Here is a 120741-nt window from a genome sequence, read left to right on the forward strand (position 1 = left end):
AAAGTACTCTACATAGTCAATAATAATTTAGAAATTAAAAAAATATTTTATTCCATACAAAACAATTAAAAATATATTTTATTTATTTTTCCACACATATTTCCTAGTCATTATATTGCCATTGGAATCCTCATATATTTCTAATTTCTCAACCTAACCTTCACAAATTCTAACACAATCTTCATATAATTTTACTTGAGATATGTGTCTCATTTTTTGTGATTTGTATAAGTGAGTCAATATATATAAATGGGTAATAGACGTATCAGTACAAGTTTTATTATTGACTAATGATAACTCTATTTATATTAATATAGAGAGTAAATCAAATAAATATTTAAATTATTGGTCTCTAAAATTTGAAAAAAAAATATTATTCTTCGTTATAAATATGTTTATTATATTTTTTTTTATTTTTAAAAGTTATTTTACCAAACACAATTATAGTACTTGTGCTTATTAAAAACTATTTTTAATGTGGTTTTACCAAACGCAAGTGCTGTAGCTTTTAAAAAGTCGTCTTTTAAAATACAGCTTTCATAAGCTACTCTTAAAGAGTAAAAGCTTTACCAAACAAAGCCTTGTTCAAATTATACGGTGAGCAATTCGAATTTTATACAATACTCTTCTGCTAATTCTTCATAGCTCATGAATATTTTTTAATAAATTTATTTAAATTATACCACAAAAAAATATTTTATTCTATGCAAAATAATTTTAAAAAAATAGTTTAAAAATATTTTTAAAATTATTTTGCATAGAATAAAATATTTTTTGTGGTATAATTTAAATAAATTTATTAAAAAATATTCATGAGCTATCAAGAATAGGCAGAAGAGTATTGTATGGAATTCGAATTGATAGCTCATAAATATTTTAATTTTTAATTTTAATCCCTAATTTTAAATTTTTAATTTTATTGTCAAATAATAAAAAATATAATTTTAATTTTAATAATACTTTTTAAATATTTCTAAAATTGTGTAATCATCAAAATATATATATATATATATATAATATTTTTAGAAAAATAAAATTATACAGTAAATATCTTTTGTATCAACTATAAGATATATATCCAACTATCCAAGTAAGAATGTGAAAAAAAAAATTTGATATATATCCAACTAACGTAGCATTATATAGGCAACTCACTAGTAATTCGAATCAACTTAATTCGAACTACCTAGTGTCACCAACATTGAATAATTCGAATCAATATGATTCGAACTCCATAGAGTCACATGAGCCTACTAATTCGAATCGAGTCAATTCGATTTACCCTTCTCTAATTCGAATCTACTTGATTCGGATTACATACATATTCATTCAACCGTAATTCGAAGCAAGTTGTTTCGAATTACATGTATTTATAGTTCGAATCATATTGATTCGAATTATATATAAATGGTCATTCGTAGATTGCTGAAATAATTTTGTTTTGGCTGATTTGAGTAATAAACTTTTCAGCTTGGTTTATTTGAGTTTTTTACCCAAATATATTCATATTGACGACGTATACTGCAGACCATCGGGTAGGTAACAAATGCTTTCCATGAGTTCCAAACCAACATGAACTTGTACTCAAATACTAATACGGCATGGCTTTTTTTTGTTTTAAATAAAAAAGAAGCAGCATATCCATAAAACTAGTTGGCACTGGGAATACCAGGTACGGGATTAAAAATGTGTACCCGTATAGTGTTTGTTAGTTTGTTACTTTTCATTTTATTTTGAGCTGCATGAACTGGAAATTGCCACAGGACGAGGTTGGGACCACCCATTAAGTTGGTGAAATCGCAAAAGCTGGTAACTGTTCACACCGTGACGTGGCAAGACCATCTCATGCAATGAATGAAGTTGGCTTCATCATCCACAAGTTCACCATCACACACCAACCCCAACCCCCAATCAATATGGCGGATTGTTTCTAATATGGACACATTAATATTACTCAGGTTACTAATATCACCAAAAAGTAGGAATATTAAGCCTTTTAATTTGGCCCAAACACAACCCTAGCATCGGTCTTTAAAGCACAGTCACACTTTTATTGTAGGCTGTATTTTTAAATTTTCATATTCCATTGAAACATATATACACCTTTTTAGTTTTTAATGTTTCACAAGTAAAGGCGAGATACAAGTGAACCGATTTTCAAAAACATCAATAGTAGCTGGCATCCAGTTGTTGACAGGAATAACAATAATAATAGGAAGAAAATATTAAAGTTATCTTATATAATATTATATATATAATTTTTATAATTATATATTTAATATATTTAAAATGATATGATTATTTTAATAATGATTAATAAATATAAAGTAAGATAATTTTGAGTTGTTTGAACTAAATTAAAACATTACTTTGTGTGACATTTATTTATTGCGCTATATGCGTGCTTAGTAAACAACGAAGGAGGAAGAATTCATGGAAAGCAGAATCACATGAAGTGTTCAATCCATCACACAACTCATCCCCGTTCCCCACTTGGCCTTCAAACCCTATCATCAGGTCGTCACCAAAAGTACGTGTTAGCGTTAGTTACCCGCTCCTCTTTGCCTCCCTTCCCCTGCCCTCTATATAGGAAAATGCTCTGACACTAAATTCTAGTTATAAATATCCGATCTGCTTACTATAATTTCTCCTCTTCTTACTCCTTAATCAATTAATTAATTAATTAACAGTAGGGTAAAAGGAAATTCCAGAAACATTGAGGGAAAAAATGTGATGTAACTATAACAGGCAAACAAATGAATATGAATATGAATAATTAGATAGACTCAGCAACATGAAGAGGAAAAAGTAGAATTAGAATGAGGGGTGGGCAGGCGGCGGCATTATATTTGGATGTTATGTAGCCGCCAGATTGCTACGTAAGACATACATACATACAGAAGCTAAAGAACGTAACTGAAACACAATCTATACATGACAATGATATCCCTTCTTTCTTTCTCATCACCTTAAAACTTCTTTAACATGACCAAGGCACGCCACCGGGTTTCTTGTTTATATTAGCATGGATTCTTTTCACTTTCAGAGGAATTCAAATTCTCAAGGTCAAGTTTGGCTCTACAAACCGGACACAGAGGGTGTTCTGAGAGCCAGGTATCCGCGCATTCAAGGTGAAAGCCATGGTTGCAACCGGGAACCATCCGAACAGCTTGTTCGTGGGCGATGTCATCGAGGCACACTGCACATTCGCTAGGGGACAGCAGGTCCTTGCCGGTAACCTTGGGGAGCTTGTCAAGGTCGGAGGGGGAGAGGCCCTTCACGGAGAGGGTTTTGGCTGGGGGCGGAGGGAGGTTGGGATGGTGTGCGGTGGCGTACCAGAGAAGGCAGATGTACACTATGAAGACGGCGCTCATGCCCAGGCACGGCAGGAACAGCGCCAGCAGAACTGAGTCCAGCATGTCCAGTTTTTTTAATTAATTTGAAACGAAAGAAGAAATCAATCGAGAGAAATCAGTGTGGGGGTGGGAGTGGTTGGTACAGAACTATTGAAGAGGATGAGTGGCAGATGCAAGGCAACATCTTTTCTGAGCTGCTATTACTCTAGCATCAGAATAACAGAGAAAGAGAAGATAGAACAGGGGAAGCTGTGTGTATGTGAATACAAATGCCTTTGCCCCTTTCATTTTAGGTGGCTACTCCAATGAAGATTTAATGATTATCATCATGTGAAGATACATCATTTTGACCATTGGATGATAGATTGTAGGGCTTGATTTGATTTGAAGTAAAAGTGTTACTTTTATTTAAAATGTTGCTAAATAAATAAGTTACACTTTTTGAACAAGGATCATCATGAGAAGATGTTTTTGCCATCTTCATGGGAGTAGTTGCCTTCATTTTATATGCCTACGAATTTGTTGAACGGTTATTTTCTCTCTTTTTTTTTTTCGGGCTAAAAAAAACGTGTTGTCAATATATTTCTCACTATATGCTATCTCCTTCGAACTAATTAATAATTACTAACATTAAAAGATGAGAAATGTTTGAGATTTTTTACTTAAATAAATAAAAAAATCTAATAATTACCAAAATAAATAACTTAAAAAATAATTACCGATTTAAATTCTTTAGTCTTATCTCGTTTACACTGTAAACGAGATGGCATTGCGTGTATCACTGTAAACGAGATAAGACACGTCAGCTGCAACGTGTCTTATCTCGTACACGTCAGGCGCCTATAAGACTATCTCCTATAGGGAACTCATTCCAGTCCCTATTTATGGTCCACCTGTCATAAAAAGTGGCTCCACATCAGATTTTGCATCATAACCAATAAATAGGAACTCAAAGAATCTCTCTTCTCCATTAGAAGGAACTAACTTTAATCCCTATTGTGGTCCCACTTAATTAATTAATTAAAGTAATTAAAATTAATATAATTATTATTTTTTATAATAATATTATATAAATTTATAAATTCAAAATAATTCAATATTATAAAATACTAAAAAAAAACTTAAATTTGATTAGTATTTTAAATTTTATAAATAAAAATAAATAATCCAACTAAAAATTATTTTATAATATATATAAATTAAATTTATTTTTTATGTAAAATAAATTTAATTAATTATGATTTAATATAACAATATAAATAATATTTGATATTGATTTAACATAATTATTTATATTAATTATAATTTAATATAACTAATTATTAAATAATTAATATAAATAATTAATTAAATAGATATATAAGTATTTAATATATATTTAATATATTTTTTATTTTTTTATTAACTTACCACATGGCATGATTTTATTGGTTGTTGCAAGTCCCTGTTTAGAGGGACTCTCAACCTTGATCCCCGTGAAGAGCCCTCTTTCTCTTTTCACTCCAATGGTAATTGAGTCCCCATATGTCAGAAGAGGAACTCTATTTTTTAGCATTGGAGTTGCTCTAAGTATAAGTCGTTTACAAAGAGTTTTTGGACCCTATTTTGACTTAGTCAAACTCTTTCTCCCCTATTTTTTACCATTTTCTACCATATTTGAGTCCAATACGGTAATGGCACGCCAAGCAAGAAACGATGGGGATATCAACAGACTAAACGAGACGTCGCATTACGTTGGGGTGGCCGACTTCGAAGTTAGTTGCGTTATGTTCGGTTAATCTAAGTATGTAGATATTGTTAAGGTAGTCTGGTAGTGACATGCACTGAGTAAGATGCTTTAGGGATTGGACTGTATGATGAATTTGGAACAATATTTGCTTCTGTAAGATTGATATGACTTAATTAAAGATTTGCTTACCGACATAAGTAATTTATAGACATCGGTAGAGTAGACACATGGTAGTATGTTCCTAAGTAGTAGTAGTACTTTGTTTTTTAAGTAGTGTACAAAAATTTATTATTACCTCTTTATAGGTTTAATTTTTTTTTTTCATTCTGCAGAGGCCTCACTTTCTATTGCCCCGACGAGTTAGCCATACCCTTCCTCCATCGGACGCCATCGTCCCGTATCTGGCTGAGGCCGAATTCGGCAACACGGTGCCTCTAGAGACTTCACATTTGATAATTCCCTGATTTCGGCACTCATGGAGCGATGGCGTCCGAAGACGCACACGTTTCATCTCCCGTGGGGTGAGGGCACTATCACCCTGCAGCTGACGTGTCTTATCTCGTTTACACTATTACCTCTTATCTCGTTTACACTTTAAACGAGATACATGCAATGCCACCTCGTTTACAGTGTAAACGAGATAAGACTAAAGAATTTAAATCAGTAATTATTTTTTAAATTATTTATTTTGATAATTATTAAATTTTTTTATTTATTTAAATAAAAAATCTGAAATGTTTGAGGAATACCCTAATTTATTATTTTTCATCTATTAATATTTTAAAAATATTGATTAAAATATATTATTAAATTATAAAACTAAGTTGATGAGTAAAAATAATGATAAAAAATAATAAATTTTAATAATTATTTAATATTTTTTTTACTAAAAACAATTATTTTATTCCAATAATGAGAGGAATATAAACAATTAACAAATATCAATTTTATTAGTTGATAATTATTAAATAATTTAATATGTTTAATTAATTTGTTATTTAAAATTTTTTAAATATTTAATTTTACATAAAAATAATTATATGTGAATTTTTACTAAAAAATAATAAAATAATATTTAATTCAAATTTCAAATAATTTCACAAAGTATACTACTTTATTTCTTTTTACATATATTAGTATTTTTTTATAGATTTATAAATCAACAAATTCATAACCACCTTAACAAGTAATCTGAAAGCACTTGTTAGCAAAAAATAATAATAATAATAATAATAATAATAATAATAATAATAATATTTATTATTGTTATTATTATTGGTCTTGTTAATAAGTGTTTTTAACTTTAGTAAGTAGAAAGTTTGAATGAAAACGTATACATGAAATATTAAAGATAAAGTGTGTTATTTGTCTCTAATATTTTTAAAATTTTTAAAAATGATCTCAAACCTTTAATTTAATACAATTTTATACTTAACGTTTTAAATAAGTTTTAATTGTATCTCTATATTACTTTTTTTATAGTCAACAATTACTTTTTTTTTTTTCAATCTTACTCTTAATTAAAATTTTAAATTAAACCACAATTTACCAAAAAAAAAAAATATCTAATCTAACCCCAATTCTATCAATTCACCTTCCATTATCTCATCTTTCTCTTTAGTTACCATCATCATCACTCTCATTAACAATCACAATTATTCATGCATTCTCACCACTAGTGTCACGGCGTCATTATTTACACAACTCAATCAACTCATCTTCAAAATTCAAAATTATCATCATCAACTTCATACGTTAATACACAAACGAAAAAAATGAGCGTGAAAAGAAGAAAAAAGAAACTCAGAGGAAGAATAAGAAAGGGAGAAAAGGAAGAAGAAGAAGGAAGAAGAAGAAGGAGACATTATCGAAGAAAAGTCGTTACTGCCACTGAACTGCCAACAAGTCTAGGAGGAGAGAGAAGAAGAGAGACAAATAAATTAAAATTTTTTATTAAAGATAAAATTGAAAGAAAACAATTGATCAATTATTGTTTGTCAAAAAATTAACGGTATGGATAAAATTAAAACTCATTTGAAATATTGAGGATAAAATTGAATAAAATCAAATATTAGAAATAATTTAAAAATATTTTAAAAATGTTCAAGACAAAAATTATACTGTACCTAAATATCAATTATCAAATTATTTATTTATATAAAATATATATTAAAAATAAATTAAATAATATATATTTATATACAAATTTATTATGACTAACTTATAACTGATTTTTTATATGCGCATAACAATTTTAAATGAAAGACAATAATTTTTTTTTGGTGACAAATGAAAGACAGTATAGTTAAATCATATTCAATGCTTTTGAAAACACTCTTTAGTTAATAAATTCTATTATTATTACTATAAACTAAATGGCACTTCGAGCCTAGTAAATTAAAACAATAAATTTCAAAAATTGAAAAAATGTTCATTATTTTTCAATTGGCGTCACTTTTTATTTAAATTTTAATTAAAAATAAGCGTGTTTATAAATTATTTATTGTGCTAACGGTAATTATTATTTTTTTACCACTTAGTGGTAAAGATTATTTCAATGTCTTCAAATGCAAGGTTTTTTATGTGATTAGTCAATAGTGAGTAATAATGTCCTCTTGATGACAAATTAAAAATGAATTAGAAAACATGTAAGATATAACTAATGAGGTTGATTGTGAATATCAGTCATTAGAATGCGTTACTTATAATAAACTTGAGCCTAGTTAAAACTTAAAAATATCAGTCATTAGAATGCGTTACATATAATAAATTCCTTGCGGCATAATCTATTACCCACGTTAAGTTGTTTGGTGACCCCACCAAAATTTTAGATCAAGATCAACACAAATGGCTGGGTTAGGGAATTTGATTCGACAACTTGTGGTGATATCCTTTGAGACTGCTATGGAAATTTTATTGAAACATTTAGTGTAAGTTTGGGAACTTGTTCCATCACTCTGTCTGAATTTTGGGCATCTTTCTTGGTCTTTCAATTGCATCCGATAAAAGAATATGACAATGTGCAGGTTGAATTATACTCTAGGACAGCTTTGAACTTCGGCCAAAAAGATTTGAATAGCTCTCATGCAGCCTTTGCTCTTGTTGCATCCAGTTGTTGTTTTAGAAAGATTGAAAGGCGTCATTTAGTCATGTGTTCCAAAAAAAAAAGTTACATATACATTAACAAAATTTGATCACACTCACTTTCTTTTAGTTGTTTATGATTCTCTTTCTACTATAATTTTTTTCCTGTTCTCTACGAATTTTAAGAGGTTATATTTTCTCGTAGTGTTTCTTTGTAATTGCTTTTTTTTTTGTTTCTTGTCCCATTGATAATAATAATAATAATAATAATAATAATAATAATAATAATAATAATAATAATAATAATAATAATATTATTATTATTATTATTATTATTAAACTGTTTTTGTAATCTTCACTAGCAAAAAAAAATATATATTCATATATTCTCAATTAATATTGCTACATTTTTTCAGGCTATTATTCCAAAATTTTGCAATTTTTTTTTTGTTAAATATTGCTTTATGCATGTTAGAGATATAAATACTTCTTAAGCAATAATATCTTTGGGTTTGCTTGATTTTTACATAGACATTTTCTTTTGTTATTGCCTTATACTATTTTTTGTAAAGATTTTTCGGTTATAGAACTCTGATATCATGTTATGAAATCAATCAAATTACTCATTTAAAAAACTTAAGCTAATAAGAAAAATAATATAAATAATTATATCTTTAACATTGCGCAATGAATAGATATTCCATAAAAACACAAAACTTTTGTTTTTTACCTAAATTGGAAATTAAATAATCTTTTATTCAAAAAGATAAGAAATATATATTCTATGAATTAATTTCATTAAAATTAAAAAAATTATTATAATAAATAATTTGTATCAACCCACCCTTTATTTTTAATTAATGAAAAGTTGTTCTATTATTTTTTAAAAGTATAAGAGTTTAGTATATAAATTAAGTGAGAAATTAATTTATACAAACTACTTCATTTCAAAATACTATCCATAACTTTTTATATGGAGAAATAGTAGGGATTATTTATTCATGCATTTTTCTGAAAAGTTAGAATGAAGCTGACAACTGGACGAAAATGCAAATTTTAAAAATTGGTCAAAATCAGTGAAACTACCAAAACTCAGCTTGTTACTGTATAGTGCCAGTTCAATAATCAATAATCGGTCAATTTGTCTTCCCCCCACCCCTCCCTCTTTTTCTCATGTTTGTTTGCTTAAACTTTGAATTATTACTAAAGGTAACAATCCAATTGTAGTTGAAACAATTAGAGAAATAAAGGTTAATAATAATTAACTGAATTGATTTATTTAATTGAATATCTAGTCCATTTTCAGAAGCTTCAACCTCTATGCAATAATGAAGGAACATAATATTACGTAGATGATTTAAATAATTTATAGCAAATATTTAACATTGAATTTGGTATGATCTTCGAATTTTGTTGAGTAGTGGTGTAAAGTGGAAAGTAAAAGTGTAAAACTGTAAAGAACCCCACAGGAAGAAAGAGTGATTGGGGGTAAGGGCGTTTATTCAGACAGCAATGGGAAACAAGATTATGGTGGTCCCCATATAAACCTGAAGAAGGCCGAAGGCCCCTTTTGTTTGTATTTCCTTTTCTCGCCTTCCGCGGCCGTGCTACGGATCATTATCATCTACCCTTCAATTTTCTCTTTCGTCGCGGCGGACCTCTTTCAACTTTACCAACTTAATAATATTATTGTACGGAGAACCACCAATCTTGGCTCATACACATGTTACTTGTTAGTTCACTTAGCTTGTCACTTTAATTTTTAAATGAAGTTCAGGTAATAGTCAAATTGAAAATACATTTAACAAAAAACAAATTACTGTACATAGCTAATAATGCACAACTAATATTAAAGCTAACATTTAACATTAGAAAAAACAACCTCTTATAAAACTCAACTAGAAAAAATATTTAAAATCTAAAATTAATAAAAGCTTAATCTTAATAGTTTCATATTGAGTTTGTTTGATAATCTATTATAATATTGACCGACACTAGCTATAATGCACGGACACTGACACAAACACAGAACACAACACGACACGGGACACGCCGACACGCAAATTTTAAAATTTTACATGACACGGGAACACGCATATATATAAAATATAAAGTATTTTTTAGATAAATTATAATGATATTTTGATATTTTATTGATATTAAAATATAAATTAAAATTTTTAATTATTTTTAATGTCTTATTTTAATTATATCAAGTATTTAAAATATTTTTTATTTTAATAAATAATAATCTATACTATATCTAAATTTATTTTAAGAATATATGTTAAGAATAAAACTGGACACACAGACATGTGATGGTATTTAGGTGTGTTCAGGCGTGTCCGGAGAATAATTTTTTATTTTTTATTAAAATACAGTTGAACACAACAGACACGCGTGTCGGACGAGTGTCGGTGAGTGTCGTGTCCAAAATGTGTCCGACACGCAGATACGATAACTCAACAAAGTGTCCGTGCTTCGTAGGACACTAGTTATTATAGCGTTGATTTTTTAGAATTAGTCTATTGTATTTTCTTTCTCATTCAAGATACTTTTATTTTTATATTTAACAATGATTAGAGTTCAAGTAGGTAAAAAGCTAACTGTGCCTTTATAAAACTGGCAAAATTGTTGTCATCATAAACACCTTTCAACATATGTTATAAAAATATCATCTCGTAATTGAATGGGAGACCGAGAGGTTATAGATGCGTAATGTGATGTATGGACTAAACATATGTTTCCACATCCAAAGGGAAAAAGAGCTGGCCATATATTGTAGGCATAGATATCAACCTGTTTTCCACTGTAGTATTAAGATACACTTTTAAAACCCTATATATCATGTTACATTTTTTATTTTCTGAACCTTGAGTTATGCGGGATGAGTCAGAGCCGTGTCAGTTTTTGACATTCAAGCCCCACCTTTCTTTTCCTTTTTTTTTTCTTCCCCATCCTGGTAATATTATATAGTATCGTGCTTTCATTCTCCAATCTCCATTCTTATAAACGAGGATTATGCCAAATTGTGTGAATGGAGGATGGCCAGGTTCCAGTGACGTTTCTCTTTCACCAATGCTTTCTGTATTGGTAATTATTAGGCTTTGGCGTTTTGATTTTTATTTTTGTTGCGTCGGGATAATAAAAGCTTTAGCATTATTCCTCCATTCTATAATAATTTATGATATCCATTCGGTTTAATTATTCTATTAGTTTTTATAATTTCGTAAAATTTTTAATTAAGTCTTTATACTTTTTTTTTATTTGGGTTTCTGCACCAAAATTTTTTTTTTCAATTAAGTCCCTCTTAGTAGTAATTGACTTAATTTTATAGGAACCCAATTAAAAATAAAAGAATTGATACAGGGACCTAAATAAAAAGAAAAAAAAATGTAGAGATCCAATTAAAAAAAATTTTGATACAAAGACTCAATTAAAAAAATATATATAGAAACTTAATTAAAAATTTACAAAACTATAAAATAAGACGTGGTTAGGAATAAGTATGGTAAAATAGGATTTAGATTTAATTTTAATTTTATTTATGAGTTCAATTTTTTATTAAAATTCAATTCTATCTGACCCACATATTTATAATATGCCAACCTTAATTATATTTTCGGGTTATAAAAAAATATAATATTTAACAATTTAATGAGATTTTGAAATTATAATTTAATATTTATATATTACTAAATAGATTTAATTTTTATATAAATAAAAATATTAAATTTTTAATTAAAGATCATAATTTAAGTAATTAAAGATTTTTTATATAAATAAAAAGTTTTTGAATCGCCACTCACTTTTAACATATTTTTTTATAGGTTAAATTAAGTATCACTTTTAACATATTTTTTTAAGATAGAAACTCAGGTGCAGTCGACTTTACGTGAAGTTGATAGCTGAGAACCGTTAGATGAAAATTTAGTCAAATTAGTCAAACCATCTAACGATTCTCAACTATATATCAACTTCACGTAAAGTCGACTGCACCTGAATTTCCACCTTTTTTTTAAACATAGTATATTTTTAGGTGACATCCCATTAACATGTGCTGAATAAGAAAAATTAGCAAATTTTATTAACAATGATTTGTTAAGGTTTTAAATTAGTACGTATGTGATGTGATGTATGTATGTGATTGGATGTATATGATACAAATTATTAGGAGTTTTAGTTTGATGTTGTGATTAGGAAGGAAGATGTGTATGTACTTTGTATTTTATTATTTTTTAATTTAATTAATTCTAAAAGTTTATTTTAAGCGAACCTTTTTAATCAATATTAAATTATTAATTAATTATTTGAAATTACTTTCTATTATAAATGTTAAACTCTAAATTTGAAATTTGAAATTTTAACCTTTCAAAACATTATGATTAAAAATATTTAAAATAAAAAATTAATTAATATTAGTTAATTAAAATTTAATTTTATATTTATTTATTTCGTTAAAAAATACACGAGGATGTCAAATTCATAAATAAAAATGCTAATTTAACAACTAGAAAAAGAGTACAACAACTTACAATTATAATTAAAAAAATTATCACTTTTTCTTATCAAATATTAGCATTTCTCTAACCGCCGATATATACATTGGACCAATTTTTCATGGAAGACACTTTATGTTTTATCAATAAATGATATTTTTTGCTTGGGCTGATTTTTTTTCCCAATTTAACTAACTCAAAAAAGAATAAATTTATTTTTTTATTTTTTATATAAAAATATATGACGTTCGCGTATCATTATATATTGGTGGACTCTAATATACTTATATTTATAGTAACTATGCAAGTGTTATTAAAATTAAAGTAATATTTTTTAAAATTTTAATAACATATTTTTATTAAAAAATATTATTAAATAATAAAAAATATTATTTTAATTTTAATAATATTTTTTAAAATATCACAATCCCTGTAATCACCTTAATATCAACATATAGATTGACGCTTATTATATATTATGGTATACTATATACATCCTCAGAATATATTGGGTGCGTGCGTGACTAATAACAAACAAGCAAAGACTTTGTTTTTGAACGTAACTTCAAATCCACTCTAATAAGCACATCGATCGATCGTGGATACAGAAATGCATAGCAATTCGTAGCTTAATTAGCCCAAAGCATTGAGATGCCATTATTCCAAATATGTTTATGCCTTTATGACATATTATTCTTCTATCTCCATGCCTGCCGCAAAATGTCTTTCATTAACTTTTATCGATCTATCAACTTTATTTCGTTGCCTTCTTGCTTGTTAGATATTGGTGCTTTGATTCTTCTCTGTAGCTACAGGCTGATGACACATGATTGAATACACATCTATATGCATGCTTAAATTTATGCTTCTAATAATATAATTCTTTTCTATGACTCTGTCTTCATATATGCTTATATACGTTAAAATAAACTATAAGCTTTATTCAGTCAGTTGTTGTTGCAAAAAAAAAAAAAAAAAAAGGTTTATTCCGTTACTTGGGAACTCCCTTTACTTTTTATTATATATATATAGAGATTCCGTTTGTTTTTCTTTAATTTTCGTACCAATTGCATGCAGTAGTAGTCAAATATATTAAAAGACAAGTGCCGAAATTTATGGTGTTTAGCATAAAGCTCACATCATCAGCATCAACAGACAACAATAATCTTCAAATATATATATATATATATATAGGGAAGTTCACAGATGATCATCCCACTAGGCTGAAATGCTTCTTAATATTATATATACAAATTATAATATATAACAATGTTTTATTTTATTTATATTTAATTTATTTTAATTTTAAACTCACTTATTTTAAAATTAATTATATTTTATTTAACCATAAATTTTATTGAATATATACAAATTTAAAAGATAAACAAAAAAATTTATTAATCACAATTTATTTTTTCTTTTTATGATTATATGATATCTATTAATATTATTTTTTCAATAAATACTTGTAATATATAATAATAGATAAAGACTCACATATATCTGTTTTCATATGAAGTTAATAGTTAAAAAATTTTAGATGATATTTAGTCAAACTTGTCAAATCATCTAACAGTTCTTAAATATCAACTTCACATGAAAACAACTGAATGTAAGTTTTCACCTATAATAATATAATAATACAATAAATATAAACTAATTAATAAAGTATTAAAATTTAAAAATGATAATTATTTTTATAAAAATAAAATAAAAGTACTTATAATAAAAAAATAAATTTTATATAATTATTTTGTTTTTAAATAAATATTAAAATATAAAATAAATATTATAAAATATATATTAAAATATTAAAATTAGCTATCAAAATTAACTATTAGTATAAAATATATATTAAAATATAAATATACATTTAAAATAAACTAAACCACCTATGTATTTATACACAAATATATTGGTGACTAATTTTAGTGACTAATTTTAATATACGAATAGCATTTTTGTATATATATATATAGGCAGATATTTTCTTTGTTCCACATGTACTAAGTTTCTTTTTGTTGAAGAAACATGAGTGTACGATCACTTGCAAGCAAGCAAGTTGCAGCCATATATGCATGCATCCAACTCGTTTACTTGCTTTAATTTGTGCTCGTGCGGATAAACCTTTGCAGCCATTTGAACCAATCAAACTTCACATGACTTGAAGTGTAGTACGACGTTGCTTTTACAAAGGGAATTCACATTTTCTTTCCTTTCAATGCTAGTGGATTCCTTTCAGCCAAAAAGAAGAAGAAGCTATAATCCACTTTGTGCCACTCAATGGATCAAGGAACATTGTAATCCATCGATTGCTGCAAGCAGAGTGCCGCGGATTTTGAATAAGTATAAAGAACTCTGTGTTCTTGTCGTTGCTTATACATGTTTGACTCTTAATCGATTTGACAATGCAAACAACAAACAAACAATAATTTGGATAGCAACTTGCAAATTTTAAACTAGCTAGAATCCTTTTACCTTACGGCATTGCTTAAACGGGGAATAAACATTGGAAAATACCAAGATACTAATATTTTTAGCGAAAACAAAAATATTAACCTAAATATGCATGATAAATATAAGGAAAAAATATTACTCCTCAACGTATAGGATTTTATGGCTACTAATTTATTATGGCAACCTAAATCTTGTTTAAGGATTATTTTTATTATTTAAAGAATAATTATATAGTATTATTATGTATTTATTTTTATTTTATAATATTTTACTAATTTAATTAAAAATATAGGATTATATATAATTATATTATTAAATATTAGGTTTTAGAAAAAAATTATTAATATATATATATATATATATATATATATATATAGAAAAAAAAAACAAAGGACCTAAGGCTACACTTATAAAAAGTAACAATGGTTACAATGTGGCTATGCTTTACAGGTGATGCAGTAGCGTTGAAAAGCGTAGCCTATTCTGGTAAAAATGGAAGCTGAAAAGCGTAGCCTTTAATTTGGTCCTGGACAGCATCACTTGAAAAGCGCACCCTATTCCCAAATGCCAAAAGCGTAGCCCTTGGTGCAAAAAAGCGTAGCCTTTGAGAATAGGCAACAGCCGAATAGGAATCACCCCCAAAAGCGTAGCCGTAGCCTAAGGCATCATTTTTTTTCACTTTTGGCTACACTTTTCAAGTGTACCTGAATGGGTGTTTTTCTTGTAGTGATTGTTAGACACCTTATTTTTATTTTTAGGTCTGCAGCGCCTTGCTTTCGCCTTTTGTTTTGCTAGTCTTCTTTTTTGAGCAATCTCTTCATTTTGAGCTTAGAGGATACCCATGATATCATCTTCTTCAACACTGCACAGGACTCCACTGCTATTTCCCATGCCCTCTTATTTTCTAGCATTTGCTCTTCCAATGTTGCACTCTGATTGTCACAGAAAGCCCCATCATTTTCATCTCCGGCTTTTCCTTTTTGAGTATCTCCAACTCCATCCCTCCTTGCACCATCATTGTCCAACATACCTTCGATTCAGCACGTCCATACAGCATCAAAGACCTTTAATTCATTAATTGCCCAGTTTCGATCTTCAGCTTCGCTTATGGTATTGTTCTTTCCATTTGAATCGTTATCCCCGTCGACATCCCCAAAGTTTCCTTCATCACTAAGATCCCCACTTCCACCATTTTCACCACCAACATCACCATCACCTTTATCCATCCCAAGTCCGATGTTTTTAGTCCCTACAAACCCTTTGAAACTTTCATCCTCCAACTCCACCAGAATCGCCGCTCCGTTGACATTCCCAACCACCATCCCGTCCCCCTACCCAGCATTCATCATCGGCTCCAACGCAGCACCACCATTAGCCACTACCACACAGTTATTGAAACCATGACTCCCACGGTTCAGCCCCAGATGGCCATGCTCGTGTGTCCTGGGACCAATTAGCGCCCCCTTCCCCAACAAACCTTCGTCCCATTGATGTACTATGGCTCAGCGTTAGGGTATTGAGCACCACGAGGTCTGGTTTCACAAGACCCGTACCGGCACCTAATTCGCCCGCTCCAACGCCCCTCAAGGTTGATCCTGATGGTAGAAATAGGCCCATTTGCAATGTGTGGCCCATATTAGGATGACTAGCATTCATGAGCCCTCTTTTCTTAATGCTAATGTTCATTTTTCACCCCCTTGTGGCATCCCCTAATCCCACATTTCAATTTGCCAAAAGCCCATGACACAGTTTCATCAGAATCTTCTCTATTTCTTATAATGGCTTCTCCCACAAAATTAGCACTTTCTTCATTAACATCATTATTTGATTTGTAGGTTACCAAATTAAGAGGATTCTGTTTTAAATTTTCATTAACTCACTCGTTCAAAATATCTTCTGAAATTACCATTTTGTCCTTATCTTCTTCACCACCTCGAGTCACTATCATCATCAGTTTTGCCGCCTAGTCTACACAATCCGGTAGATTTGTTCGCCCCACCGATATGACAGCCACCTTTAAACACTTCCCTGCGGTACTTGTCCATTGCTGTTCACAGCTTGTGTCCTCATTAGCCTTTTTATCCAACTTACAATCTATTCCATATGTTTCGCACCCCACCTCTTTCACCAAAACATCAAACTCGCTAATGCTTATTGTAATATGAATCCATTCGTTGATCACGTCCATAACACAGGTATCAGTTTGCACTCGTCCAACACTGAAGTAATTGCACGATTCCGTCATCGTATCACATCCAACTACTTCACCCCATTGACCTCCTATGGTTTTAAACGTTTCAACGGACCAATAGTAGTGTTTTGATCGTCTGACTTTCTCTGAGTTATCTTCAATTCATTCGTACTCGACATTCTCCTGTATTTCGCTTCCTCCACGAAAATCACTTTACCTCTTAGCCTCATCTTATTCATATCCCTTATAGCCTTCAAAACCCCTCCTTTTGTGGTGTAACATATGAACGCAAAAATGTATATTATCACTTTTTTGTTTTTGTGATAAAGATATATCATTTATACGTCCCGTCCAGTTGAACAATTGAAACAACTCTCTCTTCAATATATCTTTAGAAAAGTTATCCATAAAGATTGAGAAAGACTCATTCTCAAGTATTTGATACTCTTCTCAATTCCAAACTCTTGGATTTTTGTCTTGTTTCCTATGTCTACCCCTCCCAGTGTTTCCGCTCACGCTCTCTCACCTACTCTCTCTCTCTGTCTTATTATTATTATTATTAGTTGCCAAAAGACATAATTATTGGATTTAATAATACCCACTTGTGTTTATCACATAGATGACATTATTTGACTCTCATGAGGTTGTTTCCAAAATAGAGAGAAAACTTTTCTTGTGTTTTATCTTTTAGGTTCTTGGAATATATATAGAAAATTTTGTGTGGCAACTGCCAAAATGTGGGAGTCAGAAGGCTTTGATTCCTGCCATCCCAATTCCTACAATCCCACCCCACCCTCTCCTTTTTTTTTTTGTATGTTTGTGGGTATGTGTGAGTTCGATAATGGAGCCCAAAAGAAAAGAAATCCAACTAGTAGTATACACATAACACAAAAAGAGACCAAATATAGTTGGGTCATGTCTAAAAGAATAACCTTAACCAAGTTGGGTTGGTCTAGTGGTTAGCTCACTAGTCCGCTTAAGCAAGTGTCGGGGGTTCGAATCCCGCCTTGTGCATGCAGCAACCCATTGGCCAGCGGCAAACCCTTAAATGGAGCTCAGTACCGCGACGGATTAGTCCTTGACCTGCCGGGTTAGGGGATACCGTGGGAAACCAAAAAAAAAAGAATAACCTTAACACAAGTTAATATCAATGACAAAAAACTCACACACAAAAATACCTTTTACCCCAAAAAAAAAAAACCGTTATCAATACCCATACTCGATATTCTAATTTAAAAAGGACTCTAATTAAAATACTAATCATCTATTGCACCAAGTAGGATCGAGTCTTCAAGTCCCGTACCATATTTGCCAAAGATCTTCTAGCAGATCCACTGCTACCAGATTCGATTATGTACAACTACCTCCTCAAGTCTGAGAAATTCTTCTGTGGCCAGTAAAATAAAAATTTCTACTCTAATTGCGCATTGACCCCAAATAAAAAAAGTGGAGATGGGTAAGGCCCATAAAGGGAATTGGGCCGTGGGAAGGGGAGGTTGAGGTAGTGAGTGTTGGTTAGGGCAGTTTGGAGAAGGTGGGAGATATATAAGGGGGAGAAGACACAGTAAAGAGGTTAGGGCGTAATAGAAAATACAAGCCGTAGAAGAGGGCTCTCGCTGGCGCTTCGTGTTGGTGCGGTGTGGGGGAGAAGCAAACACTCTATCCATCCTTTACGACCAAGGATTCCCGGTAACCCTAACTCTTTCTATCTCTCAGATCGATTCCTTTTTCCACTCATGTTCTAGAACCTTCTTTTAACTCAGCATGTGATTTTCATTATATTTTTATTTTTGGTGTTGGTGTGTGGCATTGTAACGAATAGATGGATCGGTATCAGAAGGTGGAGAAGCCAAGGGCAGAAACGCCAATCGATGAAAACGAGATCCGTATCACAAGTCAGGGCAGGATGCGCAACTACATTACTTATGCCATGACCTTGCTTCAGGCACCTTTCTATTTATTCTTTCATTACCACAACTTACCCTGCCTTCTCAATTTTACGTGCTTGCTTTGTTCTATTCCTTGTATAAAATTAGAATTTTCTTCATATGAACTGCTGAATTGACACAACAAAAGAATCCTGCTTCGCTGCTACAACGCTTAACTAAGTCCTCTTTGGCAATAGCTTTGTTTTGTGACATACTTCTTTTTTAATTTTCAGAACCTGTTTTGGGAACACATTATATTGTAAGCATTTTTTAACCTAAATTAAATTTATGCACACCTATTAATTACGTGTGCAATTCAGGATATTTATACCATACTGCACGGGATATAGATGAAATACATGAAAGGGGTACAATATATTTTACAAACTATACATGTGAATAGTATAACATATTAAAAAAACATAATTGTTGAACAAAAAAATCAGAGACAATGATTCAAATGTTACCATGAGTTATTATTAACATTAAAAAAACACTTATGTGTTTGAATATTATGGAACTCCCCATTTATATTGGTATAGAAAAAACAAAAATAGAAGTGTCAAAACAAAATGAAAGTAAAAACTTGGGAAATTTATCTGGATGAATTTGACATGTTATGTATCCAGTGCTGTTGTGAGGACCATTTTGATCAGTTTTTTTTCTCAGATTATATTGTTTGCTTCTTCACAGGAAAAGGGTTCCAATGAAATTGTCTTCAAAGCAATGGGTAGAGCTATCAACAAAACTGTGACAATTGTGGAGTTGATCAAGGTTTGTTCCTTTTGTAATTGGCTGAGCTGGGCTATGTAATCTTCATACATGATATTTTGTTTTGTTCTGATGAGTCGTCCTCTATGTTTTCTTTTATTTATTTATTTTGGGTTTGCTTCTGTGGTTGGGGGTGATCAAATAATGCAGAGGAGAATTGTGGGTCTCCACCAGAATACACAAATTGGATCCACTGACATTACTGATACTTGGGAGCCCCTAGAGGAAGGCCTCCTTCCGTAAGTGCAGTTTCTGGATAGTATTTTAAACCTGAATGATTAAAGTGTTCAGCATTTCATTCAGGTTGTACTTTTTTTTCCACATATTTTATTTGATTATTTGATGTTGTCCATCATGCAGTTTGGAGACAACAAGACATGTATCAATGATAACAATAACCCTTTCTAAGAAGGAAATCAATACATCATCTGTGGGGTAAGTTGCCTTTTCCCACTTGCATTGTCATTAAGCAAAAAATTTTTACGTGCAAGAGGTGGTTGTGGTGGATGTGTACAAGACAACATCTTGGAAGTTCCTTGCTTTGACTATGGCTGGTCATGTACTTGGGTTTCATCAGCATGCAGAGGGCTTTTGGCACTTAACACAACTTATTATATTACTATTTTAATTGCCCTAAAAATAAGTTGCTTTATGCTTTTTCTCTTGGTTGTTAATAAGTTAGAGAATGTGTACTGATTATCTGCACTTCCTTAGCTGTTTCCAAGATTTCATGTATTGAAAGAGTTTTATTGTTATAAACTGTGAGTATTTGATATGATCTTTAATTTGTTTTGCCATTTTAGGTATCAGCCTCCATTACCAGCTGACCAGGTGAAGGCATCTGCTGATTTTGATTATGAAGGAGGTAGGTTCATATAACAATTGGTGTTTTGGAAAATGAATGTCTCTTTCTCCATCCATATAACCTTTGTGTTATGCAGAGAGTTCACCAAATGGCCGAATTCGAGGTCGTGGGGGCCGAGGAAGAGGAAGGGCCAGAGGTATGTATCCTGTTCTTGCATTCATTTTTATATTCAATGTCATGTTTATAATTAGAGGTTTATAGGTTTTGATATCTCTTGGATAAATCAATTGTAAATTGTAATGACCGAGCCCTTTAACTTAGTCCATTATATTTTCCTCATCTCAGTTTTGCATTTTCAATCTAAAGTTAATGCCTTGGATGTTATGTAAACATTTGAGAAAGTGGTGACAATATGGCATAGGGTATAGAGTTTTCAAGTACACATGAGTGCAACTTGATAATCGAGTTTTATGTGTTTCAATAACCTTTCATGTAACTTGTCCACAACCAGTTAATCACATTAAACGTTAGGGAAACTTGTCTGAATTTTTCTTTTAAAAAATATTTTGTTTGCAAGTTATGTGAACCGACCAGGTTAACAGAATGTTGATTCTATGGACATATTTGATATGGCTGTTGTGTTCTTTTCAGGTAATGGTTTTATTTCAGCTGATTATGAGGATGGAGGCTGGGATCGCAACATGGGAAATCCCAGGGGGGGAAGGGGCAGAGGAAGAGGAAGAGGACGTGGTTTCCGTGGTCGTGGAAGGGGAGGATACAATGGACCTCAGCTTGATATGCAGCAAGATGGTGGATACAACCAAGATGTACCTCCCCAAGGACGTGGTACTTAATCCCTATTGTTTCTTTTATTTTTATTTTTATTTTTTTCCCTTTATATTCTAAAATTATCAAGTTCATTGTTCTATGTATAAGATATCATCTATAATCTTCTTTCACATTCATCATTTAACTTTTTTATCCAAGGGTACACTGCAAGATACCCTCTTATACAGTGCCTTTTTTGTATAGACATGAGGAGATATAGCATTATATTATCCTGCAATGGTGGTTATTTTGATTTATAAGAGTTTCATGAAATACTTGATATGATATATTAGTATATTACATTTAAATCTTGCTACATGCTGCATTTGTCAAACTTGTGGTTATCATTCATCAGGATGTGGTGGTATGTGGACTATGTTCATCGCTGTATGAACTGAAGTTGTGTACTTATTATTGATTCCAGGATGAAAATCTAAATACTATTAAGAAAAGAGTACTTACCTAACCATGCGAAGTTTAGTTATGGAAATTTCTTTGTTGTAACTTGTTTGACGAATTCATGTTTTATGATTTAACAAGCTATGATGGATAAAATGAAATATGAATATGAGATAACAGACAATAAGCTGCTTGAAACTTCTTTATGATTATCTGATTAAATTTTATTGTAGGTCGTGGCCGTGGCAGGGGTGGTTATCGTGGAAGGGGTCGTGGCTTTAGATCCAATGGGCCAATCCAGGCAGCTGCTTGAGGCAGCCGATTGGCCACCTTCAGTGCACCGTTCATGATTTGATTGGAAGAATACCTTGTCCAATGTTATGTTTTGATTTTAACTTATTTCTTCAATTTTCCCCATTTCCCCTTTCTTTTTCTTTGGGGCCCAACGTACTTTAGGGCATTTTCTTACAGTTTCAGTAGACTTAGTTGGAGGCTGTTGCTTTATGAAGCAGCCTTCATGTTTTAGACCTAGGTTTAGATGCTTGAAAAGTTGTACCTCTGTTAAGGCCCTGAATCTCATTCTTTAATTTATATTTGCTAGAGATGTGTTTAAACTAAACTCTATTTTTGTTTATCTTACGCTGCAGTAGAGTGCATGATTTAGTCTTATCTGTAATGATAAAGTTTTCCCTTTGCAGAGGTGGTTAACGTGGCAGCTAGATATGTATGTCATAGACTCATAGTGATATGCAATTGTATATTGTGTCTACTGTTTATTAATATGCTATAGGTGATATTACATGACTAGATATTTCCTTAGAAACTTGCTCTACAGATGAGGCCTTGGGTGGCTTTGAATTATAGGATTGGAGCACTCTGTTTTCCAGCTGACACCAGGGAAATGAAAGTGCGGTGAAAGAGTGGAGAGGCAACAGCCAGTGCAATTTGAGCAAAATCAGTAACGCACATGTTGGAGGAACGTCAACATTTGTTTTCTTTTCTCTTCATAATTTCGTTCTTTATCACTCGAATTTGTACTTCTGCGTGTATTTATATTTTTATTGAACTCCCATCATTTTACCACATTTTAATGTGATGCCTTATATTTTTTATATCATGTAATGTCAGCTACTTATATAGAACATGGTTGTTGAGCCTCCGTATAATGTTTTTCTTTCAGAATCACATTATTTTTCTCACCGTTTTAGGCACCCTTTTATTGATATAATTATGAATATTTGCTCCCGACAATATCGACCCTTTTCTCTTGAAGTGATATCTACACCTACAAAATGGATAAAAAAATTTAATGTTTGTGAATATTCAAGTTGTGTAAAATGATACAATATAGATTATAGAAGGGTATTTATAAGTGTTAAGAGAATTGAAATAATAAAGACGTAATATCGTATAATAACTATTCAGATATGTTAAATAATGCTAAATTAATCTAATTGATGCTAATTATACTCTAACATTTCTTTTCAAACTCAAGTGACAATTTGGGTTTGAAACTTACTTGAAACAACTAAATAAAAAAATGCATAAACTGATAGAACGGATGCGGATGGAACTGTCTGAAGAATGCGCAAATAGAATTATTGGAAAGAAGCGCAGACAAAATTGGCAAACTGCTGAAAAGTGACAATAAGTAAGTAGTGGATGAGCTAATCGGTGAGGTCAGAAAAGCATCAAAGCATTAACAAAAGAAAAGGAAAAAAATGGCTAATCGGTGAGATCAGAAAAACATCAAAGCATTAACAAAAGAAAAGGAAAAAAAATGACACGGCAGAAAAGTATGGTAATTTTACTAGAAGAAAATCAACTTACTCTCATCAAAGAGGATTACATGACTTTGATACCATGTTAGAAAGGAGAGAGGGAACAATAGAAAAAATGTTTGTGAGTATTCAAGTTGTATAGAATAATACAATATAGAAGAATATTTATAGGTGCTAAGAGAATAATGCTATAATAAAGACGTAATATCCTATAATAAATATCTAGATATGTTAAATAATGCTAAATTAATCTAATTGATGCTAATTAGACTCTAACAATAATCATGTAATAAAATTAAATTAAAATTACCCCTAAGTAAAGATCAGAAGTTTACTAATTGAGAAACAATACGACGCGTCTCTATTACTTCTGTACCGTGAATATTTCTGTTTTACTTGACTAGTCATTTTTCAGCTGTCGGTTATTTGAATAACAAATACTTTGAATATAAGGTGAAAGGTCCCCCCCCCCCCCCCCCCTTTCCTTTTTTCTCTTCCCTCAAACGAAATGAATATGATGACGTTTATTATATAACCATTGCTTTTTTTTTTTTTTTTAAAAATTAGGCTTACTTTGGAAATGAAGTATTTGAGATATTGTTGAAACAAAAGCTTTATGCAGTGATGAATCATATAAGTCCTTAGAACGATAGTAATGTATAATTTTATTTTATTTTTTTGGACATACACACTCACCCACACTATACCGATCCTGGGTACAACTTGATGAGAGGCATACAAATTCTCCATCTGTGCCAAGCCTCAGCTGCATAATTAAAACTGTTAAGAATCCTGAGAAGGAGCATACGAACTACGGAGAAAGAAAGTAAATTATGCGGAATGACACATAGAAGATTTTTCTAGTTTCAAGTTTCAACAAGCGTAAGTTTTAATTTAATAAATATATAAAATTGAGTTCTGACTTCACGAGAAGTATAGACGCGTTTTAGTTATTAGTATTACAACTTGCATGTACATAACTAAGGTCCGTTTTTATTTAATCTGTAAATAGTATTTCTAACACATACCTACCATAAGTGTAAAAATTAAAAAAAAAAAATCTGTGATATAGAATCTTGTTAGCAGTCATTTCATGTTTGTTGTAGGTCCCATGATGAGCTTGCTATGAGCTTTGAGGACGCTTGACGGTGCTGCCAATAGGGCTCGTAGCATGCATAGGCTTGAGTATATTATTATTTAATAAACGGTGATAAACTAAATGAATGTCAAATATATATCCTCCATGTGTTTTCAGAATGAATCAACGGTGATTATTATATATTTTGCTTTTGCTAAAAGACAATTGACAATCTATATAGCCAAAAAATGTGACATGTGCATGTAACTGAATTAAAACGACACTAGCAAGCATTTGCATGTGACACATTATGTTTATGATCTAAGACCATTTGTTCTGTCATTTTATCCACAAATAGCACACAATATGTGAACGATTGAAAAATATATTTACACTGTTAAACAAATAAATATATTAGAAGAAGCAAATGGGGGTGTGGGGTTTTGATCCATTCACGGCTCTAATGTTGGGATGTGCATGTGAGGTGCCAAGGGAAGAGAACGTGAGAATTATTGAATGATGTTCAGAACCTCTGAGGCTTTTACAGATTATTAAATTAGATTAAAAAATGTTCCATGAGTTCTCTACTACTGCAGGGCTCACATGTGCAAGGGTAATCCTTGGTGAGTTTGGTCCCTTATTTAAGGACAATTCTTTTCTGCTTGGAAATGGCACTAAGGGGTGGTGGGAGAAGGATAACAATGGCAAAATTTATTCTTGTTTTGGCCACCTTCATTGGATTATGCAGTTTCACATATGCTTTCTCAGCTTCAAGTTGGACCAATGCCCATGCCACCTTCTATGGGGGTAGTGATGCCTCAGGAACTATGGGTAAGCAACGTATATACATAGCTTTTTCTAATAAGAGGGTGATATTAATGATGCATGAATGCAGGAGGAGCATGTGGGTATGGGAATCTGTATGCAACTGGGTATGGGACGAGAACTGCGGCTTTGAGCACAGCCTTGTTCAATGATGGAGCCTCATGCGGAGAATGCTACAAGATCATCTGTGATTACAAAGCAGACTCAAGATGGTGCATCAAAGGAAGATCAGTCACCATAACCGCCACAAACTTTTGCCCTCCTAACTTTGATCTTCCCAATAACAATGGAGGGTGGTGCAACCCACCTCTGAAGCACTTTGATATGGCTCAACCAGCATGGGAAAAGATTGGCATCTACAGAGGAGGCATCGTCCCCGTCCTGTTCCAAAGGTATCCACACTTTGTAATTTGATTAATGAGGATATATATGGATGCATGATGTATGATCCTAATTAAGATATGATGGTGCAGGGTGCCATGCAAGAAGCATGGAGGGGTTAGATTCAGCATAAATGGGAGAGACTACTTTGAGTTAGTGTTGATAAGCAATGTGGGAGGTGCTGGATCCATCCAATCAGTGTCCATAAAGGGATCAAAAAGTGGGTGGATGGCTATGTCAAGAAACTGGGGTGCTAACTGGCAATCCAATGCATATTTGAATGGCCAATCTTTGTCATTCAGGGTCACTACTACTGATGGAGAAACTAAGCTTTTCAATGACATTGTTCCATCTAACTGGGGATTTGGCCAAACTTTCTCTAGCCCTGTTCAGTTCTCATAAGAATCTTCACATTTATTTTTACCATAACCAGAGCGGCTGAGGCGTGCTTAATTATTTTATTGGAGCAGCCCGCCATCTTCTTCTTCTTAATTTGGTGGATTATTGTTTCCAATAAGCATGCATATTGATGTAATTTCAACTTGTTTAAATTTATACCATAAATTGTTCTAATATGAATCAATACTCTTTCTTTGTACCTCTGTTGGGGCATGTTCATTTTTCACTCTTGTCTATCATTATTTAAATGGTTTTTTTTCCTTTGAACATCTTTCTAGTATTTCAATAAATGAAGTTAAGAATAATGATGATTAGAAGAGTTTCCACCAATGGTGCATCGATGAAAATTCCAATGATGCAGATCGATGCTGTAAAGAATCTATGTCATTTACATATGAAAATGATTATGATTGAGAGTCACGACATGATGTGCTGGCCTGTCACAATCACTCTCACACTCACACATTCATATAAATATGAGATTTTCATTTCATGGTATAACCTATTTGAAACTCTTGATAAGTTGTCCCAATTGCCTATACATAAATCTCAAAACTCATAATAATGTAATTTACACATCAAATTTAACTCTTGATAACGCTGAGATATTTCATATGCATATGCTTCATCATTAGATTTAGATGTGAAAAATGAATAACATTCCTTAACTAATTAATTTTAGAATGCTATTGATTGAAGTCAATATTAAACCATCCCACATCCAATTCCAACCAATGACCTCTTTTAGTAATATCTTTACTTGTAGGGGAATCGATGACAAACAAGTAATGTCAAGAATATGTAATTAATTTTTCACCACAAATAAATGATTAATAAAGAAAACAAATGAAAGCAATTAGACAACTACTGTATAAGAAGAAGTCAAGAAGCATATATATATCTTTTGTACAAACTAACTAACCTGCGTGGGTTCAAAAACTAAATTAAAGTACGCACTACGCACGTACCAAATGCATCTATTGTTTTATTCAACAACAGAAGATGCTTTGATAACACTGCTCCACTAACTGCTTCATATTCCCTTAACAACTCCATCTTCATTGCCTTCCCTATAAATGAATAAGCATTCCCCCCATTGTTCCTCAAAACTAAGGTTGAATTCTCTGATTAGGAATATCAAATATGGCAACAGTAATTGCCTTAGTGGTGATGACCATAATGGTGTCCTTCACTTTTGTAGCAAGTGCACTAAGTGTGGATTACTATGAACACACATGTCCTCAGGTAGAGTCCATTGTTTCGGGTGCTGTGTATAAAGCAGCCATGAATGATATAACTGTCCCGGCTGCTCTACTTCGGATGCATTTTCATGATTGCTTCATAAGGGTATGCAACTTTTATTCCTTGTGCATATAATAGGCCTTGTTCTTCTAAGTTCCAACATTGTTACAATGTTGCTTTTCCTTGTTAAAGGGGTGTGATGGGTCTGTTCTACTGGAATCAAAAGGAAATAATAAAGCAGAAAAGGATGGACCACCCAACATCTCATTGCATGCATTCTATGTCATTGATAACGCCAAGAAAGCAATTGAAGCCGTATGTCCCGGAGTCGTATCTTGTGCTGATATTTTGGCTCTGGCCGCAAGGGATGCTGTTCATCTGGTCTGATTTCCACTCTCTAACAAGTAACAATATAATTATATTCACAATTGTTGACTTGAATTGACTTTGTATTTTTTAGTCTGGAGGACCCTATTGGGAAGTGCCTAAAGGAAGAAAAGATGGAAGGATATCAAAGGCCATTGAAACAAGACAGTTGCCAGCTCCAACCTTCAATATATCCCAATTACAACAAAGCTTCTCTCAGAGAGGCCTTTCCTTGGAAGATCTTGTAGCCCTCTCAGGTGGCCACACTCTGGGTTTTGCTCACTGCTCCTCTTTCCAAAACAGGATTCACAACTTCAGCCCCAACAAAGACATTGACCCTTCCTTGAACCCATCATTTGCCACCAACCTCAGAACCATATGTCCCTTTCACAACAAGGCAAACAATGCAGGTTCCCCATTGGACTCAACCAACACCGTCTTTGACAATGCTTATTACAAGCTCATCCTCCAAGGCAAGACTGTTTTCTCTTCCGATCAAGCACTTCTCACTCACCCCAAAACCAAATCCTTGGTTTCAAAGTTTGCTAATGCCAAAAAGGACTTTGAACACGCATTCGTCAAGTCCATGATCAAAATGAGCAGCATCACCGGTGCTGGACAAGAAATCAGGCTCCATTGTAAACACGTTAGATGATCCTGTATTTGTATGTCTTATGGTTTCTTAAGAAATTGAAGACACGAGGGAGACACAATAATTGCTATAGCTTTTCATAATGAAGGTTTGGTTCTTGATTCTGACTTGTGAATATTGTTAAAACAATAATCATAGTGCTTAAGCTGTTCGAGATTATATTTGTTTAGTTTTGTTGTTCTTAAATCGATAAACCGGGCTGTTGTGGAATGTGGAGTGTTATTTCTCCATGATCCAAATACGCCTGTATATATTGGCTTGTAACATTTCTCCATTATCATCTTCACATATTGAGAAGTTGAGCGGCCAATCAAGGTTAATTAAATGTTGAAGTTTAAAAGTTAATGTACATTAGTAAAATGTTCAAAATTATGAATCACACAATATATTTGATAAAGAACCTTGCTTATTATATGATTCTGTTCTATCAGGCGAGTTCATTTGAAGACACCTATTCTTTAAACTATCTAACAGTTCACAATGTCTTCATTGGAGTAACCACCTTAGAATTAAGGGGTACACAAATTTCTCCATACATATCCTAACATTTGGAGTTACTCTCGATGTGAAACTAGCCAGGATATTTCTTAACAACTATTTCTATCACATGAAGATGGATAACAAGAATATGCCACAACCATTAAACAACTATTTTGAAACTCTGAAATATTTAAGAAGCTCATGCAGCAGTGGCACTCGAGTTTCGATCGCTAGATTTGTTTTTGCGGCCCCAAACAGGATTGGACACAATAAGCTGATGCGGCACAAGCCGTTTCTCACGCTTCGTGAGCTTGCGGAAATTGTGAACCTTCAACCTCGCAATCTTCGCCTCTTCTTCAGCGGTTATTTCTCTTACTACAACTGTTAGCCTGCATTCCGGTTTGACTTTGATGCCGGCTCTTCCTTTGGAATGGTAAGAAACTTTCTTCCGGAATAATCCTTTTCCAACAAACGCTTCGGCTGCAAGAAATATGAAACAGCATCAGCACGGATTTAAACAAAGTGGCTAAACAAATTAAGTTACACAATTGCAAAATTTGAAGCGTTACCAACAATGAGGCGCTCTGCATCCAATCCATGATTATTTACGGCATTTCCTTGGGCTTGAGTAATACCCTGCAGTGCTTATAACTTTAAAACATAAGTTTCCAATTCTGCAATTCCCAGCACAGATCATGGAAAAGGAGGAACAATCCCATAGAATTAGATAATGGTAATATTAAGGGGAAGAAGTGATGAAATTTTGGGAGCTGAAATATATGTAGGAAACAAACTACAAGTGCAGTGCATAATAATAATAATAATAATAAAGGCAGCTCTGTAGACAAGCATCTCGTGTTAATGCAGGATCCTAGAAAGGCCGCACCAAAAGGGCGTAATGTAGGCAGCCTAACCTGATAATTACATAAGTAGCCAATTCCACGGCTTGAACCTGTGACCTTGAGGCCACACGGAAACAACTCAACAACAACAACAATAAGGCCCTTGAAATTGTGGACCGAAGTGGAGGAGAAAAAATTGAACAATCCAGAAAGCCAAAAGAATGTAGAAAATGATAGAGAAGGACATAAGGTAGCTAGAGAGAAAGCACAACAACATTGAAAGTATCTGAAGGTAAGAAAGAAGTTGATCTTTATGGTCTATTTTGTGAATGAATGAATCTGTGACTTTAGAGAGTTGCAGATATATTGCTAAGATACAAGGCTTAATGACCAACTACACCAACAGCTGAACTTGTTCTAAGTAAATACGAACTCTTGGTTAGAAACCAATGAGGACAGATAAATCAACAGCCTAGCCTTGATGCTGTATGGTGCTCTAGAAAAAGCAATTGAATACTCTTAGTTTTGTCTACACACAGAAATGAAAATACAATGTAATACCACTTATTACCTGATATACAGTTCTTGAAGCTCGCTTTACTGTCACTTGCAATTGCAGCAATGCATCTTTAACCAGCATACCACGAACCAAAGCAGCAACCAAGTTGACCTTCTTAGGACTCTGAGAAAGCACGTTGAAAAATAAGGTAATCAGTCATATATGCTAACTGGACCACAGAAAAACAGAAACCCAGAAATTATGATCATGTTTCCATAGCATTCAATCCAAGGGTGGCTTTTCATTGACCAGAAAATTATGCTGACTGAAGAAACACAGAAAGTTTCTCAAAAAGTAGGCAGAGGCACCATTTGACTTGGTGACCTGGTATTCTCTATGGGCACGTTCAGAGATGCTCAACCAATAGCTCAGGATGAAACAGATCATGTTATACTTTTCAGTTTTCAAACTATTGCTATGCTGCAGTCTGAACTAGCTAACATTGTATTTTAAGCAGTTACTTCAGAATGACCCATATTAACAGGGGAAAAAAATTATATCCATAAGCAATTCACGATATATTGGCAATTTGGCATTGACAAAATCACTGCAGCACCAAATGTTATGCTGTTAAAACTGAATTATCCATAATAATATAACAATAATTGTGAATGGCATGAAAGGCATTTCATAGTTAGTGCAAGCATTTGAGTTGAGTTGAATTTGTGTATCATATCGTCAAGCATGAAGTGCCCAATGGTTATAAGGCATTTCAAAAGTTCAGGAATCTTCGAAAATCTTACTTCAAGATAAAATGGAAATAATGATTATAAAGAATATTACATACAAAAACTGATAAATCGAGGTAGAAATGAATACAGTCAGCACAATGGCAGTGACTGAACCTTGTTAAGCAGGAACAATTTCCTTGTCTAAATCATAATAATTTTGTTAAAAGCACCTTTCAGGATGAAAGATTGATGTTTTAATAGGAGTTTCTCTCTGACGTTTTTAGACACAAGAAACCTGCGCTTCAATCATATTTATTGTTTTTTTTTCTCTCTTGTAAGAAGCATCTCTTAGTCCTCTCATTTTCTGTTAGACTACTTCATAATAGGGTTGTCTTAATAAAGGGGTTCCTTTGTTGTTGCTTTTGGAAGAAGTACCATTTTCAAAACAGAGTCAGAGGCAGAAGTAGAAATCATAGACATGCTTTTTATTAAAATGAAATGGAATTAAACTATTTGAATGATAAGTACTCTTTAGCATAAATTAAAGAAAACCAATGAAATCAAAAGATTTGTGTCATGTCCATAATGTAAATTGAGCAATTACTTAAGAAATACAAGATAACAGAATTACACAAGAGGAAAAAACAAACCTGCTTTATTTTTGACATTACTGCTTGAACTCTTTCTTTCTTAACAGGTGTCTGCTTCTGGTCTTGAGCTTCTTTGCTACCCAAAAAGGAAGTTAAGGCTAACGGGGAGGAAGTTGGTGTTTGTTCCAGATCTGATGACTTAGAAAGCAAACAGGTAGAACCCGAAATTCCCTAAAACAAAAGAACCGTGTAAACTCCAACTATCTGTCAATAGAGTTTAAGTAGAGAGCTTATAACGTGATATGATCAGTCACAATGTAAATCAAAACCTGGTATTGGAAAGAGTGATAAACAGGGCTACGACTTGAAATTGAGGGCAATAGTATTGTTCTTGCTGTCAACGTCGTCAGACCCTTACCTACAATGTACAGAAATAGGTTTTCTAAAGTATTTAATAAAACCTAAAAAAATAAGAGTAAAGCATGAGCAACTTCACATAGTTTGCAAGAAGGAAATAGTTAAAAACATAAATCACCAACCTTGGGGAGATGAGGTGGTAGCAGAGTGTGCAATTTGACGAAAAACTGGCAAGAAATGCCTTTGCCACTGGACCATGATTACAATGCACTCTTTCTGTAAAGTACAACCACAATATGAATAGGTTGTTTAAGGAAATTAAAAAACGAAGCAAATTTATCAAATGTCATACAAAGTTTAGGATCACAAGAACAATATTCAAATCAACTATTTTTTCCAAGGTTGCAAGAACCGGACCGGTCAATGAACCGGTAAGGCAACTGGTTCAATGGTCCGACCGGGGTTCAACCGGTTTAATAAATATTAAATAAAATTATTAAAAATTAATATATGTAATGCTTGATCACTATCTAGTTGTTCTATCTTCAAAAATAAAAATTTCTAATTAGCAACAACTACAATTGACAAACACAAATTTACACAGATTAAATACAGTTACAGCCAATGACTAAATATTGATTGTTAACAGATTTAGAGAAAATTTCTAATCACATCAAGAAGCCAACAATACATGCAGCACCAAAAGTTCAAAACAGAAAATTATCAATTACATAAGGCATCAAAAGTTCAGAAAACAAATTCAGAAGTCAGAATCTATACAATTAGACAATTAAATCAACAATTAACAATCAACAAAATTAATAAGTACCACAAAAAATTAACAGAATTATTTTAAAAGAGAAGGCGAGCTCGGCGATGACAACGTCGCGGTGGGGGCTGCGGTGGTCAAACCCGTCGCTGCGGTGGCAATCCGAAAGGGGATGGATCCAAGATGGGAAAAAATTCGAATTTTTGAATTGAGAAAAAAGGAAAAAGGTATTTTAAAAAGAATAGAAAAAGAGGATACCTGATAGGTAGAGCGAGAGGTGGAAGCACCGCAAAGAAGAGAGGAGAGGCTGAAGAGAGGAAAGGAGAGGCGACGGAAGAGGGGAAGTGAGCTCAGGCACAGAGGGGATCGAAGACAGAGGCTTGATGCACAAGAGAGAAAGGGATCGACGATGAAGACAGAGACACGATTTCAGGGTGGCCGACGACGACGAAGACAGAGGCGGCGACGCCAACAGCAGCTCCGAGCAGACCTGGCGACGCGAGGTGAAGGGATCCAGGAGGAGAGGATCGCGACGGCGGAGCTCGACGCTGGATGAGGAGAAGAGTTCGTCGGCGACGGCGGCGCTGGCCGTTGGCTGCTGCTGCTGGCTGGCTGGGAAAGAGAGAGGCTGCTAGGGTTCCGTCTTAGAGCAAATAAGACGTAGTGAAGTAGTTCTTTAAATTGTTGAAACCATTGAAGCCTTAGAGCAAATACAGAAGTAGTGAAGCAAATTCAGTCTGAATAAAAAGATTTTTTACATAAACTATTAAATATATAATTATTTATGTACTTTTGCCTAATAACTTAAATTTTAGAGATACGTAATTTAATAACAAATATTTTGAATATTTTTAGTTACTAACTCAAGGTTAATTCACTTAATTATAAATACATCATCAGAAAACTTAAAACTATTATATATATATATATATATATATATATATATATATATTCACTTGATATTTTATAACAATAATAACAGATAAATCAAATGAGAATCATGTCTACAGAAAAAATACTTGATATTTTACTTTGAACAAAAAAAATCAGTTACAAAAAATATCAAATAATTAGTTATTGACCGAATCAATTTGGTTTTTATTGAAAAATTGATTAAAAATTAATGGCTAATTCGATTTTCAAAACTTTGAGAATAATTCATATATGACAAAAACATTCCTAGAAATTGTATTCTTAGTAACGATATTGCTGGAAATAAAAATCAAGAAGGCATATTTACCTTTTTATCCCTCTTTATTTAAGCCATATTTATCATCTCAAACCATATTCAAGCCTCCATATTTGAGCATAGCCCCTGACTAATTCATCGGCAATGATAGTTATAACTTTATAAGGTACATTAATTGAAATAAGGAAGACATTGCTGAACCTGCTTTCTATAGTTGAAATAGGACTAACTACAATGTAAAGTATGTGAGATTAGCTAAAGCCTAATCAAATAAAGGCTCCTTGACAAGATCAACTTTCTCATGAAGAAATTTTAGCACATCCTCTCGTCCTTCCTTTATAAGCAATTGTCTTAACTTGACAAATGTTGAACCTGATGGTCGAGTTCCATTCTCTATCATCTCTTCCATCAAAACACAAGCTTTCATAGCATTTCCCTTTTGGCACAACCCATTGATGAGGACTGAATAAGTGTGCAAACTTGGGACAAACCGTTTTGACTTCATATACTTCCAAATTTCATAGCTATCTCTAGTTCATTTCTCTCAGAGAACATTTTTATCAACATTGTATAGGTATCTGCATCCGGTTCGCAAGACTTAACCATCCGGCGGAAGACCCTAAAAGCTCTGTCAGTCTCTCCCTGGCTTATCAAACCGCTTATGATAACATTGCAGGTCCTTGAATTAGGATCAACACCATTGGATTCCATCTCTTGCAAAACTCGATGAACATTTTTGAATTTGTTTGCTTTACAGAAAGCACCAATTAATGCATTATAAACCACAACATCTGGCTTGAGTCCCCTGCTTTCCATCTCTATGAATGTGTTGATAGCATCTTCAATCCGATTTTCCACCCCATATGTGTGGACCAGGACACTATGAATAAAAGATGTTGCGTTGCAATTGTTAGCATCCATTTCCTTTACTACCTCTTCAGCTTCATCAACTCTTCCGGCTTTGCAAAGAATGTCAACCATTATTCCATATGTGACAATATCCGGATCACATCCCATACAAACCATCTCTCTAAAACACTCTCTTGCTTTCGGAAGATTCGGAGCCCTTCCCCATCCATCAAGCAATATGTATGTCTTATGCTTTCTTAAGAAATTGAAGACACGAGGGAGACACAATAATTGCTATAGCTTTTCATAATGAAGGTTTGGTTCTTGATTCTGACTTGTGAATATTGTTAAAACAATAATCATAGTGCTTAATACAAGTTTGAGATTATATTTGTTTAGTTTGTTGTTCTTAAATCGATAAACCAGGCTGTTGTGGAATGTGGAGTGTTATTTCTCCATGATCCAAATACGCCTGTATATATTGGCTTGTAACATTTCTCGATTATCATCTTCACATATTGACAAGTTGAGCGGCCAATCAAGGTTAATTAATTAAATGTTGATTAAACTGTACAAGTTTAAAAGTTGATGTACATTAGTAAAATGTTTAAAATTATGAATCACACAATATATTTGATAAAGAACCTTGCTTATTATATATGATTCTGTTCTATCAGGTGAGTTCATTTATTCTTCAAACTTATTCATACATGATAAACGATAATAGCAATTGTAATAATGAGATCAGTGCAATACTGTGGTCTTCTAAGCCAGCTAGTAATCAGAGCCCACGAATTCATGTATACAACAAAAATTCACGCATCAGCAGATGGAAACTTGAACTTTTTACAGGAATTCGCTCATATCACTTCCAGCTGGATCAATGAGAAGGAAGAGGAACTATACATTGTGAAAAGACAGAACAGGACCTTACATAACCAAAGACTCCCCTTTAGTCACACATATATAGGGCCTACAAAAAATTATAATAGAGAATAACGAGATATCAGATAATATAATAGAGGAACCAATACTAAACATCTGAATGAATGTTTATAAATCCTGGGTAATTTCTTGGAGAAGGAGGCTCCTTGATCTGTTAATGGTGAGAAAGCAAAAGTAAATATGGTTCTCAAGCTCCTCCAACTGATCCAAAAAGCTTGATTGATTGTCATTCAAGTCCCTAAGAACCTGCCTAAGTATCTCAGACTTTCCATAGTTCCTGACACACACTTGTGCAATGACCCTCCTATGCTCCACCTCATCATGCAGCCTCATCACCATCCTACTCACTGTGTTCAACTCATTTATCACTATATATATCCCTTTTGCTGCCACATCTAGTTGCTCACACAGCCTCTCACAGTAACTTCTCCTAATTCTTCCATTCTTACTATTCTTCCTTTTGAATATTCTCTTTATCAACCAACCAAAAAATCCCCCTAGAATTCCTGGTGCAGCCACCAACCCCACAATGCTGTGAAAACAAAGCACCAATAATGCAACAACTATAGCACTGTGTGCTGTCACAAGACCAATCCCTGCCACCTTCTTGCATATGCTCTTCCATGTTAGTTTCCTCTGAATCTTCACTCTCTTTGATCTCAGCCTATGCAACAGCTCCATGAACCTGCAGTGCAGTTGGTTATGCTAAAGCAATCAGCAAAAGTGCAAAATCCATCCGAGAGATTTAATATGCATTAATGGATTAGTTAAGTGAAAAACACATATACATACTATACATATTGATTTTGTCAAATATCACATCTTGGCTCTAAATCATAATACATGAATTAAGTACTTTACAAGTGTTTTCAAGTACATAGACTGTATCTTCACTTAATCAAAACTTAATTAATTTGTGTTAGACTTTATAGGTATATGTACTGTACCTTTGATGAATGTCGTGGAATTGAATGGACAAAGGGTTGTTCTGCAATGCAAAAGAAGCAAGCTCTCTATAGATAACATCCTTTTGGATTTGTTGTTGTTGGTCTCCATTGTTGTTGCAGTCTTCATCAAGAACCATTTTGCTTATCTTAACAACCCTCTTTATTCTTCCATAAGAGAGTCTCATGGAGTGGAGCCCTTGGAGGATTTGGTCGCAACAATGGCAGGCTTCTAAGCTGGATTCAAAGTAGTTCACAAGGAGATGGTGAACTTTGGTGGTCTCAGCCATGCTTGTTATGTTCTCTTGCCTTGGATCAAGCAAGAACTCTGTGAGGTGCTTGCAGAATGGAAGGGTAGAAGAAGATGAATTATTTGTTGATGGAGAATTGTTATTTGAAGACAATAGTGGTGATCTTCTTATTGTTCTCCCAAGTTGGCCTTGTGCTTTGTTGCATATTTCTATGTATGACTTAGTTCTAAATGCTTCTAAGTATTCTTCATTCACGTTTGCCTTCACACACAAGCTCTCTTGCCCATCACATTCTTTCTCTGATCTACCTGCTTTATACAATTATTATCAGATGAAAGAAGATTAAATTTAAGAATACAATAGAAGAGTTGTTGCATGCAGATGTTATATGTTATGATGATTGATGATTGATTCTGATTACCGGGCGTTGTTCTTGTTAACGTTGGAGTAGGACAACAAAGGGACCAAGTGTGTGTCATCATGGCAAGCGCATCTGAAGCGGAAGAATGAAATCTTGGAAGTGAATATACAAATCTTGTCTATCTAATTAAGTGAATGAATGAAGGAACCATGAGACTAAAATAAAGAATATATATAGAGGGAGATATCTTGTGAGGTGGGGAGAGAGTTTAAGAGGGAAAAGAGAATCCAGTTGGCAGTAAGGAGTACCACAAAATAAATGTTTATGGTTAATGTAATGGCAATTGATGCCATGACTTGGTTCTCAAGTTAGCTAGCGTACCTCACACGTAGACTACACTTGCTCCTCTTACAAGCTCTTTTCAATTATATATCTTTTCCATCCTTTCTATTGGCTATTGCTTTGCAATTACAATTACACACTATTATCCCTAAGTTTCAATGTTTGCGGCCATTGCATGCATATCTATGCATGTGTCTTTGTTTAGAATATATATTTTTATTTAGTAATTGTATAATAATGTGTGGTCTAATGATTTTATTTGTATCTAGTAAAATTTAATAACAGAAATAAAAATGCTCAGCTCCCCAATTAACATCCCATGAATGAAGGGATAGGATAAGAGAAAAATTGTCTGTTAGCGCGATCGTTACATTGAGGCGTAAGAGGCTAACAGCAGATATTTAGTTAGTAACGAACGCGTTTGTGTGTAAGATAGATATATATATAGATAGATGATGATTGATGAAGATCACACATGTCGCTAAGGGAAGATATTAACGTGGGGTCCTATAATTGGACGTCCCTTCAATCGATATCTGTTAGCCACGTTGGGCTACTAATGATTACAAATGTTATTTGCCAATTTGAGCTGATGTTAAAGATTCTCCTTAATTAAGCCCGGACCATGAATTCGTGAAGTACGTTTGTGGTTACAAATCCATACTGATGTATCCATCTATATACTTGACGCAAATTAAAGCAATTAATTAGGGATTGTTGTTTATTCCCAACCATTCAATTCTACTTGATTATGTGATTGGAAAGTTCAAAAACATAATTAGGCACGGATCGGAAGTTGTTACTCGGTTGACCCCCCAACCCTAATAACGAGCTGAGTAGCTGACGAGTTGAGAAAATAGCTTATTATATATTGATAGGCTGATAGCAATGCATATTGTGTGCAAACAAGTGGTTCTTTGTATATTAATTAAGTATTATGAAATTATTAGAAGATCATAATATTTTGAGGAAAGACTATACTATTATGTTTTAATTGAACTTTGATTGGTTGCTTGCTTGCTATCTTCTATGTAAAAGGAGATGGGACCTTGGTAGTTGGTAGTAATGGGATCTTGGCTTCATTTCATCGGTAAAAGATCCTTTTAATACTGAATTGCAAATTATATATTTTAAATCACTAAAAAAAAATGTATTTTAGCCACAAAATTTTAGTGGCAATAATACAATGGCTACTAATTCTTTAATTTTACTCTAACATTAATACCTACTAATTGTCACTAAGGGTCCTTTGAGAAACTCTAGAAGTAATTTTTTTTTAATTTTTAACTTATAAAAAGTAGTAGTATTAATGTCTGGTACAATTTTTAAAGTTAAATTACAATTTTTTAAGAAGCTATTTAGGAATTTATAAAGAAGTTAAAAAAAATGACTTCTCTCATAATACTTCTACTTTTCATCACATTTCTATAAAATAAGCACTTTTATAGTTAAAAATTCAAACACAAAATAACTTATTTATAAGTTACTTTTAACAGAGTCATTTATTGTTTAAGTTATTTTATCAAAAAGAACTTAATTAAGTTGGTTACCCAAACTGGGCCTAAAACCTTTTAATGGCGAAGCATAAGACGGTTAATGTCTAATTGCCGATAAATGTATTACCGGCTATTTTTATTGCCGTTAAAAGTAAAATAAATGAACACTAAAAGTGATTTTTCTTGTAGTGAATAAAAAGATCTAAATACATGCTAGCTTAGCACTAGCTACCTCTTTTATTTATTTATTTATTTATTTTTGACGGGATTCTATTATTCTTAGCTACTTCAATCAATGACGTTGCTTATTTAACGATTAAAGCTATATCAAATAAATAAATAAATAAACAGGGTTAGTCATAATTTTAATTTTGCCATCAACCTTAAGTTTGGTCACTCTTCACGCCAAGCAAACCTTCGGGTTAGGACGCGCTCAATGATATTTAATTTTTCCAAACGAAAATATCTAATGATACAGGGAACCTATATATATAACTGAGTATAGTATACAGTGTGCTGATCAAATTTTCCCCATCTTATAAAAGCATACATATATAATAAAAATAGTGCAAAGCAAAATGAATATATTCATGGTACGAAACCAATATTGTTATGACTTGTTGAATAATTATGGAATTAATACTGAAACAAGCTAATTAAGGAAGAGTAAAAATAGCAGAAGCTAAGGTATCATATTAGTTATTAGAGGTGGCAGCACCGATGTCAATGACGAAACGGTAGCGGACATCATTGTTAGCAAGACGTTGAAGAGCTTCGTTGATTCTGTCTGGAGTGATTAATTCAATGTCACATGTGATGTTGTGCTTCCCACAAACGTCCAACATTTCCTGGGTTTCTTTTATTCCTCCTATGATCCCACCTTTGATTGATCTCTTCCCTGTATACATATTAATTGAATTTAATTTTAATGTGATTATTATTAGCAAGGAAAGGGCAATTAGAGAGATTGATTGATGTTACCAAAGATCAATGGAAATGCGGGCAATTGGAATGGCTTATCGGGTGCACCCACAATAAACAAAGTGCCATTAACTTTGAGCAATTCCAAAAGGGGCAAAAGAGAGTGCTCAGCTGAAACAGTGTCCAAAATGAAATCAAGGCTTCTCTTGGCACCCTGCATTTGCTTGGGGTTGGAACTCACTATGAAATGGTCGGCTCCCAAACGCTCCTTAGCCTCCACCTCTTTGGAAGGAGAAGTGCTTATGACAGTGACATGGTGTCCAAAGGCCTTGGCAAACTTGACAGCCACGTGTCCAAGACCACCCAAGCCCACAATGCCAATGCTTTTCCCTCGCGATTCAACCAAACCGTGGTCTTTCAAGGGACTGAACACCGTCACTCCAGCACACAGCAGTGGTGCCGTTGCGTCCATTGGCAGATTCTCCGGCACATGTACCACGTATCTTAACACAAATAATTAATGAAAAAGTATAGGTAAACAATGAAAATATTAAACAATGTAAACAATAAATATATCGGATGTTCATTTTACTAATGTACGGATGATTATTTTAATATTAAAATTTAAAAGGTTAATTTGGAGGTGTAATATATTTTTATTTGATTCGTAGTTGTTCATATTATTCAACAAAGTCATTGTCCCCTAACATTTTCCATAATTAAGTCATCTTCTCTTTCTTAATAATAACCAGCAATAGGATAATATATTTTTGAAAGAAAGCGTGGAACATGTGGAGTAATACCTGTAATCAGCGACCAGCATTTTTGAGTAGCCACCATAAGTGATGCTACCATCCCAGAAAACTCCATTGTAAGTGAACTCAAGTTTGTCGCAGTAGTTCTCCTGATCGGACTTGCAATACTCACATTCCAAGCATGTTGCTGCCAAACACCCCACTCCTACTCTGTCTCCTTCTTTGAATCCCTTCACTTCCCTCCCCACCTTGCTTACCACCCCAACGATCTCGTGCCCCGGAACAACCGGGTACCTTGTGATTCCCCATTCATTTTTCACGTAGTGAATGTCCGTGTGGCAAATCCCGCAGTACAAGATCTCTATGCTCACGTCATTAACACCGTTCTCTCTGCACAACAAACTAACTAATTAGCTACAAATCCAAATACATTCAAAGTATGTATTATATATGTATATACCTTCTTTTGAAAGTGTAGGGGGTTATGTTGCCAGAAGAATCATGAGCAGCCCATCCAGAAACTGTTTGTGTGTGATTGGGTGTGGTCTCAGCCATGATCCAAGAATGAATTCCTGATCTACTTGTTTCTACTGATGATGTGGTAGTTGGCCACACTGCTCCCACATTTATTTATAGACCAAAACTGTAGTACTAGATCTCATATCTTCCCAGAAATGCCCTTGATATTTTTGTTTCTCAATTAAGTACCACTCATTTTCAATTTAATACTAATAAAATAATAAGTGAATGAATCTTAAAAATAAAAAAATACTATTCCTCTTTTATTCCTAGTATTCTCTAACTAAATCTTTAATTTTTTCCTAACAAATATAATAATAAATAAAAAATAATTTAATTAATATATACTTTAAAAACACTTACTAAAATTACTAATTAAAAAAAGAAAAAGTATATAAAAATAAAAGCTAATCAGCCAAAAAAGTAAACAACTTAACTAATTTATAATTATATTTAATTAATTTTATTTATTTTTAATTTATAATATTTGATATTAACTACTTCTCACTCCCAAATTAAAATTTTGAATGATACGTTGGAGAAATAAGAATAGGAATCATGGAACTTTCAACAATCCCGATTCTTAGTATATAAAAAAATTCATAAAATATCTTAGCATGAAAAAAAAAACATTCTGATACTTAATAGAAGAAACATCTTAATGCCTAGTATAAATACTATCCACGTAGAGATTTTAAATTCATCCAGAGGCATTTGGCTAATTTTTAGCTGATATCCTCTTGATTTCCTAGCATTGTTATTAAAAAAATTTATAAAAAAAAAAATACATACAAAAGGGTAATCGCCATCACCAACCACCTTTGATGAGGATGTCTCCATTAAACTTCGTAGTTAGCATAATACTAATTGTTTTAGTCATATTGGCTATGTAAAGTTGAATGGTCTATTGAACTAAATAGTTGACCGGAAACTGCCCAGAAATTTTTGAACGGTGACTACTGACTAGTGTGACGAGGAAAGTGCAGTCCATACATGATAATGAGTTGACTTCTATAATTAAATCTTCTACACTTCTGCCGCTATTAATTGCACACATACATATGCTATTTGCTCTAAATCCTAAATTAACTAAAAAATAACAGTAATATATATATCAAATAAAAGTTAAAAGTTAAAACACACGATACGATTTTCTCAAAAAGAATACCCATCTAGTAGAGGTTTCAGTTCTTGACGATGTGAATATATAATTTTGTTTTCTTTTGTGCTTTTTTGGAATGAGCCTCTTTTAGAAAAGAAACATGTTAGACAAATTTTCGGTAGTTACTAGTTAGTGCGTGTTGCTGATTTTCATGGATGCATGTGGAGCTGTATTACTCGATAAACTTACGGTTGGTGGCGAGATACTGATTCCTATTACCTCAATGTTAATTATATAAACAATTCTAAACAAATAATTTTATTACACAACTATATATTACTTTATACATATATTTCATTTGAAAAAATAAATATTAATTTCAGATTATTATCAAATGTTAATTACAAATAAAACTCTTAAAATAAACATATACAATAATGTCATTAGATTTGTAATTTGTTTGATGAAATTGTATATATAGCACTTTGTTCAGATTATTAAGTCATAAACATTAAACATATATCATATACTACCTTCTCTTTACGTTTCTTATTCACTTTAACTAAATATACAATTATTAAAAAAACTTGAAATATAATTAAGAATCATTTTAAAATACTATATATATTTAAAGTGAAAAAAGAAAGTATTAATTTTCTGTAGTTCATATCTTCCATACCTATGATAAGGACATTTTGAAGGATCAAGCATATCATAATGCCAAATGAAATGCTCAATTGAAGACAATTATAAATACAAGAAATTTCCTTGAAGTGGCCAATAACTTTTCGGTTGTTAAACTTGGTCCCAGCTGCTGGGTCAAAGTTACGACAGAAATTAAGGGGTTAGATTAGTTTTGGTTTACATTATTTTTAGCCTTTTAATTATATTTATTTTAAGTGTAAAATTTGATGATGTATTTTTTGGCTATTTTTTTTTAGTAACAGAGAATGAGTATTTGTTATGTTCAATTATAGATTAGTAGTGTGTTTTTTATTAAGATTTTTTAAAAATTAAAATTGCAAATTAGAATCGAGTGTTCGATTTATGACAAAGTGAATTTAAATTCAGGGAGAAATAAAACTAAGCCTTGGCTTTGTGCATGGTAAATTTGTTTATTTTAAAAAGGAAACAAATTGGTGGTTAAATTTTGCAAAAAAATAAAATAAAATTTAAAAACCCAAATCTAATAATAGGTCCTGTGAAAAAATTTAAAAAAAATTTCAGAAAATCCAAATTTAAAGGTAGGCTTTATGAAAAAAAAATATTTAAAAAATTTAAAAAACTCAAATTTAAGGATCCAATTTGTGATTCTCTAAATCTGACTCTTCATTTGTTTGTCGTTATCTTTTACATCTAGAAATATCACACCCAATTCTAATATAAGTGGAAAATAACATTCCGTCTCTAATATGAAAATTAAACAGCAGTATTTTTTATTATTATATATTATTTACATTTTTTTTCAATTTTTATTTTATTTTTTTAAATTTCATTTTCAATTGGATACGGATGATCCAAATCGATCTAACTCGGATTTAACTTATTTGGATTCACTTACAAAAAATCTTAAATTTAAATCAATCCAAATCCAATAAAATTTAATCAATTTAATTTTCATTATTATCCAAATTCAAACCAAGTAACCAACCCACCCCGTGAATGTCCTACCTGCGTCAACCACTAAATGAGGCCCTTTAATTCCTGACTTCATGTTGTGTTGTTCTTTATTTTCATGACTGGACTCCAGCTCTCTAAATTTAATTTGGTACATCCATTATTGCACCATCTATTGGGGCCAGGAGTTGTTGTAAATCTAACTTTTATTTATTTATTTATTCTCCTCTTCTAATTTCAAGACGTGTGAAAATAGTTCTTCAGTTCCCACCATATTTATTCTAGTGTTGTAGAAGAAAAAAAGTGGATGTAAATTGAAAATTAAAAAAACAAGAATTTAACTAATTTGAATTAATGGAGCGAAATTTATTTATTTGCTTAAGTAAGTATTAGAGATTAACTTTTTAAATAAAAAGTAAAATACTATTATAATTTTTAATATATTTAAATTAAATCTTAATTTTGTCTCTAATTTTTAATATATTTGGGTTGCGTTTCCTTTTTAATTTTTATTTTTTAGTATTTTAGTTAAGATTAGAGGTGAGCACGGATAGCGGATATCCGATTACCCATTTGAATCCGAATCGAACCAATTAAATTGGTTCTGGAACCAATGGATAATCGGTTCTAATCCAAACCAAACCGATGATCTTTGTTAGTAATTGGTTCACATATCGATTCTAGAGATACGGAACCCGAACCAACTCGCAAACCCGATCATATATTAATTAAATAAAAAATAAAAAAATATATATGACTTTTTTATTAGACAAAAATTATCACTATTAATATACTTGGATTTTAATGAGTTTAGTTTTTAATGTATTTGGTATTTAACATGTTTGGATTATTTCTATTGATGTTACATGTTTATTGTACTTGTTGAATTTTTAAGATAAAAATTTAGTTTTTTTTTAATGAATTTCAAAGTCATTGAGTACCCAATTACTCGAACCGAACTAATCCGTTCTTAATCGGTTTGGTTTGGTTCGAATACATGTACAAAAAAATACAAATTCAAATTAAACTAAACCAATAACATTTTGATCGGTTCGATTCTAATTTTATCATAAATCCGAACCAACCGATCCGTGCTCACCCTAGACGGGCTTTCATTTGAGGCAATCTTGTTTTAGGCATTTCAACATGCCGTTGACGTCAAGACCAAAAGAAAAAAATGCTGTTGACGACTTGACGTTTTGAGGATTAGATGAGGCAGATAAAAAATATGGGCTTCAACACTGCATCAAGGAGCCCAACCATTCTTTAGTTCTTTCAATGAAATTCTATTCTATTTCATAAATAACAATCCAATTAATTAAAACTAAACCAAAAAAAAAGAAAACTAAACCAAAAAAAAAAAAACAATCCAATTAATTTTTTGGCACTCAAACTCAGTGAAACAAGTAACAACTACAAACAATCCCTAGACTGTATAGTGTTGTGGCAGATCCATAAACAATCTACAGAGGAGCCCAAATTCAATTAACTGTATTGCAAATTTGCAATCTAATCAATTGTCAAATAATATAAAATAAAATTTAACTATTTTATATTTTTATGTTACAATCTAAAATATCATTTTTATATGAATTTGTAATATTATAAAAATTTTATTATATAATAATTGATCTTAATAAATAAAAAATAATTTATATTTTTGTATATTTGTTAATTTTAAAATAAAAAATTATATTTATTCTTTAAAATATTATATATTAAAAATATTAATTTATTTATATACTAATGTATTTTATATTTATTAAAGTCTTTTTCTTTTATAGCGTCTTCAATTTTTATTTAATGAAATTTAAAGATTTATAAGAAGTGACATATTCAATGTGTATACAGTTATTGAGTTTATGTTATACATATCTCAAATATGCATACCTTTTTTGAGAAGAGGAATTATAATTTATGTCTTGCTTTTTATTTAAAGGAGAAAAGATAAACTTAAAACTAAAAGAGAATATGAACAAATCAAAATTAAAATTTTCAAGATATTCAATCCATCTAAATTTCGGATTATATTTCAACTTTCTGTACCTCATTTTTATCTGAGAGTTTATCTTTTTCTTTTTGGTTCTCCTTTCCAGGAGATAATTATGTGTTTATCTTTTATCTCATTGTTATTTGTAAGTTTATATTTGTTTTATGGTTTATCTTCTTATTTTTCTTATCTAATAATTTGTTTAATCTTGCCCATATTCCCAAAATCACCTGTGATCTTTCACAATTAAGAGCATTGATATGCACTTTTTCCAGCTATATAAATTGTCTGATAATAATAATAATAATAATTAATTTCTCGAACCTCATTATATTAAGCAATTAAATCTATAAATGTTAAAATATTAATTTTAATGTATTGATCATAAAAATATTTTATATAATTAATATAAACAATATTTATTTTTATGATATAAAATATTTTATATAATTGTATGTATGTATAAAATTATTATACACAAAAAGATATTAAAATTAAATTAAATTTTTAAATCTCAAATTACGTGAAAAAGGAGAAAAACGAAAACAATAAGTAGGTTTGATTGGGAATAGATCTTTTCAATTGTTAAAAAAAATTAAGAGTGTAAAGTGTGATTTTTAGTTATTTATTATTTTTTTTTTTCATATTTATTATTGATCACACTTATAAAATTAATGATAAAAGATTATATTTTACTCTTTTAATTGTAAAAAAAAATTGAGAGGATCGATTCCGGATTTGATTAGCTTATTAAGCATGACTAAAACTGGGGGGTGATAAATTAAACAGAGGGTACGGTGAGACATAAATAGGTTTTTGATAACACTAACACTTTGTTTGTTGTGTGTTGCTTGTGGTGGTGTTGTTGAGCCGCAAAGCAGAGCAAAACAAAACAAAGAAGGGGCAGAGAGAGAAAGAGAGAGATCGCAGGTTTTTTGTGCTGTGACTTGAGAAGACTGAAGAGAGATTGCAGTGTTTTTATTTTCATATTCTACCTTCTATCATAACCCCCAAAGTTCTTCGCCTAGACACAAACCTTGATTATTTTATTTTTATAATTTTTTTTCTTTTTTCCTTAGGTTTACTTTTTTTTCTGATTTATTATTTATTTGATCCTCTCGTTGGGTTCTTCTATTATACTGATCACAATCACAATCTCCGCACTTTCTTAGTTTCACTTTGTAAAAGAATAAAATAAAAAGAATACAGAAATTTGAGGAGAACTAGAAACCCTAATTGGCAATGGTTAACACAACGGAATCTTCCTCTAACCACCACTCCCCGCCGATGACGGCGGTGCCACCTGAATCCGACAGCCCCAAGTTCCCGCGAAAAAATCTCCCTTCTCCATGGGCTCAGGTTGTCCGCGGCGCCGAGCCTGAATCCACTGCCGGGACTCCCCAATCGCCGCCGCCACCGCCACCATCGTCTGCCTCCTCCTCCTCCTCCCTTGCTGCCAGCTTCGCGTCAGTCCCGGAGCAGCTGCCTTCTTCAGATTCCTCCTCCCCAAAGGCAGTAGCTGTCTCGCCGCCGGTGGACAACAGGAGTGTTGTGGCGGCTCCTCCCGATAGCTCCGATGGCGGTGAGGGCAATGCGGGTAGGTCTAAGAAACCCGCTTGGAACAAGCCTTCAAACGGCGTCGTATCTGAGGCCGGTCTTGTGATGGGAGGGTCATGGCCTGCTCTGTCTGAATCTACCAAAGGGACTCCCAAATTGGCGGCTGAACCATCTTCCAAGACTGCCTTAGATGCATCGCTCTCCACATCTCAGGTTTGATTCCAATCCATGCCCTGATTCTATTGAATGTTGATCATTGAAACCAAGAAGATTCCCTTTGATCTTTTCATGCTTCCCGTCTTAGATGCCAACTTAGATTTAGTTACTATGTGTGCGAAACAGCTGATAATAAAATCATACTGATATAAGAGAAGCAAACACAAAGCAGATATGGTGAATCCTACATGTGACTACATAGTTTAGAATATGGGTACAATTGAAAAGGGGAAAAATTTTAGTGTATGGATGATGTGGTCATAGGGTTTGTCATGTAAAGACAATTAAGATTGTTTCTTGTTTTATTAAGTGTTATGCCATTCTCTGGTAAGTATAAGTATATTTCTCATAAACAAGGGGTTTATATGTATTTACACGCTAAGAATGGTAGCTACTAAGTATTATATGCTTGTGTGACCTTGCTATTGTTCTGTAGGGTCCTGTAACTTCGAACTCTCCCCAAAGACAAGCTACTAGCCATGCAAAACCCAACTCTGCAACAACTTATAACATACCTAATAGGCAAAGACCAATGAAGCGTGGAGGTGGCAGCAGCGTTGGGTCTGGTCCTTCTTCAAGCGGCTTTCCCAATGTTGCGCCACCTCCACCGCCCTTTCCTGTATACCCAGTTCCTGCACCTGCAATTGGTTACGGTAATGTCATGCCGGGAGCTCCAGACCATTCTCCAAGAGATCATTATCGTCGTAATACCTGGGATGCAAGACCACCTGTTGGGAATTTTGTGCCTCCAATGACTGAACATCGGGGTTCATCTCGCCGGGGTAATTTTGGGTCCCATCCTAGGGGAGATGGCTCCTATCATAATAATTATGGTAGTAGGCGTGATCATGATCGTGCCAATTATGGGAATGCTAGAGATGCTCATGTACACCAACCAGGGGGAATATTGAGGCACCCACCACCGAATGCTCCTTCATTTGTTAACCCTGCACATGTTGGATCCTCACCCTATGCTAACCACATGGGCTTCCATGGTCCAGGTGAGTGTTATCTCCCTTTCTAGATGTGTTACTGATAACTGATTTGTTACTAACGCTCCTTTATTTCCACTTCAGACTTATTATATGTTTCACCAGTACAAGTAGATCCCATGAGGAGCATGCCATTCTTTCCTTCCACTCCTACTCCTCCTTCTCCTCCTCCTCCTCCTACGATGTTCTTCCATGCAGAAACTTCTTCTCCTCTTAACAATATGATTATCAAGCAAATTGAATACTACTTTAGGTGAATTTATTTGGATGTCTATCTGTTATTTTGTTAAGAAGCTTTTGACAGTTTAATACTTTATTTATGCTTCTTTTTTTTAATTTTTTTTGCAGTGATGCTAATTTAGTAAAAGATGAATATTTAAGGTCCAACATGGATGAACAGGGTTGGGTTCCCATTACGTTGATAGCAAACTTTCCTCGCGTAAGTTGATTGTGGCTTAATAATAAGCAATACTTCATGCATCTTTCTTGTAGGGAATTTGAATATATGCTTACATCTTATAAGTTGGTTTTTGAATGGTAAGTAAGATTTATAGATATTGGTGAGTAAATCTTAGTAACTGAAACGGTTTGCATGTATGTGAATGGAATAATATTCTGTTTTACTATGTTAATTGTTAGTCGGCCTAACATTTTCTGTTGTAAGTTTGTTATATACCTAGGATCTATGCCTTGGTGTCTTTTCACCTAGTAAGTATGTATTTCCTTTTATTTGTATGATTTTGTTGTTCTTGGCTTCTTGCCAAATATATATCGAGTCATAATTGAAGTAGTACCACTAGTACCACTCCATCTGGCTGGAGTGGTATTAGCAAATAGGAGTTGTTTATTTGAAATTTAGATGTACTATATTCTCTTGTACTGCATGATTGATGGTCTGAAATCCCATTCGTAAATTTTTAATAGAGTAATGCTACACATCCAAGTCTTTTTATGAACCAAGTTAAACAAAAAGAGTTGGATGTGTAGCATTATTCTTTTTAATACTCTTCAAATGTTGCTTGTGCAAAACCTCAAATTTTAGATTTCTCATTATCCTTTTGGTTGATCTTTTTGTTGGAATCTCTGTAATGAACATACATGATGTTACAGTGTTATGATGGATGGAACCCTTAAGTTTTCTTTACATATATTTGAAATCGTTTAATTTTTTTTTTGGGAGGGGGAGGGGGTTGGAGGAAACTAATTCCATTCTCCATTGGGTGAAAGATTCATCCTATGAGTATAGAGTAATTTTGGTTAGGCCCTAATTGCAACATTGCCATTTTGATTCATAAACAATGAGGTTAAAAATAGATTTTATTGTAGTGAATGAATATTTTGTTCATTTATACTCTGCTTTAATACTATTCACTAATATTTTGTTATTACAAAGCAAATTTCTTACCTTTTTCCTGATTCTCATGGTGCAATAATTGTAAGTTTCAGCTTCAGCGCCTAATTTTGCGATGACATATTTTTCTTAAATATCAAACACCTTAGCTGTGGTTTTGTATTGTATGAAATGTTTTTAACAGGTTAAAAATTTAACAAGTAACATCCCATTGATACTGGATTCATTAAGAGGTTCAGCTATTGTTGAAGTGCAAGTAAGTTCCTAATATCTTATGTCAAATTTATTAGTGGATCTATTCACCAATATTGGTAAGAGTATATTTTTGTCCCTTTGATAACTTGCATAACTTGCAGGGTGACAAGCTAAGGGTGACAAGCTAAGGAGGCATAATGAGTGGATGAGATGGCTGCCAGCTGCTCATCTTCGGTCAGATTCCAGTTCAATATCTACTGGTGGACCAAATTTCAATAACCTTGCAGCTAATTTTCAAACAATCACCTTGGAAGAAGCAGCTAAAATTGAAGGTACAGTCGAGTCGTCTGGTGTTACTCAAATCTCAAATGGTGATGATTCTGCTGCTCTTGTCAACAAGAATTAGAACTGTACCTACATAATCTACCCCACTCTAAATTTCTTAGCCTTGTCTGGCTTCTAGTATCCAGCATTGCAATATCTGATTTTTGGCATTTTCTTCTTCAATGCCCCTCTCTCCCTTTTTTTTTTCTTTGAGGTGATGGGAACAGAGGTTGCATGGAAGTTAATCCTTCCTACGGTTGCTGAGTTCGATTTTGATCGTAATTGAGTTTGAGTTGTGGAAACAAATAAAAATTGTTCACAATTGTTACGATCTAAAGTTAAAAGATTATGAAATTGGACAGACAAATTGAGAATTTTGATTGAGGCATATTTAATGTTATTGATTTATGGTGGCATGTGTGGATATCTCATTGGATGGTTACTATGTAAATTTGTTTTAAGTTATTTAATGAGGCAACTACTCCCGTGAAGATACCAAAAATATCTTCTTATGATGATTCTTGTCTAAAAAGTGTGACTTATTTGTTTAGCAACACTTTAAATAAAGGTAATATTTTTATTTCAAATAAAATCAAGTCCTATAACCTATCATCTAATGGTTAAAATGAAGTATCTTTATATGATGACAATAATAAAATCTTGATGGAGTAGCCATTATTTACTGAAGAGTGTCTTATGTTTGATTTGATCTTTGAATTGAAGAGGGTTTTATGTTTTATTTGATCTTTGATATGTTTACATAAAAACATGTATTCTCTAATTAAATTAACACAATCAAACTCGAAAGCCTCTGGGATTTTCATAAAGCAGTGGGATCGATCAAGATATGCTCGTAATGCTTCTTAAATCCCCAAACCCCACGCTAATTGCGTGAAACATTTATTATATTATTTTATTTGTTGTATAAAAAACAATGAAGATTATGTGATGAAGTTGTTGCAATGTTCACACACTACTGACTACACATCTTGTCTTAATAGTTACTAAAATGATAAAGTATATTTTTTGTTCCTGAAATTTGATAAAAGTTTTAAAAATACTCCTAAATTTTATTTTGTTTTAATTTTATTCCAGAAGTTTTCGATTTGCATTAAATATACCCTTGATGGTTAATTTTTCAAAAAATTTAAGTCCAATTCAACAACAATTTCATAAGAACAACCCTTAACACAAACAAATTAAACATAATTTTCTTGTATTATTGTTAGATTGGTCTTAAATTTTTTGAAAATTTAGCCATCGAGAATATATTTGATACAAATTGAAAACTTTTGGAACAAAATTAAAATAAAATAAAACTTAGAGGTATTTTTGAAACTTTTACCAAACTTCAGAGACGAAAAGTATACTTTACCCTTACTAATAATATACCTATATTATATATGTGGGAATTTTTCCATAAGAAAATCTTCCGAGAAATCCCTTCCATAAGGTGGAAAATTGCTCTTGGTTAATGTTGCAACTTGCAAGTTAGTAGCAAGGATCGAGTCTGCAAATGCAAAGTAGTAACTAGTAAACGAAAAGTCAAAAACTACTAATCTCGCTAATGTATATCTCTAAGGAGAAGTGATACATCTCCTTTTTCCTTGTCTTATGGTATTGTGCCTTGGTTCTCTCATCTTAAATAGTAGTAATTATGAACTTGATTGTCAACTACGAATTTAATGTAGGTTCATATATTATTAATGACTCTCACTTTTATACAGTGCTAATTCCATGGAGAAATGGTATGGTAATTCATATTTTTTATACTCAACTAACTCATTGGTAAAAGTAGAAAACACTACATGCACCGGGGGTAGAAATGGAAAAGTTCCACCAAAAAGAAATTAATCAAACTTTATTACAATGAAGTAGATTAATGAATTGGTAAAGTTATCTTCATGTTTTTCCTCTGTAACTTCTTTTAGCATTGCCAAGGATTGTCAGCTGATTTTGGAATTACTATTTTTTCTATTAATGAAATTACTATCTTGGATAAAAAAATAAATAGAAAATACTAACAAAAAAATAGCATAAATTTTATTTATACTTATTTGATGACATGAGTTGGTGTATAAGTATAAAAATATAAATGAGCCTATTATTTTCTTAGGTTGATAACTGGGTTTACAATTCACTAAAAAAAATAAAAACTTCTCATTTAAAGATTCAATTAAATATACAAAAAATTATTTGGTTTCATTACATACTACTATTTATTTTGCTAACAAGAAATTCTATGATTCTTTATGGAGTATAAAATTTTACTCTATAATTATGATAAGGTCGTCGTTCATTTTTTATTATATACTTTTTCATTCTTCTTTAATTATTTTGTGGTAGTTAATTAAAGTAGAGAAAGAATCACTATTTCTCCTATAAGAATATAATTGAAAACATTGCAAGTTGACAATTATGATCTCTGCATAATTATCAACTCGAGGAAAAATGTTAGTTGGGTTGATATTTATAGAATCTCTTCATTTCACGCTTAATGTCAATCTTATGAGAGGCAGATTATTATATTATTACTAGAAGGATCAATTAAAATAGATTGGATTGAGGCAAACTTGAGTGATGATAATTATTCTTCGTCTCACAATAATATCTTTTTGCAATATTATATAGGAACAATTTTTGATATGCCATATTAATATTTTGTTTTAGCGTCCAACAAAATTACTCAATTCCACATCGTCCAATGGGACTAAAAAAAAAAGTCGAAAATAGACCACCATTTTAATAATAATTCACATAATTATTAAAATAGTTCATACATGAGATTAGATATATGTAAGATTAGTATATATAATAAAAAAATTTGTGATATTTTTGTGTAATGATCATATAGTTAATTTATATGTAAATAATTTATTTTTATAATATGATTTATTGCATAATTTTTTTCTCTTCGAATGATTACGTTAAAGAATTTAAGATATATCTAGGACAATAAACACACTATTGAAAAGAATATATGAAAAACCGATTTTTTAATTTTAGTAGGCAAACAATAATGAAGTTTAATAAGTAAATTAATCACATAAGGAAAAAAATATGAGAGATTATTCTTTAAATCGCAAAAAGTAAAGTTATTATTTTTACACTCATTACAACTTTTATAAAAAGGATTTTAAATAAATAGATAGTATTATTTATGTACAATATACATATTATCAATAATTTCAAACGAAATTAATTTATATTCATATAGCCACCAAAAAACATTATATTAATAAGGCACTGGAATGAAACGAATTATATCCTATTTTAAACTCAGCGTAATAGAAAATTTAACATTAAAAACATTAATATTCGTATAATATTACATTTAAAAGGTATATATTATGGAAAAGTCTAGGGGCAGCAATTTTATCAAATTCTGACCAGCATGTAACCATAAAAAAAGAGTGAGTCATTGGATGAAATCTCACATTAATCTCACACCATTAAAAGCCTCATTGATGACTATTTGATGGCTATAAATCCCAAAAGTTACTGGCCCCTAGCATTCTTCATTTTTTAAAAGAAGAAATCTGTCTTTCTGAAAAAAATATAGAGATAAATTTGTAAGTTTATATTTTTAAAATTAGTGACAGATTTTTCTTCTTTTCAACTCCTTCTACTTTCGCTTATGATAAAAATAGATTTTTACTTGCTTCTCAAAAATTGTAAAAAATTATTTATTTTATGCTTTAATTTTTGAAAAAAATAACAATTAACTAGCTCAAAATATAAAATAAATATTTATTTTTATTAGTTCTTGTGTCAAAAAACACAAAGAAACCAGTATATGATCTGCATTTATTTTCTTTAATTGGTTTACACGTACAAATGTGAAAAGCACAATTTTCTCCATTACTTTTAAGAGTAACAGCTAAAATTTCTAGAACACCAATATTAAAATACCTGAAATTCTTCCTATATAAATGAGAATAATCGAGCCTTTAAATTAAATATTGTATGCCGGCGTGAGGCGTTCACACAGACTTTATTATTAAATGAGAGCATAGAAAAGAAAGTTAATTATTTAGAGATGTTAATTAAGAGCATAGTTATGATTAATATAGATGACTATTTTGGCAGTATAGAAGAGACTATGACCTCATAGGCTCTTTGAGTTGGATGACCAGCGTCCCAGAAAACATATGCTGCAGGATTTGGGCACGAACCAAGTGCTAACTTACATGTCTCTCCAATCTCAACCAGTCCAGTCCCACAACATCCATTTGCAACATTTAGAAACCCTAAAATTATTAATTAAGTTAATCATACATGATATATATGATGATTAAATAGCACATGATGAGAGCCACACTAACCTGAACTAAAAGGATTTTGTATGATATTAAGCAGAGCAGCATAGATATCAATGAATTGAAAAGCAGAACCAGAAAGTGTGCCTTGCAAAGAATTAACAGCCGATGCTAATTGATCATTGAATAATTGAGCTTCTCTGTTAACAGTATCAGAACACAATCTTAAAGGTCCTCCTGCTACAGTTCTACCTCCCGGCAAGCACCCCAATGGCAATGTACTCAGAACCCACACTTTTCTTGCTCCGGCATCGTATAGTTGCTTCGTCATATATAACGGTAAGCATGCATGTTGGAATTGGTGACGAATTAATTACAGTATGAAAAAGTTTAGGGGTCAGCAACTTTGTTAAATTCTGGTCAGCATGTAACCAACAAAAAAAAGTAAGTCATTGGATGAAATCTCACACCATTAAAACCATCATTGATGGCTATTTGATGGCTACAAATCACAAAAGTTGCTGGCCCTAGCATTTCTCTTAAATTATAGTAACGAATTATTACCTTGAGAAAATCCGAGGCCCAGCCAACTAATTGAGAAGCGTATAAAGGGAAAGGTATGGTGCTTCTGAGTGGTGAAGAATAAGTGAGTGCAATATCATTGTTTCCTGATGAAAGCAGATACAAGCTGTTTGATATGATGTACTTCGCTCTTTCTTCTCCCATAAATGCTCTCAGCCTTCCTATGCACTCTTGGAAATTTTTCATTTGTGTCGATAGTGATAAAGCACCCTGCTAATCATTTTTGTATTTTATTATTGAACAAGCTAAAATTAAAATTAAACAAACATTGAATGTATGTATGTTCTTTTACCTGTGTTTGAGCGGTGAGATCATCATTTCCTGTTCCACCTGAGGCAAAGCTTACACCCGTGGAAAGATCTTCATTCCGCAAATTTGGATCAAGATATGCAGGTAACGTGCCTTTGATTCCAAGATCTCCCGCTAAATATGTAACGCGCATCACGTTCCAATTATTTTATTTTTTCAGAAAATTAAAGAATAAAGATTAGTATATATCTACAATAATATTAACCTATAATAAAGGTAGTTGAATGTATTACCTATAAGATCTGATGGGACTTTCCCATCACAGAATCTTCCTGTTGGTTTTCCTCCAATAAAATCTCTTCCGTACGGAGGAAAATTAGACTTGGTTAAAGTTGCAAGGTGGTTGTTATTTCCGGTATCAAGAATCGAATCTCCAAATGCAAATAATGCTGGATACTGTCCACCATTTGTTGCTGCTACTAATGCAAACATGGTGCCCAAGAAAACCAAAGCAACAACACTCACCATTTTCTCACAGTCACAGAATAACTTATTATACATGCACTTTTTCTTTTTCTTCAAGATTCTCTCGCAACTTATTGGTCAGTCAGAGAATCAGAGACTGGTGTCCATAAATATCATGCGGCCACGTATATCCAACTGTGTTGACCATTAATGCATAACACCTTTTTCCATTAATACTACAAACATATATATATATATATATACGATTGTACCTGTATGCGTATGTATGGTCTATGCTATGTGTTGTGAGTATATATAATGCTAGTTTGTGTATGTTTAATTAGCTGTTTTTGCGAATCTTTTTATATAAAGTAAAAGTCTTTTCAAAACTCAATAGTACGCTAACCCGATTACAGGCTTAATAATAAATAGTAAAAGTTTCAAGTGAACAAGTTGGTGACACTTGATTTTTAGTATGATCATGAATTACTGGAGATTGGGATATATATTATAAAGAATTCGATAATATTATTAATATTAATTAGTTTTTTTTACAGCATTATTTATATTTTGAGTTGACTAATGCATATATTTTGCAAAGAGAATTTGAAAATAAACGGTTTGGACCAAAATTTTCAACTAATTTAAATATATATTTATTTGAAAATATTATATTAAATTTTTTTATTCTAGTTGTTTATCAAAAAAGTTTGTTCTTTAATTAAATGCTTTTGCCAATACTAAATGTATTGTTGCGTGATTCGGTAAAATTTTTATTTTTATATATCTTACTAAAATTGGTTTTTTGAATATAACTTTTTAAAAAATGATAACATTTTAAATTTTTGGTAAATCAACACAAAAATAACTATAAACATAAATTGAAACTTAAAATATAAAGTATATTTATAAAGTACATTTGAAACTTAAAATGAATTTAATAAACATAAATAACTAAAAGCACAAGACCACAAGCAGATAATTTTTTTATTTATCAAATATAAAGTATATTTATACTTTTGATTTACCAAGCACCCCCTAATTATATTGCTTAAGCACCACTCCAATAAATTATACTAAACACGCACTATATTATTTTATTTTTTTCTTTAGGAAAAAAAATAAATCTTAGATCTTTATGAAGGAAGAAGAATTAATTTATTTTCCTTTTATTTCTCAACTCAGATATTCCTGTCTATAAATTAAATGTTTTACTATTAAATTGTTTTGAGAATGAATACAAAAAAAAAATTGTTTTGAGTATCAGGTGTTCTGTGTTTTTCCTTTCTTTCGTTATGTTACTTTACCAATATTATTGTAAGCGTATTTATTATTTGATTATTCTATTATAACATTATTTTGTTGTTTGTGACTCTATTACAACATCTTTGATTATTTAACTGATTGATTATTTAATTAGAAAAAATATAAGTAATATATATAACTAATAATTTGTAGCTATTTTTTAATGTATATAAAATATTTTTATTAAAAAATTATATCAAAAAAGTTTAGGTGGTTATCAAAAGACGGTTCAACCAGAGAATTATTATTATTATTATTATTATTATTATTTAACACGAATCAACAAATAAAAAATTAAAATCTTTTTCCTTGTACGACCTGTCTCAATACTTACGTAAAACCTTGGTATACGCTAAGTATAAATTATATGTATATTGTTCATCTCTCATCATTAATTAAATTAACTATTCTTTTATTGCTTTTAGTCAAGTCAAGATAATTGATTTAAGTATTATTTTTTTAAAAATGATATTTATTTATTTATTTTATTTTGTATTTGATCAACACTAAGTAATTCTCTAACAATTTTTTCCTAGAATTGTTAGCTCTATAGCATTTTCCAAAGTCGTAATATACAAAAAAAAAAAAAAAAACAAAGTATTATGATATATAACATACCAAATAAATTCTGAAATTTATAAAATTTTATTAGATGGATATATATAGTAGTACAGTGCTTGTTGTATGAAAAAATATCATATCGTAATGAAACAAATTTATTATTTGTAAAGGAAGGGTAATTTTTTTTTTTTTTTTTTTTTTGGTGACTTAAAGGAAGGGTAATTAATAATAGGTGGAAGCATTATAATTATTAAGTTTGGGTTTGGATGATAATATAGAAGCCACGACGCGTTCGTAAGCTGCTTGAGATGGATGGGCAGCATCCCAGAAAACATAAGATGCAGGATTTGGACACGAAGGAACTAGCATATTACATGTCTCTGCCACCTCATATGTTCCAGTCCCACAACATCCATTTGCAGCGTTTACAAACCCTGAAGCAACAGGATTCTGTATGATATTAAGAAATGGAGTGAAGACATCAATGAATCGAAGGGAAGAGCCAGGGAGGGTGGACTGCAAAGACTGAAGAGATGATGCTAATTGGGCATTGAAGATGCGTGCTTCTCCATTGGCGGCCTCAGCACAAACCCTTAAGGGTCCTCCCGCTGTGGTTCTCCCAGCAGGTAAACACCCCAATGGCAATGTGCTTAGAGCCCACACTTTTCTTGCTCCAAGTTGATATAGGCCCTGCAGAAAAGCGTTGTTCCACCCAATTAATTGATTCGTGTAAAGAGGGAATGGCATGGCAATCTTCAAGGTATTAAAAGTGAAGGCAACGTCGTTGTTTCCGGCAGAGATAAGAAAGAGGGCATTTGAAATTATGGAATTGGCTCCTGCTTCTCCAACAACTGATTTCAGCCTTCCAATGTAGGCTCTGAAATTTTCTAGCTGGGCCGACATGGTCAAGACTCCTCCCTGTGCTCGGGCCGTCGCATCATCAAGCCCACTTCCCGCAGAAGCAAAGCACACGCCGGTTACAAGGTCTTCGTTGCTCAAGGATGGGTCAAGATATGCTGGTAATATGTCCTTGATTCCCAAAGCCCCAGCTTCGTACAACACAAGTTCTATTTTGTTAATTTTATTTTATGGTTGGAAAAGCTAGGAATGTTCATGGATCGCTCGTATCCGCAGATCCGCGGTAAATATCCGCATCCGATTCGAAAATTGCGGATATGACCTGATCCGCAAATTGATCGGATCGGATCGCGGATATCTGCTCTACATTCGCGTATCGGATCTGCAGATCCGCACAATAATAATTAAAAATAAATAAATATATATGTTTTGTATTATATTTACTTGTTTGTATATTTTAGTTAATAATTATTATTCATATATTGTATTATTTTATTTTTGTTATTTAGAAAGAGTTTGATTAAAAATATTTTAGGAATAAATAAGTTTAAAAGTATAAAAGAAATATTTTTATTGAATTTTTTTACATAGAAATATGATTAAAAAGAGAAGGTTTAATTATGCGGATCTATCCGATATCGGATCGGATCGGATCTGGCACTAAGCAACGCGAATATCATATTCGGATCAAATTTTCGGCCATATCTGATCCGATCACGGACACCCCTAACAAAAGTAAGGGAATTATGATCATCTCAATTTTTTTTAATTGTTTAGTCAAATATAATCTCTTGTTGTCCATGCTTTAAGTGAAATTTACAAAAATATGTAAAATAAATATTAAATGAAAGGAGATCACACTTATCAAAACAATTAAAAGATAAAATATTGCATGTTAGATAAATAAAATAGGCAAATATTAAAATTGAATAAAAAAATAAATTAAAATTAAAAATTAAAAGAAATAAATTGAAATTAAATAAAAAATCACTTAATTTATTATCTAATTTTTTGAAGTGAGTTGTTCAATCTTATCCATATTATAGTTTGGATAATTAACTTGTAATCAAACAAAATCACCTACCTTTCTCCTATTCAATTTCTCCTATAACAGGAAAGAAATTCACTCAATCTCATTTATTCGCATTATATAATTTTATCATAAAATAAAAAAAAATATTTTCACTTCTTTTATTTTTGTTTGATATTTACAATAATTTAAAAGATATTTATACATGTTATATTAAATTAAAAATAAAAAAATTAAATTTATTAACATAAAACTCAATCTACCAATAATTAAATAAACAAAATTAAATATATAAAATTAAATTAATATTTTAATACTTAAAGATATAAATTAATAATTATTTATTTTTTAAATTGGTCATTAAAAAATTTTTTTAATCAAATTCATCCTTTAAAAATTTTAAATTAGTCATATTAGTCATTCCATCACTTTGTTTGTTGATAGAGCCAAAATTTACTAATGTAATACGTTAACTAACGTTCTAACACACACATAAAAATTTTAATAGACCATCAACATAATAATTTTATGAAATTAGATTAAATCAAAACTTAATTTTGAGGAGAACTTAAGACATTGAAATTCCTCAATTTTATGAAATTAATCATGTTAATACTTAATAGTCAATTAAAATTTTTAAGTATGTGTTGGAGTGTCATTCAATATATCACATTAGTAAATTTTAATACCATAAATAAATAAAATAATAAAAAACTAATATAACTAATTTAAAATTTTTAAAAGACAGATTTAATTAAAAAATATTTCAAAAATTAATTTAAAAAATGAATAATATTTCAAAGATTAATTTAATCCTTTAGAGTAAAGTATAATATTCCGGAAAACAATTGATATACGTATATATGGAGGAAAGAATCATTAGATAGTTAACATTATATTTATATATACCTATGATATCTGATAAGACTCTGCCGTTACCGAATCTTCCGGTTGGTCTTCCTCCATTAAAATCCCTACCGTACGGAGGGAAATTACTCTTAGTTACTGTTGCAAGGAGGTTGTTATTTCCGGTATCAAGGATTGAGTCTCCAAATGCAAATAATGCCGGATATTGTCCGACACCTTCTGCTCTCATTGCAACTTTGCTTCCCAATAATACCAAAACAATAAACCTCACCACTCTCTCACGCAACATCTCATACATTTTCACTCTCACCCTTCTTCTTTCTCCTTCAGCAATTAACTTAATTATATTAATTATTCCAAATATATTTACATATATATACACACGTTAGAAGTATAAGAGAGAGCACTAAATATATTTACATATATATATATATATATAAAATGGCGAAGAGAGTGATAACTGATGGGAATAGATCCTCTCCAATTAGAAAAAAATTGAATGGTATCCGGTGTTCAATCTAACTATTTATTATATTCTCTTTTTTATTTATTTTTGGTCCTACTCATAAAATCAAAGGTGATAGATCACACTGTATTCTATCAATTGTTAAAAAAACTGGAAATGATCCTTTTTCGATAACTGATAACTACTAATGATTAGTGTTTGACCTGCGAATCAAAAAGCAACATGTGGCAGTTTCTCTTAACCTTGGAACTTGGAAGAAATCAATAGAAGCGCTGTGAAAGATTGGTAATAAGCTATGACCCAAAATCTGTTTTTTCTTCTGGGCCTTGAATGGGATGTGTAAAGTAAAACCCATGGGCAACGTGAGATCGGTTTTAGAGAAATGAAAAAAGGAAAAAAGGAGACAAGAACGCTTTTGTTTCCCTCAAGTCCTGTAAAAATTAGATATTGATTTTGATTCATTAGGACGAAAAAAAAAAAAAAAGATAGCAGCTTCTAGGGATGTACAAGATCCGGTCCGACTCGAAGATCCGGACCGGATTCGATGACTTCGGAGCTAATTTGACCTGACTTCGTTATGGCCCGGTTAGACCTGAGGTTTCAATAGATAGCCCCGGTTATTTATTAAATTGGGTTCGGACCAAGTCTCGGGTCACCCGGCCCCGGCCCGTTGGACCCGTGTAGTTGTTTGCTATTTAATATTTTGTTGTTATTAGTTGGTATGACACTATAAATTATTATTACTATGTTAATCTTGTGTTGGTTGTTAACTTTGTTTTAATTGTCTTTTGAACTTTGAATGTTTAATGTGTAATTGATATAATTATTATTATGAAACTTTAAATTATTATTATTAAATTCTAAATTATTATTATGCGAATGTTGCATTGTTATGGAATATTTATTTTTCAAAATTTAGAGGTTCAAAAGATGTAGAATCTAATTTTTTGTGATGTCCTGATAAAGTTGATCAAAACCCAGGCTTCACCCGGTCTAGACCCGACTTAAGTGTGGTCCAAAAGTAACACGATTTCATCGGGTCTAGGGTTGGATAAGAGTCTCATAAATAGACCCGGTCATTATTTAGGATCAGATTGGGGTCACGGCGAACCCGGCTTCACCCGACTCCATGTGCACCCCTAGCAGCTTCTTAGTAATTCTTTCACTTAGAATATGATACAAGCAAATAATGTTAGATTAAATAAATTCCAAAAATATATACAATCTTAGATTAAGGATATTTTAATGTATCATAATCTATTTTTAATTTACTCTACTATAATTTTTATTGATAAAGATATAATGTAAAATAAAATTTTACTAATTAAGGTATAGCTTAAAGTACTCGAAGTACAAAATTAAATTATAATGAAAAAATATGTAGACTACATTATACTACACTAAATTACAAAAATAAGTATAAAGTATATACAAGAAATTACAAATTAAATTATGATAAATTTAAATATTTAAATTTAATTAAAATTCTTGAGTATGCTGTAAAAGAAAAAAAAATTAAAGATAAATATTACTTAAAGGAGAGGAGTAAAAAATTATCTTTAATAAAAGAGAACCACACTAAGATTAAGTGAATCCTTAGTGATTTACGTCCCGATCCAAAAGAAAAAAAAAAAAAAAAAAAGAAAAGACTGATATAATTACAGATGTTTTATATATCTTATTTGGAAATTAAATAATTATACTGACCTGACGTATTTTGACGTAAGGTATTTTGGTGTCAATCTATATATTATAGAATAATATAATTTTTTTTATTGGATATAGAGTAATATAAGATTGACAAATTTTACTATATATAATTAATTTTTAAATGTTAATAAATCTAATTATTTAATACGTATTATTTGTGTAAATATATTAATTACATGTTAATAAATGTAGATCGACACTAAAATATTTCATGTCAGCATTCTTGCCTCTAAACTTTATGCTCATAAATAGTAAAACGAAAGATTATATATAAAATTCATAAAAATATAGGAAAGAATCGTGATAATTTAAAAAATATATATATATAATAAATATTAAAATTATTAACAAATTTTAATATAATTAATTATTAAACATTAATTTTTGTATGATTGATTATATAATATTTAAAAAAAAAAAAGATAAAAGAGATATATATCCAAACTTGCATCAAAATGTGCTACGTTAAAATGTTTGGCGATAGAATGTATTCCGTTATAAAATCAGAATTATTGAATTATTGATTATTAAATCACTGAAATGTAATAAAGAATCATAATAATAATAATAATAACTAAAAAGATATAAAATGAAATATTAGAATGAAAAATGCTACGGCCGTTAAAATTTATTGTTTTTGAATATCACTTAATTATTAATTTAATTTTTTAGTTTAATAATTTAACAACATACTTTTAAATATTGATAATTAATTGATAGTTAAAAATAATAAATTCTGATGATCTAGCATTCTTTATATCTATCAAAATTTATTATTTTTTACTATCACTTATATTGTTTGAAGAAAAAATAGAAGAAAAAAAAAAGAAAAAAAAGAAAATGAAAAGAAAAATGATTATTTTTTATTGTTTTGTTGAGAAGAGAAATTAGAGAGAAATGAAAAGGAATAGAAAAAAATTAGTAGGACTCACCAATTTTTTTTCTCCAATGTTGGAAAATGTTGGAAAAAAAAAGGGAGAGAAAACTAATTTTTTCTCTATACTTTTAATATTACCTCTTTACTTTTTTCAATATATTTTATAACACAAGGATAATATTTCTTTCTTCTTATTTTTTTCTCTATCCAAGCACATCTACAAAAAATAAAAATTTACTCAATTTCTTTTCTTTCTATTTCCTTTCTTCCAAGTTCCAACCAAATATAGCCTTAGCTATCAATTCAATTCATTTAGTATAGTTCTTTTAGTCTAGTAATCCAATAATATACTTTATCTCATACATTTAAACATTGATAGCTAACTAATTGACAAAAATAATAAATTTTAATAATCCTCTAAAATTTTTCTTAATTTATATATTATTGATTACATAATACTTTTCTTAAAAATGATTAAAAAGAAAAACATATGCAAATTGACACTAAAATGTATCACGTTATCATGCTTGGGACTAAAATGTATTTCATCATTGTAGAATAATATAAAAAAAAATCATAATAATAATTATTAAAAAATATAAAATAAAATATTAAAATTATTAATAAATTTTAACATAATATAAATTTATGTATAATTAATTACATAATATTTTGTTAAGAAATGGTCTATGAGAACATTATTTATAAAAATAGGTTTATTGGGTGTGTAGCATTGCTTAACAAATTTTTAAAGTGAATATTTAATTAAAAACCAAAACAATATTCAAAGTTTAAGCTTTTATATGTTTCGACCTTGATAATAAATAAGGTTACCGTAATCGTGATTAGGCATGGCAGTATGCAATTTTATGTTGATATGATAACTTAACTCAATAATTAAAGGAGTCAACAATCAATGAATCATCAATTTATTATGCCTAGCTACAACGGCTGAAGATGTAACAATGACATTATATTGTTCTTGTTTAATTAGATGATAAAAATTAGGTGAAAACTCGGGTGCAGTCGACTTCACGTGAAGTTGATACCTGAGAGCCATTAAATAATTTGACTGATTTGACTAAATTTTCATCTAACGGCTCTCGGGTATCAACTTCACGTAAAGTTGACTTCACGTGAGTATTTACCTAAAAATTATATAAGTTGGCATGATGAGGAAATAAAGAAAATGTAATGTAACGGAGGGTCATCCAAACAATTGATTGAGATACTTGTGAAGGACTTGAGTTATTAATATTCTGTATACTCCTTCTGTGGGATGATAACTATCCCAGAAAACATATTCTTGAGGATTAGGGCAAGTTGCATCCAGAGGGTTGCATAGTACTGCAACCTCTAGATTCCCTGTCCCACAGCAACCTCTGTCCACAACTTTATAGCCTGCAATTGCTGAATGTGTGAATAAATAAATAAATAATAATGTAAATAGACGAGAGAGTGGAGATTAATTACCGTAATTTTGGTAGTTGAGAATGATATCAAGCAGAGGGTTGTAAACATCAATGTAGACAATGCGGCTATTGGGGGAATTGCGATTAAGGGAATCGAGCTCCTTCGATAATTTCGAATTGAACAACTTGGCTGCGTCGTTGTACTTTTCTGCGCACTCTCTTACTATCCCTCCAGCCAGTGTTCTCTGTGACGGAACGCATCCAATTGGTGGGGCACTCAGCACTGCTATTCTTCGGGCCCCGACTTTGTATAGTTCCTTTCATTTTATTCAAATATAATCAATTAATATGCATGCATGGTATGGTACATACTATAAGCTCATTTTTTTTGATACGAGAAGCATGTGTGTGTTATGCGTTGTTGAGGTAGATGTGAGACAGCTTTTTCTGAAACAAGGGATTAAGAAATCGAACTTCTTTGTAAAAAAAATTAAGCTTACTAATCGAACAGTCCGATAAGATAAGTGTAAAAGAGAAAATTTAAATTTTGGCAAACGTAATCGGACCCTCCGATTTGTGTTTAAAACGTTAAAAAAAATTTGAAATACACAAATTGAAAAGTCCAATTTATGTACCCAAATTTTTTTAAGTTTTAAAACACTCCCAAAAATGGACGGTCCAATTTTTGTTCCTGAGACCACAGTTGCGTAAAGCGCTTATACAATCTATAACTGCGTCGTATACCATTCTCCCAACCACGTCTAAATTAAAAAGTGATATACTATATACATATGAATTTGATATTTCATTTTCATTTTAATTGTCTACCTTGACGAAATTTGAGGCGGAGTTCAACATAAGGTCAGTGTAAGCAGGAATATCGTACTGTAGTTGTCTGGCGTGAGCAACAAAGTATGTGTTTGCAATGTCATCACTGCCAGCCACCACAACGTAGAGGCTGTTGCTTATGATGAACTTTGCTCTCTCCTCTCCAACAATGCCTTTCACTTTCCCTATGTATTCCCTGAACATGTCTAGTTGGTCCGACATTGGAATTACTGACTGATGATCCAACAACCAACCAACCAAGTTAATTAGAAACAAAATGTATTTAATTTTCTACTTTGGACAACAATAGTGCGTGTCTTTACCGCTATTTTGGGTGTCAAAGGATCATATCCTGAGGCACCGGAGGCAAAACACACACCGCTCAGGAGATCACTGGGTTTCAGATTCGGATCCCTGTAAGCTGGCAAAAATTTCTTCACTCCTAATTCTTCAACTGAAATTCAACCAAACTCATTCAAATATAGTCCACGCCAATTCCAAATAAATATTATAATCACATTTCTTTTTCCTAAACAGAGTAATCAAACCTCAGATATTCATTATCTAGTAATCATTTTACGAGCAATTAGATTTCTTTAAATTCGTTAATTTCAGTGGTATAGATTTCTTTAAACTTTAAACCATAATTAATTTCCTCAAGGGTATAGCTAGCTGTATATAAAAAGTATACTTTTTAACGTAAATTATAAATTAAATTTGAAGTTTGTTTAATTTGATCTTGTCATTTTAATTACTTTACGTGTAAAACACTAAAACTAGATCAAGTGTCATTGTTCCCCCTTTAAGATTAGGGATTGGGATTTACTAACATTTAACAATTCAAGTTTAGTTAGGTAACTAATGACTTTTTTGAATAATATGAACAACCACTAATCAAATAAAAACATACTATATCTCTAAATTACCTACCTAAATCTTAATATTAGAATAACCATCCGCACATCTAGTGAAGTGAACATCCGATACATTTACTATTCACATTGTTTAATATTTTTATTGTCTACTTATACTTTTTTAAAACAAAACAAAAATATTATTTGTACACTAAAATCAACTATTAAAATCAATAATTATGTATTTATATATAAACATATGTGTTGTTTAACTCAATTTTAATATGTATTTTATATTTTAATATTATTTTATATTAGTGATTAATTTTGATGGCTGATTTTAGTATATAGTATGATTGAAGTGAAAATTAGAAGAGAACAAATGCAAAATGAATAATAAATAGGTTCATTTTAAGGTAAGTTTTGCGACTCCTTTTGAGAGAAAAAAAACTGTAGATTCCATATTTAGCACCTTATATTTTCCGAGCTAAAAAGCAAAATTTTGTGAATTAAAGACAAAAAGTGCTGAAAATAGCAAAGACAGAAATGATGTAGAGAGAATACAGACCTAATAGGTCAGATGGAACCTTTCCATTGCAAAAGCGACCGGTTGGGATGCCACCCTGAAAATCTTTGCCATAAGGAGGGAAGTTGCACTTTACGAGTGTTTTTATGTCGTTGTTGTTTCCAGTGTCCATGATTGAGTCTCCGAATGCTATCACTGCTGGAACTGAAACATTTCCTGGCAGCTTCACCACACCTTTCGTTCTGTTGCACGCGCTCAATAGTAACATCATGTGAACCGTTAATAATGTTGTTATCTTACTACTATTTCTTCTAGGGAAACCCATTTCTATTCCTATTATGATGATGTATGTTTCAGGAACGAGTTTTTCTTCCCAAGGTTATATTAATATATGTCTCAGGTGGTGTATGTTTCTCTAGCTAGTAATGTAAACACATATAATATAATAATATATGAAAGGTTCAATTTTATCTTATGAATTTATGATGTTGATCCATCTGCCTAAGCCACGTTATTATAGAGTGTATATATATATTCATTTATTGCATCTGTAACTGTAAGGATTATCTGGATATCCAACGATCAATTACAAAGGCACTTGTATATTATGTACTGCCGGTTTGTCAAGTACATTTTACTATACATCTTATAAGAGAAATGTAAAATTACTAAAAGAGATTTATATACAGATAAAATATTTTTATTTTGTAATAAAGTTTGTTTCTTCAATTCATTATTATTCACAGAAAATTTTACAAAGTAATGGGATACACAATGCTTTTTCATTTGGTATATATATATATATATATACAGCTTAAATATTACTTATAATATCAGTAATATAAGTATGAAATAACATTATTTAATTACTAGCTACTCTAACTGTTTATTTAGATTAAAAGATGAATATATATTAATGAAAACGACTATATTATGTGTACCAAAATCAGCTATCAAAGTCAGTCAGTAGTATAAAATACATATTAAAATATAAATATATACTAAAAATAAATTAAATCACACATATATTTATACACAAGTAAATTAGTGGTTGATTTTAGTGACTAATTTATTGTACAAATAAGATTTTTGTAATGAAAAATGTGAATAAATCATCAAAATTTTTTTTTGTTTATCACTTAGTCATCAACTCAATTTATTTAGTCTAGTTACTTTAATTTAATAATCTAATAACATATTTTATTCTATATTTTTAAATCTTGATGGTTTGATAGCACTTTAGCATTTTTTATATTAATACAAAAATATTATTTATACACCAAAATTAATTACCAATGTATTTGTGTATAAATATATATATATAATTTAATTTATTTTTAATATGTATTTATATTTTAACATGTATTTTATACTAATAATTAATTTTAATAGCTGATTTTGATTTACATCTAGTACAATTCATGTTAGGAAAAGTATGATGTAGATAAGGTTGGGATGGGAGCTTTAAAAAATGGGGATATATTGATATAGTGGGTATGTTGGAGCCTGGAGGAGTAAATTAGTATGATGATGTTAGGTCGGGGATCTCAAATGGGTAATGAATATGATTGTACGGTTTGTCTTACACAATCTGCCCCCTACTTAAATTATATCTCTCACGTCCTTTGGGCCAACCTGTGTATGAATTCAGTGTGATATAAATGTTATTATTGTGCCTACTTACAAAAAAGGAGGCTACAGATACAGTCTAGCTATCTCATTAAGCCACGCATGCATCTTAACTGTTGGGAAAAAAAACATGGCTGTTGATGTTAATTTCAAAACTGCATTGTTTAGTCGGTGTCTCAAGCTGGAAATCAAATGGCGTTCAATGTTATTTTTGAGACAGTAATCATAACAATTCGAGCATTCACCTAATGTTATTTATTCCGATCCAAAGACTTCCCTTAGCTACTCCATTTTTCATTATTTCCCTTTTAAATCGTATATATAATATATTATATGCTTCTTTGCATCATTGCATCTCTGTGCATGTACGTATGCAATCATTTATTAGTATTATTGTTCTGCTTTCAACAAACCATATTCATTCACTCTTGGAAATTAGAAGCAAGGGAAAAGGGAGAATAAATTAAATACTGAGAGGTTGGTGCGTAATATATGTACATATTCTCGTGAAGAAAAATATTATATTAATTGAAACAGCATGAAAGTGGGTGAGCTACCTCCTTCACACGTGTCAAATCCAGATTCGAATGATTAAAAGATTACTAATCACTTTCTAATTCTTTTAATGGAAGCCTTTCATATTAACTACTTTAACAAGTGTCAATCTTTTCCTCTTTAATTTCCAAAAAAAAAAAGGTTCACTTGTTAACAAAATCCTATCAAATTTATACAAATATTTTAGTTTTTTTTTTTCCCAAAAAGTAAAAACCGCAATAATCACATTATCCTAACTTGTATTTTGCCTGGCAAACCCTTCTGAAACATTATTAAAAGTTTCAATTTTTTGTTTAGCTAATTTTTTGTTTGACAAATGTAGAAGTGATTTTATAGTCAAAACCATATTTATTAGAAGTAACAATTTTTCACTGACAGGTTTTTAGTCATTTAGACTAAATATCTATTTTTCTTTTTACTTATTTTAGTAATTTTTTATTTAAAAGTAATTTTAATTAGTGTAATCTAAATAATATTTATTTTACTATAATCTATTTTGATATAAAAATGATTAAATATAAATCACTTCAATATAAACTTATTTTTTATCAAAATTAAGTTTATAAAATTAATTTTATGCAAATTCCTGTTTACAAACTATAATCCAAACACACAGTTAACATAGTATATGTAGCAGTTGCGTGTGGGGGCAGGGTGGGACAATTATTATTCGTTAGTAATGATTTATTTGAAGAATAAAGTAGTGACACGGGGACCTCGCCAGCTGGGGAAGTGAAGAAACCTTCCTTCCACAGCGCAGCGTTGAATCAATCAACCATTCTCCTAAGTCTTAACTCTGAAGAGCCTATGTACTAATACTCCATAAGATGTTGAGTTTATTTTAGCGTGTGATCCATTGAACTTGATATACTTCATGATTTAATTTCCATTGATTGAGCCATTGAACGAAATTTGATGGCATTTAAAGAATGTTAGTACCAATTGGTAACCCTCACTCACTCCTCCTCATCAATGACACTAGAAGAGTATGCACATGCATGTATTGTTTTACTCACATTTTAAAAAGCAAAATACCAAACCAATTAAATGCATATCTATAACAGTAGGAATCAGTTTTTCTTAGTTAACATTATTAATCAATTTTTTAAAAATTCTTTTATTTACTTTAAATTCTAGATCTTAACTCATAATTTTTTATTTTAAATCTTAAATTTTAAATTCTAAAATATTTATTAGTTAAAAATTAATTCTTTATATTTTTTTCTATTTTTCTTTAAATAACAACAGCAAACTTGCTTTTGGACGGCCATAATAATTAGTTGAATAGATTTGGATTATCTAAAATGAAAAGCTTTTTGTAAAAGAATTAAAAAAAAGTTAATCAATCATACTTGGATTAATAACTATACTAGTGTAATTAGCTGTACTATGCATGTGATAAAATTGAAATTATAATTTTAAGTTGTTTTGTTAAAATTAATTTGAATTATAATAATTTTATTAATAAAAAAATAATGAGTTATGCATCGTTTGTTTTTTCTTAATTTAGTGTTAATTGTATTAACTCTAAAATAGTTATTAACCGATTTTAGTAATCTACTTTCTTCAATAAATTAGACATATATACATATACTGAATGTGACTATAAATAATATAGTAATACCTAAATCCATCAACAAATTGTTATATGTGTAAGAACATATCAAAATCAGCTAAAAATAAATAACAAATTATTAGCAGAGAATGCTAATGAAGAAAGTTCTCCAATAAACAATAAATAATTTAAACCCACTAAATAACAACTCAACACTATCCTTTGATACTTGCAAAATATATACCTGAAACAATACTATATCAATGTTAGTACACAAAATTATAAAATTAATGTAATTATAAAATTGTTTATCAGGAGAATAAAATAATACAAATTTTTATGATAATTCTAATATTCTCAAGCTATAAATGTACCATAAGAATGCATTACCCATTAGCACTTAGAATTTGTCAATTTTTTAAATTGATAGTAATAAATTTTAATTTTAAATTTAATTAAGAGATTTCGTTATTACCTTTTCATTATAAGTTCTCAAAAATTTTTCGATATACCACATTCATCGTGCAGTTGTCTTCCAAGTGTCCGTGATCTTGCAACAACACTCGCAGACCATCTTTACTCGTTACTCTTGCCTTTATTTTCCAAACTTTTTCATTACATAATCTATCATAGGTAATACTGTTGATAGAATCGTAGCCGTAGGCCACCATACCTATAATAAACCGAAAAAAAACAATGTCTAAAGTACAAATTTTCTAGATGATAAATAATTGTTACAATTCACTATTACTCCTTATATATATATATAATATAATATAATATAATATAATATAATATTGTTACTCTATAGGAAGCAGATATAAATTGTTACGTTCTTTTTTATTATATTATACAACTTAAAATTATAGTATCATGTTATTATTAATTATAAATACTTGCTACAATTATATCAAATTTAATTATGACTCTAAATAAATAAAATAGATAACAATTAATATTATTTTTTTCTTTTTTATATTCCATATTTACTGTAAATATAAAAAGTAAAATAACTAATGAATAAAAATATGAGTAAAAAATAAAACATAATAATTAAAATTCAATTTGCTAACTAATTAATCTTGTATCTATATTATTATTATTATTATTATTATTATTATTATTATTATTATTATTAAAGCAGAAGATAAAGAACTATATAATTATAGCATGAATTATTGTAAATACAATTATCTACTAATAATAAAATTGTGGATAGAATTAATTATTGTAGATACAACTATCTACTAATAAAATTATTGCACATGAATGAGAATTAGAACTATATCAATTAATATAATTTGAATGAATAAAAATATTGAAGATTGATAATTAGTTTAATAATGCATTGAATATTAATTTAATATAATTATAATAAAGATATTTTCTTAAAATAATATAATTATACATTATTCATGAGCTAATTGTAATATAATTAGAATAAATTCATTTGAAAGGAAAAAAAATTCATGTGTAATCTTCCTAAATTAAAATAGTTTCTTTATTTATGTATACTTATATATTAATTTTATTAAATAATTTTAAATATTTCCTTATTTATATATACGTATATATTAATTATACATAAGAATATTTAAATCACATATATTAAATATTTTTTTGTTATAATTATTTATATATATATATATATATATATATTAATTATTCCACAATGCGTGGAATAAGCTTTTATGTTTGATATCCATATATAGCCTCCAATCCTAACTCTATTCATACGCAAACTGTATACAATTTTTTTAATAGAAAAATTTTTAATTTTTCGTTTTATTTTCTTTCACGTACATTTTCTTTTTCCTTTAAATAGTGATATTTTTTTCTTTTTTGTTTTAAGTACACTTTTATTAAGAATTGTATTACTAATCTAAAATACAAAAAGAGAAAAAAAGGTGATACATATATCCAAGGAAAAAAATAAACTTAAATATCAGAAAAAAGAAATCTTATATTAAAACATTTAAAAATAACATATCCAATAAAAATAGTCGTAATATATAAATTGAGGCAACAATTTAAATTTAAATTAATGTAAAACGAATTTAATCAAATACCAATATTAGAACTAAATTACTTAAATAATATTTAATCTATTATAGTTCTTAGACACATATAAATTAGAGTCACTCTCGTAACGACAACAAACTGAAACATCATAAGTTTGGACATTTATAATTCGTGCAAATTCAAACAATCCTCTTGTTAAATAAGCTTCATCATCTGCTATCCATGCAATACGACAAGATTTATAATTGCCACACCAAGAAACTAAACTGACCCTTAGCTTATTCCCCTCAATAGCATTGCATTGATGCAAAAAAAAAAAAAGGCTGATAATTTCTGAAAAAAACTACAATATGTTATAAAATTATTTTAATAACGAACAACTTAAAATAAAAAAATTTAAATATATTACCAATAGTTGAAATTGCATATTCGACTTTGACACGAATCTAGCAAAATTGAACTTAAATAGAGGGAATTCAATCTCATTATGTGCTCCACTTCGAAGATCTCCGGGGAGACGTAGAAAGCATGGAAGGGATAGAACTTGAACTTGGCCTACAAAACTCGGTGGAAACAATTCCTCAATAAAAAATCGAGCTTCAATCCTCTCAAGAAAACTAATTTTACCCACATTTTCATTAGATTGGTCATAATATCTGAGTAACCATCCTTTGGTAAAATAGAGTTTACTACCTCTTCTTTGGACGCTTACATCCATGTAGTTAGAACCCGAATTAGTGAATACAACTCGATGAGGTATTTCATGAATGTGATGCATTGTAAACGATTGCGGCAAAAGACAATCGCACTAGAACATTAGACGAAAAGAATAAGTTGGAGTAAGAACAATCATTAAATTATCAGAAGAATAATATAATAAAATGAGTATATAAAAAATACTATACAAAATTATAAATTGTACCTTAAAAGGATCAATTTCGATGAAAAACGAAGAATACATTCTATAAAGTAGTAAAAGAAGAATAATAAATTTAAAGAAAATGAGTTGATGACTCTCAGATCTAGGCTCATCATGTACCACAAAAAAAACTCTATATATAGACTTTATTAAAAAAATATATGTAAATTAGTTATTATTAAGATAATTTTTTATTATTTACATTAGGTATACATTATATATTTGTTTTGTTAAAATTATATGATTTTATCATATCATATCATGATTAGAATCATTATTTTTTATCATAAATAGAATAACCAGGGCCAACTTCATATTATTATCATACCATATTATTATTATTATTATTATTATTATTATTATTATTATTATTATAGATCACCGTTAAAATAACAACTTGCGCCAACTTCATATCATTATCATACCATATTATTATTATTATTATTATTATTATTATTATTATTATTATTATTATTAACATAAATAGATCACCGTTAAAATAACAACTTGCCATTAATAAAATTATTGGATAATGAATAAAAATTAGAATTGTATCAATATAATTAAAATGATTAAAAATATTTTCGAGTGATAATTAGTTTAATAATGTATTAAATATTAATTTTATATAATTATAATAAAGATATTTTTTTAAATTAGTATAATTATGTATTATTCATTAAATACTAATTGTAATATTGTAATATAATTATAATAAAAATATTTTTCTAAAATAAATTTATTTAGAGAAATATAAATTAGTTATTAATAACCGATACCATTATCATATAATTATCATATCATATTAATATTATTATTATTATTATTATTATTATTATTATTATTATTATTATTATTATTAAAATAATTAAAACTATTTTCGATTGATATATCATGACTACCATTCTTGTTTAGTTATGCAAGCTTGCTTAAACTAAGCTTCTGTATACTCTTCAATCAAGTTCATAAGTGCCAGTTTAGCAAAAACTGCAGGCTAACATATATTAAAAACTACCATTCTTATTTTCATTCTCCTATTGTACTAGTAGCGTAGTAGTTTCTACTTGCCAGTATTAGTTGCAAACTTGTTTATTATAGTTTGAATCTTTCTCATTCATTTTGGTATATGCATAAAAAAGGGGTCACGAGCCAACTTGATATAGATCACTACTTTCTATGATTTGTTGTCAATCTTATCTCTATAATTTTAAATTACTTGTTACAGCTTCTTGAATTCGTCATTCTAATATCCAATTGTGGAGAAGCATAAACCAAAAAAGTTTCTAAGAACGAATTCAGTTCATTCATTATGATCAGTTTATAGCATGATGTAGATACAAGGAAAAACTTTACAAGAGGGAGCAAGGCTTATAGGGTGTTGATATACCTTTGCTAGTTCTCGGAGTAACATTGTATACAGAAAATAACTGCAACAAAATAATTCAAGTAATTTGATTCAACTTCAACGTACATTGTATGTTGGTCCATTGTTTGCGGAAGATCCATGGTGCTGGGTAGACTTTGCCAGGTTAGTCCTTGTTAGGAAAAAGTTGAAATAAAATTGCATTGTTTTATGTTAACTGATGCAATCTAATTGAATACTATCCTTGATTTCAAATATTTTTATTAATTACACTATAGTAATTATTTTTATGACTATACGATATTTATTAATATTATTTTTTGATTAAATACATATAATACATAATGATATAATAAAATTAAATTAATTAGTTAGTTATTAAAATAAAAAATAGTTGTTTAATGTAAAATAAAATTAAAAAATTTGTATTATAAAAAAATATTGAAAGTTTATCTAATTATTTAATAACAATCAAATTATAATTTGTTGATTATAATTTATTGAGACTTGATTGTTATTAAGATATTAGTGAATATATGTATTTTAAATTTTAGATTTAGATTTTTTATTATTTTTTATTTTTTATTTATGTGAGAACAATTTTATAAATTTAATTAGTAAATCATCGGTTGAACCAGTGAACTAGTAAAATTATATAATATATTAATTATATAATTTTACTTGTTTAGACTAGTTTTTTTGCTTTTTTCATGGAGTTGTTTAACAATAATTGAATCATATGCAACGATGCTTAAAATTTGGGTATGAAAATAACTAGACTTTGATTTGCAAGTTGTGCAAAGATAAAATAATGATTTTTTGAACAGAGAAGGCGAAAGCAATCCATCAGTAAAAATATTGTCAAATTAATATAAAAGTGAAATAACTTGTGTTTTAGTTTTACCATTAAACTTTACCATTCTCTTTAAAAAATTGATTTTTTTCCCTTAAAAGTTGAACTTTACCATTAGCTTATTATATCACTGATCCAAAGATAATCAAGTTGTTGAAATTGTTGATTTTCAAGATCAAAATGCCTATTTAGCCTCTATTTCTTTGACACTTCAATGGATTATCAATTTTCAGTTTTCTTAGAACAGCTTCTACTTGAGTAATTACTAGAAAGAAATAACACTCTTTTACACAAAATTTGATTCTTTATTATTGTCTGCAATCAAATCTGTGATAAAATATTTTGCTTTTGTGTCATGTATTGTATACAAGAAAAAGTACCGATCAATTATTTGATGCTGTCACCTTTAATTTGAAACGATCCATTCTTATTTAAACACAAGCAAGCAAGCAAACACAAGAAATCATTTTTAATATGAAAATAGAAATAATATTTTAGTTGAATATTGACATTTGAAGTATATTTTAGTATTGTGAAAATTATTCAACACGTCTCCTACGTGTTGACCAAAATGTTGCCACGTGTTTAACACGGACCACTTGATGCTGCTAATAAGTATTGACTAAATTTTTTAGCAAGGAAGAATGGAATTATTCATTATCACTTGATTCAATTGCATTAGATTCCACTCCATTTCATTCAATTAGTTTAGTTTTGAACAAGCAGTAAAAATGATTCAATCATTAACAAAAATATATCGAATTCATTTCTGGATTCAAATGAACCTCAAATAAACTAAGAAATGAATCGAAATTACTCAAAAAAAATAAAAAACTTGGTCAATAATCCATAAGCACACTTGCATCCTACCTTAAAGCGTTCCGTTCTACAGCTTCGTGGACAGTGCGGCTCACCAGTTGAGCCATCCCATTGTATCTGACTATGTGCCATATTTCTGCTCTTGACAAGTAGTGACAACTGACAACAATGATGTCTCTCCATCTTAAAGGGTATGTTTGGTAAATGTGTTGGGAAAGAAATAAGCACGTTTGAGTTTCTTGAAAGTTTTATTTTTATGTTTGGCAACTTTTATCCTTCTGAAGGCAGAATTGAACACAAGTTTATAAGAAGTTAAAATTTGTAGCTTCTGCGTTTCACGTTCATGGTAGCTGATTATCTTAAAAAATTAGGTGGAAAATTTATTTTTTTTTTACCAATTCTACCATTCATTTTCTTCTATAAGAAGGATACCAGTAACTCTTACCTTCACAATAGTTCTTTGTAGTTCTTCCTACTTTTTCATGGTTTTTAGTTTCAATTTTTTTTCATCAAAATGGTTCAATTTGTTTCGATCACTAGCAAAATGGATATTTTAATTTTTTTTATTATTTCTAGTACTCACTTTCATATTTTAATTTTTATATTTTTTAATTATATTTTGTATTATAGAATAAATATTTTTATATTATTTGTGTAGTGTTCTGATTTCTTATGTTATGTTTTTATATGAGTTTTTTTATCATTTACTGTACTATTTTTTATATGTATATTTTGTATGAAATCTTTTTTTATTTTTGTTTGGCTTTGTTCATATGATTTTTTATTTATTTTATTATATTTCTTTTATTTACATGACAAATGTTGTTGACTTTTTTTATAGTGCTCTTATTTTTAGATATTTTATTAATTTTTATGATATTTTTATTATTTTTTATTCATATAAATTCATTTTTTTTCTATCATTTACTGTATTATATTTTTGTTGTGTATGAAATTTATTTATTTTTTATTGTATTTTTTTCATATAATATATGTTGTTAGCTTTATGAAATTTTTAATTATAAATAACAATAGAGTCATAAATAATGAAAATTTATAGTTAAAATTAATACTAAATTAAAGAGTACTTTTTTTTTTACCAAAAATAGGAGACTTGAACCCGCAATCTCTTAATTGAATATGGGGAGACTATACCATTTGAGTTATTACTCATTGGCACACAAACTTACTTTTCATTAAAATTAATTTTACAAAATTATATTTATACAAGCTCCTGTTTGCAAACTGTAATCTAAACACACACAAAGAAACTATATGTCAAACTGAAGCTATATCTCACGGAATCTTTTTATTGTTCTGTACCGTATAATTATCCAAGTGAAAAATATAAGACACACCAAATAAATAATATTTAACTAAAATAAGTAAATATATCTCACCATTATATATTAAACTTGTATGTTAATAATAAAAAGGAGACAAACATGCTTTGATCCAAAAGTACAAATAAAAAGTCCACAAATATAAAAGAAAAAGATTAAGTTAGGATAATATCCAAACAGGAGGACAAAAAAAATTAACATCTGATAATACTCTTCTACAGCTATTATCTTCCAAATTAAATATGTCAATATCATGACGCCAAACATCATCATCTGGGTGTAATCCAACCATACTATCAGTAAAATAGATCTTATTTCCCTTGCAATTGCTTGCCAATATCTGAATTGAAGAATTGAGTCCAACTATTAATACGTAATTCCCTAAATTATATATTCTTGACCATACTTTTGCATTTTTATTCAATTTATAAATATCGAATTTGATAGTCTTGTAATACTGCCACCATTCTGTATGCTTCGTAAAACGAATATGTCTTACGACCATCAATAAACTTCCATCATCACAACCAATCAAATAGCGAGCTATATTGGATAATATTGGTGTCATGCTGATAAAGAGGTGTGCCTTCGTAAAGTCTTCTCACTGGCTCTAAGTTTTTCTAGATATGAAATTCATATAATTGGTGGTCAGAGTTCACTGCATATACCTTCTCTTGAAAAAATATGACATCCACAATCCTCCTATGACTTGTTGGAAACTTGATCCATCTCCTATCATTGGCCTTGTAAAAAGCCAATCTTCCATCTCCCCCATATATGACCACGGCCATAAAATCATTGTAACGATCATTGTTAGGTGCTGAATTCGTAATAACCTTATAAACATTGTATTTCTGCATTGAAATCGTGTCCATATCTAAAGTGCCATCCGTGAACTCAAGATTAATAGTACATTTGTCACCATGTATATCAATTACATTGGGAAGAGTTGAAATTGGAAGAAGATCAAAACTAACCTTTGTAAATGGATTTAACATTCGTATGGTACCTTCATATATTAATACCATTATTATCCATCCATGACAAGATCCACGAATAAGGTTGTTTTGCAGCTCTGGCATTGTGAGATGGTAAATCTCCTTCTCTTCAAGAATACGGGTCCGTCTCTGAGTTAATTTTGAGATGGTACCTACATGTATCTTAGGTTTTTTGGAAGATCTTTCAGCAGCAACAGTAGGAATAGGTAATAACAGCCATGGAACTTTGTTGCCATTGGGGATCAGTGAAAGATTGAAGTTCCATTGCTTGCAAACCAATCGAAGTTGAAGGTATTCATCGTATGAATGGAACTGCTTTGCAATTTGGTTCAATATATCTTGATGAATGCTTGCCCATTGATCATCTCCACCCATATCTGAATCTGATGTGATTTTTTTTAGTAGGGTTAATTGAGTGTGTTACTCTCCTTTATATAACCATGCAGGATCCCGCATTAACTGGCATTGAATAGCTTTTTGTTTTTAAATTAAATTCAAATTTTTAAGTTGAATATTATATAATCTTATAAAAATATTTTAATATTTTAAATTTTAAATTCAAATTTATAAGGACAAATCTATCTATCTATTTTATTAATTCTATTAATATATAATTCTATTAATCTATCTATCTATTAATATATTAAATTCAAATTTCTAAGTTCAATATTATATAAGAATTTTTTTCATTTATAAAATAAAAAAATAATTATTTTCTTCAAAACGAGTTTTCATTTTTATTTTCTTCAAAACAAGTTTTCATAACCGCACCCCGGCAAACTCCATATATAAATTATGGAGTTCGCCGCACCCCGACGAATTCTATGATGAGTTTGGCAGACTATATATACTTGTGGGACCATTTTGGTTTGCCTCTTTCTTCTTCCATTCTCTCAAAATTTTCTTTATTACTTTTTTCTGCCTTTTCGACATCCATAAAATTTAATGTGGACAACTATCTCAGTTCCAGGTTAGTAAATAATAGTCTGTTTTTTTTTATGTTAACTTGATTTACTGTTTACATATTAGATAAAGTTGTTAAGTATAGATCGTTTATTAGTTAGAATAATAAATTTATTGTTTACATGTTAGTTAGGTAGACGTACTTTTTAGTGTTGTTATGTTAGGAATATTATTTTATGTCACCGTTTTTTAATTCAGTGGCTATCTATCATCATATTAAAGAATATAGAAAAGTATATTATTAGATAATCTAGTTAGAGGTATAACATTGTGTCAATTACGTGAGAAATAAAATTTAAGGTTGAGTTAGTTATAAATTAATTACTTACATGACAACGTCAGTTAAGTAGAGTAAGTTTAAAATTAGTAAGTTTATAACCCATTTTTCATTTAGTTTATTTTTTAATAATCTAGTATGTGATTTTATTTTAGTAGATTGTGTTTCGATGGAGCAGCAGTTATTGGGTTATGAGCATAAGATGTATGGATTGGATCAGGCTGAGCATATCGCTGGGAGGCTTGATCAAGTGGTATGATTTTTTAACCCTTTTTTATTTTATTATATTGAAAAAAAGTGAACTTGCTATTGTATTTATTCAAGGTACCATTCTTTATTAATTTTTTTTTCCGTTTGGTAGGCGCCTCAGATCTTGCGCACCAGACGAAACTTGATGACACGGCTGTTGGAGCAGATTAGGCCATATATGAGACGAGTCGGGTTTGAGTACGTCGCATACATGGTGGAGTTTGAGCATGGCCTCGGCGTTGATAGAGAGGTGGAGGCTTGAGTCCCATACGTTTCATTTACTGTGCGGGGAGATGACCATCACCCTGCACGACGTGGCATATTAGTTAGGACTCAGGATTGATGGTGATCCTGTGAGTGGATGCATCGGTGGGTGGGAGCAGCACCACCAGGGACGGACCATTGAGAAGTTATGTGAGCAAATACCGGGTGTTGTTCCTAGCCCAGAGGACAGACAGTCACAGACGAAGTGGACTGTCAAGCTCACTTGGTTCCACAACACGGTTTGTGGAGAGCTAGTGCAGGATGCTATAGAGGAGCGGCTGATGAGGTATACGAGAGGATACATCATGCAGTTGATAGGCGGTATCCTCTTTCCAATCGCCATATATTCTAGCGATGACTCTCTGTTTTGCAAGCCAAACATTTCTGTACGACGCCTTGTAACCAAAGTGATTCTCCACACCTCCTTGTAGAACCATGATGCTGATTGTTGGATCGGCCTTGACCATCGTAAAAATGTGTTATGCAATGACTTTTGAATTCAACCTACGATGATCTTGCCCCATCGAAGTTTGCATACAAGTATGAGAACCAGTGTATCTCCTAACCTCCCACCTTTCTTGCTTTCGGCGATATGATATAACTATGCTTCAATTACAACCGGGTCCGAACTGGATACATCTTGCATTGTATCTCCAATGGTCACTCTCTACTATTTTGCACTCCACAGCCCTCCTGACGCTGTACTGCTTAACTGCCAACATGACTTCTTCCTTGCTCCCAAATTGTTATCCAACCTCAAACTCGTTGCTTGGGTCTTCTTCAGGACCTCCTTGGGTAAACGACCAATGCGAAGTCATTGCATCGAGATTCAACCTAGTGAAATGATCCGGCCGGTCATATCGTTGAAAAATGGCAGGCTGTGTCAGAGCAATCTGTGTGTCACCGTAGTAGTTCATCTCCTCTTCCTCGTCACCATCATCAGGGATTTCAGGTGGTTCTTCGTCAGCATCCTCTCCATCATCGTGGTTGACTTCATACTGCTCCATCATCGGATCTCTGATAGCAGAACCGTCATGACTTTCAAGACCGTCATCTATTAAGTCAACGTTACAAACTTCAACATTAGACCCCTCCTAACTACCCTCAGGTGGCATATTCAGATCCACCATCGTCCTTCTGATAGTTCATCTAACAATGCCACCTGTCGGACTATCATCGACAGTATCTGCAGATGATCCTCGGCCACCAAAGTCAACAAGAAACATGTATAACTCCAACAGATGAATATTGGTCCGTCTGTTGTGCCACGACCTTATAAGCCGTACGTCCTCGTCGTCGCACAACCGGTACCTAATTCAAAACAATAGAAATATCGCTTACAACGACGGTCTAATAAATATATTAGTAACAGAGACAAAGACAACACAACTATAATATATGTTCATGTATTATTATCCCTTACTTTTTTTTGTTCCGTTTGGAAGTGATTTAACTTTTTTTTTTTAAAAGGGGCTTAAAGCCCAAAGCAAAACAATAACTATCAGAAACCATTCTTGGCATTTCACCGAAAAAAAAAATGAAACCATTCTTGGCAACAAATCACCCCTAATCAATTGAATTAATCATCATCCCAAGATCGCATGGGGGCTGGTCTACAAATACAAAACAACGATGTAGTTGAGGTTTAGTTTAAGTGGCAAAATCTTATACTTTTTAAGGGTTTAAAATTTGACATAGATCAAGTAGTGAAACTTTTTAATGTTGAACGTGTGAATGTGTAGTATGAATGTGTTCGTGATGTAAATCAGGATATATCTCTAAACTTTCTCTCGCAAGTCAATCCACGCACCAGTTTCCTTCCTTATATACGTGTATTTGTGATTTTTTTTTTAGATCATTTTTACCCGTCTCTACCCAAATAGGAGAGAAAATTTTTCTTTGATTCATAGTTAATCTTTTTCGGCATTATTATTAAAGATTAATTATAAATCACAAATTTTGTTAAACACAACCAAGTAAGAGAAAAAACAAATTTTTATGATGTAAGAGGAAAAAAAATTTGATGAAGTAACTTCCGATCAAAATAAGTAAATAAAAAATTTTAGACTATCTCACTTTCTCAGGACATACACTCTGACCCACCATAGTTTTTCTTTTGAAAATTTTTATTTTTTTTATCAAATAATTAAAATAAAACAATAAAATTTATAAGTTGATAACCAATTAATTATAATAAATACTTGATAAAACTTATAAGTATTTAAATTTAGCTGAGATTAAGTAATAGATGAAAACCCGTAAATATTACGTCGGGATAAAAAAAAAACCTGTATTTACATCATGAAATAAAAGAGCCTGAAGCTTTGGCAGAGATTTATGTAAGAACTCAAAACCAAACTGCATTCTAGTGCTAATTTTAGCAAGGCGATTTCCCGAGAGGCTAAATTTTCTATGCCTATCCCAGTTTTTTTTACTTTACAGATTATAAGCATCCGCTGTATATTAAAAAACAAATTTGTCACTTTTATCGACTTAATTTACATGGTCAATGATTGGAATGTTATTTATGATGGTGGGGATGTTGGTACTGGACCTAGCTTAAGTGAATGCAAGCAACACAAGCAAGTTGGCACTGATTCTGTTTTGTGTAATGAAGGCTACTTAGGATCCGTTTGGATAGGTTTATAAGTGACTTTTTTCTAACTTTTAACTTATAAAAATATGTAGTATTAATGTCTGGTATAATTTTTAAAATAAAATTGCAACTTTCTAAAAAACTATTTTAGTGTTTAAGGAGAAGTTAAAAAAAATAACTTATCTCATAATAAAAATCTTTTTATCACTTTTCTCTTAAAATAAATACTTTTAGAACTAAAAAATCAAACACAAAATAACTTATTTATAAGCTACTTTTAATATAAATATTTATTGTTTAAATTATTTTTTCAAAAGTAACTTAATTAAGTTGTTTACACAAACTGGACCTTAGTCAGGCTGCTAAAGTGTTTGTTAGTATCACTCAGCACTTCTAACCACAAGGAAAGTTAGTTAGCAAGTATTATAAATAGTAAGTGGTAGTTGAAGTGTAATTTTAGATTCTCTCTTATTCCATATCTCTGCATCTGAAAAAGCATTTATAACTGTCAAGTGACCTATTAAACAGAATATATAACAAGTCTTGAAAATATTCTAGTCTTCTAAAATTGTGTTTAGTTTAACATGTTTCCGTCTTCCTATCATTTTCTAAAACCCAAAAAATAACTCAATTATGGGACCGTAATTAAGAGTTTCCTCATGCATATAATAAGTAGATACATTTTCAATCTATATGGCAGCTGGAGAAAAAGCATCCATATTAATAATGAAATCAAGAATGAAGGTGGATTGTCACACGGAAAGAGGCTGTATGTATTTTTGTAGAACAGAGGCGACGAGCTTTTTGTAAACAGATTGCGTCGGGTGAAAACTGTCCCAAAAAACATGATCCAAAACGTTGGGACAAGTTGGTTGCAACTGCGTGCATAAAAACGTAACTTCTATTTTGCCTGTGCCACAGCACCCTCTGTCTTCAACTTTATACCCTGAAAGTTCAAAATATATATTCATGTGATTGAAAACTTGATTGAATATTGTTCATGTGATTTGGATCTTACCATATTTTGGGTAGTTGACAATAACGTCAAGTAAAGGGTTGTAGACATCAATAAATACAAATCTGGAATCTGGCAGATTCCTGTTGAGGGAATCCAATGCATTTGGCAGTTTGGCGTTAAATAACTTGCATGCATCATTTATCTTATCCACACACTGTCTTGTTATTCCTCCAGCCACTGTTCTCTGAAACGGTACGCACCCAATTGGGGGAGTGCTGAATACTCCTATTCTCCTTGCCCCAAGTTCATATATTTCCTTTATAATTAAATCAAATCAAATTAAATTTGTGTTTATAACTATTTATGCATTAATTAATGGTGAAAACTCAGGTGAAGTTGACTTCACTTGAAGTTGATATCTGAGAGCCGTTAGATAAAAATTTAGTCAAATCAGTCAAATAATTTAATGGCTCTCAGGTATCAACTTCACGTGAAGTCGACTGCACATGAGTTTCCACCAATTAATTAAGATGATAAAAACTCATGTGAAGTCGACTTCACGTGAAGTTGATACCTGAGAGTCATTAGATGAAAATTGAGTCAAATCAGTCAAATCATTTAACGGCTCTCATTATCAACTTTACGTGAAGTTGATTGGATCTAAGTTTCCACCAATTAAGATATAGCATACCTTAAAGTAAGTAGAGGCTAAGCGGAGCAATAGATCAGTGTAAGCAGGGACATCATATTCCAACTGTCTAACATGTGACAAGAAGTATGTGTTGGAAATGTCATTACTGCCCATGACAACAAGATAAAGGCTGTTCTCTATTATGTACTCTGCTCTCTCTTCTCCAACCACCCCTCTTAACTTTCCTATGTAATCTTTGAACATTTCTATTTGAGAGTCAAAATGTATCGCTGACTTCTCATCATGCAATCAAAATAAGTTACAAAATCAACATCATAGCCATACATAGGACACAAAATATCAAATCAAATCATATGCGTACCGCAAGTTTTGACGTTAAGGGATCATAGCCGGCGCCACCGGATGCAAAGCAGACACCGGTGACAAGATCAGTGGGTTGTAGATTTGGATCCAAATATGCTGGTAGAAGCTCTTTTATGCCTAATTCTTCAACTGATCATTTATTATTTCGTTACTTTAAAGGAGGGTCATTATCATTATTAAACAAACAGTACGAGAATATTTATTAGAAAAAGTACAGTTAATCAACAAGATTTTTGAACAATGTGTAAACAATGTGAATTAATAAGGTCAAAAGAGTAAATTTAATTCGTAGCATTAAATTAGAGTGTAGTGTATTTTCATTTGATTGGTGGTTGTTCATATTATTCAAAATTTTCATTATTTACCTAGCACTCCCCTTATTCCATAGGGATTTTAACGGTCACTGTATGTATTATTTGATACAAAAAATTAAACAAGGATGCTCACGTATAATGAATAATAAAAACAAAAACTTGAAGGAGTTTAATATATACACTAACTCATAAACTACTAGTAAGAGAAGGGAGAATCTGACAATGTTGATGATTATATATGCACAAGGGTACTAAGAGCTGAGACAACAGCATGCTTAATAGAATTCAATAATAACAAACTCTAACTGACTCAACAGATGAGAATTATACTCTCTACAATCTTTCATACTTTTTTTTATAACATGGTGCAGCTAATGTTTTATTATATTATTTTTTGTAGCATTTATTATCCTTCATAGCTAGTCACGACTAAGTGTACATATGTTACAGCAGGTTGGCAGATGCAAAATATATATAAAGAGAAAGCAATTAATTTTATACCTACAAAATCTGATGGAACCTTTCCATTGCTAAACCTTCCGGTAGGCATTCCTCCACCTTCAAGATCTTCTCCATATGGTGGGAAATTGCACCTTGCTTCCGTTTTCAAGTTGTTGTTGTTGTTTCCAGTATCCATTATGGAATCTCCGAACACAAACACTGCAGGAATAGTAACATTTGGTGGCAATCTCACAAGACCCAATGTTCTTAAGGGAATAATAACTAAAAGAAGCAATAAGTGACAAACTGAACAAGGTGGTGAAGGAAACAGGTTGTTCTTATTTATAGAAAGAACCATTCTGTAAGTTATTACTGTTTTGTACTATACTTACTAATAAGTTGCAGTAACTGTATGTAGCTGCAATATTTTTGTACTTAACGTTGGAAATTAATCTACCTGTGTATATAGCTAGCAGCAGCAGCAATTGCCATTGCCATTTATATTAGTGTTGCAGAATGCAAGCTAGTTGGTGTATTTATTGCATCTAACCACTGATTCAAACAAACCGAGTTATTAGGTGGTTCCTTCTGACATTACAGTAATTGCAAAGCTAGCTTTCCCTCATCTCATCCCTCCTCAAACCACAGTTATCTTATACACTAACATCATCAACATTTTTTTATTATGTCACAATATCATCATGCACACAATCAATAATCTTTTCTATATCTACAAATAAAGAAATATTTTAAAATGTTCATAATATGTTATATTGTTTCATGATTTAATTTCTGTCTTGTATTTACTTATATCATTTAGCAATTCATGCTCATGCACAACTATGCAGTACGTATGTTTAGACCTTTCTACTATGGTTGACTTCGTATTTAAAAAAAAAAAAAGAATTTTAAGGAACCATCAAAATTTATTGCTTTTGGCATCAACTAGAATGTTTAAAAGTACAAGGTAAAGTATGTTATTAGATTACTAGATTAAAAAAATTAAGTTAATAACTAAGTAATATGCAAAAATAATAAATTCTAATGGTTTCTATTATTTTTCTTTAAAGAAAATTTTACTGCACATATTTAATATGTTCCACAAACTTATAAAAATTTATTGACCTTTTTTTTTAAGACTAAGAGCTTAGAAAAGAGTAAAGTAAGAGTAAAGAAAATTAGCAGCATTTATCAGGTATGGCTCACGAGTTCACGTACTAAATTGCTGGCTTCTTTCACTATTTCTGGTGCCGGGCTTATTACCTTCTCAAAAACACACTGATTCCTCGCTTTCCAAGTGCTGTAGCACAGTGCCGCTATGAGGAGGGTCTTTTATCTACCGTCGAATTGAGCCGCTGCCCAGGATAAGACTCGTTGCCACCAATTGAAAAATGTCTCTTCTTCTCTCATCTATAGGTCAGGGTTATTAAGCTTAGGCTCCATATTATTGAAGACAGGGGGCATTGGAACAAAGCATGAGAAATTGATTCAGCTTTCAACATGCATCTTGGACAAGTGGCAGGAGTGGATGCGAACCAGCTGTGAACTTGTTGCAACATCGGAAGCTTTTCATGAAGACTTTTCCATAAAAAAACCTTAATTTTATGAGGTAATTTCAATTCCCAAATGCTATTCTAGACTCTGTTGTTCTGGGCCTCAATGAAGTAGGAGAATGAAAGAATCCATAAACAATTTTGTATCCTGACACAACTTTATATATACCAGATTTTGTCCAGTACCAATTAACTTCATCCTCCTCCTCTGTTGGTTTGATTGAAAAATTTTTATTGCATATATCAACTGAAAAAATTGACTCAATCAGATTTCTATTCCAACTTCTATCAGGATTTAGTAACGCACTAACGTAATACACTTGCAGATTTGGCGGGATTGTGAGTGCATTTTGAGGGACATTAAGGGGCACTGGTGGTGGGAGCCAGGGGTCATGGAAGATGTGAACATTAGTACCAGAGCCTATTTTCCAGAACAAGCATTTCTCGATCACCTTGCGCCCTTCAAGAACACTTCTCCAGCCCCACGACGGTACGCTTCCTATCTCTGCATGTAGGAAATCTTTATATCTGAAATATTTAGTTTTGAGCATTCTTGATAGAGTAGAATTAGAGTATTTCATTAGACGCCAACATTGCTTGCCCAATAACGCCAAATTTTGCGCCCTTAGGTCCTTGATCCCCAGCCCTCCATCTTTCTTCGATCTCGTCATTGTGTCCCATTTAATCCAAACTATTCTTCGTTCTGCGCATTTTTGACCTCACCAAAATTGCGAGAGCATACTATGAATCTCAGTCAACAGCGTGTTCGGGAGCTTGAAACAAGAGAGTGTATAAATAGGAATCGCCTCCCTCACCGCTTTCAATAGCGTGTGCTTGCCACCTGATGACAATAGACTTCTTTTCCAACCCATAATCCTCTTCTGAACTTTATCTTTGATAGCTTCAAAGGTTACTTGCTTTGATTTTTGAACTATAGAGGGCAGTCCCAGGTATTTGTCTTGTATTTCGATATGTTCAATATTTAGTGTCTGAGCAACTGCTAATCTTGTGTTCTGAGGTGTACTGAAAAAGATAGCTGACTTATTCAAATTGATTTTTTGCCCACTAAAACCCTCATAGATCTCTAACGATTCTAAAAATTTATTGACCTTACTTACGATACAAACCCTTTCTTTAATGTAAAGCTATTCTCGCTCATATGGTTCAAAATTGTTCAATTTTGCTTTGATTACTAGTTAAGTTTCGAATTCTTCGGGCCCTGCCATTATTGTGTGGCTCAAGAAATAGTGGCATATAGCCGACACTATAGAGCATGATTTTAAATTGTGGTAGCAATATTGTTGTAGTAGCTAGCTTAGTGCTCAATAATACATGGACATTTTGGTGAAAATAATTGGGAATGTTCGTTATATTATTCATATTTGTAATTTTGCTATTGCAGGTACACTATAACAATAATATATTTGAAATCATGCTGCTATAGTCTGAGTATGGGCATTAAAGTGAATATATATAATTTTATTAGGAAATCTGAAACAGACAATTTTTTTTAATTGTTTGGTAATTTCGGCAATTTCATTATCTTAATATCTATATATATAAAGGTGCCAACTATTCGCCAAAAAATAAAAAGAAAAGTAAGAAAAGGAAAAGGTGTGAATTGATTCATGTGATATTTGGCTACTTGGAAGTAGAATGATATATATATATATATATATCACCACCGCCTTTGATCCATCTTCAGGTGTGTGTGAATCACTATCATTGAAATGTAAATAAGTTTTTCTATTTTCTTATTAATAAACAACTGGTTTTTCCCTACCCCATGCATATAGATCCATTATGCATTAAAATTGACGAAACTATGTCGTTTAGAGGATAGATTATTACCATTAAATTGATTGATTGTAATAGGGTCGTATGAGTATCTTTGTAAAAACAGAAATTAACTATAAATTAAATATCCAGAGACATAGAGTTAGAAGAATTATACAATTGGAGGAGGTGTGTATTGTTTAAACTTTAAAGTATAAAATTTTATTATAAGATAAAATGATGAATAGTATTAGTGTTGTGTCACACTCAACTCAAAATAGTATTGCGTGCTACTTGTCCCAACTAAACTGCTAAAAATCATATGCCCAACACAGATGAATACTGAAAAATAAATGCACATGTCATTCTTCTTAATTTATAATCATATACGTAGTCAATGGCGGAATTTAGTTCAAACAAGGAGAGCTATGCCCCCCAAATTTTTTATAAAAAATTTAGTAGTATTTTTTTAAAAAATAAAAAATAGTTTAATTGACTTAAATATTTTATTATGACTTAAAGTATCTAATAAGTTTAATAAATAACATTCTCTATCTTTAAGTTCAAATATAAAAAATTAGATATTTTTTATTTATTTAATTTAATATTATTTTATATTTCACTATTTATTTAACTTAATTTTTTATATGATAAAAATAATAGAATATTCAATAAGTATTAATACTATTGTATTTGTATAAATTGATAAAAAAAATTCAATAAATATTATAAATTTTAATATTTGTCCTTCTAACTTCTTCTTTACATATTTTACAGGATATATATTCAAATTTTTATATAAAATAATAATAAAAAATCAAAGAATTGATACATTTTTTAAGAGGAATGCTAATATTTAAGAAGGAGAACATATAACTTTTACAATATCAACATCTGTAGATAATTCTTCTACTTTAATATATCACGAGGAAAGTGAGATATAACCTTCAAAAGTTCAAAAAGTTACATCTAATGACTTTAACCTTAACTTTTTAAAACGAGATCTTGAAAAATGACTTTAAAATTGGCAATATCACTAAAACCAGAGAGATGAGATTAGACAAACTTATCTTAAATGGGGTTTATATAAAAAACATTTTAACAATTATTTTCTATCTGATCCCAAATTTTTATTTCAAGTTCCACCACTGCACGTAGTGATAGCCACTTTAATTTGGACAGCAATATTAGTTGATCAAGTGAACTAATTTAATTATATGTAATCAGGCCTTAATAAACCTTTTCTCTAATTACATGACAAGTGATCCGTATGTATATTTGGAACATTATCGTTCATGAAAATGCGGAATTAGAAGCTTCTTATCATTAGTACTATTATTTTCTAATAAACCGTATTTGAGTTAGAATGGGTCAAAGTATACGATTCAATGATTAGAAGAAGAGAAAGTATATAAAAACAGAGGACCGTAAACCAATTACCGGAAATGGTTGGGACTAAAAAGGAAACATATAAAAGCAACTGCAAGTAACTAATCATATCCGTTAATTTAATTAATCACGTGCTCAATTGGTTGATTGTAGTGTAGTGTTACTTATAACTAACTGTACTATCCATATATATAATTAGGATGCTGTCGTGATGGACGATGATAATAATACAGAACCTTTCTTAAAAGAACAATGTTAGGGGCCAGCAATATTTGTGATTGGTAGCCATCAACTAGCCATCAATGATGATTTGATGGTGTGAGATTGGTGTGAGATTTCATCCAATGGCTCACCTTTCTCTGCTGGTTACATGCTGGCCAAAATGCAATAAAATTGCTGACCCCTAAACTTTTCCTTCTTAAAAGCTATATATTCTTCTCCATCAGTCATTGTTCAATCCTTCAATTTTGTTAGAAACCAAACAAACTTGCCAATTTTATTTTTGCATCCGCCACATGGATATCTGTTGCGTCAAGTTTCCTTAGCACGTTTCGCAATCTTCAACCTTTTGCAATTTCGTTTTTTCTTTTTAAATCTTTTTAATATATAATTATGATCTATCTACTCCATTTTGTGGAGGACACTGAAATTATTTTGCATTATCTGCAATTTTGGTAATTTCACTATTTGAGTATGACACATCTGTCGGGACTAATAAATATAGCAGTTAGGAACACAACTAAACTAGCTAGTACACTAACAGATAATTTATTTGTCATCATTATTATATAGGTGAATGTTATGGTGACTAAAATGTGGTGTCTATTTATTAAAAAGAGTTAAAAATTAATATTTAATTTAAAAGATATAAAAATAAATAATTTTTAAAAATTTAAAACTTACTACAAAAAAAAAGTTAGACAAAATTTAGACACCAAATCATAGTCACCATAGAATTGGCCTATTATAAATCTACAACACTTTTATAAATAATATCACATCAATTATTTATTGCGCCACTCTCATAAGTCAAAATCATTCAATTACAAATTTATATAAAACAATTGAAACTCACTTACAATTAAAAGTTGTTAGATAATATTACATACTAAAACAGTTTTGCATTTAAATTAATAAAATTAGTTCAATTTCTCGTTTAAAAAGGTGAAAAAACAGAAAAATTAAAAGCGGTAATTACATAAAGAACGATGAACACATACAACAGAGTTAATTATAATGTATTTTGATATAGGTATAAATGAAACAGAAGATACATGGGTGATGCACCTTTGGTGCGTGGGTTTATTGGGAATAATGAAAAAAAGAATTAATAATGTCACAAGAATTTGGGGAGATATTTAGAAACAATTGGAGAAATGAGGCTTTTGTAAACGATCTCGGTAGGGTGAAAGCTATCCCAAAAGACATACTCCAAATCATTGGGACACGTTGGAACAAATCGATTGCATAATTCCACTACCTCTATTATCCCTGTTCCACAGCAACCTTTGTTTGCCACTTTATAACCTGCCATAATCCATGCATGCATCATTGTTAATTAAACAATATAATAATAATGGAACTATATGGTAGCGTTTGACATAGAAACCAGAGACGGAAAGACTGAAACTCAGAGATAGAGATTGAAATAAATCTCAGTATCCTGTTTGGTACAAAGTAAAAGACAAAAATTGAAACAATAATGAAATTCTAATTTAATTTGTACAAAGGATAAAATTAGAATTAATTAATTGAAATGAAGGTATTTTAGGTATAAAATGTTATTAAAGTTTCAGTCTCCATCTCTAAAAATTTTAGTCTCCTGTGTCCTCACTTTTTGGAGGTACTGAAATACTAAAATTTTGGAGACAGAAACAGAAATTTTAATATCAGTCTCTGAACCAACAAACATGATATTGAGTCTCAGTCTCCCAATCTTTGTCTCAGTACCTCAAAACAAACGCTAGCTATATGTATATATACATACCATATTTTTGGTAGTTTAGAATGATATCGAGAAGAGGGGTGTAAACATCAATGTAAACAGTCCTGGCATCTGGTAATTGTTGATTAAAGGAATCAATCTTGTTTGAGAGTTTGGAATTAAAGAACTTTGCAGCATCATTTATTTGTTCTGCACAATTTCTTTCTATTCCACCAGCTGCCGTCCTCTGAAATGGTATACATCCAAGGGGTGGAATACCGAATACCGCAATTCTCCTTGCACCAAGTTGGTATAATTCTTTCAAGAAATTAGAAGCTGATTTGAGGAGAATGTCAGTGTAAGTAGGAATGTCATATTGTAACTGCCTAACGCGAGTCAAGAAGTAGGTGTTGGAGATGTCATTGCTTCCAAAAACCACAATATAGAAACTGTTGTTTAGGATGAAATTGCTTCTCTCCTCTCCAACCTCTCCTTTCAACTTCCCTATGCATTCTTTGAACAAATCTACTTGTCCCGATAAAGATATAGCAGCCTGCTTATTCATTATTCAATTCATTCCATTACTTAATGCACAAATCAACAAAAGTATAATAAAAACAATGTTTCATACCGCTGATAGTGAAGTGAGAGGGTCATATCCAGCACCACCAGATGCAAAATTCACCCCAGTAAGCAAATCACTAGATTGGAGATTTGGATCCAAGTATGCTGGTAGATACTCTTTAATACCTAAATCTTCAACTGGTACATGCAGAAAATACCATTACCGACTAAAATATCACATGTAAATTAATTTGCTTTTTAAAAGATACTAATGCAATTAAGTTCTTTTGTTAAATTTTTTATGCTAATATATTATTATTATTTAATATGATAATATTAGAGAAACCAAAAAAAAAACTCCAACTTGTCTTATTTAATATTTATTAATTCTAGCAATATCTGTTTTTGACAATTCAAACATTTTCGGATTTAATATATGACAAATTTTATTTTACAATTAAGGGCAATATTTCAATATGAAAAAATTAACAAAAAAAATTAGAGAAAGTCTAAAGAGCTAGCACTTTTATTAAAATTTGGCCAATACTTAGTTAGCAAAAAATTTTTTTTTTTACTATTAGATGAAATCTCACACTATTAAAAATACTATTAATGGCTACAAATTACAAAATCTGCTAACCCCTTAACACTACTCGAAAAATTAATCTATTAATTTGACTTATCTTACTTTTTAGAAATTAAACGAGACATTAACTTTTTAGAGAAATAAGTAAACTCACATATGATCTTAAGGATTAACTCAACTAAGAAAATAACAAGATACGATAATTAAATTTATCATTAGTTTAGTTCTAGGTGATCAACCGAAATTAAGCCCCATATTGTTAAGAAATGCATGGTTATGATGATAAATCTTTTTAAGAGTTTCGATAATCTTCTTTCAAATAATTATTCTAAAATACTTGTATACAATTATTTTGTAATGATTTTAATATTTATTAAAAACATTTAACTTTTACATTAGCTGCATATTTACCGACAATGTATTAAAAATTTAAAGGAGGTACTTTAATAAAAATACTAAAAATACTTTTTTTTAAAGACATTCACATATGTCATGTTATTATTGGACATTTTTATTAAATTGGCTAATAATTTATTTTTTAATAAACTAGAACAAAATCGATTTATTATGACAATAATAATAAATCCAATTGTCTGCATTATAATTATTAGACTTGATTTAATTCGATCGAATTATATCATCTAAATCGAATATCTTTAAATTTTTTTATAAAAAGACAATTATATCTCTAACTTTTTATTTTTCGGACATTTAAATCCCTAAAAATTAAAAAATATAATTAAATCCTTAAAAAAATTTGAGTTTATTGTTATTGTTATAAAAAATCGGTTATATTTTAATTTGTTAAGAAATTAAAAAATAATCAATTCATTAATACGTCCAATAATAATGCGACACATAAATGTCCTTATAAAAAGATTTTTACGCGTATTTATAGGAGCATCTCTTAAAAGTAAAAAAAAACAGATTATCCCTTTCACGCTTATGTCACGACGAGATAGTAAAATCCGATCTAATTTATCTTAATCAATTAGTTAACATGTTAGTTAACCGTATTCTGAAACGAAAAAAAATTATTGGCTTATCAAATTATTTATCGAACTATAAAAAAGATTTAACAAAAGATAGAAACAAATCCACTATCTATTTTACGTGAAGCCTAAATTTAAAATCATGTAAAATATGCGCATGAGACCGTTACATGGCACGGCACTTTTTGGCTAGGCAAAGGTAGTATCCTTTCAAATTGAATACGGAATATAAATAATGTATTGTAAGAAACTGTATAAATTCATGTGATGCCAGTTGAAAATCGTTAAATTATTTAACTTATTAAATTATTATCTAACGACTCTCAACTATTAATTTACATGAAATTAATTGTATTTACCAACTATATATATATAAAACTAAAAATGTTATTTATACATCAAAATCAGCCACCAATATATTTATGTATAAATATATACGTGGTTTAATTTATTTTCGATGTGTATTTATATTCTAATATGTAATTTATATTTGTGACTGAACTTTAGTAGTTGATTTTAGTATACATATAACATTAACAAAAGAAAACGTACGGAAGAAAGAGAAGATGTGTACCAATAAGGTCTGCTGGAACCTTGCCATTGCTGAAGCGGCCAGTCGGTATGCTTCCCTTGAAATCTTTGCCATACGGCGGGTAGTTGCATTTTGCCGGCGTTAGCTTGTTACCGTTGTTGTTTCCTGTGTCCACGATCGAATCTCCAAACACATACACTGCCGGAACCGTTACATTCGGTGGCAGTTTCACCAATCCTTTTGTTTTGCATAACACACCTAACAATATTATGCAACGGAGGAACAAACAACCACCACATAACCACACCTTCATAGTAGAAACAACCATATCTATATAATTGTTTCGATACTCATGAGCAACAAACTTATTTATTTGTTATAGTTTGGACCAGTAGGGATCCAGCTATATATATACGTGTGTATCATGTTGCATAGAACGTTTCAGCGCTCATTATTATTATTGATACAGGCAGACTGAGCATTATTAATTATTGCATCTAACTATGCGGGTTGTGTCAAGCATAATAATAATGCATATATATGCTTGACTTCCAAATTCAAATACGTACCACAAACTACACTCTGTACATGAAAAGGGGAAATTAAACATAATACACATATATTTGAGAACAAACATGCATGCGGTGAAAAGAAAACAAATTTCACTAAAAAGGGAATAAGAACATTAATTATTTTGCATTTATTGGGAATCAAATTTATCATTTCTAGAATGGTGACCTAGAATTGTATATTATCTTGCTATCCTACTTGAGATGATACAGTTGCGTTGATTTATCCAAAACAAATAAATTAATCAATAAAATCTGTTCAAATAAACACATAATTAATGAGATATATCAAAGAGAAAACAATGTTATTGTTTGTATCCATTGAATTCGGATTAGCTGGACCTAGTAGAGTTAGTTGTAAGTTGTGAGTACCATCAAATTAAAGCTTTGGTTTTCAAATGAGGGTTAGGCCCCATATATTAATTAAATTAAGTATATGCTATCTAGCTACTGTTCCTAAAGGTTTTACAAAGTAACTTACTACTAAAGAAATGTATAATAAAAGTATATCCACTACAAAGAAATTTGCTAATAATTTACAAGCTTCCCACAAATTTTTCCTAAAGTTCCTTCAAAATCAAAGATATGATCATCAAACTGAAAAGATATCTCAATTAGTACTCATTCTATTCAATGCATCTGCTTAAAAGTTACCACTTTAACCACGCTTAAACATTAAAACTGAAAAGATATGATCATCAAACTAACACTAAGATATATCGTAGCGCCATCGTATTAATTAGACCTGCAAAAAGCTGGTAATACAGTGTATGAAGCAATAATGTGAGGAAGATAATGGATAGCAACTCCCATCAGAGTATAAGCATAGACAAGTACTTACATCATGAGCCATAGCGTATTTTAGATAATTCTTTTAAAGATAAAGCAAAAGATAACGCGTCTAAACTCTAAAGAATAAGTGCAGTACAGATTTAGACGTAATTTAACTGTGTATCAGTATCAGCAGCCAGTAGAATATGAAAATAGAAAAATAAAGTTTTCAGCTCTTAACCACTAATAATATTAGTCTTTTTTTTTTTTTTCATTTGAAGAGTTTATTTTAAACTCCAAGTGAAATTTGGTTCGAGCCAAATTCCTCCACCATAAAAAAAAAAAAAAAAAAAACCCACAGTACTTAAAAGTAAAAATCTCGCAATTCTCAATATTATTTTAATTTAGGTGATTGCTCTCATACCCCAAAATTTGTGAGAGAATTTATATCCTGGATATGTGAATTAATATAAGAGTAAAGTATCGTTTTTGTCCCAACATTTGGGGGAAATTCTATTTGTATCTCTAACGTTTAAATCGTCCTATTTGTATCCTTAACGTTTATAAAAGTGATTCAATGTTATCCTACTATCAATTATACTAACAAATCATATGATATTTTTCAATTATTCTCACTTGGATGTATTCATTCTCAATTAGTAGGTCTCACTTGGATGTGGTCGATTTTAATATTATACCCACTATTTGTGTTTAGATTCAATTATGTCCTTAGAAAAGTGAATTATGTAAATATTATAGGAATTAGTTTTAACATTTGATGAGCTATTTTTCGGAGTAGATCATCGATTCTATCCCAAACATTTATATTCTAACTTCAAGAAAAGGTTTTTAAAACTCAAACTAAAGCATTCATGGTGTGTAATTGACGGCAGGATAACATTGACGATTTAAACGTTAGAGACACAAATAGGATTTACCCCAAACGTTGGGGACAAAAACGATACTTTACTCATTAATATAATATAGGCACATGATATTATTAATTCCAATTAGTTAATAATTAAATAATTTTAAAAAATTAAAATTTAATATATTTTAGAAGTATATTAAATATTATTTATGTACAAATATTAATACATATATATTATTAACCATACATGATTAATCATGATTAAATATTATATTATATTTTATTAAAATCAAGGAGCCTGTTTAGAAAGTTTTAAATGTTATTTTTTTGAGCTTTTGATTTATGAAAAATAGTAGTATTAATGTCTGGTGTAATTTTTAAAAGGGGAGTGCTAGATAAACAATGACTATCTTGAACAATATGAACAACTACCAATCAAATAAAAATATACTACACCCTAGTTTAATGCTACTAATTAAATTTACTCTTTTAACCCTATTAATTCACATTGTTTAAAAATATTGTTGGTTACCTATACTTTTCCTTTTTAAAATTAAATTGTAGCTTTCTAAGAAGAAGCTATTTAAGTGCGTATGGATAAGTTAAAAAAATGACTTCTCTCATAATAAAAAGTTTTTTTTTTAATCACATTTCTTTTAAAATAAGCACTTTTAGAACTAAAAAACTAAATACAAAATAATTTATTTATAAAATACTTTTAATATAAACATTTATTGTTTAAGCTATTTTTTCAAAATAAGCTTAATTAAACTGTTTACCCAAACTAGACCTTAATACAAAATAAAATAGACTGCTGCCATTGATGGCAGACGTAGTGGCTACGGCGAAACGCGACAGCGGTGCGAACAGGAGTCACGGGCGGACGTGACAGACAGTGATAGAGATGCGACGACTCTGATGGATCGGAGGAGGCGGACACATAGGGGTCATGGAGGCTCAGGATGTGAGAAATGGTGGCGAGACGTGGCGACACTGGTGGAGGAAGCAGACCCAGGGGTGAAATCAGAGTCACTGAGGCCAAAGACGCAATAGACGGTGATGGAGATAGACGAAAGAGTAAAAAATAGAAGGGATGTAACGGTGTTGGTGAGCGATGGTGAACGACAGTAGTGAAAGAGCTCGACAAAAATTCAGATTTAAAGATAAAATTTTTTTGAGTAGAGAATCTTTAGTGTTTAGACTTTAGAGTCAAGGGAGGGTGAGAAAAAGAAGAAATATTTTTTTATTTTATATTAATTTTAATAAAATATAATATTTAATTATGATTAATCATGTATAGTTAATGGTATATATGTATTGGTATTTGTACACAGATAATATTAATATATTTTTAAAATATATTAAATTTTAATTTTTAAAATTATTTAATTATTAACTGACTAAAATTAATGATAACACATGTCTTTATTATATTGGTCTATATATATAGAATATAAATTCTCTCACACATCTTAAGGTATGAAAACAGTCACATTTAATTGAATGATCTAATTCAATTCAAAAAGTGAAAAATATTTCACATTTATAAATACTCTAAAACTTATATCTTAAAAGATGTACCACTTACTATAAATATTTCGAATCAACCAAGCAATAAATCATTTAATATAAAACGAATAATAAAATAAAAAATATTATTTTAGAGTATCTCTTGAAAAAGAGTAAATATCTTTTCCGATCTCTAACCATTTGCCCGATAAATTTTTCACCCCCTAAAAAATATAAAAACTAAAACCGATCTCTATCTACTTTGATATATGGTTCTAGTCCCTGGTTAGGGACCGGAAAGGACATTTACTCAAAGTAGATAGAAACTGGAACGTACATATATCAAAGTAAATAGGGACCGATTTGGATTTTTAGATTTCTTAGAAGGTGGAAAGTCCATCAGGTAAATGATTAGGAACCGAAAAAGACATTTACTCTTTGAAAAATTATATAAAAAAGTTGTAAAGTAACATAATGCTTGAAGTGTTACATATTATAAAGCATATTAAAAGCACTACACAGTTCACCGAATTTAAATGACGTTGACAATCTTGGAGCAAAAGCATTAAATTAATGGGAAAAGAACTCGTTTTCAAGGGGTCTTATCGTGAAGATAGTGATATTAGAATAATTACGTAATGAAATTCATACAATTCAATGCCAGGTTCTTTGTGGGAAAAATCTGGTGACACTGTTGTGTTTGGGTGTAGTATTTTACTATTTTTAAAACGCTTGTTTGAAAATATAGTTAGATTATTTTTATTCATAAAATATACCGTTAATTTTATCATAAGTCTCGAAAAAATAGTTAATTTTATCATCTATTAATTTTGAATGTTAATTAATCTTAAAGTGATAATTAGATCTTCAAATATTTTGATTTTAGATTAGTTAATCCTTGAAAAGAAAAAAAATAAGTATTAAATAGATCCTCTATAATAACAAATGTTCAAATGATGAACATGTATGTCTTTCTGTCAATAAATAGTGCGAAATAAAATAAAATTGTCCATATATTTCATTATCTACCGTGGTGCATGTCTTATTGCTACCACATGAACATAAAAAAGATGCAATTTTGAACAATAAAGCATTTATTATCTTTTGAGTTTTCATATATCCTTTATTAACTATTCTCTATTTATCACAAATCCTATCAAAACAGGTAAAATTTCACTCCAAAAATTATCTACATGACTATCTTTCATAGATAGACACATCAGAATAGTTAACAATACATATAAACATCACTGTTAAATTTTAGTTGATAAATTGCCAAAAAGATATCATATATCCACTATTTGCTACCATAAAGAACCAAATTGGTACTTTTTTTTCCAACTGATCAAAGCGAGATCGAAATCTTCAGAGACCTAATTATTATTTCAACTGATAAATGCATTTTCACTCTAATCCAACATACCGAATATCAAAAACACTTGACATAGATACCACATTGTTTCAAAACCAGTTTTTTTTGGTATTGAGTTTCAAACCAGTTAAGCTGCAAGACATCGACACAGCTATACATGCATGTTCACCATCTACATCTTTTTTATACAAAGGGACAAGCAAATCGCAGCATTTTAAGGAGGATAAAAATACAGGTATACATATACATGCCAAGCTCGAAGCGCCGAAAACAAAAACCGCAGAACATAAAAGTCCATATAAAATTATTAGACTGCAAGAGATTGATAAGAAAAATTGAATTTAAAACAAGTTAACAAGTTGACACATATGGACACCTTCATCAATGAGCACTCACAAGAAATGGGTGCTGGCAAACTCCACACTCTATGGTCTCTGAACCTGAGCTGGGTACCTGGACCTGCAATAGTGCCACATCTTAAGTCCCCAATGAAGACGATAACATTCATGTTCAAGAGAAGTGAGGAATGATTCCTAAGAAAACCAATCAATATATTTCAAACCTGCAGATGGACAGTGCAAATAGGACATGCAACTTCCTTCATCCGTCTTCCAGATCCTTCAGACTTGGAACCTGTGAACCAGAGCACTTGAATGAGCCAGAGACATCAACTTACCGTTTGGGAAGAAATTCCAACTAAGCTACCCATATAACATATTCTCATTGAAACCTGCTACTTCGTTTGATTAACTAATCAAAACCATAAGAACAATTTTTAAGACCAGTCTCCAAGAGTTGAACTCATTACAATACCTGATGCCTTTCGATTCCTCTCCAGCTCCTCCTACCAAAATTCACCAATAACACAAATTAACATGTATTTCATGCTCATTAACCCATGTGCACAAACCAAAGTAATCAGATACGTGAATTTAAACCTTGATTGGGCAATAAAAAGTTAAAAAACGAAGCAGAAAGACATATTACGGCATGCACTACTATATACCTGAAGTTTCCTGGCAAGATCCTCATGACTTTGCAACACTGGTTTATTTGCTGCTTCTTTAGCATTACTCAGTCTCTGAGTCACTTCTGCCTAAACAACAAAGACTATAAGACCAAAGTCTTTTGAATGCAAACAAAGCATGGCTTTTAAGTCAGCAAAATCTATTTTGAATATTTCAATGAAACAATTATCTATCAAGCAATAATTGAATTTGATTCTTGACTTCATCATGTTCCCTAATTTATTTCCTTGTTTAAAGTTTAATTAGTGCTAGCAACATTGTGTGTGTGGTGCTTCATTGACATGTAGCTGACCTTGCCTAGGGATAGGGGTCTTATTATACAAGTGGGCTAAGAGGTATTCACATTATCACACACCATGTCGTTCCAATATCCTACCAATTGGAGTATTTATTCTATATTTCCCCTTTTTCCTACCTAAACACTAAAATATCATGAAAAAACAGAAGGTAAAATTGCAAATAACTTGACTCAACTTAAAGAGTAGCAAAACAACACCGCAAACTGTGCACCAGAACTTTAACCATTCAGCAATTCACTACTTTTATTTATCAATCCTCCTCCAAGACCAACATTATGCTTAATCTTTCTTCCAAGCCTAACAGTTCCTACCATTTAGAAATGAAGTTATACTAACCTAGGGCATAGAAAAATTGGAGCAAAAAATATAGTGAATAAATTTTTAAAGTTCAACAAGATGAATTGGCAAAACTAAAGTCATAGGTAATGCAATAGAAGTTTAACGTTGTGACCCATAATTACAATTGGATATATATATATATATATATATAATGTCAAACTACATGGCTCTACATTTTCTACTGTTGAATATCCTGAATCAACTAACAAATGAAGAAATAAAAAGTTAAAAAATGTAAAGCAAGATCACTGATTAGGGGAAAACCATATCCATTCTACAAAGCTCCCATTAGTTGCATTAGCAATTCGGAAATTACTAAAGTAAACACATTCAATGCATTGGTTAATGAAGAAGGGATGAAGAGAAAAGTCAACAAAGATTATGCATACCATGCATCGGTCACAAACACGTACTGGTTGAGCATTCTCGTCAGCAGTTAGAGCAATTCTACCATGTGTACATTTATCACAGAAAATATCTCCACAATTTCTACAGTGATGCTGTTAGAAGCATATATGATCAACATTAGCAGCCTAGCACAAGAAACATAAAGCATACATAAAGAAAAGGGAGAGGAGATCAACCCTGCGATTGAAAGCTCCAAAATCAGTGCCACATGCTGTACATTTCGAGACTGCTTCATCTGGGACCTATTACATAATTTGAACCTCATAAGAACTCCAGTTGAGTAAATGGAAAATAAATAAATTGACCCTTGTTAATGCTGCTGTAGATTAACACAGCTTACCAATTCATTTTTCGTGATTAAGTTTTATTTAGACACTTAAGATCTTTTCCCAAGGGTAGAAAGAAATAAACACCATGGGTTACAACAATAATTGACAATATACCAGCTCATGCAAACAAACACAACCAACTACCAGCATAAAACACACTGAATCCTAGTACTAATTAAAATAATTCAAAGGAAGAAAAATCTGACAAAGCCTTAGGAGACTGCTGTGTGTGTGTGTGTGTGTGAGAGAGAGAGAGAGAGAGAGAAAGGGGGGTAGGGTGTTAAGAAAAAGGAGCAAGAAAACTAAATTTGGATCTAGTATCCATCTTACCCAATGATCCTTCTCTTCATTGGGAGGTTTAATCAAATTCATCCAATCACCAAATCCTTTCCTTTTTTCTGCAGGCTGTTCATTAGTTCTTAACGATTCTGTGGGTCTTTTGCTTCCACCCATTTCCTTGTACTGCAAAAACAAGAGGAAAGATCATGACATATAATTTCAGGAAAAAATTCAGCGATCTTGATTAAGTAAACAAGGACCAGAGAAAAAGAAAGAGCAGAAGCTCTTCAACGGAGAAATCTTTTATGTGAGATTCAAAATAACTTAGAGAATTAATGGGAATAGTGTCAACAAAATGAAGATACGATAGAGAACATGTCAAAAGGATGAAATTCTCTGTATACCTGTATGGTGGCAGCAGTCACAGTATCCAAAAGTGTGTTGGTAGTGTAACTATTGGATTGCAATCTGATTCGTCGTGGCTCAATGTCCACTGGGCTCTTTGACCAGAATGCAAGGGTAGATGAATCAAACCTCTGCATAGTCCAATTAGTAAAAATATTACAAATTCAGATACAAATATTAATTTTGATGACAGCGTAAAAATTTCATGAAGGGAATGAACAAGCTCACCTCACATCTTGTTATGTTCTCAAGAGGATATATTCTCAATGTTCGACTAGTATTTGGTTCCAGCATTCGAATTCCATCCAAACCAATCTGAAAGAACAAACATAGACAGAATCACAAATTCAGTTCAGTAGCCACAGTACAACTAAAGTCATAAACAGATGGAATGATTATGAATGGATAAATAGCAAAAATATACTAATTGCGAGATAAAGACCCAAAGAAAAAAGTGACAATAACTTCCTACACAAGCTCGAAAGATTCTTAAAATCTTCATAGAAGCACAATAAATGTAGAGGTATGGGGGAAAAATGTATAAGAATTACTTTTGTGTATCACCAAACTGTCTAATGTTCTAAACTGAATTACCCTTCTTTCTTTGGTGTGTCTAAACCCTAAGGTATAAAGCAACATCATCCGAAGTCTATAAATCATTAAATCTTGACTGATCTGGTTCAAGTCAGGTCATCTGAAATCTCTTCCAAGTTTGTTTGTTGGGTTTATTTTTATTTGTTTATTTTTAGAAAACTCAAACGGGAACCCAATCTAAAGGGAAACAAGTGCCGAACTAATTTAATCACACAAATGCGGTTAACTAACTCCTACGCTGGTTAAACGGTTAAAGGCCAAAAAACATTTCACCTGTTGGCTATTTATATGTAAAGACGCAGACCAGCTCCATATAAAGCTCAATAAATTATTACAACAAACAGTAATCAGAGGAAAAAACCCAACACCTACTATTCTCATCAGAGATTCAACCCTCACAAGTCACAATTAACTCCGTAACCAACCGTTTCGATAATCTACACTTGATTATTTCTACTAGATTTCTTACATTATAGCAGATATCATAAAAAAATAATAATAATAAAAATCTACTTCTTAACTTTATAGACATTACTGTAATTACTCCCATAAACATGCGGAAATAGAAATTGAAATCAATTAGCCGAGTAATGCAGCTAACGAGTAAGTTCAAACCTGACACAGAACATCCATGGTGCTCTGGCCACCACTCTCCGCCAAGAGCTTCACCCGGAACTTCTGCACCCCGCTTCCGGGATCCTCTCGCGTCTCCACCTTCGGCACTGCCTTCACAATCTTGCTTCCACCGGAAGGTTCCTTTGCGGCCGTTGGAAGACTGATCGCTCTCCCGTAATCATCGAAACCGGACCAAGTCGACGATTTTGGTGCGGTTCCACGAGACCCGTACGGTTCCACCTTCCCTCCTTCGTAAGCGTACACGCCATCCCCGTACACCTCCTCGCGGTAATCAGAACGATGATTACCACGGTTAAACCCGCTGAAACCGTCATCGTGTCGGTTACCATACGAATCGGAACGGTTACTACGGTTAAAGTTGTTGTAGCCGTCGTCAAAGAAAGCGCCAGAGTGATCGAACTTGGCGGGACTGTTATCGTAGGGTGGATCGTATGCGGAGGGAGCTGGAGGGACCGTAGATCCAGCGTGGCTATACGGTGCGGAGTACGGTGGCGTAACGGAGGGTGGTGGTGGTGGAGGAGGAGCGTAGATCGGAGATGGAGCCGCTTGATGCTGATCGAAAGGTGGATAATAAGGTTGCTGTTGTGGTGGTGGTTGATGCTGATGTGGCGGTGGTTGTTGGTACGAGAGGTGAGAGTCAAAGGATGGAGAATTGAAGGAAGGGAAATTGGTGAAGGAAGGAGCAGTGGGGGAGGGAGGGGCAGGGGCAGGGACAGGGGGTGGCGGTGGGGCAGGGGTAGGATCGGGATTTGGGGGATATGTAGGGTAGTAAGAGGTGTAATCGGAGGGAGCGTAACCGGAGGAGAAGGGTGGTGCGGATGCGTAAGGGGCTGAGTGTGGATCGGAATTAGGGTTAGGGTTGGGATTGGGATTGGAATTTGGGAGATGAGGGAATTGATAGTATGGAGTGGAGGTGTAATCTCCTTGCTGCATCGCTGAAATGAGGTGCGTACCTTTTCGACGATGGAGGCAGGTGAAGATGATAATCACTCTCTCACAGGCTCTCGGCTGGGATTATGGTCTTCTCTTGTCCTTATTGTCTTGTCTTGGAAGAAGGAATAATGAGTGATCGGAATAGTGTTGACGCGCAACGCCAAGCTTCACTCCATGCTAAACAAACATGGAAAAGGAAAATATATTCATCCAATCATTTAAGAATTTGATTTTATTTTATGGTAAATGACTATTTTCACCTCGATAACATTTTAATTAGACAAAATAACCCTGCATTAAATAAACGAACACGTAATTCCGCGAAAACGAAAACAAAAACAAAACTCCACGGTGGGCGTCAATGAGCTTCACCCGAGATTCAACTCCAACGTCTGAAACCCGCATCATCGAGGTAGATCTGAGAGTAGTGATCATCCAAAACCGAAAATGATTGTTGCAGATGGAATCGACGATGAAGAGAAGTGGCTGGCGGAGGGCATCGCCGGCGTTCAACATCACGCTTTCTTCATGCACCGCGCCCTCGTCAGTATTCCACCCATAGATCCTTCGCTTTTCTTTTTCTCGTTATTCCTAATTCTGTTATTCGCGTTTTCGCGCAGGACGACAACAATCTCAGGGACGCTTTAAAATACTCCTCGCTAATGCTTTCCGAGCTTCGAACTTCGAGGCTCTCCCCTCACAAATACTATGAACTGTGTACAATTCCTCTGTTGCCCTTACAAACTATTCATACTCAATTAGTCTTTCAAATCATGCTTTCTTTTTTATTTATTTATGGTGTGCGTGTGGTTGAATTAGATATGAGAGCGTTCGACGAGCTTAGGAGGTTGGAATTGTTCTTCAAAGACGAGAGCAGGCATGGCGTTTCCATTTTTGATCTCTACGAGCTTGTTCAGCACGCTGGAAATGTATTGCCTAGATTGTAAGTGCTTTCTTCATCTCTCCGATGAAGCCAGTGCTATGTTATGTCATGTTTTGAACTTGAATGGTTGTTGATTTTGCTGCCAGGTATCTCCTTTGCACAGTGGGGTCGGTGTACCTCAGGTGTAAGGATGCTCCTGTGAAGGATGTTCTTAAGGATCTGGTGGAAATGTGTCGTGCGGTTCAGCACCCAATTCGCGGCCTGTTTTTGAGGAGTTACCTTGCTCAAATCAGCAAGGATAAGTTACCCGATATTGGCTCTGAATATGATGGAGAAGGGTAAGCACATTAATTGGCTGGTAATGCATTCATAGTTCTTTGATATTTTTTCGGTTGCGACAACAGTTAATGATTTCAGTAGTTCTAATTTAATCGAGAATAGTAATTATTCTGTGAAAGAATGGCCTCTTTTTACTTTTACTGCAAAAGTTTGCTGGATATTTGAACATCCGGATTGTAAAAATCTCTATGGTTTTAACTTTGAAATTTATGAAATTGGAAGTTTTATTTTTGGCATCATGTTTGGGTTAACAAGAATTAAACGACTCAGTAGCTTCTTTCCTTGCAGGGATTCGGGCAATGTCATGGATGCTGTTGAATTTATCCTACAAAATTTCATGGAAATGAATAAGCTTTGGGTTCGATTGCAACATCAGGTTTATTTAACTTCGTTACTGTTATCAATTATACTCTTATGAGATGCATAGCACCACAGTACTTGCATGCCATAGCCATAGAGGTAAAAATAAATCATGAGAACATGATTTCTGGCAATGCAGGTGTTATGGTGCTACTGAATCATGCTTAATCTTTGGCGATCCTGAGCTTAGGCCTTCAATTGGGCTTTCTGGTCTGCAGGGACCTGGTCGGATAAGAGACAAGAGGGAGAAAGAAAGAAATGAGCTTCGCGATCTTGTAATATGAAAATCTGCTATCACCTGATGAAATATTGTGTTATAAATTTTATACATTTTGATAGATTTAGTAGTAATTCACTTTTTTTTCCCAATTATTAGGTTGGAAAGAATCTTCACATTCTCAGTCAGATAGAGGGTGTGGACCTTGAAATGTACAAAGACACTGTCCTTCCGAGTGTCTTAGAGCAGGTCTAATAAAGTACTTTTTCTTCCTAAAAATATTTTTCCTCTTATTGCAAGCCTTTAAGGTTATAATATTGCTTAATGACTAAATTATATTGAGCAGGTTGTCAATTGTAAAGATGAGCTTGCCCAATTTTACCTCATGGAGTGCATAATCCAAGTTTTCCCAGATGAGTACCACTTGCAGACTCTTGAGACACTTCTTGGTGCTTACCCCCAACTGCAGGTGGGTAACATGGTAGAAATTGGAAATTGATGACCCTTCATGGGCTTGAGGTTTTTTTCTTTCAAAAGGGAACTTTGTGATGACTGGTCAGGTGGTCACTAATGTAGAGTAATAGGAATTTTCTTTTTCTTCCTTTCCATGTCTTCCATTGGCATTTCGATCACATTTCTGGAATGCTTCAAACCTTGTCTCTATCCTATTTTACTGACTTGATTGCATTTGCAGTCAACAGTAGACATCAAGACCATACTATCTCAGTTAATGGACAGGTTATCAAATTATGCTGCTTCAAATGCTGAAGTAAGTTTTACACATTTTTGGAATTTTACTAAGCTTCCATATGTTGTTGACATCATTTCTGACATAGGTGCTGCCCGAATTTCTGCAAGTGGAAGCTTTTACCAAACTAAGCACAGCAATAGGCAGGGTAAGTATTTATTGTGCAGTGTTGGAAGTATTTTCAATTAAAGCTTGGCCATAATGATTGTTGAAGTTGAAACTGATACCAATCTATTTTATATCTGTAAATTATAATGCAGGTGATAGAAGCACAGGCTGACATACCTATTGTTGGAGCAATATCTTTGCATGTCTCTCTTCTGACATTCACTCTCCGTGTTCATCCTGATCGGCTTGATTATGTGGACCAAGTGCTGGTATATTACTTTTCAAACATCCGGAGCACCTATAAATGTCCTGTTTTGTAAGGGTCATGATTTGCATCTTAGATAAACGGATTCTTTTCTGGAATTTATGCAGGGATCATGTGTCAAGAAGCTTTCTGGAAAACCAAAGCTTGATAATAGAGCAACGAAGCAAGTTGTTGCACTTTTAAGTGCTCCACTGGATAAATACAATGATATTGTGACAGCCCTTAGACTTTCTAATTATCCGCGTGTAATGGATCATCTTGATAACCAAACAAATAAAGTGATGGCTATGCTTATTATCCAAAGTATTATGAAGAATAACACTCTCATATCTACTGCTGATAAGGTATGTTGTTCAGCTGTTTGCTCAAGATGATGAGTTTATCTTTAAGTAAGACTGTGTAACACATATTATTCATTTTACTCTTGCTTTTGCTTTTGTAGGTTGAAGTTTTATTTGAATTAATAAAAGGGCTTATTACAGATTTGGATGCCACAACTGTGGATGAGGTGTGCGAGAGACTATAATTTTTCGACTTTTGCTATAAAGATTCAATTGTCAACTTGCTGAATCAACTCTTCAATTTGAATTATATACGAAAAAATGCATGCCAAACTTGGTGGTTTTACATGTGTAATTTTTTTTTCTAAATAAATATAATATTTGCTCAAGCTCAATGTAATTCGTGTGCTTTTGTTTCTCATCTTGCCTTTAAGGTTGATGAAGAAGATTTCAGCGAAGAACAAAATTCTGTTGCTCGGCTCATACACATGCTTCATAACAATGATCCAGAGGAAATGTTTAAGGTTACAATAATATATAATTCAAATGACATTTGGTTGGTGTATTTATATTACGTGCTTTCTAATTCCTATAACTTGTGATGCATTGGCCTTCAGATAATATGTAGTGTAAAGAAGCACATTATGAGAGGAGGACCAAGGCGTTTACCTTTCACAGTTCCTTCCCTTATTTTTTCTGCACTTAGGGTATCTTTCTTCCTCAATTCACTGTTCTTTCACTTTGTTTGATCTCTAGAACTTATTTTACTTTCTGTGTCGAATTCTTTTGGGGTTAGGTAGAGTAGTATTTGAAATTTTGAATTGAGTTGTCCATGTAATTCCGTTAAGTTGTCTTATTTCTCTAATTTGAATCATATTTTTCTGCAGTTGGTCAGGCAATTACAAGGACAAGATGGAGATGTTGTGGGTGAAGAAGTTCCAACGACACCAAAAAAGATATTTCAGCTTTTAAATGAGGTATTTTAAATGTATAATCTTGGTGTAGAATCATATGTGATGGGGTAATTAACAGATCTTTTGTTGCAGATCATTGAAGCCCTTTCTTCTGTATCATCTCCCGAACTGGCCTTGAGATTGTACCTGCAATGTGCTGAGGTAGGCTTGATTAATGGGTTAGCTCTTTAGTCTGTGTGGGAAATGATTTTTATGGGCTGTATAGGACATGACTTATAATCTCTTTGCTACTAAATTTTTCCTAACATCAATATTTACTCTCTATGCTAATTATGACAAGTCTCTCATTTTGCCCAACTGTTTCAGTGGCTAAATGTTTTGCCTCTTCCATTTGTTTTGTGACCATCAGGCTGCTAATGACTGTGACCTTGAGCCTGTTGCATATGAGTTTTTCACCGAAGCATTTGTGTTATATGAAGAAGAAATTGCGGTAAGTTTTAGTAAGACAATCCATTTTACGATTTTCTTGATTTCATCAAGAAAATTACTAATCTATTTCTAAGTACTTGTCAGGACTCTAAAGCCCAGGTAACTGCAATACATCTTATTATTGGGACACTTCAGAGGATGAACGTCTTTGGAGTCGAGAACAGGGATACGTTAACTCATAAGGCCACAGGGGTATGTTCCTTTTGACTTGTTTTTCATTTTTCTTCTTTCTATCCACCAAGGTTATATATATATATATATAGACACACACACACACAAAAAAAAAAAAAGAAAAAGAAAACATGTGCTCAGAGTGTGGTCACTTGACAAATGGGTTGTCGCAACTGTTATTCAGTTTATTATTGCATTTATGCTAAAACTAGAAATGCTGTTCTTTCTGCAGTATTCGGCAAAGCTTTTGAAGAAACCTGATCAGTGCCGAGCAGTTTATGCGTGCTCACATCTCTTCTGGGTCGATGATCAAGATGGTATTAAAGATGGAGAGAGGTATGCTATGAAAGGCTTACCGAGTTTAAGTGGCTCGAGCTTTGTTTGTTTCTTCGTATCATTCCCTTTGCATACGTGTGTTTCCTGAAGTAATTATGTGATTATGTCTTGTTTTCAATATATCATCAGAGTTGAAGAAGTATTTGTCTTTCTAAGTAACTTGTCTGATTATGCCTCTATAATTTGTGCAAGCTTTTAGAATTGGGAATTTTATTTCTCGGGCAGAAAACTTATGATGAATAGTCTTCAAATTGACATCTTTCATTATTTTTTTCTGCTTGGGTGCGGGTGTTGCTTGATTGCTTGACTGCAGGGTATTGCTTTGCCTTAAGCGTGCATTGAGGATCGCAAATGCTGCGCAGCAAATGGCCAATGTAGCAAGGGGTAGCAGTGGTCCAGTAACGCTATTTGTTGAAATACTAAACAAGTTGGTCACCTGTGCTATAAAAACTAGGAAGCTTAGTTAGCATTCTATTTCATGGCTACTTACCCACTGATCAATTTGTTCCAGGTACATATACTATTTTGAGAAAGGAAACCCACAAATCACAAGTGCAACGATTCAGGGGCTGATAGAATTAATCACAACCGAGATACAAGGTGATTCTACATCTGCTCTTCCAACTTCGGATCCCTTCTTTACAAGCACATTGCGGTACATACAATTCCAAAAGCAGAAAGGTGGTATACTGGGTGAGAAATATGAATCTATCAAGGTCTGAATCCCTTGGTTTTTCAAGATGCACATATTGTGTAAGTAATGCCAACAAACCAAGCATGTAGCTTTAACAGTGTTTCATCATTAAATTTGTTCGCAGTGGTGTAGTGATGGCCATTTGTTTCATCACTTGTGCATTAAATTTGTTCGCAGTAGTGTCGTCATTGCCATTCTAAAGCAAAATTGGCATTTGTAGTTTAATGTCCGCTAAAGCCATATGATCCAAAAAGTTTCCAGTTATGAGGGTTTTCCGTTCCTTCAAAGTTCATATTATCAGTTGTGGAAAGAATTGGCAAAATAAAATATACTAAAATGAAAGAGTGAACGTTTAGATATCAAGGATCAATTTAACAGTGTATGCTCAATTCTTTGGAATCATGCCGTTTGTGCACCTAAAAGGTAAAGAATGCGTGCTATTGGTGAGCTGATATGTCTTAAGGTTCTTTGATGATTAAATATAATACAGAAATTGAAACACTATTCTGCAGCAGAAACCAATCATAAGCATTGAATTTTATCTTAAACTTCGTGTGTATCAATCAACAGTTTCATTGTTTGATTTTTTTCCTTAGGCATGCTCGGCAATCACATATATCCCATGCCTCAATTTAAGTTACATACTGCAGTCACACTATACTTTGAATTGAAGATATCAATATATATTTACGTAAAAGATATAAATGAATCCATTAATGGCCTTGGCCATGCTTCTCTTGCTGTAGACTAACCAATTGCTTGTAGATGCTTCCTGGTTTTGAAATCAGCCTCTGATGGCTCCCCATTTCAGCAACCCTCCCATTTTGTAGCACTGCAATGTTGTTTGCATCTCTAACAGTTGACAACCTGTGAGCTACCAAAATTGTAGTTCTTCCTTCCATAAGTTTATCAAGAGCCTCTTGGACAAGCCTCTCTGACACCGTGTCAAGCGCACTTGTCGCCTCATCCAATAGAAGAATGGATGGATTCTTCAGAATAGCTCTAGCAATAGCCACTCTTTGTTTCTGTCCTCCTGATAACTGCACCCCTCTTTCACCAACTTGAGTTCTGTACCCATCTGGCATTCTACTAATGAATTCATGAGCATTAGCTGCTCTTGCTGCTTTCATTACCTCTATCTCTGATGCCTCCTCAGTTCCATACTTGATGTTTTCGTAAAGTGTAGTCGAAAACAAAGCTGGCTCTTGCTGAACCAATCCTATTCTCAGCCTTAAGGATCTCAAGTTTAGGCTTCTGATATCGGATTCATCGATTAGAACAGACCCAGAAATGGGGTCATAAAATCTCATTACCAGAGAAATCACAGTACTCTTCCCCGAACCACTTTGTCCTACTACTGCAAGACTCTTTCCTGCGGAGACTTTGAGATTTAAGTTCTGAAATATGGGGATATCAGGTCTCATTGGATAGTTGAAGCACACATTTCTAAACTCTATATCTCCTTTGATATCCGTTACCATCTTGGAGTTGGGGTTGTCGGGGCTTATTGCTGTTTTCCTTTGGAGAATGCTGAAAACTGATCCTAACGCTTGCGATCCCTTCACGATGTCTGGGGTAAGAGCTAGTGTTTCTGCTATTGCCAGAGCAGTGATGATCAAGATCATGAAAGATTTCATGACATCTCCGAAATTTGAGTCCTTCTGCTTGATTAAAAGGGATGCATACCAAAGTCCAAGCGCATAGGAACAGAAAGCAAACAGCTGTGTAACACCATAGCCGATACCTGATATGTGGCCTCTTAAAAGTGCTTGCTTGTTGGGCTTGTTCAACTCACAGGAAAACTGAATTGAGATACGATCTTCTGCTCCAAAAGCAGCCACGGTAAGTATGTTGGCAATAGCTTCCCTTGCCAAAGAAATTGCTCTAGAGTATGCATGACTATAGTCTCCTCCAAATCCCTTGAGAAACAGTTGCTGCATATAGGTTGAAAGTCAAGGTATTTACTATTTAGCACGTGAATCAAGCTAAAGTAGTTAAAACTAAAATAGAAGTAGTAAATGAGTACGTTTTAGTTTTTAAGCTTCAAGCTGGTGTTAATTACTAAATAAGACCAAGTTTCAAAAAAAAGAAAAAGTAAATGAGTAATCATTAAGCATGGTGCAAGAAGAAGCAGATTAGTGAAGTGGTTTATGAGATTAACCTCTGTGATAGAAGCCCCTATGAGTAGGGGGAGGCATGCTACAACCACACAAGTGAGTTTCCAACTGAGTGTGAAGGCAATGGCAAATGCTGTTGCGGTGAGAGCTACATTTTGCACAATGGTAGAGATTCTGTCAGCTAGAGCACTTCTTACTAATGTTGCATCTGCAGCTAGCATGGCTGTTATTGAACCAGTGTTGTTCTCATCCATGTCGAACCATGCGATCTCATTTGTAAGGATAGCTACAATTCAAATCATATGAAAATTTATCAAGAACAGGCCAAAAAGGTAACAATAGTAATTCTGTTGTAGCTGTAGGAGTGTACCTGAGAACATTAATAAGCGCACACGGGCGGTGAGGCGCTCTCCCATCAGAGTATAAAAGTAATGTTGCAATAGGTAAATAGGTATAGTTATAACAGCCAATCCGACAAATGCTATCGCTATCCGATCAACTTCTTGCTTGATTTTAGAACCAGAGTAAAATACAGTCAGAATATGTGTGATTCCAAGGGCAAAGAGAGGAGCCTCCATTCCAGCCAGAATGGCACCAATGGAACCAAGTGCTGCATAAGGCCACTCTGGAGCATTCAGTCTCAGTAAGTCCAAAATGGACGGAACAGAAGCCGCATTCAATGGCATGCCTTGATCACTTGACTGAAGCTCTCTTTCTGTGTTCACATCTTGATAGTTCCTACTGTCAAAAGGTTCTCTAAAGCTGGAGTTCCTTGAACTTCCAGAGCGTGATATTGAGCTAGAGTGTGTGAAATTCTGTGATTCCTGGATGCTCACCAGACTCACATAATCCCCATTTTTCAGCATCAGTTCTGAATGAGTACCACTCTCAGCAACTTGACCATTCTTCAACACAATAATTGTATCTACATCGCGTATGGTAGATAATCTATGCGCAACAATTATTGTTGTCCGGTTTGACATTATTTTTTCCAATGCCTGCTGCACTATGAGTTCTGATTCAGCATCTAAAGCACTGGTGGCTTCATCTAAAAGCAATATTTTTGGGTTTCTGAGAACTGCTCTAGCTATAGCAATTCTCTGCTTCTGTCCTCCAGAAAGTTGGGTGCCACCTTCTCCAACCTGCGTTAGAAACAAATTATCAGGCTTCAAATTTGAATACGTATTTTCTGATATCAAAGTGTTTTAGATCTACACTTTAGTTAATCTTGAGGAACTGAAGTGTAGTCTTAATTAATTGTGCGGTGAACACACCTGAGTATTATAACCATCAGGTAATCCTTCAATGAAGGAATGAGCATTTGCAGCCTTGGCAGCTTGTATGATCTGATCCATGTCAGCACCTTCTTTTCCAAATAAAATGTTGCCAGCTATTGTTGTGGCAAATAGTGCTGGTTCTTGACTTACCAGTCCCATCTGTTCTCTCAACCATTTCAATTGAAGATTCTTTAAGTCATATCCATCCAACAGGATCTTACCTAAGTGAAAATTAATGCATTAACCTCTCCTCCTAAATGCACAACTCTATATAAAACAACTGTCTGTGAACTATTTCAATCAAGTGTGATATATGTCAGGTTTATGCATCTTAATGTTTTTGTATTTTTTGTCCTCAGAATTGAGATAGTATTTAAACGCAGGTGTGACTTTGGTAAAAATAGAGGTGAAAAATTCAAAGATGAGTCTTAGGTATGATTTTACTCAGTTTGATCATAATTTTACACCCTCACCCGATATAGTAGTATCAATTACCTGAAGTAGGATCATAAAATCGTTGAATCATGGAAATGATTGTGCTCTTTCCTGAACCACTAGGACCAACAACTGCTATAGTCTTCCCAGCACTGACTAAGAAGCTCAAATTTTCAAAGACCATATTGGACCTTGAAGGGTAAGCAAAGCAGACCTCAGAGAATTCAATTTTCCCTTCCACTTGTTGCAGAACAGTGCCGTCATCCAACCTTTTTGCCACGTCCGAAGCAGACGCAATCATGTTCATGATATTCGCTGCGGCAGCACGCCCTTTAGCAATGGAACCAAGGCTTGGAGCAGCTTGGCCAAGCGCACTTGAAAGAAAGAAAGAAAGAAAGAGTCAACTTTGTAATCCATAATACATCTTATATAAGTTATGATTATCATTTTGAATCATAGGACTTACAATCCACTAAAGATGACATTGATGATAGTTGTAAATGCTTTCCCTCCATTTGTCTTGTGATGCCTCACAAGTATGCTAGAATACCATAGAAGCAATGCCCAAGCACAAAACAATAGGCCATACGTAAAACCAACACCAATTCCTTTTGCAAAACCACTCTTCTTCCCCATCTTAAGAGCTTTGTCAAGTGACTTAGAGTATGTGCCAACTGCTTTCTCTTCTCCTACAAATGAGTAAACGGTGCGCACTTGAGATATTGCCTGTTCCATGCAAACAAGAAAATCTCAGATAGATTATGTAACACATGAACATGTTGCTTTGTTGGTGTATCTGTGCTTCATATCTTTTACTACCTCTTCTGCCACCTTGCCAGCTTCAGCATATGCTGCTTCACCCTTTTCTGAGAGAGTAGACATAATAATTGTATAAGCTCCTCCTGCTACAGCTATCAATGGAACAACAGCCAAGGTGAGTAGTGTGAGCTGCCACACTGATGTGAATCCAATGCCAAATCCAACAATGAATTGAGATAGGTAACGTATGGCATGGCCTGTCTGCATTCAGTTCAACATAAATAGGAACAATCAAATAAAAATCCTTGACTTGTTTTAAGCATTATTCATTTTAGTTCTAAACATTTCAAAATGAACATGTTACCTTGTCGCCTATTGCATCTTGTACCAAAATTGCATCACTTGAGATGTGGAAAATGATATTAGCATCTCTGGCTTCATTGTCAAAGAAATTAATGTCCTTCTTTAGCACTGACCTCAAGTAATTTAAGCGCAACCGAGCCGTTTGCCTCTCACCGGTTTGCATCCAGAATGCAACACCTGAAGAACAGTAATTTGTTGTCATCATCATGATATGCTGTGAATCTTGGAAACAAGTCTATTACTTGGAAAGAAAGAAAGAAAGTTCAGGTGGAAAGATGTATGTAATGTACCCATCCAAGCTGATACCATAACAAGAAGTCCAAGATATACCAAGTACAAAGCATGCTGCAATGGAGAATGAATTAGCATTAATATACAGGATTACATATATAAGCATTTAGAAGGTCTACACAACCAAAATCTATATATACAGTTTATAGCCAGACAGAATAACAAGAACTGGTGTGTGTTGAGATTAGCTTATTTTGAGTTCAAATTTGTTTTCAACAGAAAGTTTCTTGATACTATCAAGTGTGCGTTTGGTTGGAGATAAAATTAAAACTGAGGGTGAAAATTTAAGGAGCTCATCCATAATCCATAATAAAATTTTGGGTTTAGTTGCTATCACTACTTAAAACATTAATTTATTTCCTTAAAACCATGTATAGTATAAAGAGTTGCATCTGTTACTCACTCTCTGAGTTTGAATATAATTAAACACACGATAAAATGAATCCTAAGTGCAATGTTATAATACTAGTTAGGATTATAAATATATAGTTGAATGGTATCATTTGTAAAAGTTAGTGAAGTTCACTTAAATCTTCTCTCTATATTCTAAGTCCCACTTAGTCTCATTCTTTTTAATTCTTCTCTAAAAAAACAGAAGTGTATGTATTGTACCTCAGAAACCCGTGATGACAATTTGTGAGGATCCCTATTAAGATGTCCCAAAGAATCAATCATGCGACCAAACAAAACAAAGAAGAGAGGCAGAGCAGCACCATGAACACAAGCACCAACACTTCCTAGGAACATTAACACATAGTCAACTGAATCAGCTGCAGCAAACAAGCCAAAGAAGGAAACACTCTCCATTTGGTTTGATTTTGAATCTTTTTGTTGATCCATCTTAAAAGATGATGTTGTTTGTCCTTTTTCCAAACGAGAACCTGAAGAAGCAAGCTCCAGTTCTTCCATTGTTGGATTTTGAAGGAAAAAAAAGTGTGTTAGCCAAGATCTAAATGGAAAACTCGTGGGGTGTGGTTGAGTTAGTCCATTCCCGCCAATAAATATAAAGTAAGATCAAAGCTCAACCAACCATCCATTCTGCATTGCCAACTAACAAATCGGCTATATAATCAATCATTTTGGAAGATAGTAACTATTTTCATACAAGTATTTTTGCATTATTATTCCATTTAATGAAATATTTGTTCAATATGCTTGTACAAAAGTGTCTCATTAAATTCAAAACTTATACATTAAGGACTCTGTTTAGAAGCTTTTATGTTAATTATTAAATTAACTATTTATATACATACATCAAAGTTAAGTAGCTGTTTTTATTAAAGGCACACAAACAAGGTTTATTTAGTTTCGCTGTTTTGTTATTAAGGTAAAATCTTCTTAAGGATTATTTACTTAAGAAAAATACAGCATGCAAAAAAAAATCAATCACCAAAATAATTACGTAGTATATTTGTTGTAGATAAATACATGTATTATTTTATATTACAATATATCTATTCTATATATAAGTGCTTGATCTAATAGTTGTTTTTTAGTTATATATCATGATTCTAAACACAGTATTTACATGATTTATTTATAACAACAATACAATATATACATAGTTATAGTTTGATGCTTTAATTGATTAAGAAATTATATTCCGTCCAAAAAAAAAAAGAAATTATATATTTTCTACAAGGGCTTAAAAGTAGTTAATTTGAAGTTTTATCAAGTATTTTTTGGTTTTATATGAGCAAAACTCATTCAATAAACAAAAGTATTTATGAATATAAAAAATTAATTATTATATATTTGTATATTTTTATATATATTATTTTTGTATTATTTTATATATTTTTTAGTAAAATAATATAATTTACTATAAGAATAATTTAGCATATCATAGTAGAATAATTAAATATTTTTATAAACCCTGATAAAGATACAAATAATAATGTTCTAATGAATCCATCCCTCTCTCTGTGGGATAATAAGATAGCACGGTAATGCTAGGAAGACAAAAAAACAGTTAGAACTTACCTTATTTAGCATTGATTAATTATCGCAACAATTAATGAATGCTAAATAAGGCAATTTATAGCTGTTTTTGGCTGATTTTCTTTGTTTACCAAACATTTCGGAAGATAGAAATAGTGAGTAGAAATGGGAGGAAGCTAAGCAAGTTATCGGTTATGAAAGCATTAAGAAATGAAAACCTCATATATATACGAGTCATTAAGAGCCAACAACCCCAATGCCGAATTTGTGGTTCAAAGAGTGTGACTTGTGAGTTGAATTGCCCATACAAACTTCCTTCCTTACTACAATATTCATAATAATAATTCACCTATGATTTATTGCTTAGGTCACTTTGTATTAATTGCATTATGAGATGATGAGCCTTATTATATTATTAGTATGGGCAATGGCTAACAACCTTACCAACGATGGCGATTCTTCTGCATCAAATTAAATTATATAATAGGAATTCTGAAACATTGTGTAAGAGAATTAATAACATGTCTTTTCTCTCTAAACGTAAATTGTAGTTTTATTCACAGCAAACTACAAGAGTGTGTGTTTGTCTCATACACATTGACATGTTATATCTATTGTCCCTACTGAATAAGACACGTGATTCATGAAATATATAGAACTTTGCATCTTGTTTAAGAATAAAGAAATGTACATTAACTTAATTTAGAGGCATAACGAGTATCTACAATATGAAATAAAAGATAAATAGTTGTAACAAGGGTCTTAAAATATGTAAACTTTTATTGTTAGTTTATTATTTATTTATATATATATTTATCTGTTGTCTTACTTCTTAAAATATGTATTAATGTCCCGAAGTTAAGATAATTAATTTATTTCCACCATGCATTCCTTTATTATATATATATATATATATATATATATATATATATATATATATATATATAAAAGTCTTTTTTTCTAGCTCCTATAAAATGGAGAGTAGTTTGGAGATGCTTGAAGGCCTTAACAACTGTCAAGAATCAATTGCCCAACAGTGTTTATAGATCCCAAGTCAAACTTTTTCTAAATTCGAAAGATTGAATCGTATTCAATTAAGCTAGAATTCAGTAGAAGAAAAAATTAGATATAACAATAATAAATACATTGCAATTGACC

At 31.7% G+C, this 120741-nt stretch overlaps 16 protein-coding genes and 1 pseudogene across 18 annotated transcripts; 5 read left to right on the plus strand and 12 right to left on the minus strand.

The window, feature by feature from the left end:
- Positions 1-18550: 18550 nt before the first annotated feature.
- LOC112754974 (uncharacterized) lies at positions 18551-22666 on the plus strand. The gene is made up of 9 exons (XM_025802820.3): positions 18551-19005; positions 19139-19261; positions 19938-20018; positions 20166-20254; positions 20376-20450; positions 20819-20880; positions 20957-21016; positions 21472-21666; positions 22281-22666. The coding sequence occupies exons 2-9, from the start codon at positions 19139-19141 to the stop codon at positions 22358-22360; spliced, it is 765 nt and encodes a 254-aa protein (XP_025658605.1). The 5' UTR covers positions 18551-19005; the 3' UTR covers positions 22361-22666.
- A 2677-nt stretch (positions 22667-25343) lies between these two features.
- LOC112758688 (expansin-A11) lies at positions 25344-26712 on the plus strand. The gene is made up of 3 exons (XM_025807406.3): positions 25344-25737; positions 25802-26123; positions 26205-26712. Exons 1-3 carry the CDS (start codon positions 25575-25577, stop codon positions 26512-26514), a joined length of 795 nt encoding a protein of 264 aa, XP_025663191.1. The 5' UTR covers positions 25344-25574; the 3' UTR covers positions 26515-26712.
- An 867-nt stretch (positions 26713-27579) lies between these two features.
- LOC112754578 (peroxidase 64) lies at positions 27580-29116 on the plus strand. The gene is made up of 3 exons (XM_025802254.3): positions 27580-27858; positions 27946-28134; positions 28214-29116. Exons 1-3 carry the CDS (start codon positions 27655-27657, stop codon positions 28772-28774), a joined length of 954 nt encoding a protein of 317 aa, XP_025658039.1. The 5' UTR covers positions 27580-27654; the 3' UTR covers positions 28775-29116.
- A 43-nt stretch (positions 29117-29159) lies between these two features.
- Positions 29160-33934, minus strand: LOC112754580 (uncharacterized). Its single transcript, XM_025802255.2, has 7 exons — positions 33298-33934; positions 32453-32546; positions 32243-32331; positions 31974-32144; positions 30665-30775; positions 29821-29887; positions 29160-29731 (listed from the first exon to the last, which is right to left on the minus strand). The coding sequence occupies exons 2-7, from the start codon at positions 32526-32528 to the stop codon at positions 29451-29453; spliced, it is 795 nt and encodes a 264-aa protein (XP_025658040.1). The 5' UTR covers positions 32529-32546; positions 33298-33934; the 3' UTR covers positions 29160-29450.
- A 444-nt stretch (positions 33935-34378) lies between these two features.
- LOC112754435 (uncharacterized) lies at positions 34379-35877 on the minus strand (annotated as a pseudogene).
- Positions 35710-38225, minus strand: LOC112758848 (UPF0496 protein At1g20180). 2 transcript variants are annotated; one of them, XM_025807623.3, is made up of 3 exons: positions 37639-38225; positions 36970-37525; positions 35710-36707 (listed from the first exon to the last, which is right to left on the minus strand). In XM_025807623.3, the coding sequence occupies exons 1-3, from the start codon at positions 37697-37699 to the stop codon at positions 36131-36133; spliced, it is 1194 nt and encodes a 397-aa protein (XP_025663408.1). In that variant the 5' UTR covers positions 37700-38225; the 3' UTR covers positions 35710-36130. The 2 variants fall into 2 exon arrangements, with proteins under 2 accessions (XP_025663408.1, XP_025663407.1); XM_025807622.3 differs by having other exon boundaries at positions 36970-37528; positions 37639-38085.
- Positions 38226-39933: 1708 nt separating this feature from the next.
- Positions 39934-41848, minus strand: LOC112758044 (probable cinnamyl alcohol dehydrogenase 6). Its single transcript, XM_025806605.3, has 4 exons — positions 41553-41848; positions 41141-41482; positions 40398-40840; positions 39934-40314 (listed from the first exon to the last, which is right to left on the minus strand). Exons 1-4 carry the CDS (start codon positions 41645-41647, stop codon positions 40112-40114), a joined length of 1083 nt encoding a protein of 360 aa, XP_025662390.1. The 5' UTR covers positions 41648-41848; the 3' UTR covers positions 39934-40111.
- Positions 41849-47091: 5243 nt separating this feature from the next.
- On the plus strand, positions 47092-51371 carry LOC112754454 (la-related protein 1C). Its single transcript, XM_025802110.3, has 6 exons — positions 47092-48090; positions 48530-49094; positions 49170-49338; positions 49434-49524; positions 50621-50692; positions 50793-51371. Exons 1-6 carry the CDS (start codon positions 47563-47565, stop codon positions 50817-50819), a joined length of 1452 nt encoding a protein of 483 aa, XP_025657895.1. The 5' UTR covers positions 47092-47562; the 3' UTR covers positions 50820-51371.
- Positions 51372-54906: 3535 nt separating this feature from the next.
- Positions 54907-56597, minus strand: LOC112758034 (GDSL esterase/lipase At1g73610). The gene is made up of 5 exons (XM_025806593.3): positions 56339-56597; positions 56089-56219; positions 55779-56006; positions 55281-55536; positions 54907-55205 (listed from the first exon to the last, which is right to left on the minus strand). The coding sequence occupies exons 1-5, from the start codon at positions 56571-56573 to the stop codon at positions 55033-55035; spliced, it is 1023 nt and encodes a 340-aa protein (XP_025662378.2). The 5' UTR covers positions 56574-56597; the 3' UTR covers positions 54907-55032.
- Positions 56598-58489: 1892 nt separating this feature from the next.
- Positions 58490-61429, minus strand: LOC140179796 (GDSL esterase/lipase At1g73610-like). Its single transcript, XM_072219564.1, has 2 exons — positions 61174-61429; positions 58490-59425 (listed from the first exon to the last, which is right to left on the minus strand). Exons 1-2 carry the CDS (start codon positions 61427-61429, stop codon positions 58599-58601), a joined length of 1083 nt encoding a protein of 360 aa, XP_072075665.1. The 3' UTR covers positions 58490-58598.
- Positions 61430-65081: 3652 nt separating this feature from the next.
- Positions 65082-68580, minus strand: LOC112759151 (GDSL esterase/lipase EXL3). Its single transcript, XM_025807971.3, has 5 exons — positions 67847-68580; positions 66748-66878; positions 66425-66658; positions 65658-65913; positions 65082-65585 (listed from the first exon to the last, which is right to left on the minus strand). The coding sequence occupies exons 1-5, from the start codon at positions 68127-68129 to the stop codon at positions 65392-65394; spliced, it is 1098 nt and encodes a 365-aa protein (XP_025663756.3). The 5' UTR covers positions 68130-68580; the 3' UTR covers positions 65082-65391.
- Positions 68581-79482: 10902 nt separating this feature from the next.
- LOC112754439 (uncharacterized) lies at positions 79483-80235 on the minus strand. Its single transcript, XM_025802088.1, has one exon. The coding sequence runs from the start codon at positions 80233-80235 to the stop codon at positions 79483-79485; it is 753 nt and encodes a 250-aa protein (XP_025657873.1).
- A 4418-nt stretch (positions 80236-84653) lies between these two features.
- LOC112759057 (GDSL esterase/lipase EXL3) lies at positions 84654-87424 on the minus strand. Its single transcript, XM_025807881.3, has 5 exons — positions 86998-87424; positions 86181-86311; positions 85859-86092; positions 85228-85483; positions 84654-85155 (listed from the first exon to the last, which is right to left on the minus strand). The coding sequence occupies exons 1-5, from the start codon at positions 87293-87295 to the stop codon at positions 84962-84964; spliced, it is 1113 nt and encodes a 370-aa protein (XP_025663666.3). The 5' UTR covers positions 87296-87424; the 3' UTR covers positions 84654-84961.
- A 5455-nt stretch (positions 87425-92879) lies between these two features.
- Positions 92880-97947, minus strand: LOC140173190 (GDSL esterase/lipase EXL3-like). Its single transcript, XM_072219620.1, has 4 exons — positions 96296-97947; positions 94211-94341; positions 93643-94132; positions 92880-93182 (listed from the first exon to the last, which is right to left on the minus strand). The coding sequence occupies exons 1-4, from the start codon at positions 96579-96581 to the stop codon at positions 92992-92994; spliced, it is 1098 nt and encodes a 365-aa protein (XP_072075721.1). The 5' UTR covers positions 96582-97947; the 3' UTR covers positions 92880-92991.
- A 3482-nt stretch (positions 97948-101429) lies between these two features.
- LOC112754303 (protein FREE1) lies at positions 101430-106899 on the minus strand. The gene is made up of 10 exons (XM_025801916.3): positions 105642-106899; positions 104661-104747; positions 104432-104563; positions 104079-104210; positions 103596-103661; positions 103401-103511; positions 102352-102441; positions 102159-102189; positions 101908-101978; positions 101430-101804 (listed from the first exon to the last, which is right to left on the minus strand). The coding sequence occupies exons 1-10, from the start codon at positions 106593-106595 to the stop codon at positions 101727-101729; spliced, it is 1752 nt and encodes a 583-aa protein (XP_025657701.1). The 5' UTR covers positions 106596-106899; the 3' UTR covers positions 101430-101726.
- A 26-nt stretch (positions 106900-106925) lies between these two features.
- On the plus strand, positions 106926-112664 carry LOC112754302 (vacuolar protein sorting-associated protein 35B). 2 transcript variants are annotated; one of them, XM_025801915.3, is made up of 22 exons: positions 106926-107138; positions 107216-107312; positions 107415-107538; positions 107625-107816; positions 108106-108193; positions 108396-108452; positions 108554-108643; positions 108741-108863; positions 109089-109163; positions 109231-109290; positions 109403-109519; positions 109623-109859; positions 109958-110023; positions 110231-110320; positions 110414-110503; positions 110684-110773; positions 110843-110911; positions 111120-111200; positions 111284-111391; positions 111603-111706; positions 112020-112133; positions 112218-112664. In XM_025801915.3, exons 1-22 carry the CDS (start codon positions 107043-107045, stop codon positions 112426-112428), a joined length of 2379 nt encoding a protein of 792 aa, XP_025657700.1. In that variant the 5' UTR covers positions 106926-107042; the 3' UTR covers positions 112429-112664. The 2 variants fall into 2 exon arrangements, with proteins under 2 accessions (XP_025657700.1, XP_072075283.1); XM_072219182.1 differs by having other exon boundaries at positions 107055-107138; positions 108317-108452.
- A 243-nt stretch (positions 112665-112907) lies between these two features.
- On the minus strand, positions 112908-118856 carry LOC112754301 (ABC transporter B family member 13). The gene is made up of 10 exons (XM_025801914.3): positions 118255-118856; positions 117642-117696; positions 117353-117528; positions 117049-117249; positions 116696-116955; positions 116290-116603; positions 115792-116015; positions 114888-115659; positions 114562-114803; positions 112908-114334 (listed from the first exon to the last, which is right to left on the minus strand). The coding sequence occupies exons 1-10, from the start codon at positions 118549-118551 to the stop codon at positions 113114-113116; spliced, it is 3762 nt and encodes a 1253-aa protein (XP_025657699.1). The 5' UTR covers positions 118552-118856; the 3' UTR covers positions 112908-113113.
- Between the last annotated feature and the right edge of the window lie 1885 nt (positions 118857-120741).

Source organism: Arachis hypogaea, chromosome 16 (genome assembly GCF_003086295.3).
Source record: "Arachis hypogaea cultivar Tifrunner chromosome 16, arahy.Tifrunner.gnm2.J5K5, whole genome shotgun sequence".
Lineage (NCBI taxonomy): Eukaryota > Viridiplantae > Streptophyta > Magnoliopsida > Fabales > Fabaceae > Arachis > Arachis hypogaea.

Coding starts and splice junctions, on each gene's coding strand:
- LOC112754974 (XM_025802820.3), top strand. CDS start 19,139: ATGGATCGGTATCAGAAGGTGGAGAAGCCAAGGGCAGAAACGCCAATC. Junction 19,262..19,937: donor ATGCCATGACCTTGCTTCAG/GCACCTTTCTAT, acceptor GCTTCTTCACAG/GAAAAGGGTTCCAATGAAAT. Junction 21,017..21,471: donor AGGAAGAGGAAGGGCCAGAG/GTATGTATCCTG, acceptor TGTTCTTTTCAG/GTAATGGTTTTATTTCAGCT.
- LOC112758688 (XM_025807406.3), top strand. CDS start 25,575: ATGGCACTAAGGGGTGGTGGGAGAAGGATAACAATGGCAAAATTTATT. Junction 25,738..25,801: donor TGATGCCTCAGGAACTATGG/GTAAGCAACGTA, acceptor GCATGAATGCAG/GAGGAGCATGTGGGTATGGG. Junction 26,124..26,204: donor GTCCCCGTCCTGTTCCAAAG/GTATCCACACTT, acceptor ATGATGGTGCAG/GGTGCCATGCAAGAAGCATG.
- LOC112754578 (XM_025802254.3), top strand. CDS start 27,655: ATGGCAACAGTAATTGCCTTAGTGGTGATGACCATAATGGTGTCCTTC. Junction 27,859..27,945: donor TTCATGATTGCTTCATAAGG/GTATGCAACTTT, acceptor TCCTTGTTAAAG/GGGTGTGATGGGTCTGTTCT. Junction 28,135..28,213: donor CAAGGGATGCTGTTCATCTG/GTCTGATTTCCA, acceptor TGTATTTTTTAG/TCTGGAGGACCCTATTGGGA.
- LOC112754580 (XM_025802255.2), bottom strand. CDS start 32,528: ATGGTCCAGTGGCAAAGGCATTTCTTGCCAGTTTTTCGTCAAATTGCA. Junction 30,776..31,973: donor TAATGTCAAAAATAAAGCAG/GTTTGTTTTTTC, acceptor GTGCTTTCTCAG/AGTCCTAAGAAGGTCAACTT. Junction 29,732..29,820: donor TGCAGAGCGCCTCATTGTTG/GTAACGCTTCAA, acceptor TATTTCTTGCAG/CCGAAGCGTTTGTTGGAAAA.
- LOC112758848 (XM_025807622.3), bottom strand. CDS start 37,699: ATGATGACACACACTTGGTCCCTTTGTTGTCCTACTCCAACGTTAACA. Junction 37,529..37,638: donor GTTAACAAGAACAACGCCCG/GTAATCAGAATC, acceptor AATTGTATAAAG/CAGGTAGATCAGAGAAAGAA. Junction 36,708..36,969: donor TTCCACGACATTCATCAAAG/GTACAGTACATA, acceptor ACTGCACTGCAG/GTTCATGGAGCTGTTGCATA.
- LOC112758044 (XM_025806605.3), bottom strand. CDS start 41,647: ATGGCTGAGACCACACCCAATCACACACAAACAGTTTCTGGATGGGCT. Junction 41,483..41,552: donor CCCTACACTTTCAAAAGAAG/GTATATACATAT, acceptor TTTGTTGTGCAG/AGAGAACGGTGTTAATGACG. Junction 40,315..40,397: donor CGCATTTCCATTGATCTTTG/GTAACATCAATC, acceptor ATATGTATACAG/GGAAGAGATCAATCAAAGGT.
- LOC112754454 (XM_025802110.3), top strand. CDS start 47,563: ATGGTTAACACAACGGAATCTTCCTCTAACCACCACTCCCCGCCGATG. Junction 49,095..49,169: donor CATGGGCTTCCATGGTCCAG/GTGAGTGTTATC, acceptor TTTCCACTTCAG/ACTTATTATATGTTTCACCA. Junction 49,339..49,433: donor CAAATTGAATACTACTTTAG/GTGAATTTATTT, acceptor TTTTTTTTGCAG/TGATGCTAATTTAGTAAAAG.
- LOC112758034 (XM_025806593.3), bottom strand. CDS start 56,573: ATGGTGAGTGTTGTTGCTTTGGTTTTCTTGGGCACCATGTTTGCATTA. Junction 56,220..56,338: donor AGTCCCATCAGATCTTATAG/GTAATACATTCA, acceptor TTACATATTTAG/CGGGAGATCTTGGAATCAAA. Junction 56,007..56,088: donor ATCTCACCGCTCAAACACAG/GTAAAAGAACAT, acceptor AATGATTAGCAG/GGTGCTTTATCACTATCGAC.
- LOC140179796 (XM_072219564.1), bottom strand. CDS start 61,429: ATGTATGAGATGTTGCGTGAGAGAGTGGTGAGGTTTATTGTTTTGGTA. Junction 59,426..61,173: donor AGTCTTATCAGATATCATAG/GTATATATAAAT, acceptor TGTTGTACGAAG/CTGGGGCTTTGGGAATCAAG.
- LOC112759151 (XM_025807971.3), bottom strand. CDS start 68,129: ATGGGTTTCCCTAGAAGAAATAGTAGTAAGATAACAACATTATTAACG. Junction 65,914..66,424: donor CCGCCTCAAATTTCGTCAAG/GTAGACAATTAA, acceptor ATAAAATGAAAG/GAACTATACAAAGTCGGGGC. Junction 65,586..65,657: donor TCTCAACTACCAAAATTACG/GTAATTAATCTC, acceptor CAGCAATTGCAG/GCTATAAAGTTGTGGACAGA.
- LOC112754439 (XM_025802088.1), bottom strand. CDS start 80,235: ATGGGTGGAGATGATCAATGGGCAAGCATTCATCAAGATATATTGAAC.
- LOC112759057 (XM_025807881.3), bottom strand. CDS start 87,295: ATGGTTCTTTCTATAAATAAGAACAACCTGTTTCCTTCACCACCTTGT. Junction 86,093..86,180: donor CCTTAACGTCAAAACTTGCG/GTACGCATATGA, acceptor CATGATGAGAAG/TCAGCGATACATTTTGACTC. Junction 85,156..85,227: donor TGTCAACTACCCAAAATATG/GTAAGATCCAAA, acceptor TTGAACTTTCAG/GGTATAAAGTTGAAGACAGA.
- LOC140173190 (XM_072219620.1), bottom strand. CDS start 96,581: ATGGTTGTTTCTACTATGAAGGTGTGGTTATGTGGTGGTTGTTTGTTC. Junction 94,133..94,210: donor CTCTCACTTCACTATCAGCG/GTATGAAACATT, acceptor ATGAATAAGCAG/GCTGCTATATCTTTATCGGG. Junction 93,183..93,642: donor TCTAAACTACCAAAAATATG/GTATGTATATAT, acceptor GGATTATGGCAG/GTTATAAAGTGGCAAACAAA.
- LOC112754303 (XM_025801916.3), bottom strand. CDS start 106,595: ATGCAGCAAGGAGATTACACCTCCACTCCATACTATCAATTCCCTCAT. Junction 104,748..105,641: donor CCATGGATGTTCTGTGTCAG/GTTTGAACTTAC, acceptor TTGTTCTTTCAG/ATTGGTTTGGATGGAATTCG. Junction 102,190..102,351: donor ATCTTGCCAGGAAACTTCAG/GTATATAGTAGT, acceptor GAATTTTGGTAG/GAGGAGCTGGAGAGGAATCG.
- LOC112754302 (XM_025801915.3), top strand. CDS start 107,043: ATGATTGTTGCAGATGGAATCGACGATGAAGAGAAGTGGCTGGCGGAG. Junction 107,313..107,414: donor TCACAAATACTATGAACTGT/GTACAATTCCTC, acceptor TGGTTGAATTAG/ATATGAGAGCGTTCGACGAG. Junction 107,817..108,105: donor TCTGAATATGATGGAGAAGG/GTAAGCACATTA, acceptor CTTTCCTTGCAG/GGATTCGGGCAATGTCATGG.
- LOC112754301 (XM_025801914.3), bottom strand. CDS start 118,551: ATGGAAGAACTGGAGCTTGCTTCTTCAGGTTCTCGTTTGGAAAAAGGA. Junction 116,604..116,695: donor AATGTCATCTTTAGTGGATT/GTAAGTCCTATG, acceptor CTTTCTTTCAAG/TGCGCTTGGCCAAGCTGCTC. Junction 114,335..114,561: donor TAGGGGCTTCTATCACAGAG/GTTAATCTCATA, acceptor ACCTATATGCAG/CAACTGTTTCTCAAGGGATT.